The sequence below is a fragment of the Salmo salar genome, chromosome 24 (genome assembly GCF_965601325.2).
Source record: "Salmo salar chromosome 24, fSalSal1, whole genome shotgun sequence".
Lineage (NCBI taxonomy): Eukaryota > Metazoa > Chordata > Actinopteri > Salmoniformes > Salmonidae > Salmo > Salmo salar.
Window position 1 is genome coordinate 18,267,979 of NC_138314.1, and position 144,179 is coordinate 18,412,157.

General features: G+C 44.5%; 3 protein-coding genes, 1 non-coding gene and 1 pseudogene across 7 annotated transcripts in view; 4 read left to right on the top strand and 1 right to left on the bottom strand.

Moving 5' to 3' along the window:
- The first annotated feature begins 209 nt into the window (after positions 1-209).
- LOC106584977 (EMI domain-containing protein 1) lies at positions 210-68,015 on the top strand. Of its 3 annotated transcripts, XM_014170673.3 has the most exons (17): positions 214-963; positions 17,765-17,878; positions 18,026-18,129; positions 53,679-53,789; positions 54,029-54,090; positions 54,243-54,375; positions 55,215-55,259; positions 55,370-55,468; positions 58,624-58,740; positions 61,150-61,236; positions 62,123-62,175; positions 62,304-62,366; positions 62,480-62,524; positions 62,765-62,809; positions 63,168-63,179; positions 65,410-65,494; positions 66,196-68,015. In XM_014170673.3, exons 1-17 carry the CDS (start codon positions 776-778, stop codon positions 66,333-66,335), a joined length of 1,503 nt encoding a protein of 500 aa, XP_014026148.3. In that variant the 5' UTR covers positions 214-775; the 3' UTR covers positions 66,336-68,015. The 3 variants fall into 3 exon arrangements, with proteins under 3 accessions (XP_014026149.3, XP_014026148.3, XP_014026150.3); XM_014170674.3 differs by lacking the exons at positions 63,168-63,179; positions 65,410-65,494 and adding an exon at positions 65,771-65,861 and having other exon boundaries at positions 210-963; XM_014170675.3 differs by lacking the exon at positions 63,168-63,179 and having other exon boundaries at positions 215-963.
- Positions 31,476-31,546, top strand: trnaa-cgc (transfer RNA alanine (anticodon CGC)). The gene has a single exon. It is a non-coding gene; the product is annotated as a tRNA-Ala (tRNA).
- Positions 68,016-68,199: 184 nt separating the features above from the next.
- On the bottom strand, positions 68,200-77,609 carry LOC145863929 (rhomboid domain-containing protein 3-like; annotated as a pseudogene).
- Positions 77,610-79,287: 1,678 nt separating this feature from the next.
- LOC106584976 (RNA-binding protein EWS) lies at positions 79,288-95,637 on the top strand. Its single transcript, XM_014170665.2, has 17 exons — positions 79,288-79,303; positions 84,403-84,439; positions 84,580-84,631; positions 84,831-84,963; positions 85,179-85,193; positions 85,683-85,878; positions 86,098-86,357; positions 86,501-86,666; positions 89,764-89,801; positions 90,422-90,454; positions 90,701-90,816; positions 91,443-91,572; positions 91,772-91,891; positions 93,456-93,588; positions 93,700-93,785; positions 94,931-95,174; positions 95,266-95,637. The coding sequence occupies exons 1-17, from the start codon at positions 79,288-79,290 to the stop codon at positions 95,300-95,302; spliced, it is 1,812 nt and encodes a 603-aa protein (XP_014026140.1). The 3' UTR covers positions 95,303-95,637.
- A 6,366-nt stretch (positions 95,638-102,003) lies between these two features.
- The window catches only part of LOC106584974 (uncharacterized), a 47,470-nt gene continuing 5,294 nt past the window's right edge, over positions 102,004-144,179 (top strand). The window contains exons 1-6 of one of the 2 annotated variants that reach the window (XM_014170661.3): positions 102,004-102,667; positions 103,396-104,369; positions 114,201-114,308; positions 131,630-131,726; positions 140,267-140,576; positions 142,594-144,179. The exon at positions 142,594-144,179 is cut by the window's right edge and continues 5,294 nt beyond it. In XM_014170661.3, coding sequence (XP_014026136.3) covers positions 103,686-104,369; positions 114,201-114,308; positions 131,630-131,726; positions 140,267-140,576; positions 142,594-144,179 — 2,785 coding nt within the window. In that variant the 5' untranslated portion in view covers positions 102,004-102,667; positions 103,396-103,685. Of the gene's footprint in view, positions 102,668-102,743; positions 104,370-114,200; positions 114,309-131,629; positions 131,727-140,266; positions 140,577-142,593 lie in introns of those variants that run through there. The other variant, XM_014170662.3, reaches the window with a different exon arrangement.

The window sequence follows — 144,179 nt, forward strand, 5'->3', positions numbered from 1 at the left end:
CAGCAGCATCGTCACCACCCTAATATTGAGCTATGTATACATGTTTATTGTCATCAGAATGCGTCGGACTAACTTCTTTATTTCACAATCATTTATTCTGTTCACGAGTCCCACGTGTAGCCTACCACTGTAGAATTTCGAAACTATAATGATTTGGGATTAGGAATATGAAATAAATCACTCCGGGTAAATTCAGTGTTGATAATGAAGATAGACGCTTAAAGGGAATCTGTTTTTAAGCGTGCCTTGTTTGCGGTGAAATGTTGAAATAGAGAATGGGCAGGGTAAAAGACTGCGGGCTGTGCTTTTAAAAGACTGAAGGAGACTAATTTATTTCCATTGTGAGAAGCTCGACTTGAGATAGGCTACAGTACGCACAGACGGAGGGAGGGAGTGCTGATAGTGAAAAGAAAAGAGACCGGCCAGTCACATTAGCCTACCTATTTCGTCTAGTTGCTTCGGAACACTGCTTATTGATTAGGGCATGTGGGGAACTTTCTGCAAAGTCGGTGAATGTTTGAATATTTTTGTTTTCGGCCTGTCATTTTTACCTTTCTTTTCGTGATATTTAAAAAAAAAAATTTGCTATTATAACGGTAAAGGTGTAGTTGATATTTGTATTTTATGTATTTGGTTGATGAAGGGATGCGCTCTCTCTCCGTGAAGCGAAAACCTGGACTTTTAGGTATATTTTTTTCTCGAACTGGAAAGAAATCCACTCACTAGCTCACTTTTTTAGGAACTCTTCAGCCTGTGCTTTTTTGACGCCGCGGAAATGGGAGCGTGTCAACCGGACTGCGTGTCCGCGCTTTCCCGGAAAAGTTTCAGTTGGATTGTGCTGCTGCTGTGGCTGATCTCTGCAGCTCACGGAACCTGGAGGACGGGTCTTTACAAATATTCAACTGGGACACAGCTCAACAGAGAGTCTTCCGCAGCGTCTCAAACGTCTATTTATCAAAAAAGGTATGGATTAATGCCTTATCGTTTATTGTTGTGCATCTTCTAATTTTGTTTATTAGAGCCTATAACCTTTCATGGAAATGATGATTACTAGGCTAGTACAGTAGGCTAGATCTTCATAAGGCCCAATAAAACAAACCTGTCAAAGACTCACTCAAAGGTTCTGTGTCTTTGAAGCATCCTTTCAGACAAAGCTACCTGCTTTCGGATCCATACCATTCATAATACAAATTCACAATTTGGAACATTCATAGATTAGGCAACATAATGTCACAAATTAAATAGTCTATTTTCAATTCAATTTAGTTCAGTCTTTATTTTTTTTTCAGATATACTTATAACTAACCTCCTATTGTTATCAATACCTATCCATCTTTTGAGGACCTCAAAGACCCCTTTTTTCTGCCTATTTAAGCAACCAACAATGACTCTTCCCAACCCTATCCTATCCATCTAGCAGGTCTCATTGTCTACTTGACACTGGGTTTCCTTTTTCCTGTCCAGGCAGCACATTGCGCACTGTGTGCAGTGCTCTCCCATCCTCATTGGCCTGCCCACTGTCGCTCTGTGTGGCCTATTGGCTCCTGTCCTGTGAGAGCAATGCTGTCTCTAAACTGTGCTCTGGTCTGGCCGGCAGCAGTTCTCTTCCTTTCCAACATCTGCTGCCTCTCAGCTGTCAGGGAGCTTCTCATCTGACCAGACTCAGTCCTCAGTTCTCTGAGGATCTTCCACTAAGCCCCACACACATCCATAAAGACAGATACAAACCACCAACTCAACCCTCTCATCTGCCTCTATAAATCCCCCTTGTATGGGTCTCTCAGCAAACAGAGGGGAGCTCTTGAACTGGAATGGGTAGTGAATGGAAAACGCTGGTCTGTTTTATGTTGTAATAAAGTGGATCTGCTGAATAACAGGTGAAAAAGCTACTCTTTATCGTTCGTTGCACAAATATACTACTATATTGTGTGAAATTGTCAGGTCTGTGTTTAGCAATCTCTCTTTCTGTTGGATTGTTTTGATGTTCTCCCTCTGTGTGTTCCTCCCCTGTGATCCTCAGAGGTGAGGGTTCCGTATAACAGCAGGGTTGTTGATGAGGGTGGTTCTGTGAGCAAAACCCTCAGACTAAACACAGAGTGGAAAACACCAGCCCCCTCGCTTCCCTTTTGGACAAAGCTAGTGTTTTTCACAGAGGCCAGCCAGCCAATGTGGATGTGATCAAGTTCCCCATCACACTAATATTTACTCTCTCAGGTTCTGAGCGATGGGGGGTTGATAGAGGAGAGGAGAGGAGAGGAGAGGAGAGGAGAGGAGAGGAGAGGAGAGGAGAGGAGAGGAGAGGAGAGGAGAGGAGAGGAGAGGAGAGGAGAGTGGGTGGGTGGAGGATCCTGCTGATGAGTGTAGTGTCCCTGGGAAGTGTCCAGGTGGTGCAGAGAGGTCCTGGCCTTGGTCCGCTGTGTTTACTCGTCCACCCTGAGTCTCTCTCTGTCACTCATGTGCTGTGGTTGGTGGACATGTTTACTAAACACATGCAGCTGCAGTTCTACTTCATCTGGGCTGCTGTCTGTCTAGGCTGCGTCATGTAGACAGGCATGTTTATGGTGTGTGTCAACAAGACCATTTGGGGGCATTTCCATTAGTTCCGTGTAGGACAGAGGGCTGTCCTCTCCTCTCACATGGTCGTAGTAGGAGCACTGTAACATTCCTTTGTCCACATACAAAGCATTGAACAAAGTCTTGATGACAGAGGTACTGAGAGAGATAAAAGTTGATTTTAACAATGGTAGGGGTGGTCAAAAGATAATGACTATTGGTCAAGAGATAACAATGACTGAAAAAAGTCTCTAGTCATACATACCTAGTGCTAGATTCAGACCAGCATCCCGGGCAACCTAGAAATGTTATTTATTTAACCTTTATTTGACCAGGGTAATCTCGATGAGATAAAAATCTATTTTTCAAGAGAGACTTTGACTAAGACAGCAGCATCAACACATCAGTATCAGGGATCCTGAGTGGCGCAGTGGTCTAAGGCACTGCATCCCAGTGCTAGAGTTGTCACTACAGGCCCTGGTTTGATCCTGGCTGGATCACTACTGACTGGGATCGGGAGTCCCATAGGGCGGCGCACAATTGGCCCAGCATTGTCTGGGTTTGGCCGGGGTAACCCGTCATTGTAAAATAAGATTTTGTTCTTAACTGACTTGCATAAATAAAATAAAAGTGAAATAAAAGACAAACAGGCGCATGACATCAACCAGACGAAAATGCCTTCAATACAATAAGCAGCACGTGCGTGACACAAGCCAGAGCTTGTAATAAATCACAGGGCCATTACAGTATCAAAAAAATACTTGGAGTAAACCATTTTTACAATAGAGCCAATGCAGCAGGGTCTTTCACCCTTGGCCTAAATGAGGGCTATTGAAGCCAAGCATAGTTAAGGGATAAGACAGCAGCTGGGTCATTCCACTAATTCAGTGCTTCTTGAGAAGTTTAACTTCATTCTAAAAAACTTTTGATTTAATTTTCCCACTGAGGTTAAATTAAAAAAAATGACTATAGTAAGTGCGTATTAAGTGCCAAATAAACTAACAGGGTTGACTGTAACAAGGTTGACAATTTTATCTTAAATCAGCCACAAATCTCCTTGTGACGGGGGAATGGAAACTTGCTGTGTGCAACAGGGGGTGGCAATTGAATGCAAGCTTCTCAAGTTTGCATTTGTTAAAACATTTCCAGCCAGTCTATCTCTAGGTAACAAGGTTGACGTGTTATGCTCGACCAGCTCAGTTTTCCACCACAAAACACCAGCAAACGGCCAAAAAGAGTAGGACCAGTTCACCTCCCACTGGGCACAAACGCCTATTTAACGTCTATTCCACTTTGGTTCAACATCATTTCATTGAAATGATGTGTAAACAACATTGGTTCAACCAGTGTGTGCCCAGTGGGCTGCTTTTCCACTACGATTTGACAATTAGATCTTCAAGGTTTCTTTTTTTCACTCTTTTTTTAAGGAACAGTTTCACCATATTAAAATGAGTGAATCACTATTCACCTTAAATGAATAATAATATTCAGAAATTACTTTGTTAAAGCAACAAAATAACTAGGGCTTTACAATGATGGTGAAAATGTTGACAAATGTTGGGGCTAAGTGGGTTCAAATGTTTCTAGAAGTCATTGAGGGTGCACGGGAAAAAGTATTTATTAATATAAAAAATCTAAATGATAAAGTGCACTTTATTTAATTAATTTAAAATAACATTTTTTTTCCAATTCAATATTGGTGCACAATTTCTACTTTAAATATCAAAGGGACGCAATAGGTACTCATTTTGTGGAACAACCCAGCTATTTCCTGTGCTGCCAGCCTGAGGAGGGGGAGTCATGGTCTGACTGCCAGACAGACTGCTCACTGTGGGACCTCTAGAGCCTGACCTATCACCACCACATTCTCCCCACACACACACACACACACACACACACACACACACACACACACACACACACACACACACACACACACACACCACACACACACACACACACACACATGCACACACAGCTTGGTCATCCATATCAAAGAGTGTCACACACTCCCACCTACACATTCACTCAAACATCACAGGTGTCAGAGGAAAGCCCCAAAAATTGTCAAAGACTCACACAAGTCATAGACAGTTTTCTCTGCTCCCACACTGCAAGTGGTACCGGAGCGCCAAGTCTAGGACCAAAAGGCTCCTTAACAGCTTCTACCCCCAAGCCATAAGACTGCTGAACAATTAATCAAATGGCCACCGGATTATTTACATTGACACCCCTCCCCCTCCCATCCATTTGTTTTTTACACTGCTGCTACTCGCTGTTTATTGTGTATACTTCACCCCTACCTACATGTACAAATGACCTCAACTAACCTGTACCCCAGCACATTGACTCGGTACCGCTACCCCCTGCATATATCCTCGTTATTGTTATTTTATTGTGTTACTTTTTAATATTTTTTACTTACATTTATTTGGTAAATATTTTCTTAACTCTTTCTTGAATTGCACTGTTGGTTAAGGGATTGTAAGTAAGCATTTCACGGTAAGGTCTACGACACGGTAAGGTCTACGACATGTCTACACATGTCGTATTCGGCGCAGGTGACAAATAAAGTTGGATTTGATTTGATGAACTCCAACCTGTTGTCCTGGTCACCGCTGGATGAGATGCGGGTCCATTCAGGCTCACTGTGACTGCTGCTGTGTGAAAACCACTTGTCCTCCACAACCCCTTCAAGGCCTCACTCTGGTGCTTTGATGATGTGTAGGTGTTTTCATTAGGAGATCACTGACCCAGAGCGGGAACGTTCATCAGGTATGGAGAGCCCTTTTGCCCGGCTCTGCTTAGAGGGCTTTGGCCCCATCCTCTCATTCACTATGGACTGATTGGCCCCTGACATGTCCTTTGATCCTGACTAAAATTGCAGCACAATGGGCCACCCCTAATGTCCCTCATTAACCTCCCATTCAACAGAATTTCAACCCACAGAGCCGTGACAACCACCAACACACTATACTACTGGTACTTATATGCTCTTTCATGTTCTTTTTGGGCTTTATTTATCTTTTTATTTGTTCTCTCTATTGTTGTTGTAAACAAAAGACACTCTTTATCTAACTGTGTGTTGTATTCTCTCATGTCCTTTATTAAAAGCACTCTTTTAACTTTCCCTCTGTCTTTGTGCAGAATAATGTCTTTCATGGTCTATCCCAGTTAGAAGCTCACTCTCGTTCTCTGCAGCTCCAGATTTTAACTCCAGGAATGTTTGATCCGTCTCTCTTCAATAATGTCACTGAATATCTCTCTCTTTTGTTGCACCCTCTTCCCTGTGCCCTGGGACCCACAGTGCATCCTAATTGGTCTATCCTCTACACCTTGTCTGTTCCACTGAGGGCTTCCTTGTGTGACCTCTGCCGTCTCCTCTCCTCCTACTCCTCATCGCTTCTCATCTGGCCGTCTGCCACATCTGTCTTTTGTCGTTTGTTCTCAACAAGAGCTTTTCCCACAGCCAGAAATCTAGAGGAATTCCTTGAGATTTTTATCATGCTAAATGTCTTTTTTTTAATGTTCTACCCTACTCCCACAGCATTGGGCTGGAGAAAGAGGGTGAGAAGGGGGGCTGGGATTTTTCAACTATGTCCCAGATGAAGAGAGTTATTGAGGGGGAGAGGGACTGAAACAGGAAGCTCAGTGGGGAATGCACCTGGACGTTATTCACCCTAACCTGGCCTTCCTCTGTCCTCTGTGAGCCTGCCTGTCTGCCCTCCTCTACTCTCTCTGTGTCTCAGAGGGCCTGGCTCTAGGGTCATTCCTCTCTCCTTCTCTGTTTCTTTCTTCTCTCTCGCTCTATCTCTCTCTCTGTTGTTGTTCGTCTCTTTCCAATGACTAGTGCTCTTACCTAACTGCATATAGATCTGCATGGTCTTGGAGGAGCCTTCTTGTGTGAACAACAGTCCTCGGGCACACTGCAGTGAGAGGACAGCAGCAGAGTAGAAGCTTGTCTTCGTGACAATTTCATGAGCTCTCTGTCAGTTTTACTAATGAATTGTTGGGCCAAAGCTGTGATCTTTCTCTCCCTTAAGCATTTAGATTTCCTTTTCCCTCTAAACATTGGCTGTGATCAGTTTCAGGGCTCCTTGTGCCTTGTGATTTACTTGGTTTTGGTCCAGCATCGGGAGTGAAGGAAGGAAGGAGGGAGGGAGTCTGAGGTGTTTGCAGAGAGACTTGATACTCACAGTGGGCCTGCCTGCCTGGTGCCAGTGCCAGTTAAACACAGCCGTGCTGTTGGGTTTCACACCTTGTAACCAGGGGACATCTCAACCCTGGGGAAGTTTTACACTTTGCATTTGAGACTGGAACTATTAGGTAGAACCAACACCTGTGTCCCTAATGTGAGATTCAGTCCCCCAACTCCCCACTACTCCCCACTAGTTCAGCTGTAATATGTTTCACTTTGATAGCACAAGCTACAGTATACTGAGTCTCTATAAAAACTACTTCAGCTGGAATCTGTTTTTCACTGTGGTACTTTTGCAATGGATAACACAAGCTCTAGTGAGTCTCTATAGAAACAAAGTTGTCTCTCCTATCAAATAAAGTCATTCTTTGTGGGAGCCTTACTGCAGACTGCTGTGATTCCAGCTGAGTAGTAGAAATGACATGGGGGCCATGTTGTAGCAGGGGATAATGGTCTTAGGCGGCGTTACCTCTGCTTAGCAGACTCTATTGGTGAGCCCGTGGGCCCATGGTGGATCAAAGCTGGGAACAATCACAGTGTCTGATTCCCTTTTTAGTGGGGATGATGTGGGCAATTTCTCTCACACACAGGCAGGCTCATCTTGGGCATTACCAAAAAAGCAGTAACGGAATGACTGCAACTGAATGGCTACAATGGGAAATCATAGTAGTCACAAACCACAGTTGGATTACCTGCTACTGTCCTCCCTTCCACTGGCATACTGTTATGTTCAGCTGATAACTGTTTTATTTATCTTTCTGTGCCTGATGGTCAAACCAACAATGTTAAAACAGTCTTAGTCTGGACAACCCTTCTCTCTCTCTCTCTCTCTCTCTCCCTCTCCCTTTGCCCCTTTCTCTCTCTCTCTCCCTCTCTGTCTCTGTTTCTGTCTCTCCCTCTCTCTCTCACAGCTCTTACTGACACCTACCCATGAGCCCCCTCTCTTTCCATTAACATTTACATTTTACATTTTAGTCATTTAGCAGACGCTCTTATCCAGATGTATGAAATGCATACATTTCATACATTTTTTTCCGTACTGGTCCCCCGTGGGAATTAACTTTCACTAGCATCCTCACCCACTGAGCACCAACCGACACCGGACGTCCATGGATGTTGAGAAGTAGAACAGTGTAATGCAGAACAGTACAGTAAAAAAAGTAGAGTATTATATTAGAGTAGAGTACAGTATAAATCTACTGTACTGTATTGCACTGCACTGTACTGAACTCTACCCTACTCTGCTGTGCTGTATTGTACTGCACTGTACTCTACTGTGCTGCACTGTGATGTCCAAACTTGTGAAACATGAGGAGAATGACATTCATATCCATAATTAGGTATTTCTGTGTAGTACAGATCAATGACCAAAATATATTTTTTCAAGGTCAAGGTGCTATCTAGAACCTTTTAAGGGTTCTTCGGCTGTCCCCATGGGATAACCCTTTGAAAAACCCTTTTTGGTTCCAGGTAGAACCCTTTTGGGTTCCAGGTAGAATCCTTTCTACAGAGGGTTCTACATGGAACCCAAAAGGGTTATACTTGGAACCAAAAAGGATTCTACATGGAACCAAAATGGCTTCCCCTATGGGGACAGCCGAAGAACCCTTTTTTCTAAGTGTGTGCCATGTCATAGCTGACACCCGATTTCTTCTGTAGACATCTTTGAATCTTAATTCTGAGAAGACATTTAACATCATTGTGGGGCGCAGCAGCAGTAGCAGGAATCCCCATTTCAGGTGATTGTTCAGGTGATTGTGGTAAGGGTAGGCAACAACACATCTGTCACGCTGATCCTCAACACTGGGACCCCTCAGGGGTGTGTGCTTAGTCCCCTCCTGTACTCCCTGTTCACCCACGACTGCGTGACCAAACACGTCTCCAACACCATCATTAAGTTTGCTGACGACACAACAGTGGTAGGCCTGATCACTGACAACGATGAAACAGCCTATAGGGAGGAGGTCAGAGACCTGGCAGTGTGGAGCCAGGACAACAACCTCTCCCTCAATGTGAGCAAGACAAAGGAGCTGATCGTGGACTATAGGAAAAGGCGGGCCGAACAGGCCCCCATTAACATCGACAGGGCTGTAGTGGAGCAGGTTGAGAGTTTCAAGTGTCCACATCACCAACGATATATCATGGTCCAAACACACCAAGACAGTCGTGAAGAGGGCACGACAACAACTTTTCCCCCTAAGGACATTGAAAAGATTTGGCATGGGTCCCCAAATCCTCAAAAAGTTCTACAGCTGCACCATCGAGAGCATCCTGACCATAAGATACTACAGAGGGTAGTGCGTACGGCCCAGTACATCACTGGGGCCAAGCTTCCTGCCATCCAGGACCTATATACTAGGTGGTGTCAGCCCCCCAAAAAAGCCCCAAAAATTGTCAAAGACTCCAGTCACCAAGTCATAGACTGTTTTCTCTTCTACCGCATGGCAAGTGGCACTGGAGTGCCAAGTCTAGGACCAAAAGACTCCTTAACAGCTTCTACCCCCAAGCCGTAAGACTGCTGAACAATTAATCATATGGTCACCGGACTATTTACATTTACGGACTATTTTTTAACTCTTTCTTGAACTGCATTGTTGGTTAAGGGCTTGTAAGTAAGCATTTCACAGTAAGGTCTACACATGTTTTATTCAGTGCATGTGACAAATAAAGTTTGATTTGTTGTGTGATAGAATAGCTAAGGCCTAGGAACAATAAAAGAAAATCGAGATATATCAAGGGATAAACCACCTCCCCTGACTAGTTCTGAACTGTTGGAAGGACGGTTAGAGGTCTGGCCTCCCCTGAAGCGCAGGGACTACAGATGAAAATTAGCTAGCGAGCTAAATCTGGTGCAATGGCATGTTGTACATGGTCCCTGACAAATAAACATAATAATTTGAAAAAGCATGGTAGCTCTCTCTCTCTCTTTATCTCTTTCTCTCTTCATCTTCTCTCTCTCTCTCTTCATCTTCTCTCTCTCTTCATCTTCTCTCTCTTCTCTCTCTTTCTCGCTCTCTCTTCTCTCTCTCTTTCTCTCTTCATCTTCTCTCTCTCTTTCTCTCTTCATCTTCTCTTTCTCTTCATCTTCTCTCTCTTTCTCGCTCTCTCTTCTCTCTCTTTCTTTCTCTCTTCATCTCTCTCTCTCTCTTCTCTTCTCTTCTCTTCTCTTCTCTTCTCTTCTCTTCTCTTCTCTTCTCTTCTCTCTCTTCTCTTCTCTTCTCTTCTCTTCTCTTCTCTTCTCTCTTTCTGAGGCTTCAGAAGGGTATCTGTTGGTTCTGGAGGCCATGGGGGGGGAAGGAAACAGGAACCCATCCCAACAACCCCTTTACCCTTTATGGAGGCTCATTCAGTGTTAAAGAGGGAAAGGTTCTCTAGATTATATGGCCCTAGTAGGAGCTTGTGTGCACTGTGCAGGCACTACAACATGTAGGAGTCGTTACTGTGGGCTGCTTTAGGGCTTCTGAGCACGGTACACACACACACACACACACACTCTTTCTCACACACACACTACATGACCAAAAGTATATGGACACCTGCTCGTCAAACATCTCATTCCAAATGTATGGGCATTAAAATGTAGTTGGTTCCCCCTTTGCTGCAATTGCAGCCTCCACTCTTCTGGGAAGGCTTTCCACTAGATGTTGGAACATTGCTGCAGGGACTGCAGGGGCTTCCATTCAGTCACAATAGCAGTATTGAGGTCAATTCATCCCGAAGGTGTTCTATGGGGTTGAGGTCAGGGCTTTGTGCAGGCCAGTCAAGTTCTTCCACACCGATCTCGACAAACCATTTCTGTATGGACCTCGCTTTGTGCACGGCACATTGTCATGCTAAAACAAGAAAGGGCATTCCCCAAACTGTTGCCACCAAGTTGGAAGCACAGAATCGTCTAGAATGTCATTGTGTGCTGTAGCATTAAGATTTCTTTCACTGGAACTAAGGGGCCTGGCCCGAACCATGAAAAACAGCCCCAGACCATTATTCCTCCTCCACAAAACTTAAAACTTAGCACTATGCATGCGGGCAGGTAGCATTCTCCTGGCATCTGTCAAACCCAAATAGTCCATCGGACTGCCAGATGGTGAAGCGCGATTAACCACTCCAGAGAATGTGTTTCTACTGCTCCAGAGTCCAATGGCGATGAGCTTTACACCACTCCAGCTGATGCTTGGCATTGCGCATGTGTCACGCCCTGACCTGAGAGAGCCTTTCTATGTCTCTATTTAGGTTTGGTCAGGGTGTGATTTGGGTGGGCATTCTATGTCCTTTTTTCTATGTTTTTGTATTTCTTTGTTTTGGCCTGGTATGGCTCTCAATCAGGGACAGCTGTACATCGTTGTCTCTGATTAGGAATCATACTTAGGCAGCCTGTTTTCCTTTGGGGTTTTGTGGGTAGTTGTTTTCTGTCTTGTGTGTTCACCTGGCAGAACTGTTGACTTTTGTTTTCTTGTGTTATTTAAAGTGATTCATTAAAGTTAATATGAGCACGTACCACGCTGCATCTTGGTCCCCTCTGTCAGACGATCGTTACAGCATGGTGATCTTAGGGTTGTGTGCAGCTGCTCGGCCATGGAAACCCATTTCATGAAGCTCCTTCCACCCTGAAGAAGGCACAGTAATGCCAAAAAGTTGGTGTTTTACCCAATAAATTGCTGGGAGTTGATACATATGGAGTGTGTTTTTATAGCTTACAGTTTATTTGCCGTTAGTCAGCACCTCTACACTAAATAATTTTCTCGGGGTGTGTACCAGCTCATGCTTTTAATGAAGCTCCCGACAAACAGTTCTTGTACTGACGTTGCTTCCAGAGGCAGTTTGGAACTTGGTAGTGAGTGTTGCAACCGAGGACATACAATTTTTATGAGCTACGCGCTTCAGCGCTCGGCGGTCCCGTGTGGCCTATCACTTCTCAGCTGAGCTGTTGTTGACTCTAGACCTTTACAATAACGGCCCCTACAGTTGACTGGGGCAGCTCTAGCAGGTCAGACATTTGACGAACTGACTTGTTGGAAAGGTGGCAGCCTATGACGGTGCCACATTAAAAGTCACTGAGCTCTTCAGTAAGGCCATTCTACTGCCAATGTTTGTATATGGAGATTGCATGGCTGTGTGCTCGATTCTATATACCTGTCAGCAACGGGTGTGTCTGAAATAGCCGTATCCATTAATTTGAAGGGGTGTCCCTTGTGTCCACATACTTTTGTATGTACACTGCCTTCTCCACATTTTGTTACATTACAGCCTTATTCTAAAATAGTTTTTCCCCCTCATAAATCTACACACAATACCCCATAATGACAAAACAAAAACATATTTTTATACATTTTTGCGAATTTGTAATAAACAAAACCCAGAAATATTACATTTACATAAGTATTCAGACCCTTTACTCAATACTTTGTTGAAGCAGCTTTGGCAGCAACTACAGCCTCGAGTCTTCTTGGGTATGACACTAAAAGCTTGGCACACCTGTATTTGTGGAATTTCTCCCATTCTTCTCTGAAGATTCTCTCAAGCTCTGCCAGGTTGGATGGGGAGCGTTGTTGCACATCTATTTTCAGGTCTCTCGAGATGTTCAATCAGGTTCAAATCCAGGCCTTGGCTGGGCCTGGATTTGGACATTCAGAGACTTGTCCCGAAGCCGCTGCTGCGTTGTCTTGGCTGTGTGCTTAGGGTCATTGTCCTGTTGGAAGAGGAACCTTCGCCACATTCTGAGTCCCTGAGCGCTCTGGAGCAGGTTTTCATCAAGGATCACTCTGTACTTTGCTCTGTTCGTCTTTGTCTCGATCTTCACTAGTATCCCAGTCCCCGCTGCTGAAAAACATCCCACAACATGATGCTGCCAGCACCATGCTTCACCGTAGGGATGGTGCCAGGTTTCCTCCAGAAGTGACGCTTGGCATTCAGGCCAAAGAGTTCAATCTTTGTTTCATCAGATCAGAGAATCTTGTTTCTCATGGTCTGAGAGTCTTTAGGTGCCTTTTGGCAAACTCCAAGCGGGCTGTTATGTGCCTTTTACTGAGGAGTGGCTTCCGTCTGGTCACTCTACCATAAAGGCCTGATTGGTGGAGTGCTGCAGAGATGGTTTTCCTTCTGGAAGGTTCTCCCATCTCCACAGAGGAACTCTAGAGCTCTGTCAGAGTGACCATCGGGTTCTTGGTCACTTCTCTGACCAAGGCCCTTCTCCCCCGATTGCTCAGTTTGGCCGGGCGGCCATCTCTAGGAAGAGTCTTGGTGGTTTCAAACTTCTTCCATTTAAGAATGATGGAGGGCACTGTGTTCTTGGACTTTCAATGCTGCAGAACATTTTTGGTATCCTTCCCCAGATCTGTGCCTCGACACAATCCTGTCTTGGAGCTCTACGGACAATTCCTTTGACCTCATGGCTTGGTTTTTGCTCTGACATCCACTGTCAACTATGGGACCTTTTTATAGACAGTTGTGTGCCTTTCCAAATCATGTCCAATCAATTGAATTTACCACAGATGGACTCCAATCAAGTTGTAGAAACATCTCAAGGATGATCAATGGAAACAGGTTGCACCTGAGCTCAATTTCGAGTCTCATAACAAAGGGTCTGAATACTTATGTAAATAAGGTATTTATGTTGTTTTTATCTTTAATACATTTGCTAACATTTCTAAAAACCTGTTTTCCCTTTCTCATTATGGGGTATTGTGTGTACATTGTTCAGGATTTGTATTTATTTAATCCATTTTAGAGTAAGGCTGTAACATAACAAAATGTGTAAAAAGTCAAGGGGTCTGAATACTTTCCGAAGACACCGTATAGTGTATATAGTAGTTACACACAGTCATTGGTTTAAACAACCTGCCACATATGCAAACATCATGACACTAGTATTATAATAATGAAATCATAGTATTACTATGAAGTACACAGAGACTCCTCTGCTGTTCTGTGTTCTATATACTAAACAGATGGGGATATGGTAATTGTTTTCCATGTTCTGCCCTCTACTCAGCCCAAGCCATATGAGGGTGATCATGGTATTTGTACACTTTGTTGTTATCAAAAGACTGCTAACACATGTTGGCTCTCTCCTCCGTGTAGATTTCTCTCTGTGTCGCTCCATGTTTCCTTGGTTTATGGTTGTCGACTTGAGGGATGAGAAGTAAATCCAAACAGATATCAATAGGACTTTGTCTCGTCTGGGTTTTGCAGGGTTTGTATCATAAACTCCTCTAGGTTCTCCTCAGTTTGCTCTCACTCTGGTTTAACCTTTTTTATGTGTGTTTTGTTTTGTCCCTCATCCGGTCTGTGTTGCCGGTGGCTTTTAATTCTTGCTCTATGTTGGACATGTTTAATGAATACCATCCAGAGGTTTCCCCCCTTATTTCTAAGAGCATTGTTTCTCTTGTTAGCATTTTCTTCCGACCAATAATGCAGTGATTGAAACCATCCCATAGCTCCTCTCGTAATCAGGCTCAGATTTCTCCACTACAGCACAGTACAGGGAAACAGATATGGTCCTGGCTGACTAACATGGACAAGACCTGGTTCAGGTTAACTGGTACACTGCTCCACTGACTCTGTCTTTGGCTGCATGTGGTCCAAAATAAATCTGAAAACCAAGACCTTCATTAGCTGTGAGAGCTTTATGTAGTGACAGTAAGTATACAGAGCCTTTATAGAGGCTACATAACAACTGAGAGGTAAATGTAAAGCTTTGGTGTTTAACTTGTTAAAAGACACACTCTGACCAATGAGGGCTTCTGTATCTGATTTTGACCTGTGAGGGAGTGGGCCTATGACTTACTATTAACCTGTGTTTGAAACTCACTCTAATGTGTGGGACCCCCCCACCTACCCCCACCCCCCCTCTCTGTTCCCCCTCAGTGGCTCTGCCTCTCAAGAGACCCAGGTGGGGAAAGCCAGCAGATGTGTATTGATAAGGGAAAGACTGCAATGTCAACACAGTCTACAATGAAGTCCTGCAAGTCTCACGGCCAATTGAACTTGTGTAAACACCATAAAGGACTTAGAAAAGAAAGGGGGGAGAATGAGAGGAAAGACTCAAAACCCCTGGGATGAGTAGACTTAGGCTTATGGAGTGTGAGGGTATGGCTAATTTCCCTTTGTGTGCATATGTGTACATACAGTGCTGTTCATCGATTACAGCTCAGCATTTAAAACCATAGTACCCTCCAAACTCGTCATTAAGCTCGAGACCCTGGGTCTCGACCCCGCCCTGTGCAGCTGGGTCCTGGACTTCCTGACGGGCCGCCCCCAGGTGGTGAGGGTAGGTAACAACATCTCCACCCCGCTGATCCTCAACACTGGGGCCCCACAAGGGTGCGTTCTCAGCCCTCTCCTGTACTCCCTGTTCACCCACGACTGCGTGGCCATGCACGCATCCAACTCAATCATCAAGTTTGCAGACGACACTACAGTGGTAGGCTTGATTACCAACAACGACGAGACGGCCTATAGGGAGGAGGTGAGGGCCCTCGGAGTGTGGTGTCAGGAAAATAACCTCGCACTCAATGTCAACAAAACAAAAGAGATGATCGTGGACTTCAGGAAACAGCAGAGGGAGCAGCCCCCTATCCACATTGACGGGACAGTAGTGGAGAGGTGGAGAGTTTTAAGTTCCTCGGCATACACATCACGGACAAACTGAAATGGTCCACCCACACAGACAGCGTGGTGAAGAGGGCGCAGCAGCGCTAACATTGAGTGGCTGCTGCCAACATACTGACTCAACTCAAGCCACTTTAATAATGGGAAAATTGATGTAATCAATTTATCACTTGCCACTTTATATTATTTATATTAGATAATGTTTACATAACCTACATTATTCATCTCATATGTATATACTGTACGCTATACCATCTACTGCATCTTGCCATCTTGATGTAATTAGATGTATCACTAGCCACTTTAAACAATGGCACTTTATATAATGTTTTCATAACCTACATTACTCATCTCATATGTATATAATGTACTCTATGCCATCCTGATGTAATGTATCACTAGCCACCGTAAACAATGCCGCTTTATATGTTTTCATACCCTACAATACTCATCTCATATGTATATACTGTACTCCATACCATCTATTACATCTTGCCTACGCCGTTCGGCCACCACTCATTTATATATTTTTATGTACATATTCGTATTCATTCCTTTACACTTGTGTGTACAAGGTAGTTGTTGTGGAATTGGTAGATTGCTTGTTAGATATTACTGCATGGTCGGAACTAGAAGCACAAGCATTTCGCTACACTTGCATTAACACCTGCTAACCATGTGTATGTGACAAATACATTTGATTTGTTTGTTTGGACTCACCTACTCATTCAAGGGTTTTTTGTTATTTTTACTATTTTCTACATTGTAGAATAATAGTGAAGAAATCAAAACTATGAAATAACACATATGGAATCATGTAGTAACCAAAAAAGTGTTAAACAAATGTTATATTTGAGATTCTTCAAAGTAGCCACCCTTTGCCTTGATGACAGCTTTGCACACTCTTGGCATTCTCTCAACCAGATTCACCTGGAATGCTTTTCCAACAGTCTGGAAGGAGTTCCCACATATGCCGAGCATTCTTTGGCTGCTTTTCCTTCACTCTGAGGTCCAACTCATCCCAAACCATCTCAATTGGGTTGAGGTTGGGTGATTGTGGATGCCATGTCATCTGATGCAGCACTCCATCACTCTCCTTCTTGGTAAAATAGCCCCTACACATCCTGGAGGTATGTTGGGTCATTGTCCTGTTGAAAAACAAATGATAGTCCCACTAAGCGCAAACCAGATAGGATGGCGTATTTCTGTAGAATGCTGTGGTAGCCATGCTGTTTAAGTATACCTTGACTTCTAAATAAATCACAGACAGTGTCACCAGCAAAGCACCCCCACACCATCACACCTCCTCCTCCATGCTTCACGATGGGAACCACTCATGCAGAGATCATCCGTTCACCTATTCTACGTCTCACAAAGACATGGCGGTTGGAACCAAAATATTAAATTTGGACTCATCAGACCAAAGGACAGATTTCCATCTGTCTAATGTCCATTGATCATGTTTCTTGGCCCAAGCAAGTCTCTTCTTCATCTTGGTATCCTTTAGGAGTGGTTTCTTTGCAGCAATTCGACCATGAAGGCCTGATTCACTCAGTCTTCTCTGTTACTTGAACTCTGTGAGATGCAGTTAATTGCCGATTTCTGAGGCTGGTAACTCTAATGAACTTATCCTCTGCAGCAGAGGTAACTCTGTGTCTTCCTTTCCTGTGGCGGTCCTCATGAGAGTCAGTTTCATCGTAGCGCTTGATGGTTTTTGCGACTGCACTTGAAGTAACTTTCAAAGTTCTTAAAATGTTCTGGATTGACTGACATTCATATCTTATAGTAATGATGGACTGTCGTTTCTCTTCACTTATTTGAGCTGTTCTTGCCATAATATGGACTTGGTCTTTTACCAAATAGGACTATCTTCTGTATACCACCCCTACCTTGTCACAACACAACTGATTGGCTCAAACGCATTAAGAAGGAAAGAAATTCCACAAATTATCTTCTAACAAGTCACACCTGTTAATTGAAATGCATTCCTACCTCATGAAGCTGGTTGAGAGAATGTCAAGAGTGTGCAAAGCTGTCATCAAGGCAAAGGGTGGCTACTTTGAAGAATCTAAAATATTTGTTTGTTTAAAACTTTTTGGGTTACTACATGATTCCATATGTGTTATTTCATAGTGTTCATGTCTTCACTACTATTCTAAAACCTTTGACTGGTACTGTATGTGTGTGTGTGAGAGAGAAATATATTGTGGGTGTGTGGGTGTTTAATCAGATAATGATATGACCACCTGTTGCTTGTAGTTTTGTAGAACAGGTGTGGAGGAGAACTGAAGCCAATAGCATGTTTACCTTCCTTTTTGTCTTGTTGACTTTGAGTGTGCGTGCTAAACCTGCTCTGTGTGTGTCCCCCTCTCTCTCTCTCTCCTCCCTCTCGCCACTCTCTCTCAGGAACTGGTGTCCCCATACGGTCACTAAGACAGTGACGTGCCAGGTGCAGAATGGGACAACCATGCAGCGTGTCTACCAGACATGTCGCTGGCCACAGGGATGCACAGGGGGCAGGTGAGTCTCTCTAACCCAAAACACAGCATGTCGAAACCTCATGAACACACCCTTCATCTACAGCTTGATGAATGAGCCACACGATCAGAAGAACTGGTTCCTCCTTACGCTCTTTGTGACATTGGCCTGTGCGTGTGTGTTCCTCAGCTACCGGACAGTGGTCAGACCCTCCTATAAGGTGGTGTACCGTGCCATCCCCTCTCTAGAGTGGAAGTGCTGTCCAGGCTACAGCGGCACTGCATGTGAAAAAGGTAAGAGGGCAACAGAGGGATTTATGCACTTACAGACTTCTCAGATCTTCTCCAGTTGAGCATGTCTCTGTACTTCTCTCATTTCTGGTCCCTGTAGTGTCTTTCTCTCACCTCTCTGCATCTCATTTCCTCTCTCTCTCTCTCTCTCTCTCTCTCTCTCTCTCTCTCTCTCTCTCTCTCTCTCTCTCTCTCTCTCTCTCTCTCTCTCTCTCTCTCTCTGCTTGACTGGCAGTGCTCACAACTCACAACTCTAAACTTTAAACATCAGCTATCTGAGCAGCTAACCGATCGCTGCAGCTGTACATAGTGTAAATAGCCCACCCAAACTACCTACCTCATCCCCGTATTGTTTTTATTTACTTTGCTGCTCTTTTGCACACCAGTATCACTACTTACACACCATCATCTGCTCATCATCATCTGCTCACCTATCACTCCAGTGTTATTCTGCTAAATTGTAATTACTTTGCTACTATGGCCTATTTATTGCCTTACCTCCTCATGCCATTTGCACACACTTTATATAGACTTTCTTTTTTTTCTTTCTTGCTTTGCTTTATATTGGCCAGGTCGCAGTTGTAAATGAGAACTTGTTCTCAACTAGCTTACCTGGTTAAATTAAAAAAAGCAGAACAATGAGGACATAAGGTTTTGGTGAGAGAGAGAGAGAGAGAGAGAGAGACCCCAGGATGTGAGAGTGATTAAGGGCTGAGGTAGTTAATCATGTGGATGTGGAGTCCTGGAGTCCTGGAGCCTGGTTCTGACGCGCCTCTGAGCGGGAGCCGTGGGGTGGAGGGGGAAACCGTGACGACCAGACAGCTGCCAGGATGCCTTGGCTCTCCCCTCCACTTCCTCCGTCTCTCCACACTCTCACTTCTCTTTTCACTCTGTCGTTTGGTTCACGTTCTCTCACTCTGGTTTGTTATCTCTCTAATTTCTCTCTCTTTTTTTCTCATCCCTTTCTCCCTGTCTCCAAGTTATCTTTTCTGACTTCATCTGAAGTTCAATAATGTATCTTTGTCTTTGTTCCATTCCCCATTTCCATCAGCACACCTCTTGGTCTCTATCTATCTCTGTGTTATCCAGTACTCCCAGTTCCCCACTGTGTTAGTCTCCTAGGAGTTCCTCGGAACTAATATATGAGTAATATGACTCAAGTGTTTGGTACTTTCCACTAGGATACCCCTCTGTTTGCCTGCATCATAACAAAACATTCTCACTCTCCAATGGTCTTGCGAAAACCTCACATCAGGATCTTAGGACAGAGCCAACAGCCTCCATTTTATTAATCTTCTAGGTTTTTACGTGTCCAACTTCACAGTCATTGAAGCACGTAAGGTCAATTATTTTTTGTGGTTTAGAGTTATATAGTCCAGCTGCAAGTATGTTGTCATACTCTACCATGCTAACTCTCTGTTATTGCTCTTCTGATCATTTCAACTCCAGTAGCTCCCCCCGTCCATGCGACCACGCCCCCACACACACCTCTCCTCACCCCTCTCACCCAGAACAGAACAGAACAGAGCCTAATGATTTCCCTTGGTGCTGGCTGACCCCCTGTCTCAGCCTCGTCTGGGGTACAGGGTGGAGTGACTGTTTGTCCCAGGACTCTGGGCTGTTAGTGTTCTGGGTGGAACCGTAAATCGTTGAGCTTTGTGACACAGATTACAATAACCCTTTACTATGATACAACTTTGAGTTCTCAGTGGTGTTGACCCGGGACTGCTGTTTCCCTCTCCAACCAGCCCACTCCTCCCAGGTGAGCTAACAGTTTCTCTAGGCTGCCTGCTGCTGGGTGCTGTAAAGGAGCCTCATTTGGGAGAAATTACTCCACTTTTCCCACCAGCACACCCTTTACACATGTTGACACGTACTCAGATACAGGGTACAAGACACTCAAAAACACACATACATGCATGGATGAAAACAGGCTACCAAGACACACACACACACACACACACACACACACACACACACACACACACACACACACACACACACACACACACACACACACACACACACACATGGAAAGCAGACACACCCACACACTGTCAAAATAATTATCCAATTATGTGCTGTGGGAGATTCCCTCTGGTTGTCATGGAGGGCTGTGGTGGGGGTTTGACTGGAGGACTGGGGGGACAGAGATGGTGGGATTAGGCACTTATCAGAGTGCCGTTCCTGGTGGCTCAGATCACAGGCAGCGTTGAGTGGAAGTGACAGCTACTATTCGGAGAGAGCTGCGCTGAAGCACCGTGGATAGCATCCAGGACCGCCTCTGGCGCTCTGTAGGAGAGGCCCCTGACAGCAAACAATCTGATACCCCTCCTCTCAGCCCCCCCATCCCCTTTCTTAGGGAGAAAACACCAGCGACATGGGGATGACTGGAGATAGGATAGTACAAATTGTTGACATAGCGTTGTCAAGGAAAGTTAGAGCGCCACTCACAGGTTCATTGAGTGTGAGGTCAAGTACAAGCTGTGTGCTTGTCCATCTGCTGCCTGTTTGCTGTCTGCCTCTCACAGGAAAATGTGCATGATCCTCTCATTTACTTCACCTCCCCTACCTCTACCTCCTCTTTACTGCACCACTACCCTAACTGACCCCCCCCCCCCCCCCCCCCCCACAGCAAACAGGCAGACTGGGAGGATGAGAGTAGAGGTGAGATTGAATGATGGCAATCCTCCTCACTCAGGAAAAGGCAGAGCAGTGAGGCGCTGGCTGTAATCTTAGTGCTCAGTATTGTTGTTTTCATTCGCTTACTTTTCTGAGTTGAGCCTATGTCCCATTACATATGTCTACTCTCTGACCTGTTGTGGGGTTTGGAGTTTGGTCCCCCCCTTGCTGCTCCCCTGCCTGCTGACTAGGGGTTCTGACTGTCTGGTCTGTCTGACCTAGAGATAACACATCTCTGTTTTAGTTTAGAGCCCCTTGATGTTTTTTCCCCAGTCCCAATGACCCTGGGAGCAGAGTGCACCAACCCAGCATGAGTGAGCGCATGCTATTGGATGGGTTCAGGTCACTCTAGCACCTGAGAGACTCTCTCGTCCAATCAGAGGTTCCCATGAGATCTGTGGCCTGTTGGCTCCACCAGATCCAGCCCAGTGGCTCCAAAAACAAAACATTACATCACACACAGGCGGGTAACAGAAAAACAGTCAGAGAATCAATGTGGAGTAAGATAACACTGTATTAAACCACCCCTCATATTGCTCTCTGTTTCTCAGGCCCCCACCCCAATCTCAAGCCTTGGCTCAAATTCCAGACCAGTGGTGTAATTACTACGTCCTAATTGTTTTCTATGAGGTTGGGGAGATATTGTCTTACTGCTGGACCTGGAACACGATGAGCTTGATGGAGGCCCTTTCATAAGCTTTCAGATAACAGGGATATCCCTTCACCCTTCCAAATAACACTATCAAAAGTAAACCCCATTTAGATAGCAATTTTATTATAACAGAATTTCAAATGTATTCCATACAGGCTAGACTATGACATCCAATCTAGCTGTCAAACACATCAGTGTGCCTACAGTATAAAATACTGCATCAAATGGAGATCCCAGTCTCTCTGACATATAAACTGGGATAGCATTCATGGCGTACTGTCCTTGTCCTCTGCTGGGACTGAGTTATGTGAGGATATAGTGTGAGGACGACACTGGGAGACTCCAGTTGATATCATGGACTGTACTTGATATATAGAGATAGGCACTTGAAAGCAACTCACCACCACGGCAGAGTATCTCAGGAGAGGGCTGCAGGCAGGCAGGCAGGCAGGCAGGCAGCCAGCCAGCCAGCCAGCCAGCCAGCCAGCCAGCCAGCACATTGAGACATTAGGGAGGAGGTTTTGCTGAATTAGCGAGGTTATCGATGCTCTGCGGGAGAGTCCCCATCAATGTCTCTCAGCCAAGCTGAGGCTGCGGTTTCTGGGCCGCAATTACGCCGTGGCCGGGAGGTAGAGGCCGCAGAACTGTAATCTGTGTTTTCACAGCTCAGCGTGGCTTATCAGAGGCCTACACTCTAAGCCCCTTGCTTTTAACATCACTGGGCTGCAGCTTGCCACTAGCAAGGGGAGTGTGGGAGTATGTGGGTGCTGGTGTGTTTGTGTGTGTGGGTGGGTGGGAGAGCGAGGTGTTGAGGATTTGTATAGTGAAGGATACAGCTGTTAAGCATGATTAGCTGTTTTAATGGCTGCAGTTTCTAGTAGCTGTAAATCGAAAGACCCGGTTTGAGGTCCCGGGTTTGGGGCCTGCACGAGGCCAGTTCCTCTCTTTGAGTGCCGACCTCCACTCCCACTCCTCTTGGACCACACAAAAGGAGCACTGTCAAAAACAAAATATGCTGACCCAACATAAAGCCACCATTTTCCAGAGCTGTCCCTGAAGTGGTCCTTCTCCCTCCTCTCATCCACACACCCCGGGTCCCCCAATTTCTGTGTTTGTATAAACAGGTTGTAAAACCACTGGAACACTCACACGTACAGTGGGGTCTGAAATGATTGACACCCTTGAAAAAGATGAACAATAATGACTGTATAAAATAAATAATTCAAGTACTGAGCTATGTATCGCATGCCCCAAAAATTGGGATATTATATTATTTTATACAAATACAATTACTTAAGTAATACTTTCTTTCTCAAAATGGTAGGGGACCAAATTATTAGCAACCCTAAAGATTATTTTAAATAAAGTAGTCAAAAGTTTAGTATTTGGTCCCATATTCCTAGCACGCAATGACTACATCAAGCTTTTGATGCATGTGTGCAGCTAGTTTTGGTTGTGTTTCAGATGATGTTGTGCCCAATAAAAATGAATGGTAAATAATGTATTGTGTCATTTAAGAGTCACTTTTTTATGGGGGGGGGGGCAGTGCCCCTGTGACAACAATTTTGGACCCCCTTGTGGCCCCCCTAAATGTGGAGTATGAAATAATTTTTACATAACTAATTTTTGGTATCGTTCTTTTTTTACATCCGTTATTAGACAGTGGCAATGATGATGATTATGAACATGGTCTTTTGCCTGCTAATACCTGCAATGCAGTGAAGAAAACGATATGACAACAATAACGTCTAATGTAACTGGCCCCTCTAACAGTACAACTGGCCCCAGCTTGGTCCCCCCAGTTGAAATGGTCTAGAACCGCCACTGCACAAGTGCCAAGCCCAAATTGGTAACAGCTGAGGCGAGGGGAGCTGAGGGCCCCAGATGAGATTAGAGGTGGGAGCGTCTAGCTCCTCACTTCTCCACTCAGTGGGGAATAGTCACAACAGCCATTCATTATAAAATGACACCAGTCATTTTACCAATGTGACCAGCCATCAATTAACTAAAGCAAACAGGAAGCATTTTTCTCCCTCTGTTTCCCCCTCTGTCGTGCTCCTCTGTTGATGTTTGTGTGCTCGTTTGTTAGTGTGGAAATGGTAAAGAGTTGTTTTAGACTATTTCGAAGTATATTTTCGAGGAAACCAACTATTGCCACAGGTCAGATGAGGGGTGAGATTCCTTGTGCTGCGTGCAGGTCAGTTTATTTATGGTTTCCCTGGCCTCCGTTCTGAGTCCCTAGGGGGGTGTAAATTATTGAAAATCATGCTTCTTCTTCTTCTGGGGAAATGGACCCAGCAGGCAAAGCTAGAACTTGTAAGGCTGCAGGGATGAAAATAGTGAAGCTGTGCGCACCCACACAAACACACAGTCCTGCCCCATAGCAGACACTATGCGCTCCTCTGTCCCCAATAAATCAGAGGCATTTCCTCTCACCCTGCAGTTTAACAGGGCCTGTGTGGGCTGTATGAGTGACCCGTAAACCCACAGGCACTCTGTAGCTCTGTTCAGGGCCCTGCACAGCAAAGGACTATCAATGGGAAGAGGCAGAGAGATGCAGAGGGAGAATGGAGGGGGAAGAAAGGTGGAAGAGGAAGGGAAGCTAGACTTGACATCTAAAAAATAACCCTCCAATATCCTATTCTTTTTTTGGGGGGGGGGGGGGGGGGCAGTGCAGCTACTGACATCACCCTTCATCTCCCTGTGTTAGGCACAGTTCTCAGGAGGAGCTACCGGTGTGAAGGTCAGTCATGGTGTGGTATGGTGCTGCAGCCCTCAACTGTCTCTGCTCTACATCCTAAGTGATGTCATCAGAGGTTTCACTAGGCCTGTCTGCTGTCCCTCAACCCCCCAGAGTGTAAACCAATTACCATCCCTCAACCCACCTAGGCACCATTCAGAGGTAGTGAGTGACATGTAGTAGTTAGAACACATAGCTTTCCTGTAGCCATGAGGTATATGTCTCTGTGTTTTGATGTCGTTGAGTCTGAGACAATGGCAGCATTGATGGGGATGGCCTGTGCTCCCAGGGGGCTGGTGGTAATGTACTGTACAGCCCTGATGAGTTCACCTGGCCAAGCGCTGCCTGGCTCCCAATGGAACTGCCCTCCCTCCGTCTGTGGATCTCTTTCACAGAGGGACCTCCACTCATTCCCTATACCACCTCTTCTCTTTTAATCTATCTTCTACCTCTCTCCTCACCTTACCGTGTCAGTCTCTCCACTCTCTTCTCCTCTCCTGTCTTCTCACATCATCATTCCTCTTCTTTCCTATCCTTCAGTCTGCTGTGTCTCTCCTTCCATTTTCTCTCTCCTTGTGCAGTGTGTCAGTACTGGCTGCCTCTCAATCCTCCACACTGCCAGCTCTTTCTTTCTCTCTTACTTATCTCTTTATTATTTTATTAAAGCCCTGGGCAGTTGCAGATATGAATCAGAATGAAATCTCCCTCCTCCTCTTCTCCTCTCCTCTTCTCCTCTTTTCTCCCTCCCTCCTGCAGTTGTGTCCAGATGCTGCAAGGCAGAATGTTTAGTATGAAACCAGCAAGTAAACAATGCTAGCAGTTGCTATGTTGGTGCTGTGTATCATTCTGTTTATATGCAGTATCTGTTTGAGGTTTTGTGTACTCCCAGAAGTCTTAATTGTCTTGTTGCACATTTGTCATCTACAAGAGTGCAAAAACATATTACGACACCACATGAGAAAGACTCAAAGTGTTTTGGTCCAATGGGGTGGGATTGAGGAAGGAGCTATCTAACCCAGGCCACACCTCCCCCCACCACTACACTCCCTTATCCCAAACCACAGACAGACCGACAACCACAACAGAGCATTGGACTGCGGTGGACGGACAGGTGGTGATGACATCATTTATGACCCCTCATTTCAAGGACCTCCCAAAATCTCTCTTCTTGCTCTTCCTCTAAGACCCAGCCCTTCAAACCTGGAGCCGCTGGATGGATGAGGGGACTCAGGTTGCAGTCACATTGGTGTCCCCACTCCTCTCCCCTCAGTGGCTGCTGCTGACGTGGTGGAGGGAGGTAGTGCTGAGTCAGGAAGAGAAGCGGTCTGGTGACAGTTAGTTCTGGGTTGAGAAGAGGCTGAAGAAGGAGAAGGGGTTTTTGGATGAGCTGCACTTACACACAGGCTAATTGGAGACATGCCTGGCTCTGTGAGCAGCAATCAGAGAAAACAGAGGACACTACTTCCCTCCGGGTTCTGTGGAACCAAATGCCTTGACTGGGGGAAAATTACTTCCCTTCATAGGGTGGGACAGGGAATAATGGAAGGTATAGGAGCGTGTCTCTAAAGATCAGATGACTGATATATGAGACCAAATGAAAGTGATTGGCTGGCAGACAGGCTGTGCATTTATAGTAGGGTGTGGCGGCGATAGATGAAGTGTGAAGATCTCTGATAAGACCCATGAGCGACCCATCCCTCATCATGTGTGTCTTGTGTGTGTCTGTGTGTGTGTGTATATGTGCGTGTCTGTGTCTGCGTCTGGATTGTGCCACATGTGAGACAGTGACAGTCCTCCTCAGCACAGCCCTGTATCTGGCACTGAGTGTACGTTCACACATGCGCCAGACAGATGAGGAGCGATTCCCTCTGCAGAGTCCTGTTTACCTACTAATAGAGCGTGGAAGACATGCGTCATTTAGGAGAGCTCATATCTCCTCCTCTGTCCTGACTCCTCCACTGTCACGCCTCAGAGACCTCTGGACTCCATCATACTGCCATCACTCACTCACACACACAGACACACACACACACACACACACACACACACACACACACACACACACACACACACACACACACACACACACACACACACACACACACACACACACACACACACACATACACAAACCTCCTCTCTGCTCTCTCCTCCTCTCCTCCATGCACAGAATGAAGGGCACAGACTTGGGAGGACCATCATCCTCAGTGAAACTTATAGTTAAAATAGTGAAACTTATAGTTAGAATTTTGAAATAAAACAATATTAAATATATTCCCATGTCACCAAATAATTGATTAAAACACACTGTTTTGCAATGGAAGTCTACAGTAGCCTCAAAAGCACTCTGTAGCCTATCACCATGGTGTAGCCGGAGGACAGCTAGCTTCAGTCCTCCTTTGGGTACATTGACTTCAATACAAAACCTTCAGTACAAAAGCTTACCCCCTTCCATAGACTTACACAGTAATTATGACAACTTCCGGAGGACGTCCTCCAACCTATCAGAACTCTTGCAGCATGAACTGACATGTTGTCCACCCAATCAAAGGATCAGAGAATGAATCTAGTACTGAAAGCATAAGCTACAATTAGCTAGCAACGCAGTGCATAAAATGTGGTGAGTAATTGGTTCACAGAGAGACGAAGACAATAGTTGAACAGTTTTGAACAAATTCATTTCTTCAAAAATGAAGGAGAAGTGAGAGAGAGACAGAGAGCTATATTTAGTTTAAAAAAATTCACTTTCACTTAGCTAGTGAATGCTGCTAGCTAGTTTAGCCTACTCAAACACCTGGATCAAACAGAGAGGGATGGTAAGATAGCTAGCTAGCTATGGCTATCCAACAATGAAACTTTTTCAAGTCAAGGTAAGCTTTTCGTTTTATTAATTTATTGTCACTGGGCCCGCCGGTGTAACTGCTAAACTGTTTGCTAACTGTACATTGTACTACATGATTGTAGCAGGTTTACTAACTCGTGAGTTCTAGTAGCTATGTTGACTGACATTAGCTAATATGGTGACAACGATGTAGGCTGTGTGTTGCGGTTATGATATGAATGTTTGGCTTGGAAAGTTTTTTTGTCTGGTCACAGGCAGCTGATGTGTTGTGCACTGAAGCCAACAAGCAAAGGGAAAAGGTGAGAGGAGGAGCGAACATAGATGCAAGAAGGAATTAACGAGCAAAGTGATCATACTGTTTGTATGTGGCTGCTATGAAAGTGAACTGTGTTTGCGTGTGGTCAGGGGTGTATTCATTCTGCCGATTCTGTTGAAAAACTTTTCTTAAATGGAAGTAAACGGAACGAAACAGGGATAAACATACTTGAATTTGTCCAATAGAAACTCTTGTTTGCAACTGTGGGACTAATGACTACATTCAAGATCAGCTATATCACGTGTCAAACTCTTTCCAAAGAGGGCAGAGTGTCTGTGGGTTTTTGCTCCACTCTTGTACTTCATTGATGAATTAAGATCACTAATTAGTAAGGAGCTCGATGCACCTGGTTGTCTAGGTCTTAATTGAAAAGAAAAACCAAAAACCCACTGACAATCTGCCCTACATGGAATGAGTTTGACACCCCTGAGCTAGATGCAGACAAGAGTGTGCAAGGCGGAATTGAATGTGCCACAGTCTGTCGCCTCGATTACTCAAAATGTTTCTCTCGACCTGTGCGCCTACGTTGTAAACGTTCATTCATAGGCTAGTTTGTAGCAACCTCATGATTTAAAAAAAATAAAAAACATTTCACCTTTATTTAATTAACCAGGTAAGCTAGTTGAGAACAAGTTCTCATTTACAACTGCGATCTGGCCAAGATAAAGCAAAGCAGTGCGACAGAAACAACAACACAGAGTTACATGGAATAAACAAGCGTACAGTCAATAACACAATAGAAAAAAGAAAGTCTATATACAGTGTGTGCAAATGGCATGAGGAGGTATGGCAATAAATAGGCCATAGTAGCAAAGTAATTACAATTTAGCAAATTAACACTGGAGTGATAGATAAACAGACGATGGTGTGTAAGTAGTGATACTGGTGTGCAAAAGAGCAGCAAAGTAAATAAAAACAATATGGGGATGAGGTAGGTAGATTGGGTGGGCTATTTACAGATGGACTATGTACAGCTGCAGCGATCGGTTAGCTGCTCAGATAGCTGATTTTTAAAGTTAGTGAGGGAAATATAAGTCTCCAGCTTCAGCAATTTTTGCAATTCGTTCCAGTGATTGGCAGCAGAGAACTGGAAGGAAAGGCGGCCAAAGTAGGTGTTGGCTTTGGGGATGACCAGTGAGATATACCTGCTGGAGCGCGTGCTACGGGTGGGTGTTGTTATCGTGACCAGTGAGCTGAGATAAGGCGGAGCTTTACCTAGCATAGACTTGTAGATGACCTGGAGCCAGTGGGTCTGGCGACAAATATGTAGCGAGGGCCAGCCGACTAGAGCATACAGGTCGCAGTGATGATATAATTTAGCCCAAACTACTACCTCTTCCCCTACTTTATTTATTTATTTAATTTATTTTTCTCCTTTGCACCATATTATTTATATTTTAACTTTGAACTTTCTTCAAATAACAAATCTACCATTCCAGTGTTTTACTTGCTATACTTTATTTACTCTGCCACCATGGCCTTTTTTGCCTTTACCTCCCTTATCTCACATCATTTGCTCACATTGTATATAGTCTTATTTCTTTCTACTGTATCATTGATTGTATGTTGTTTTACCCCATGTGTAACTCTGTGTTCTTGTATGTTGTCGAACTGCTTTGCTTTATCTTGGCCAGGTCGCAATTGTAAATGAGAACTTGTTCTCAACTTGCCTACCTGGTTAAATAAAGGTGAAATAAAAAAAATAAAAATGGGTGGTATAAGGCGCTTTGGTTACAAAACGGATGGCACTGTGATAGACTGCATCCAGTTTGCTGAGTAGAGTATTGGAAGCTATTTTGTAGATGACATCGCCGAAGTCGAGGATCGGTAGGATAGTCAGTTTTACTAGGGTAAGTTTGGCAGCGTGAGTGAAGGAGGATTTGTTGCGAAATAGAAAGCTGATTCTAGATTTGATTTTGGATTGGAGATGTTTGATATGAGTCTGGAAGGAGAGTTTACAGTCTAGCCAGACACCTAGGTATTTGTAGTTGTCCACGTATTCTAGGTCAGAACCGTCCAGAGTAGTGATGCTAGTCGGGCGGGCGGGTGCGGGCAGCGAATGGTTGAAAAGCATGCATTTGGTTTTGCTAGCGTTTAAGAGCAGTTGGAGGCCACAGAATGAGTGTTGTATGGCATTGAAGCTCGTTTGGAGGTTAGTTAACACAGTGTCCAAAGAAGGGCCAGATGTATACAGAATGGTGAAGTCTGCATAGAGGTGGATCAGGGAATCACCCGCAGCAAGAGCGACATCGTTGATATATACAGAGAAAAGAGTCGGCCCGAGAATTGAACCCTGTGGTACCCCCATAGAGACTGCCGATTTTACACACTGAACTCTATCTGCGAAGTAGTTGGTGAACCAGGCGAGGCAGTCATTTGAGAAACCAAGGCTACTGAGACTGCCTATAAGAATGCGGTGATTGACAGAGTCGAAAGCCTTGGCCAGGTCGATGAAGACGGCTGCACAGTACTGTCTTTTATCGATGGTGGTTATGATATCGTTTAGTACCTTGAGAATGGCTGAGGTGCACCCGTGACCTGCTCAGAAACCGGATTGCACAGCGGAGAAGGTACGGTGGGATTCGAAATGGTCAGTGATCTGTTTATTAACTTGGCTTTCAAAGACTTTAGAAAGGCAGGGCAGGATGGATATAGGTCTGTAACAGTTTGGGTTTAGAGTGTCACCCCCTTTGAAGAGGGGGATGACCGCGGCAGCTTTCCAATCTTTAGGGATCTCGGACGAAATGAAAGAGAGGTTGAACAGACTGGTAATAGGGGTTGCAACAATGGCGGCGGATCATTTTAGAAAGAGAGGGTCCAGATTGTCTAGCCCAGCTGATTTGTACGGGTCCAGGTTTTGCAGCACTTTCAGAACATCTGCGATCTGGATTTGGGTGAAGGAAAAGCTGGGCAGGCTTGGGCAAGTAGCTGCGGGGGGTGCAGAGCTGTTGGCCGGGGTTGGGGTAGCCAGGTATCATGGATTTATCGGTGGTGACCGTGTTACCTAGCCTCAGTGCAGTGGGCAGCTGGGAGGAGGTGCTATTTTTCTCCATGGACTTTACAGTGTCCCAAAACAAATGATGGGTATAGGGAAAAGAGTATCATGTAGTAGCCTAAACCTATCAATGTTACATTGAGCTGGGCGAATGGAATATGAATGACAGTCATCCAATATGCTATAACAGAAATAAGGCCATGCTCATTAAACGGCACCGACCGCCACTGGTCTAAACATACTGTAGTCTTAGCGCTACTGGGTGGGAGCACAGCAGAGCTTCCAGTCACAGCCCTGTCTATCTGCTGCTGTCGTTGGAGCGAGGCAGGGAGAAGAGTGGCTCTTCAGTACTGGCTGTATTATTTCTGTTGGCTCACCTCCATGTTGTCTGTCTGAAGGCTTCACCTGACAGGGACTGCACTGTCTGGGTCTGAGAGACGGTGCTAAGTTTCCTTAACATGACCAGCATGCTGTCTGTTGCCTTATTCTGCAGATGGATACCTGACCTAAAAGAGGAGCTGTGAGTTTGGATGAAATAATGCACTGGTTCTGACTCTGAGTATCAGTCAGACTGATACACAAATCTCTCTGTCGCTGTCTCTTCCAATAATGTTTTTCCTTTCTGGACATAAACCCGTCATTACCACCTATTTACAAAAGAACAGAAGCCTTATTCCCAGCTACTGCATCTTTTATATGAAACTTCCACTGCTTTGTAAACCTAGCTGCTAGTGTAAACAGAGACTCAGACCAGACGGGTTCTGAACCGGAGACTGTTGAGAAGTGCTAAAAGTCCCAGCACCGTTTAGATCCTACTCGTCTCTCTCTCCTCCTCTCTTTCTCCCTCTCTGTAATCTATTCACCCCATTGAAGATGGAGAGAGAGATGGCGGTGAAAGACGAGTTGAAATTTGCAACTGCTGCAAAGGGACATGTTTCTCTGAGTGCTGCCAGGTAGAGATAGAGAAGAAAGAGGATGGAGAAAGGGATGTCCTCTCCTCCCCTTTTCATTGTTAGTCCTGACACTTGGCAGCGATGGCTGAGGGGTTTGGATGGCACATTGTTTTTTCAGCCAGCGGTGAGAAAAATAAGGTCACCGTAATAAAGAGAAGAGGAAAAAGAAGGTGTGGCTCAGTTGGTAGAGCATGGTGTTCGCAACGCCAGGGTTGTGGGTTCGATTCCCACGGGGGACCAGTACGGGGAAAAAAATAAATAATAAATAAAAATGTATGAAATGTATGCACTCACTACTGTAAGTCGCTCTGGATAAGAGCGTCTGCTAAATGACTAAAAATGTAAATGTAAATGTATTCTTTGCTTGAAAGGCTTGTTGAAGGTTGGTAAGGTCACAACCTGAAAGGAACAAATACTGACTGGACAGACTGATCAGCTGACTGATGGTGATGGTGATGATGAAGGTGATTCAGTTGAAGTATTGGATTAGAGGGTTGAGGTCTATAATACATTACAGCTTCTTGCAGGAGTCTGCAGCCATTCCCTGCTCTACACATGGGTGATTGCTAGGAGGGGTAAAAGGCCATAGTAAGGAGTGGTACAGGGTAGGGCCAGTGTTATAAAAGAATACCATGCATTATTTCTTAATGGCTGTACCCATGCTATCCCTGGAAACCTCTCAACACATTCTCATGTTCAGTCAAACATACTGAAACCCCTTAAGGGTGTGTGTTCTAAGTATGTCAGACCTCTGGGGACAATGTCCCTCTGTGCATTGGTCAAAGCTGAAGAAAGGAAGCATGTCTCTGGTGTTTCATATATTGTATCATTTCCTCTCATAATAGATGGAGATGAATATCTAAGATAGTCCAACAGAGTTGTTTCAGCCTTGTAGTACACTCAGTTCCCTTCTCCTTTTCACTCTCATTTCCCCTCTACTCTCCCTCATTCACTGGCGGGCCGGGAATGCTGCGGTTACCATGGACACCTGCCAGAGGTGCAGAGATTCCTGAGGCGTTTATGAGCGACGGTCCAGTCTGGCCTGGTTCTGACAGACTGCTACTCTTCCTCTCTTCTTCTCTCCCTTTCTCTTTCTGTTAGTTTAGCAGTGATGGAGCCCTCACACACTCTCAGATCCACTTAGGGGACAGAGAGGACATGCTGTGAGATGTTGGTTAGGATCACTCATCTTTCTCAAAGAGCCTTTTTTGCAAACTGGAATTCCTTTCTCATGGCTGCACCTGACAGAGCAGAAATCTGACCCGCTCATAACAGTACAGCCAGGTTCAACAGCTCTGCACAGTGTTCCATAGAGCTGCACAGTGTTCCATAGTGTTCTATAGAGCAGCACAGTGTTCCATATTGTTCCATAGAGCTGCACAGTGTTCCATAGTGTTCCATAGAGCTAAACAGTGTTCCATAGTGTTCTATGGAGCTGCACAGTGTTCCATAGTGTTCCATTGCGCTACACAGTGTTCCATAGTGTTCCATAGAGCTACATAGTGTTCCATAGTGTACTATAGAGCTACACAGTGTTCCATAGTGTTCCATAGAGCTACACAGTGTTCCATAGAGCTACATCGTATTCCATAGTGTTCTATAGAGCTACACAGTGGTCCATAGTGTTCCATAGTGTTCCATAGAGCTGCACAGTGTTATATAGTGTTCCATAGAGCTGCACAGAGTTCCATAGTGTTCCATAGAGCTACACAGTGTCCCATAGTGTTCCATAGAGCTGCACAGTGTTCCATAGAGCTGCACAGTGTTCCATAGTGTTCCATAGAAATACACAGTGTTCCATAGAACTACACAGTGTTCCATAGAGTTCCATAGGGTTCCATAGAGCTGCACAGTGTTCCATAGAGCTGCACAGCGTTTCATAGAGCTACACAGTAGAAGGGTCTTACGATGGGAAAGAGCATGTCAGCGCCAGGCAGCTAGCTGCCCTCCTCTGTGAATGTGTCTGAAGGACAGACGAAGGGAGGAGATGCATCATCACCCTATTAAAGACTAACATCACCCATCATCTGCACTGTGCATGCAGTAGTTCAATGTTAACGTTGTGAATATTATATTTTGTTATCTATAATGACTTGTAGTGAAATACTAGTCTAGTGTGTGTGTGTGTGTGTGTGTGTGTGTGTGTGTGTGTGTGTGTGTGTGTGTGTGTGTGTGTGTGTGTGTGTGTGTGTGTGTGTGTGTTAATGTGGTGTGTGTGTGTGTGCTCTCCAGACTACTGTCTTTTAAACTGGGAAATCGTTCCACCAAGCCTGACTGATAGGGTTTTATATGAGTCAGTCATGGCAGAGATAGGGATTATCATTGAACCCTGTCGCTATGAAAGCAGCCAAGGAGTCACACATCTCAATTATGATAACTCGCTCCCTCGCTCCCCTTTCCACCCTCATCCACCGGCAGAAATATGGTAAAAGGCTTTAGTGCTGAAATTGCACTAAGTTACTTTCATTTTCCACTTGCTTCAGCATCTCATCATCTCACCACCAAGTGATGTCATTTATAATTATAAAGATTTCATAAAGATTATAAGTGAAATACTTTTTACGACAGCTTTATGTAAAGACCATTTTTATGTAGACGGGAGTGTAATGATTTTAACATGATTGTCCTAAATTGTACACTTGTGATTTTTACAGCTTTCATGAGTAGTTTAACAGGCTGCTGATAAAACAGAAATGGTCTGCTAAGTCAAGGACCTTGTTCCTATTAAACTCTACCAATTATATTATACTCCCTCAAAAATGACCTCGAGACTTCAGTTCAATTATCACCTTCATAAACCCCATAAAGTCCTAAAAAGGGTTGAAGACCCTTTCGGATACAATGGCGCCGGAGGAGATGGCTGCCGTTTTACAGCCTCCTAACCAATTATGCTATTGTGTGTGTTTTTTCGCGTTATTTGTAACTTATTTTGTACATAATGTTTCTGCCACTGAAAAGAGCTTCTGGATATCAGGACAGAGATTACTCACATCGTACTGGACAAAGATTTTTTCTTTACCGAGTCGGACACAAATGATTTACTTCAGACACCCGACAAGGCCCAAATCCCAGTCATTTGCATGAGAAAAAGACAGAGATATCTGGGACGCAGGTCGGGATGCCTTGTAAGGATCCGACGGCGAGTGGGTAATCTGTCTCTACCATCAGTCCTATTAGCCAACGTGCAATCACTGGAAAACAAACTGGATGATCTACGGTCGAGACTATCCTACCAACGGGACATTAAAAACTGTATTATCTTCTGTTTCACCGAGTCGCGGCTGAACAACGACATGGATAACATACAGCTAATGGGTTTTACACTGCATCGGCAAGATAGAACAGCTGCCACCGATAAGACAAGGGGTGGCGGTCTGTGTATATTTGTAAACAACAGCTGGTGTATGAAATCTAATATTAAGTCTCAAGGTTTTGCTCGCCTGAGGTAGAGTATCTCATGATAAGCTGTAGAACACACTATTTACCAAGATAGTTTTCATCTATATTCTTCGTAGCTGTCTGTTTACCACGACAAACCGATGCTGGCACTAAGACCGCACTCAATGAGTTGTATTCCGCCATAAGCAAACAGGAAAGGCCGATCCTTTACTTCGGCAATGTCATTTACAAAATGGCCTCCAACACTCCACTCAGCAAATTGGATGCAGTCTATCACAGTGCCATCCGTTTTGTCACCAAAGCCCCATATACTATCCACCACTGCGACTTGTATGCTCTCATTGGCTGGCCCTCGCTTCATATCCGTCGCCAAACCCACTGGCTCCAGGTCATCTATAAGTCTCTGCTAGGTAAAGCCCCACCTTATCTCAGCTCACTGATCACCATATCAGCACCCACCCGCAGCACGCACTCCAGCAGGTATATTTCACTGGTCACCCCCAAAGCCAATTCCCCCTTCGGCCGCCTTTCCTTCCAGTTCTCTGCTGCCAATGACTGGAACGAACTGCAAAAATCACTGAAGCTGGAGACTCATATCTCCCTCACTAGCTTTAAGCACCTGTACATAGCCATTCTGTAAATAGCCCATCCAACTACCTCATCACCATATTGTTATTTTTTTTTTATTTTTATATTTTGCACCCCAGTATCGCTACTTGCACACTCATCTTCTGCACATCTATCACTCCAGTGTTTAATTTGCCATACTGTAATAATTTCGCCACTATGGCCTATTTATTGCCTCACCCCCTTATCCTACCTCATTTGGACACACTGTATATACACTTTCTCTATTGTATTATTGACTGTATGTTTGTTTATTCCATGTCTAACTCTGTATTGTTGTTTTTGTTGCACTGCTTTGCTTTATCTTGGCCAGGTCGCAGTTGTAAATGAGAACTTGTTCTCAACTGGCCTACCTGGTTAAATAAAGGTGAAATAAATGAATAATGTTTCTACAACTTGATTGGAGTCCACCTGTCGTAAATTCAATTGATTGGACATGATATCAAAAGGTCCCACAGTTGACAGTGCATGTCATTGCAAAAACCAAGCCATGAGGTCGAAGGAATTGTCCGTAGAGCTCCGAGACAGGATTGTGTCAAGGCACAGATATGGGGAAGGGTACCAAAACATTTCTGCAGCATTGAAGTCCAAGAACACAGTGCCCTCCATCATTCTTAAATTGAAGAAGTTTGTAACCACTAAGACACTTCCTAGAGCTGGCTGCCTGGCCAAACTGAGCAATCAGGGAAGAAGGGCCTTGGTCAGAGAGGAGACCGTGCTTCTACACCTGCATTGCTTGCTGTTTGGGATTTTAGGCTGGGTTTCTGTATAGCACTTTGAGATATCAGCTGATGTAAGAAGGGCTTTGTGAATAGATTTGATTTGATTTGACCAAGAATCAAGTGGTTACTCTGACAGAGCTCTAGAGTTCCTCTGTGTAACTCAGAAGGACAACCATCTCTGCAGCACTCCACCAATCAGGCCTTTATGGTAGAGTGGCCAGATGGAAGCCTCTCCTCAGTAAAAGGCAGGACAGCCCACTTGGAGTTTGCCAAAAGGCACCTAAAGACTCTCAGACCATGGGAAACAAGATTCTCTGGTCTGATGAAACCAAGATTGAACTCTTTGGCCTGAATGCCAAGCGTCACATCTGGAGGAAACCTGGCACCATCCCTACGGTGAAGCAAGCCTGTAACGTAACAAAATATGGAAAAAGTCAAGGGGTCTTAATATTTTCCGAATGCACTGTATAATGCTTATCTTTATAAATAAAAAGAATAATAACAAATTAGCCTCCTTCTCTATGACTATATCTGTATATTAGTAGTAGCTGACAAGTATAAAGACAAGTATAAAGAAATGAATGCCATGTCGGGAACATGGCGCCGGCATATCTGTATCTTTCTCTCCGTTGCTCTAGGGCTCGGCCTACTTCTCTTCCTTTGTATGTTAAATATGAATATTATACAGTGGATGTCTTGGCCTATATGCCTGTAATGCCCTGATGCATTTAGGGCTCAAACCTCTGACAGCTGAACCATGTGGTGGACAATTATTGTTTTAGGAAAGTGAAAACCAATTAAACAATAGGCTATAAACTTTTGAATATGCTACACATCGAAACAATGAATATACATGTTTTTATTTGTTATAGGCCGTTTTTAAGGACACGTAACTGTGGATCACTTAGCCAATATCACTCGTTTATTGATGGCGCTGGCAGCGCGGGTCTGAGGTTCCTTTCTTTTTTTCTCTCGGATCCAAACCGGCTGTTCTCGGGTCCATTCGGAACGGATCGGGTGGGGTGGGAAAGCAACTCATTTGTTTCGGAACAGGTCCAACTTTTTGGACCCGGTGAATACCTCTAGTGTGAACTCTTCAATAGTGTTCTTCATCTTCCCACTCCTGTATTGTTTAGATTAGAGTTGCTCTCCAACGGTTTGTATGACAGTATGACAGCTGGATCCTGTAATTCCCCATCACTCAAACCTACTCTCACAATGCAGACACACTCACACTATCTCACACACTCACACATGGACACGTTACCACATACTCACACCCTCTCACTAATCCACATTCACACACCTTGTCCTACTTACGGTATGAAACATATGCTCTCACATTGTCTTACTCAGAGACACATGCATGTGCACAGAAGCACTCACACTCACTCCCTTTATCTGTACCTGGATGTCACTATATTTGATTTAGCTCTCTTGCCTCACCAATTCCTGGGCCAGATGTCAGTGTGAGGGATAATATACTGTATATCCATTCTGCTTTACTACACTCCACTCTCATATGCCTGGGGACCCAGGTCTCTCCCAGCCATGAACTCTGGGCCTCCTCCAGAACAAAACACATACTGCCAGACACTTCAGGAGGACACACACACACACACACACACACACACACACACACACACACACACACACACACACACACACACACACACACACACACACACACACACACACACACACACACACACACAGGTAGAGAGGTACAGTGGAGCAGACAGAGAAAGTTTTGGCCAAATGATTTATAAAGTCTCTGTACGTGTGTCACAGGCACAGCACTGTCTCTGGAGTGGAGAGTAGAGCTGCACGTGTTTTCATGGGACCACTCACCTAGCCTGCACATTATTTAGACCTTACACACAGTTACAGTTAGCAGCCAGAAAACACCCCTTTAAATGCAAGTCTCTTATTACTCATAAATTAAGGGGATTTTCTCTGGTGATCATGTTCTTGTCCAATGAAATAATGACATTTTACCCAATCCTCTATTCTGCGATGATGATTTCATAGAACCAGTGTGCCATAGAACCGTCCAACATGTCCTCCCCTGCTTGGCCCCTGAGGGTGAGCTGAACCCTGTTGACCCAGAGCTGTGATCACACAAGCCTTTTTATTAGCTGATGAGAGAACAGCAATTGATGGCTCTGGATCGCTCTTTTGAATTTATTTTGTTTGTCGTTTTCTTTACAGTAAAGCCCATGATAGTTCTGCCATTTTTCTTCTTTTCCATTTTGATCTGCCTCCTCTGTCGTCCCTCTCTCCTGATCCTCTTCCACACTCCTGCATGGGAACCTCCGATCTGTGTGTGTCCTTTATCCCTGCATGTCTTCACATACACAGCTCTGTCTGAAGGCATGTTGTGTTCAAGTGCCTTTCAGAGATAAGATAAGACTCTCATCATTCTGCCTGCTGGGAAAAGAAGTGAACAAGAAAGGGGCGAAGACACAAATAGAATCCTCCTTCATTCTCTCTCTCACCCCTGTCCTTCTTTCACGTTCATTCAGTTTCCCTGCCTCCATTTCTTTCTGTTTCTTCCTGTGTTGGTGGTCCAGCGTATTGAGAAAGCAGGCATGTGTCTCGGTCATGCTGTTTTTGAACCCCAGCTTCGGCCTTAGCTGTATTGCTGCCTGGCCCTGGCACTGGGACTGGCACTGGGACTGGCACTGGGACTGGGACTGAGAATGGATGTCAGAGGAACGCTAGAGCACTTCATCACTACAGCATTGTCTCTACAGCTCTGGCTGAGAGATGGGAGAGAAAGAGGGAGAGAAAGACACACACAGAGAGAGAAGGGGGTGACTAGGCTGTCTCTATAGGCCTCTCTCTCAGTCCTCTATTGGCCGTGGTGTATTTCAGCCAAGAAGCCTTTGAAAGCCCAAACCCCCACGTCTGCTATACGACTCTGAGAGCACTCATCACACGCATAATAAATTTGGCCTTTAAAAGAAACTACTCCCTCTTTTAGCCACAGTAAAACAATAACGACAGGGAGGGGTGCATGCATGCATGCGAGGAGGGTATTGGGTCTGTGTGTGTGTGTGTGTGTGTGTGTGTGTGTGCGCCTGCGTCCGTGCGTACGTGTGACTTGTGAATTTTTATTGGTGTCTGCGCCTTTATTTGAGCTTGTAGGATGCAGAGCAGTTTAGGCACCTAGACAGACGCTAGTGATGCGCGGGTTGACTCATAGGGTCATTAAATACTGTGTGGATGAAGGGCGGGTGGCTGGCGGGCGTGTTGAATGAAGAGAAAACAATAGCTTAAAAAATCCATAAATGTATTATTCTTGTGCAATTTATATCTATAGGCTACATTGAGGTTTTTCTTTCATTATTTTAGGCTATCTAGCATTACTGTGTAAGCCTTAGGGCCTATAATGGTATGCCAAATAGCCTACACGCCAATCGCTTTTGGGAACGGGCATAAAAAAGGACAATGTCGGAGTTTAATTCAATAAGAGAAAAGCTGTGAAATGGAGAGTTGAAAATAAAGAGAAGGGAGGGACAGAAAAGTTGTGTTTGGGAAAGATTAGTTGAAGTGGTAAAAGAGGATGATAGCAGTGCTGGCTGTGTTATGTGTGATGATTGTGAGGCGCTATACAAATTCCACAGTCAAAAGACGGAGACTTCAAATATGCCTATGGTACGTCAAGAGAACTCTAGCCTACTGTTTAGATGGGTTCAATGGAAACTGAAGTCTGGACACTGACTGTAGGTCTAGTTCCCCCTCTCCTGATGAGTTATTAACCATTGCGGGTGGGTTCAGGTGAACAAACAGCTGACCCGCGCACCACTAGCGCACACACACACACGAGCGCACACACACACACACACAGACAGACAGCTCTGGCTCTTTTCCCTCCAGCTATTTAAGTGACCACATTGCAGCCTGCCACTGAGGAAACACTCAATGACCCTAAACTGGAGATTAAACTCTGAGGAAGGCCCCATATTGAACCAAGTAGCCCCGTCCCCAGTCCTCTCTCCTGAGCCTCTGGCCCCAGCTCCCTCTCTCCTGAGCCTCTGGCCCCAGCTCCCTCTCTCCCCAAGCCCAGCTCCCTCTCTCCCCAAGCCCAGCTCCCTCTCTCCCCAAGCCCCGCTCCCTCTCTCCCCAAGCCCCGTTCCCTCTCTCCCCAAACCCTGCTCCCTCTCTCCCCAAGCCCCGCTCCCTCTCTCCCCAAGCCCAGTTCCCTCTCTCCCCAAGCCCTGCTCCCTCTCTCCCTAAGCCCTTCTCCCTCTCTCCCCAAGCCCCGCTCTCTCCCCCAGCCCTGCACTCCCACCGCAGACCCCCTCTCCCCAAGCCCTGCTCCATCTCTCCCCAAGCCCCGCTCTCTCCCCCAGCCCTGCACTCCCCCCGCAGACACCCTCTCCCCCAGCCCTGCTTCCTACCTCCCTCTGCCCTGCTCTGGGCGCCTGTTCTCCCCTTATCATCCCTTAGAGCTCTATACATACTATACAAACAGCCTACTGACCCAGTGAGCAAGAGGGCTCTCTGTATTTCTGTCTGTCAAAGGAACCAGATGAGAGACAGACCCATGCGCCTCTCTAACACTGCCCAGACCCAGGCCCTGGCTGCTGGGTTCAGGAGAGGGGGAACTGGGGTGGCTGGTTCAGATATGGGTGAGATAAAAGGTGTGGATACATACATCTGTAGCACAAAGGACCATGGTGGAGATGAGATGAGAGAGGCTTTCATCTAGGCTGATATCAGGGAGAGCAGCACATCACAGTAAGATAAGATAGCACTATACAACCATCCACACACACAGACACACACACACAAACAAAACAGTCTGAGTATTTGTTTTGGCTTACCCATTCATTAAAGCCAGGGAGGGGGAGTTGTGCCAGCTCAAGCCTGCCTGCCTGTCTGGTCTCGCTCGCCTGGTACTGAAAGCTCAGGTCCTTTAAAGGTCATTTCACTGCTATTCTTCTCATAACACCATTGGATTCATTTCAACAAGCAGGGTTACTCTTATGAAATACTGTATGTATTTATCTTACTATACCATAGTATTGTTACATTAATTCAGCACCCACGTTACCCACCAATACAGGAGAGAGTGTTGTGATTACTATTGTAGTGACTACACCTACGTGCCAGTCTGTTTTATGTGTGTCCAAGTGCAGCTGCTGCTTTAATAATATATATAGATATATATAGATATTTTAAAATATTTTAATAATTTCTTATATCTATCCGATCTGTTTGTAGCACAAGTATGTGTGGTGTGTGTGTGTTTATTTCAGTTGAGGTGGAGATGCTCTGGATATCCAAGGCTATACGTAGATAAGCCATTGAACTTCCAGCACGCAAAGAGAACAAGGTTGTGTGTGTGTGTGTGTTTTTCCTTTATGTGTGGCCATGCTTATCCCGCTTTTGTGTTTCTCCATGTGCTGCGGTCGGAGGGGAGACAGACAGGGGCCTGAGATCTCTTCCAACTCTACCTCTGGTTGAGCTGCTTTACTTCCTGTCTTTGACACTGTCTACTTCCATGATAACGACTCCTCCACATCCCATGTGTTGTCATTGCAGAACAGAGGAAAACCCTTCAGATATACATACTATTGAGTAATCTTGTCTTTCGCTCTCTCTTCCTCTGAGAGTGCAATAGACAGCCATGTGATTCTACCTAGGTAAAGGTCGAAAGTCATGTCCGTTTAAATAATTCACATTTGTTTGGTAAAAACAACAGGATAAATACACATGTAAGTAAAGTCCATTCCCCTTTTTTTTCTCCTTTGTGTAATGTTGTCAGAAATCAGTCCTAGTGTTTGTTGTAGTCTTTGATCAGTCCCGTTGGATGTTTGTTTAGCCTTGAAGGAGACAGATGTGTGGACCAAGACAGTGTTACAATAACTGTTCCTCATTCTAATTATCAGGGACTTATTCGCTTGTGGCTCAGCTCTATTGCTTCACCCATTGTACAAGGCTACCTTTCATTCATAAACCATCTCCATGAATGACTACAGGTTGACGTTTATTGGGATGAGTCTTGTCCTGGAGGCAGAACTTAGCAATTTCGCTAGATGTTCCAGCTGCAAAGTGAAATGTGTCTATATTGTAAAAATGTATGAAAACAAAAATGAGCTTTCTGGTCTTAATTTCAGGTTAGGGTAAGCATTAGGGTTATCAGTGTGGTTAAATTTAGGGTTAGGTTTAAACTCAGATTTTCTGACTTTGTGGCTATGCCAGCAAGTGACCATTGTGCAGAGCTGCCTCCAGAACAAGATTCATGACGGAAAACGCTAACCTGCTGAATGACTCTCCACATAGTGTGTAAAGTGATCCCAGATTTAAATCTGAATTATTTCTCATTTGTGTACCTTGTTTGTGTAACTTCCAGTAACTGAGGTCTAGAATACTTAATTTATTGTTGAAGTGTAAACCCAGACCCAGGTCCAATCTCCCAGGGCCCAGCTGTCAGTCATCACAGCTGGGGTTAGCAGTGACATGGATTAGGTCAGATTTTACCCCCACTGGGTGTTTGGGACCTGTGTTAGCGTCTCATGTCTCTGCTGTGGTGTCGTGTTCCCATGTCCCCCTGTGTGAGTCAATCTCAGGTGAGTATGGGCTCAGTGTCCCTCACACCACCACCCTGGACGCCATAGTCCAATCAGCTTTGATCCCGCCCCGCGGCCCCTGGAAGTAAGTGGGGTCTAATCCCCAGAAAGCCCTATAAGACACAGAGGAATGTCTGGCATACAAGAGACCATTCAACCAGGGATTACACAGAAAGCAGCTCAGTCTCATACAGCCAGAACCCCGGGGTGTGTGCGTGTCCTTGCACTCTTGGACACTCAAGTATATAGTGGATTGATGGTTTCTCTGTGGATATTTTATTTTATTTAACCTTTATTTAACTGGTTCATGGATGTCCGTATGGTGGTACTCCGCCTGTTCGTGGGTTTGAAACTCATGTCACAGATCCAAGGGAACCAGCGTATCATAATCTGCATCTCAATATGCACACTATTCCCTATATATTGCACTGCTTTTGACCAGGGCCCATCGGGTAGTGCACTGTAGGGACTAGGGTGCCATTTAGGATGCACCCCCAGTGTCTTCCTGCAGAGTGCTCTGCTGTGTAGGGATCCCAGCCCAGACTCCCCTTCTGTATTCTACCCTTCAGCTACAGACAGCTCCCCGCTCCCTGCCCAGACCCACTCTGCAATATGAGATGGCCTGCTGGGAACCTGTGTGTGTGTGTGTGTGTGTGTGTGTGTGTGTGTGTGTGTGTGTGTGTGTGCGTGTGCGTGTGCGTGCGTGCGTGTGTTTGACATGCAGGCACGTGCATGTGTTTCTGCATGTAAGTGTGTGTGTTTCACAAGGCGTACAGTCGCACACGTGTGCATGACTGTAGAGATTGATGTAGAGATTTGGCCCAGAGCAGATGGTGAAAACAATGAGGCAGCAATCTGGAGCAGGACCATCAATCTGGACCAGAACCATGAGAGTGGAGGGAATTATGTTGATCCTGGCCCAGGTCCATGGAATTAAGAGTTTGTGTGCGTGCGGGTGTATGCGTGAGTGCGTGCGTGTGTATATTTTCGAGTCTACAGTAAATGCTGACTAGTACGGGTTCCTTATATTGTCTAGTGGAAAAGACAAGTATCTTTATCCGTTTGTTTATATGTACCAAACGTTTCTTTTACATGCAGCTATTCCTTCCTGTGTTTTTATGTGTAATGGTTTTACAGTCGGCCCAAATTGACAGTGACGTTTTTATCTGCGGAGAGTATGTAGGCCAACTAAATCAAGGCCTCTGAGACCCAGCTGTCTGACTGCTGCAGTCTGTGTCTTTCTGAGTCAGGAGCACAACAAAGAGCTTCTTCTGTTAACATATTGACTGGCTGTCTTACTGCCTTACTGCCTGGCACGCGGACACAGCACTCTAATCATCCTGTGGTCCATGTCTGTCTTCCTTGGCCCCATCCTCTGCTAGGGAATCAGGGAACCAGGGGACCTGGAGGACAGAGCTTTATACACAGATCATCCATTAGTGCTATTGTACCTGTCAACGTGTTGTAGATCAATCTAAATACTCCCACCCTGCTGGGAGACTTAGACATCAGCGTTATGTCTGCAACTACTGATGCGTAGTACTGAATTTGCAATAATACAGTGAATACAAGGTATTCTGAGACCAGTGAGTGCTGTGTGCCTGGCACTCTGTCTGGGCAATCTCTCTCTGCTCTGTCTAAACTTTAAAGAAGGAATGTTTAAAAAGGACTGGTGTTTTGGTTTTTCACGATACTAAATCTTTTGTTTTTCCTGAGAGAACTGAGTTTCAGTGGAAATTCCACTGCAAGGCTAAAATGTCGGAACAGTGCAATGATCCAAGCTTTTAACGACGATAGAGAGATTTGGGGGCCGTGAGAGAAGTCCCATAGGAACATGCACATTTAAATAATAGCCGAGCGAATGAGGGATATGGACAATGTTCTCTAAAAGGAGCTGAATCCTGAGTAAAATGTAAAGAAGAAAGAGGGCGAGTTTGGCCCCCCTCACCGTGCCCGTCTCTGCTGCTTCCAGTTCATTTATAGCTCACTGGATTAAGGCAGGTTTATGGTTTGCTGTTGGAACAGAATATCGCCGAGGTGGGAGTTGGAATAGTTACCGCTGCCTGTCTTGGAGAGCTGTGCAGTCACTATCATATAGTCAGTCAATACATTAGAGCAAAACCTTTGTGTTTGGTTGCCATGGGTACAGTTACGAGGTTGTCATAGGGGGCTCTTAATTATTTTGGTTGTTTCGGTGGGTGGTGATGGGAGGGAAGGGTGTTTTAAGCCTTTTTAATACGCCTCGTTTGCCTTCATCTGTTCTCATGTACAGATCAGCTCCCCGTCCGTAGAAAAAGCACAGTGCTATGGACTGATGGAGCAACAACAGGCCCCAGAGCTACGACGAGTAATCAAACCAACCTCTGGGTTTTACTGTGGCATATAAACGATGTGTGTTGGAGCTGATGTGTCATTCAAAGATTTAGGACGTGGGGCCGGATGTTTAACTGCAGGCCTGTGGCCTGAGCTGCTTCCCGCTTGGCTGGCGTTGTGGGCAGAGTGGGCAGAGTTGAGGGCTGTTTCCCAAATGGCATCCTATTCCCTATAAGGTGCATTACTTTTGACCAGGGCCCATAGTAGAAGTGCACTACATAGGGAATTGGGTGGCATTTGGGGCTCAGCCCATGTCACATCTCCAGGGTAATGAGGCAGGCCAGAGTACATGGTTCACTGGCCAAGAATTCCACCAGTATCTTGTTGTTGCAGGGTGTCTTGGTGCAGCAAACCACAGTGTGTGAAATAGCCTGGCTCACCACAGTTCATACATGGGGCTTTAGATCAGTGTTCTTAGTTTGGAAGCAGATTTTTCATATTTCTCTTTTTCCTACTCTCACAGTTTTCTCTAGTATTCAAGCCAAGAGTGCAATGCAATACATGCCTCTCACAGCACATGATTACTGTGTATATTTACTGTGTTGTCAAATTCAGCTACTCTATTCCTCAACTGGTGGAATTTAAAAACAAAAATGTATGCATCGTGAACATGGACTTTATAGCTCATTGCAAAGTGTTAATACATAGTAATGCACAGTGTGGTTATTCCTGTGCCTGTGTATGTGTATGTATGGAGGTCAGTAAACAGCTCTATTCCTGGGCCTGTGGAGAGTATGTGTATGTATGGAGGTCAGTAAGCAGCTCTATTCCTGGGCCTGTGGAGAGTATGTGTATGTATGGAGGTCAGTAAACAGCTCTATTCCTGGGCCTGTGGAGAGTATGTGTATGTATGGAGGTCAGTAAGCAGCTCTATTCCTGGGCCTGTGGAGAGTATGTGTATGTATGGAGGTCAGTAAGCAGCTCTATTCCTGGGCCTGTGGAGAGTATGTGTATGTATGGAGGTCAGTAAGCAGCTCTATTCCTGGGCCTGTGGAGAGTATGTGTATGTATGGAGGTCAGTAAGCAGCTCTATTCCTGTGCCTGTGGAGAGTATGTGTATGTATGGAGGTCAGTAAGCAGCTCTATTCCTGTGCCTGTGGAGAGTATGTGTATGTATGGAGGTCAGTAAGCAGCTCTATTCCTGGGCCCAGTTGTTTTTGGAGCCCTTGTTTGTCAGCCACTTGTGGCTGTGTGTTGGCTTAGAGGAGAGGGTTTTAATTGCTGTGGTGTGTCGGGACGGGACAGGAGGAGGTCAGACGGTCCTCTCCCTGCCACTCTAAATGCACAACAGAGGAGAGGAGGCGAGTGTGGTTTTACCCAGGCACTGTCAGTAGCACAGCGCTCCTGGTTTGAGAGAAGCATCTGCATGCAGGTCGACTGGGGTCACGAAAGGGGGACATGAAAGGATTTATTTTTTATCGTTTTCCAGTGTTTTGTGTCTTAGTAAAAGTGATGGGTGGGAGTTGGTAACGTCAGCCTTTGCCTCATGTTTTTATTGGACATCTGTTACCTTCAAGCAGAGGAAATGTTTAAAAAGCGTCGGGCGGATTTGTGGTGCAGCCCATCACAACCGCACGCCACCTCAAACCCAGCGTGCTTCACTTCCCGAGATATGCCTGACGCTAATTTTAGCCATTTTACACAGACCACAGCGTTGTTTGTTTTCGCGGCACCAATATAATTGTTTCCATTTTGCCATAAACTAACAATCTCAACGTTTTTTTTGGGGGGGGGGGGGTTTAAACCATGTTTAGCCTTGCATTTTCACATCTGTTTGTTATTTCAGAATACTTTTATTTTCTGTGGCTTGCTCTATGAACCCACCCAGTTGTTGTTGTGGGCATCAAGTATCATGTTGGTGAGATGAAACTTGCTGAGAGGACTGAAACAGTGCTGAAGCAGATGTGAGGAAAGGAAAGGGATATTTTGGACAGTGAAATAAATAAAGTGGTCAGGCAGTAAGAGAGGGAGGTACTGTAGTCAGTATTCAGAGGTCAGAGGGAGGTACTGTACTCAGTACTCAGAGGTCAGAGGGAGGTACTGTACTCAGAGGTCAGAGGGAGGTACTGTAGTCAGTACTCAGAGGTCAGAGGGAGGTACTGTACTCAGAGGTCAGAGGGAGGTACTGTAGTCAGTATTCAGAGGTCAGAGGGAGGTACTGTACTCAGTACTCAGAGGTCAGAGGGAGGTACTGTAGTCAGTACTCAGAGGTCAGAGGGAAAGTGAGGGGAGACGGAGATGTGAAACAGAGCTCATTGTTTCTGTATTAATTATAGTCATTATTATTTATGAGAGTGCCTTGGAGCGATTCTCAGCAGTGGGACTGCACTCCAGGATGGATACCCTACCCACATACCAGGCAGATGGGAAATAATAAGCAAGGGCTTAGAGAGGAGGGAGGGAGAAGGAAGAGGGGAGGGAGAAGGAAGAGGGGAGGGAAATTAAGCTGCCCTGTGTTGAGATGCGTCATCCTCGGGGGGGGTGGGGGGGCTGAGGTAGAGGAAGGTAGAGGGGGCAGGAGGAGCAGCTCCTGTCTGGGACAGGGAGGTGGGAGGTAAGATTGCTGTGTAAGATTAGAGGTCTGTCTGCGTGCACATCTGACTAGATGAGCAGATAGCTCTGATCTGAGAACAGAGGCCAGCGCAACACTACTATAGGAACCATTGAGGAAGAATGGTCTCATTCACCCTGCCTCCTACCGTGTGCGTGCGTGCGTGTGTGCGTGTGTGTGTGTGTTGTGTGTGTGTGTGTGTGTGTGTGTGTGTGTGTGTGTGTGTGTGTGTGTGTGTGTGTGTGTGTGTGTGTGTGTGTGTGTGTGTGTGTGTGTGTGTGTGTGTGTGTGTGTGTGTGCGCTCCATATTATGGGACCACATGGGCCTGGCCTTCTCTGTTGAGGAGCTGGTGTGGGTTAGTGCCACCCTGCTGAGTCTGTCGGTACCTGCTCCGTGGAGGCCAGTTAACAGCTCATCTGGAATCAGAACACAAAGGTATGTTCAGGAACAAGAGGAAGACAATAGAATTCAGTCAGTAACTGCAGCCACACAGGTTTCCACACTACGCTGAGTGGCCATGCATGCCAAGTGTTTGTTAAAGAATCCAGGGAGTCGCAGTCTGTTCTCAGATCCATTAGTGATGCAGGTCTAGCCTAGTGGAGGGAGGGAGGGAGGGAGGGAGGGAGGGAGGGAGGGTCTGACTGCAGACCAGGGCTCTCCTGTCTGTCTGCCTCCCGGGCCTGCTGGTGGGTTGACTGATGAAGTGAGATGTGTCTGTAGGAGGTGAGAGCCCCTCACCACCCCAACCCTGGGTCCTGCGTTGAGCCCAGGACCCAACGCAGCCTGGGAGATGGAAGGAGGGAGACACAGAGAGAACTGGATCAGCATCAACCCAATTTGTTATCATATGTCATTTTAGGTCAAAATAATAGTGTCAAAAGTAGTTCTGCAGGAGGGGTGAAGTCAGGCGCAGGAGACTTAGGTACGTGAAACACGTTTAATGAAGAATGCAAGTCCAAAGAACCGAACCGACAAGGCAAGACAAACACAGTCTAGGAATGTGGCGGGACGCAGCCCAGCAACCCTAATGCCAAAACGCGTAACGTATTCTGAAGGACAAGAAAAAATTATCCCCCAACCTACAACAACAGACACGAAACAGACAGACTAAATACCCCACTAATTACTAAACACAAAACAGGTGCTACCCTAACCAGACATTACCAAACGAAACAGAAAAGGAAATCGGTGGCAGCTAGTAGGCCGGCGACGACGACCGCCGAGCGCCGCCCGAACGGGGAGAGGCGCCAGCTGTGGACGTTGTGACAAATAGTCTATGGAAACTGCTGGATGTGAAGCATATTTGTAGGATCAGAGGGTTGTCTAATAGGTGTGCTTCTACAGAAGTGTCCATATCTTTGTCCACATGCAGCAGTGGTCTTTAGTCTTCCTGAAGGCTTATGCAGCATTGTGACAGAGACAAACTCCCTGGCCTGGCTGGTCAGCAGCACCTGGTCACTAATGGTGTTGTAGTGCTGAGCTCAGCTCTCTGAGCAGACAGAGATGGATCAGATCAGGAGGACTCCCCTGCCCTGCCCTGCCCTGCCCTCCCCTGCCCTGCCCTGCCCTGCCCTGCCCTGACCTCCCCTGCCCTGCCCTCCCCTGCCCTGCCCTGCCCTCCCCTGCCCTGCCCTGCCCTGCCCTGCCCTCCCCTGCCCTCCGCTGCCCTCCCCCTCCCCTGCCCTCCCCCTCCCCTGCCCTGCCCTGCCTCCCCTCCCCTGCCCTCCGCTGCCCTGCCCTGCCCTCCCCTCCCCTGCCCTGCCCTGCCCTCCACTGCCCTGCCCTGCCCTCCCCTGCCCTCCCCTCCTCTGCCCTCCCCTGCCTCCCCTCCCCTGCCCTCCCCTGCCCTGCCCTCCCCTGCCTCCCCTCCCCTGCCCTCTGCTCCCCTGCCCTCCCCTCCCCTGCCCTCCCCTGCCTCCCCTCCGCTGCCCTGCCCTGCCCTCCCCTGCCCTGCCCTGCCCTCCCCTCCCCTGCCCTCCGCTGCCCTGCCCTCCCCTGCCCTCCCCTGCCTCCCCTCCCCTGCCCTCCCCTGCCTCCCCTCCCCTGCCCTCCGCTGCCCTGCCCTCCCCTCCCCTGCCCTCCCCTCCCCTGCCCTCCCCTGCCTCCCCTCCCCTGCCCTCCGCTGCCCTGCCCTCCCCTCCCCTGCCCTGCCCTGCCCTCCCCTCCCCTCCGCTGCCCTCCCCTCCGCTGCCCTCCCCTCCTCTGCCCTGCCCTGCCCTGCCCTGCCCTGCCCTGCCCTGCCCTCCCCGGCCCAGCCCTTTGTTGACTGGATGGTCTGTGTGTCCACAGCCCCCACTTCCTCAGACCCCATACCTTCCCATGGGAACCTCTAGCTCTAAGATAAACCAGTCTTATGAAACTCAAGCTAAAGGAGGAGGGGGGGGGGGGGGGGGGGGGGGGGGGGGGGGGGGAAACCACTTTACAATAGTGCATCTAAATCTTTTAAGGGGGGGTTAGAAGGATTTCTTTATCCTATCACAGGTATTCCTTAAAGAGGTGGGGTTTCAGGTGTCTCAGAGTTCATTCTCAGTTCTGACTGGTGAAATCACAGAGCTTCACTTCACACCTCGTTTTTGATTCAACTCCAGCAAGGCCACCACTGAGACGAGATGTGTGTGAGCTTGCAAAAAGTCAACCGTCAATCAATACAGACCATATGAAACAAAGAGACGCTTTAGCCATTGAAGTACCTCCACAAGACAGGCCTTCCTGGCAGAAACCAGCACGAGGACTGTGTATGTCTGCACAGTGCTACTTATCTTACATCCATATGAAAGAAAGAATAAATAAACCAGGGCAAATAATGAGCTGAGGAGAGGGAGTGGAGAGTGAGTTGGAGCACGGATGGGCTCTGTAGAGAGAGGAAGGGGGAAACGTGCTCCCTGGGCTGACTGGGCACTCTGCAGGATGGTCTGGTTTGTTTTCACTGGTAGTATCACTGGAGGACTGACCTTGGACCATTAATAATGATGTGGGCAGAGGAGAGGAGAACAAAAAGAGCCTGTGGAAAATGACTACACACACGCACACACCAGCCTGCTGGTTGGTAAAACATTGTTCTCCGCTCTGAGTGTGATGGCTCCCAGCCCCTCTCCCTCTGACCGTGTGCTGGCAGGGGCCTCCTCCGGACTGCCACGGAGGGCCCTCAGGGGCATGCTTAAAGGGTGGTGAAGGGGGTTATTTGGGTAACCCCAGTCACAGAGGGGGAACGTGTTATGCTTTTTGGAAGCTTGTCAGCAAGAATGCCAAGACCCCCCTCCCCTGCTCCTACTGCCAGTACACACACTGTATGTACTTTATACTTCTTGATATGAGATAGACATTGAACACATATAAAGGAGGTATGAGTGAGACTCACAGTTTATCTGCCCTATCAAGTAGGAAAAGCTTCCAACCCTACTGTGTGTGTGTGTGTGTGTGTGTGTGTGTGTGTGTGTGTGTGTGTGTGTGTGTGTGTGTGTGTGTGTGTGTGTGTGTGTGTGTGTGTGTGTGTGTGTGTGTGTGTGTGTGTGTGTGTGTGTGTGTGTGTGTACATCATACATTATTTCTGTGGCTATGTGAAAGTTGTGACACACACACACATACACACATACACACACATAGGTTTTAGGTAACCCTGACACTGCAGTGGTGTGACCTTCGCTCCTCTCCCTCTTTATCCTGAGAGGGTTGCACCAGGCAGGTCAGGCCAGTGGGGAGGAAATGACTTGTCAGTGTGTTTGTAAACAGTGGAAAACTCCCCTTGTGCTGTGCTGTGCTGTGCTATGCTGTGTGTCCTATCCTGTCAGCCCCAGAGCCTGGAACCAGACACAGAGACAGAGCTGATGTCAGGATGACCTCTACCCTCTCCTCTCTCCACAGGGGTCTCCTCTAATGAACAGTTCTGATTCAATCACTGATTACGGCCCAGAGCAGCGCAGGGTCAAGGGTCAAACGCACTCGCAAGTCTCTTTGACCCCCTCCAGTGGGCCAATTAGCTGAGAGACAGAGAGAGAGAGAGACACAGAGAAAGAGAGAGAGTGACAGAGAGAGAGACAGAGAGGGAGAGAGAGAGTGGACACACTGAACCATGTCTGTCAGGGGCCAGTCATTAGCCCTGACATTATTACTATCTGCCCAGATGAATGGATCCCGATCAGCACATCTAAGTCAACACACACCCATCCCCGCACACACACACACACTCTGGTTAACAGACACTGTCTATGGGGATATAGAGGAATATAGTTTTCTTGTTATCCTGTGATTTCTAAAACTTGAGACATGGAGAGACAGAGAGAATAGAAGAGAGAGTAAGAGAATGGAAGTTAGGCGGTTGGGGTGGGGGACGGTTGTCTGTGCGCAAAGCCAGCAGAATGTTTTAGACAATGTGTTTGAGTGTGGGTGGAGGGAACTTGGCACTTGAATGGTCTATAGTCTAGAGGAGAAAAGAGGTGCTGTCTGTCAGAGAAGAGAGGGACGCTGGGTTAGAGGTGCCTACAGCGTGTTCTGGAGCAGGGGTATATTTTCAATTCCCGAGCCCATTTGAAATCGGACACAGCTATTATTATGAGCCGGTCTCCGTAGGAAACTTCTATTGAGTCCCCCCCCCCCACCACACACACACTAACACACTCACACACACACTCGCACAAGCTCACGCTCACACTCATAGACAGACATGGAGCAGAACAGAGTGTGTTTAGTCCCCGATCGAAGTTCGCCACACATTTCGCATTCTTACTGAAATGGAAGAAGACCATGGCTCATAGCAGTTTTTCTTTACACATTCCTTTGAACATACCAATACTTTACAGTCTCAGCTCTAACATTGTTTAATTTCCACATGCACTATTAGTAACCCGCTGAGAAAAGCCTTTACAACCCAAAACATAGAAAATCAAAACCACAAAGTTTGAAGGAAAGTGACTGGAGCAGGATCCATTTTCATAAAGCCTTTTCACACTGTCCTTTTCTCTTTCTCCTTCTCTCTCTTTATGCACTTTGACTCTTTCTGTTAGTGCTCTCCTTTGTCCTCTCTCTCCCACTCACTCTCACCAAACTCTAAACAGAACATAAACTCTCTGTACCGTGTCTCTGTCTGTGCTGTCTCCGTCAAGCATCAATAGCGCACAGGATATATTACAGTACGTGTGGCTGACTGTGAGTGGATGACAGAGAGAGATTGAGTGAGCTCTTGGAGGAGTATAATTGTCTCCTCTCCCTGCCCCTGAAAGGGTTGCAGGTGCTATTTCCAGGCTATGTTGGCCAGTGGCTTGCAGTGTGTTTGGCTCCAGCCAGCTGACTCTGAGATTAGAGGAGATGTTGCCTGTCCTCTAACGAGGTGCTAAGCCCAGGCTCTTGTTTCTGTCAGGAGCACCTGGGTCATACAGACGGAACCACACAGTCTAGGACTTCACAAAGGTCTGCCCATTCAAAACATCCCCCCAACCCGCAGGAACACAAACTCCCACACTTCATCAAATAAAGGAAAGACAGAAAATCGAGCTCAGAGCTGAAATGGCTCATTCTCCTAATACAAGGCAGCTATTGTTTGTCTAACTCCCTCTCTCCCAGGCATTGTGTTTTTATACTCAATAAAAACATGCCAGAATGAAAGCAGTTTGTTGTGTGTGATTTTGATACAATTGCAGAGTATGATGCTTATGGATGGGTCTTTGGAGAGCAGAACGCATGCTGTGGGCCTTTCCTGTCTGATCTGGCACCATCCCTTTCCATCCCTCTCCCCCGTGGCCCTCACCGGCTGGTTCTCTGCCCACCATGACTGTGGTGTTGGTGAGGTCACCTAGTGGAGAGGGGCCCTGTCTCCTTACTGTCACAGGACACCAGAGAGTTATTGTACGGGGCTTTCAGAGCAAATGCCAAATCATTTGAAATGACAAGAGAATGTTGGCTCCACTGAGCATTCAGAAATTGAGTGAAAATACTTTGGGGGGGTGGTTCTTGTTTTCTTTTTCTGTTGATTGAGTTGTGTAATGGTTCTGTTGTCTGGAAGCCTCGCTGCATATCAGGGCCATTTGCATGACTGACTATGTGCATCATAACGGAATGACGTCTGTATGACCTCACTGTGTGGTCCATTGATCTGACTCCACTTCCTCCTCCTCTTCCTCTGCAGAGTCAGGAAACCAGCTGGTGGCTCAGGAGGCAGTGAGGAAGCCGTCTACTCTCCACCGGCCACCTGCCCCGGCCCGCACAGGAACAGGAACAGGGGAGCAGCTCTCCACCAGTAAGAACCAGGACCCTAACACTCTCTTACACAGTACTATAACACCTGGAACCATATTTCTCTCTTGAATATCGTCAGACTCAGAACACCTGGGATTTCATTTCTCTCCTTTACACTGTTTCTGTTTTAATACTCAGGCCCCATGTTTCTCAAATTCCCTGAAGTACATTTTGGAAGCGCTTTTTGCAGATATCGATACTTGTCAACATATAATATCTGTCTCTTTCTCCGTTCTCCAGATTGCCTCAACTGTAGTCGAATCACAGCCCTGACAGATAGACTCAGCTCACTGGAGGCAAAGGTACAGGCATGGACTCCTCTACTGAAGAATGTGCTGCAGTGAGAGACTACAGTCTCTCAGCGTAAACAACAGTGTTGGAGTCCATTTGAAAGGCATTGGCGTTACTCTCTAAATTTCTCTCTTTCTCTCTCTTCACCATTTTATCCCACTAGGTCCAGGTGCTGTCCTCTCCCGTCTCCGCTTCTCACCGCCACCTACAGGGTAAAGGAGGATTGGTACGGGAATCTTCCTCACAGATGGTGGATCCACAAACCAAAGGAGCCCCTGGTGAGCAGGGACTCATAGGTATGTACAAGTCTCCTATGCCCATGTATGGGCAGGTTTGAGGAGCAACCATAATTGCCTATTATTTTTAGTGAAGTGATTGTGTTTGATAATTGAGTAGAAAATCACTCTGCACATGCAATAATTCTTTCTCCATTGCCTCTCTACCTGCTCTCCTTCCCTCATATCCTACCTATTTCCTCTGTCGCTAAGAGAGAGACGTAGACACACACACATGAAAGCCCTCTCCTTCCCTGGAGCTCAGCCTAGCCTTGGCTGCAGCTGAAAAGAGAGGGTGCTCTGCTGCTGTACTCTCAAAAGACCTTTCAATAGTGTATCAGCTTCCATCCAATTACATTAAAATCTGTTTTAGCTGAAGGCTTCCAGGTTAAGATCATCACTGGCCTTCTAAGGCCTGTTGAAGAATGTAAATGCACCATTATGGACACCCTAACACACAGTCAATGTCTTACTAGTTTAGAGAGAGAATGACATTATCTGTTCTGTATAGGTGTTTATTTTCCCTGCAATATTAGAGCTATAATTTGGCTGACATTTTTGCCCTGCATGGGTTTGGATTTTGGGATTTGGGTTTTAGTCTCCCATGACAAGCTGAGGGGTTCGTTCCTCACTGGCACCTCTGTGGCCCTAATTAACATCTCAGTGCTTAGTCTGTCAGCGAGTCTGTCTAATCCAGAGCACAGCTCAGCTGCTCTACCACCTCCATCTAGTGACCTTTCACCTCAGGAAGCACTCAACCTCTAGTCCATTTCTCCACACAAGGCAATGGACGACCCCTTTCTCTTCCTCTTTCCCTGGTCTGCTGTCTGACATCTGTCTGTTTCCTCCCTAACACACAGGTCCACAGGGTGAAAGAGGCAGAGACGGTACCCCTGGACGAGATGGTAAGTTTGAGATGTTGTCAGCTCAATCATTACTTTTTTTGTAACACAAACTCTTGTGGCTGTATCAGTATGGCTCCATGGTTAGTAGTGTCTGTCCTGTCTTTGCTCAGGGAAGCTAGGGTCTCAGGGACTGCCGGGACCCAGGGGCGAGGCTGGGGTGATGGGCCCCTCGGGGACCCCAGGATCTAAGGGGACCCCAGGACCAGTGGGTAAGATACTTACTGTAACTAGATGATGGCAGACTGTATGATTAAATTAAACAACCACTGATTTCACTGTAAGATTTCATAAGCCTCCAAATTTGTGACAGTCATTCCTTTTGGCTGAAGTATGATAATAACAGACCGTAATCAGTATGAATGATAGCAGTTTCATGAATGCCATATGAAGATAATTCCATGTTTACAGTTGATTAAGCAGGGTGCACCGATGTCAAACAAGACGATGACACTGTTTGTCAATAAATGCGCATGTTGTAAAGATCATTGTGGGGACAGGGGGATTGTATGCGTACCCACCCACTTAACCCATTGTCTCTGACAAAACTATGACAATACTCTCACTAGGCCAGCGCAAACAAGAACCCTGAGTGTATGTTGCTCTCTTTAAGAATTGTGGAAAAGTCCCTGAGAACTATCTCAACAAAACTGCAACAAACTGCATCATGACGTCCTGCATCGGAGTGTTTGTCTTTCTGTGAAACCACTCGGCCATTCCACAAACCTATGCTGTAGTCCATGAAAAACACAGCTGTTCCTCGGTGGACAGCACGGTGATAACTTCGACTTTTCAAACATAAGACTTACTAAATACGGAGTTTGCTGATTCAGCATGGTTTCCAGCAGGCTGCCAAAATATTTGTCCTCAGACTACACAGAACTCCCCTATGGCTCGGAACACTCGCTGTTGTTCCTGCCTGCTGACCAACCAGAGTCGTTCATGCAACAACATAAGGAAAGCAAAAATCTTATCTTCGAGGCTAAATGGTTGCGGACAAATAATAAATAACAGTTGTGAAACAAGAAATCCCCGGGCAGTTACAAGTTAAATGATAATAAAATAAATAGTAATATGTTTGTCATAACGTGTTGTAGCTGGTAGCTTTGGTTGTGATTCCTCTCCGTGTGGAACATTTAGACGCTGTGTGTCCTTCCGTCTCTGAGGGGTATATGAACCCTGCTCTGTGCCTACTGCTGCCGGGTAGGCATGAGAGGTAGAGCAAAAGTTAAACTACAAAACCCCTTTCTGAGAAGCACCATGTGAATCCAATCTGAAATGAACATGAGCTATGTATACAAGTCCTGTCTCCTTATACCTTCCATATGTCTGCGGTGTTATTGTTTTCCCTCCATTATAGTATGTGTATTCTCAGAGTGCACTAGAGTTTCTATCCAGAACGATGCGATCTCTCCACATGCTGAATTCTCCATGTCCGTTGCGTGTAAGACAGATGTTACCATTGACGAGAATGTGTTTGATATAACAGGAAACCTGAGCGTTATGAGAGCGTGTTTGGTGGCGATAGGTCCAGGGGGGTAAGGTGTAGGAGTAAGGGAAGGTAATGAACTCAGGAGGGGTGACAACACAGTAAAGACAGATTCATGAAGACTCAAGGGGAGATTGAATCACATTAACAGGGGGCTGCTACTTTTCTGCAGTGAGGGAAGCAGTGTGAGGTTGGGGTTGGAGTGTGTGCAGCCCTGCATTGATGTGTTTTGGGTTGTTTTTCTCTTAATCAGCGCACAGAAAGGACATGTTTCCTGTATAAAAGAACTAGGAATCCCTAACACACACACACACACACACACACACACACACACACACACACATACACATGCAAAAGCACACGCACTTTTACTCACACATTGACGCCGTAGAGCACAGCCGCTTCAGGGCCCCAGTACTCTGCCGGAGAATTAGAGCCTTGTTTGCCCTAACATCATGGGAACACACAGACTCTGAACGTCATGCTAACACAGACTCTGAACGTCATGCTAACACAGACTCTGAACGTCATGCTAACACAGACTCTGAACGTCATGCTAACACAGACTCTGAACGTCATGCTAACACAGACTCTGAACGTCATGCTAACACAGACTCTGAACGTCATGCTAACACAGACTCTGGAGAGGCCACTTTGACTACCCAGCTGTGCTACTATACTGCTGACCAAGGGTCATGGTCCTTCATGTGGGGTTGAGCTAGTGCAGAACCACAACGCAGTCAGTTATGCTGCGATGTTTACCAAAGCTAAGTGAAAATAAGTTAGTGAGGTGTCAAATCCAATCAGAGCTGTAATAACACATTACAAATTAACCAATATTATGCCAAGTTATTCATAGTTGATAATACAATAATTGTAACACAATGATAGCTGTTGTCAGTTGCATCACCCTCCAGAGCATTATTCAAGGTCACAAGACAAGGAGATAGATTAATAGATGAGGGTTATGTGTGCGTAAGCGTTGGGGATGGGGAGGTCGGGGGTCATGTTGAGCACAGCATTACCTCAGGAAAGTGCAAACAATGAGGTCAGATGTTGTGGTTGGGAGGTGAAGCACTTTGTTTGGGTTTGTGGATGGAACAGCCCAATCCAGCTGGGCCACAGGGACAAGTCACATCTCAGCTTTTCTTTCTCGCCTATTTTCAACAAAAGGAGAAGTCATTGTGGGAGGGAGAGAGAAACATTGGCTGGCTTGTCGGGACAAGTTATCTATACACACACGCACGTGCACAACCGCGCACGCTCCTACACTCCGGCTCGTGCAGACGCAGGCAGAATGTAATTTATTGCGCACTAGTCCGCTAATACGCTCCGGCTTTAATGGTGTTTATTTGAGCTTTCCCAAGTCTCCCTTTGAGCTCCCAGCACACGGCCATTAAGAGGCCTCCTCCTGTTAATTACAGCTGAACACAAGTCAGTCTCTCAGCCCCCCTCCCCTTTCCTCTCCTCTCCTGCTGATATTAGCCTGCCTCACACAACCGCCAAGCACTGAAACTTAACACACCATGCGGCGCTTGCTGTCTCTCCCGCACTCTCCCTCCCTTTACATTCTCTACTATGTATCTTATTGCTCTGTAGCCATCACCTTTTTATAGGTTCACCAGCATTCCCCTGCCATTGCTATGCATGCCAGGAAAGGCAACACAGGGTGAAACCTGGTGCCCTTTGAAATGATGAAAATACTCAATAAAAAATCTATTGGTATACCAAAAGAGATGAAAAGTTTCTCTGTTCACCAATGCTAGTGCAATGTTGATTCTTGTTTTTGTCGCTGACTTTTCACCTACCCTTTCCGTCATTGTCATGCCAACGCTGTCCCTCAGCATAACAGTGTGGTGTATCTCCTCTCCCCCCCAGGACCCAAAGGTCTACCAGGTCTCCCAGGAGAGAGGGGTCTACTTGGGCTTCCTGGACCTCCAGGACCCCCTGGACCCCCAGCCACTGTCAGTGCCCACATCCCAGAGCCAGACCGGGGTAAGTGGAGCACCACTACAACAGACAGCCATATCCAACCCCACACACATATTCATCAGATTAACAATAGTGTTATGTAACACAACCCACTAAAATCATTTGTTTGTAATTATGATGTCATGTAGGGCAATGTGCGGGCCTTACAGCCCTAATTGCTCTTTGTCACCATCGCTCATGCTCGTCTGGGACAATTTTCCATTCAGTGGGTTTGTATGAAAATGGTAGACCATTCTAGTGCAGTTCATGAGTTTTCACACCCCGGTATTATGGACTTGGAGATGTCCCGGAGGTGAAAAACCAGATGCATAGTCGGCCCCTGTCAGACAACCACCCTCACCCTTCCCCTTCTCACAATAGGTGGTCTTTTTCTGGGCCAAACCAGAGGAAGTGACCTCAGTCCACACAGAATCAATTTGCCATGAGTCCAAAATAAGTGGATCTGCAGAGGCAGTAGTTTACTGAGAGGTGTGGGCTGAGGATGCTACCTTCCTTTGGTCTTTAAATAGGTGAGAGATACCTGTTGATGCTCTCACTTCCTGTCACGCCCTGGTGTAGTAGGTCAGGGCGTGACTAGGGGGTGATCTAGTATGTCTATTTCTATGTTGGTGCTAATATGGTTCCCAATTAGAGGAAGCTGTTTATCGTTGCCTCTGATTGGGGATCATATTTAGGTAGCTATTTCCCCACCTGTGTTTTTGTTGGATATTGATTGATTGTTAGTGTGTTTGGGCACTACGTCCTCACAGTCTTTGTAAGTTTTGTTATTTTGTTTTGTTAGTTTCACTTAAATAAATATGTGGAACTATACTCACACTGCGCCTTGGTCCGATAATTTTCAAGAGCGTGAAACTTCCACCTTAAATCACCATGTCCCCATGTCTATTACATTACATAGTCATGTTGAACTTCTACTTGAGTTAGAAGAGAGAGATGGAGAAACGGAGAGGATGGCTGAGGGAATAAATGTAAGGATATTAGAAAGAGACAAATGGATGCAATGTGTTTTAACGGGTACTCCCTCTCCCCTGTCATGTCTACCTGCCAAAAAGGCCTGAGAGGAAGGTGATTGAGTGGCGGTTGAGAGGGTCTGAGTCTGTGGATGCGAAAATATATATATATATATATATATATATATATAGAGAGAGAGAGAGAGAGACAGAGGGAGGGCAAAGACACAAACTGGGATAAGAACCTGTCCGTCGCTGATGTCACTCAACCATTTCCAGATGTGGAACTGAAACAGGGGTTCATACAACCTCACTCAAGGTTGGAGCTCAGGCAATATGGGAAGGTATGAGGGCTGAATGGCTAAAATGGACAGGAGGAAATGGGCTGCAGAGTGTAGGTTGTGAAGTTGAAAAGATGACGAATTCTAGCTGTAAGTAAATCAGGGTTGGCATTGAGAATTCTGAGACTATGAGCCATTTCTTTCACATCAAAGTGAAAGCAGGGGTTCTGTGCTGAGCTTCCTTTGGAAAACACTGGCTTAATGGCTTCCCTGTATCGATCTGGAGGCTGGAATCTCCTGCAACAGAATGGGAATAAACCCTCCTATCTTCAGGTGGGACAGGGTCACAGCTAGAGAGGAGGAGGAGAGGATGTGTGAACCTCGCCATTTTAGAAGATCATAGACATTACAGATGTAGGACACTGTTGTGAACCCAGGACATTGTGGGGTTGGAAGTAGAGGGACATAGCCACCCTGTTAGAGAAGGTGTTGAAGAACAGGAGCTGGAAATGAAGAGAAAAAGAATGTTTCAATAGAGACAGACAGGCAGACGGACCGAAGGGCGGACTAGTGGGAGGGCGGAAGAACAGACAGAAAAACAGGCAGACACCTCAACTCCGCAGCTATTTTTAGCAGGATTGTGTGGGACTGGAACAGAGTTTAGAGTCAGTGTGGCAGCTGGAGGATGTGTCTCATTGATAGGCCTTCTCCTCCCTGCTCTCCTCTTCTGTGGCACTCCATCAACACTGTGCTCCCTGTCAGCCCGAGACAACCCTTTAAAACCACACACTTCCACATCACTGGAACATTTCCTACCCCTTTTTCCTCTCTCTTTCCCAACAGATGTAGAGCAGCTCAGAAGTGCTCTGTCAGCACAATGTCAATCGAGGTGACTCAAGTCATTCTTAAATAGTGAACCATGTATACTTGTAGGACATGAATTCCACATACACATGAGTGCAAACAATGTGATAATCATGATATGATATTTAGCCATGCATTTACCTATGTAAAAGATGGACCGTGTAATGGTGCTGAAAGAAGCCTGGACATTTGTGTGAAAGCATTGCCCCCTGTAGGCACCTGTCAGTAATGCAGCTCAGTAAATGAAGCGCTCCATCAGTCCTCTTGCCATTGTCCTTTTTAGCCACTCGCCTGTGTGCATGTCCTCTGTATTCCAGGTCAGGGCAAGCTGCTCCTCTCCAACACCTTCCCTGACCCACGAGGGGCTCCTGTCCAGGGCCCCCAAGGCCCTGCTGGACCTGCTGGTCAGTATTTCCATCTCTCTGTCTTGGTCCCCAGCCAGAAAACATATTGGTTTCAATATCATGTCAGTGTAGTGATTCAATTGCATATTAATTTGGGTTCTCTTACCAGTTATGCCCCTGGACTAAATATAAGAATTAACAAAAGTCTCCGTTCTCTGTCAGATTCACTGAAACACATCTCCCTTGTCCCCAACTCTCATCTTGAAATTCCTGATTTCCTCATTAGAGGAAGTTGCATTTGCTTCCTGTCTCTTAAATGTTGGATTGATTTGTTGTTTGCCTGTCCCTCTTGCCTTAGTTTGCATCAACAGCGTTCAATCAAATGATGTGTCAAGATGAGCCTTTTCCATTCCCGTGTTTAAAGTGAGCTGTAAGAGGAGTGAGCTTGGGCCAGCTCCTATGATTGATCAGATTTTGGATAAGACATATCTAGCATCCGTTCTATCATGACCAACCAAGGCAGATTTAAGTGTGTTCAATATAACATTGTAACAAGCATATGTAAGGGTTTTCCCAGTCCAGTAATTCTTTACACGCCTACAGTGGAGGTAGGAATAGGAAGACACAGTTGTTAGTATTCATCTGAAAAATGACTTCTTATTATTTGTTTAACTTTTTAACAGTGGTTTATGTCATAGTCCAAATACCTTTGCATAATCTGATTGTCTTAACTTGTTCCAGCTGTTCCAAAACACACGTAACATGAAACCCTTTCCTATCAATTATCCATAATTCATATTTTTTCTCTCCTTTATTTTGTCTCTTCTTTCATTCTCAATTTGCCTTGTGTGTCTGATAATAACCTATCTTGGCCTATAAAGGCAACCTAACCTAAAAGCTTCTTATTACCTTGATGCTCACAGTCCTTATGTGTCCCATCATACAGGTCCCCCAGGCCCCAAAGGCCCCATGGGACCCCCTGGCCCAGCAGGACAGAACGTAGGTGTTTGCCTTAGCACTACAATGGGCAGTGTGTAATGGTGCAGTAGAAATAATAATAATCATATGAGTGAGATTAGATCCACTTAATGATGTGTATTTTTGAACATTTTCTCCTGTCTCTGCAGGGGAAGTCGGGGACCCCTGGGATACACGGCCCGGTGGGGCCAAAAGGAGAACGTGGGGAGAGAGTGAGTACAATGCACAGGCCAGCCAGGGCCCAACCACACCTAATGTTTTCATTCTATTTTTTCCATCCCCTAGATAGAGAGACAAAACTCCTAACTTGCCTCTGGCTTCTTAGGGTCCTCTGGGATATCCAGGAGAGAGAGGATTCATAGGAGATCCGGTAAGCCACCTACTTCCTGTATAGCTGTGGCCCTGATGAGTATGGCCTTAATAAACACGCGTTAGTGTGAGAAAAACCTACACGTCACACCTGAATACACCATGGTAAACTATACAAACCAGCATTCTCACAAACTCAGAGAATGGGTTTCTTCTGCTACTTTTTCAAAGGCAGTACTGTCATGCAATTGAAGTGACATCACAGGTGTGCCATTACTCTTTACTTAATGTTTCTATTTAGGGAGTACCAGGAGCCAAGGGAGAACCAGGAGAGAAAGGCCTGCCGGTAAGACTACAATATATGGTCTGTACACCACTGGGCTGCATAAGACCAGGAGGCAGGAGAGGAAACTGTGGCACTTTCTCAATTAGTCTTTCTGTGATTCCTTGTGTCTTCTCTCCTTGCATCCTTCTCAAAGCCATAGGAGGAGAATGTCCAAGGGGAGGAACCTTGGGGTAATCTCTTCCAATGGTGTTTGAGAAGGAAGCGAGGATAGAGGATGCGAGAAATGTAGGAAAACGAATTGAGAAAGAGTCAATTTCCCCACAGTGTACTTAAACTGTATAAATACTGTTTACTGTATAGACAATTATTGTGTCTGTCTAATCACTGCTTTTCCTTTGCATCTTTCTCATGTTACAAGAACAATCTAAATGTAAGTGATCTAAATGATTTTTGACAGCAAGTCACCACTATGATCGATGTCCAATCACCACGTTTACATACTTATCTTTGCGATTTCACTTTTTGATAAAGTTTACTGTTAGTATTGTTCTGCAAATGGTCCTGCATTTGTTTTTTTTTAAATACTTATATACTTTATAGTATGTCAGTTTGCTACATGTGGGATTGTGGTTGCTGTTGTTTGTGTGTGTTCTGTTTCATGGTGATTTTATGATTGTTGTAGTTTTTTGGTCCTTGGGGTGTGCTGTAGACTGCTGCCCCTTGTTGAATACACTGTCCTACTCCTGTCCGACCCTAAAGCTGTCTGACTCCCTCTGCAAGCTACTGTCTCCATGGCTACCTTTCACAGTCACATTCTGAGAATCTGACATTGGCATATACATACACACACGCCTGCCTGCCGCTCCTACCTCACACGTGCTAAGTCATTTGCTGACTGAGGGAAAGATCATGGAATCTATAAGAATCTGTTGAGTGGCATGTAATATATCATTGTATTGAGGATCAATATTTGATCATGCCATGCTTTCACAAACCCTTCTACAAATTATATAAATTATGCAAAGGATGACATGTACACTAGTTAAATTAACATATGAACAACACATATTGTGTATACATAGTATAAATGTAATTATAAACTGGGTGGTTCGAGCCCTGAATGCTGATTGGCTGACAGCCGTGGTATATCAGACCGTATATCACAGGTATGACAAAACATTTTTACTGCTCTAATTACGTTGGTAACCAGTTTATAATAGCAATAAGGCACCTCAGGGGTTTGTGGTATATGACCAATATACCACGGCTAAGGGCTGTATCCAGGCACTATGTTGAGTCATGCGTAAGAACAGCCCTTAGCCGTGGTATATTGGTCATATACCACTCCCCCTCGGGCCTTTTTGCTTAAGCATGTGTCGAATGTATATGCCAAATCACTCCATTTAGAGTTATTGTGGGAACAGTGGTGGTGGGTTAGTGCTGGGTGTGTGGGGTAGGGTGTTTTGGATTGGGGTTGGAAATGTGAGTGGATACAGCTATCCTCCAGTGTCCCACAATGCATGGCTGCATGCTCCCATCCTTAGTTACTGCACTGTTTGCCATTTCTCTTTTGCTTGCCAAACTCATATGTAAACTCTGTGTTTAACTTAGTGTAAAAACAAAAAAATGCAGCAATAACACAGGAACCAGGCAAGATCACTCTAAATTGTATCTCAAACCAAAAATATATTTCTTATCTCCTCAACGGTCTCACAATAGCCCCATTATCCGTTCTGCTCCCATCTGCTCCTCGTCAATCAACCATGACATAGAGGAGCTTGTTATTGTGGAGCCATACAACCTGGAAAAACACAAACACACTGGACATTAGACATTGATATGATTTATAGATATACAGTACTGTAGAGATTGAAATCTTGCCTTTTGTTCCGTAGAGGTTTGTCTGCTACTCGTTAATCAGATTATTTCTTGCCCCAAGCGAAAAGTACTCAGGCATCCACGCTAACAGAATCGTGTGCATGCATTCTTTATCAACTGTCACTGACGTGATTGCTTGTGTCTGGACTATCTTTGTTTTTATTTTCTATGTTTCATATTTTTTCTTAGGGGATGATTCATTAAGCTAGTAGGTCTTTCTTGAAAAGTAGATATTGATCTGTTTCTCATTTTAAAAAAGACTAAAGGCTTACTGGCTTTATCTGGTGAGCATATTTTAATACAGTGAGAGATGGATTGGCAGCTATTATGACCACAGCTGTATTAACAGTTATGTAGATACAATATATTAAGACTTCAGACTTTACAAATGTTTTGTCATGCAACCCCTCTAAAATACTTGCCTGGTTGAATAGCTGCTCATCTTGATCAAGTCCAGAGGGAATGTGGATGGCATGGTCAAACCTGAAGCCTTGGACAGTCTGCTCCACTTTTGTTATGTCAACAACATAGGAATGTATTGTGATGTGCATGCTGTTTTTGTCCAGCATGGCAAAGACTGGCCTGGTATGGCAGCATGGCCAGAGAACGAGGGAGATAGCAACAGGGGAGGGATAAGGTAAAGGGATGCGGGCTGGGTGCGTGGACTGATTTTAACCTGCTAACTGCTGTAATGGATTGACAGAGAGAAAATGACTTGCACCTTGGCAGGCAATTTGTTTGGCATGTGCTCCTTACCTTGACGGCTGTATCTATCTTCACAGGGGGACGGGATACATCAGATCAGAGAAGCGCTGAAGATCTTAGCCGAGAGGGTTTTAATCCTCGAGACTATGATCGGTATTCATGGTGAGTAGGAGGCGGGGTCAGCTTGAGGCAGCAGGGTCAGCTTGAGGCAGCAGGGTCAGCTTGAGGCAGCAGGGTCAGCTTGAGGCAGCAGGGTCAGCTTGAGGCAGCAGGGTCAGGTTTAGGCAGGGGTCAGATGAGGCTGGATCTCACCCCACCCTCCACCACTCGTGGGACGTGGGACAGGGGGTATGGACAGAGGTAGGCAGCCCCAGGACCAGGCCTGGTGTGTCCACTCTCCACCCCTCACCCAGTCCCCTTGTCACTGTTCTCTGATAGGACATTAGTTTGAAGATGTTCCAAGACTTGCAGGCAGACCTGGAGCTTCTGGCTCGCAGGGTGACACTGCTGGAGGCTATCATCTGGCCAGGTAACGCTGGTAACCATCCTCACCCCTCATTCAGGCTAGATTACATTATCTACTGCATTTGGCATGCAGGGATCATGCGTCAAATACTATTTTATGTCTTTTTTTGCTTTAAAAGTTGTTGCTCTAAGTGGACTCACATTATTAGACATCTATGACTAAATGTTGATTTATTCACTAAATAAATGCATGTAACTCAAATCAGCCTCCTATGGCAACATCATATAAATGCTTTATTATATTTAATAATGTGCTCTATTAACTAAGTATTGTATATGTATGTCTCAAATATGTATGCATAGGGTAGCATGGCCCCAACTCATTGTTTCTTCAACAGAGCCTGATCTAGGGTCTGGAGATGGTTCGTTCGGCACTGCGTCCCCAGTCGGTTTCTACAGGAATAAGCGGGCAGGAGCCCTACCCTATTGGCTTGTCTCCCCTCCTCTGTCCTCGGACACCAAGGTTCAGGGGAAGTAGCCTCCCTCCTGCATCTCTGAGGATCACGGGGTCTAACCACCCCTCCCTTCGGTCTCTCTGGCACTCTACTGATCCAGACCTTATCTGATACCCTCACTTCGGCTGTACCATCAGATGAAAGGTGGGGGACACCTCAGGGAAGCCCCACTGGTGCTCCAGAGTCTTCACACCTCCATTGGGAACCAGTACCACCCCCCTCTACCCCAACACACACCTCCCCATTGACCCATGGTTCCCTCTGTGTCCCGTCCCTGTGTCTACAGCTAGGAAATATTTCAGCCTCGGAAAACATGCAAAGGTTCTTGTAAGATAAAAGGAAACCCAATATTAAAGGAAAATACCACCCAAAAACTATTTTTTGGTATTTGTTTCATTAGTGCATTGTTGACATAGTCCCAAATGTTTTGCTTGTCAGCAATAAAGTTTTCAAGATATGTAACTTTCAAAATACAGAAATCATCCCTGTATGATGCATTTAGCATCGTATGATAATTTCTGCAGGGAGTTTTCCATGAAATGTTTAATGGTGCTCATTCAACTGAAAACAATTCTGGACTATAAGGGTCATTGCAGTATAGTATAAATGAGGGTCAATTAAAGGAGAAATCAAGTGTGAAAGAAAAGATACTGGCTCTGAGAATTTGTTTGGACTTTAACAATGTCGGGAATCTCAGAGGTTTACTTATTTAAATATATTTAACATGTACAGACTGCAAGACACACATGTACACAAACAAACCTCTTCCCCTTATATTCCTTTTGGTTCTATAATATTGTTTTAATCCTTGTTATGAAATGCACTATAAAGATGAAGAATTACACACCGTTCCCATTGAGGTGTCAGTTAATAGTGACATGTTATGAAAAGTCAAGCATATCTGTGTATGTGTCTTGGTGTCTGATATCCCCCTTTAAATCAAACAAACAAGGGATGTAATTGTATTTATTTTATTCACATTCTAGTTGAGATTTATGTTGTTGCACATCAATTCAGTTCTGTGCTACCCTTTTCTGCACTTTCTACATTTTTAGACAGTATTTTCTCAACAACGGTGCCGAAATACAAAACTCAAATCCTTATAGCAAAGTATACTCTACAAAGTTCTGATTTGTGATCAAATTCCTGCATTTCTTTCGAACCCCAAGCTGCAGCTTGTGCATAAACTGCATACTCTGTATAATATAGTAAGACACCTCACATTTATTTTAAAGCCACAAGCTAAAGCAATGTCATCTCTAAGAAACCCTTTCTCCTACAGCAACTTCAGTCCTAAGCACACACCACACAGTAGGAGTAGAGGACTTGTTGATGGAACTTGAATACATTTTTGTGTAACTTTGTACCACTATTTCATTCTTTCGATTTGACATTTTAGTAATTTAGCAGACGCTCTTATCCACAGCGACTTTCAGTAGTGAGTGCATACATTTTTCATACATTTTTCATACATTTTTCGTATATTTCAACTGATTTATCTGTCACAGTAAAGGAAAAACGCTTATTTGATCAAATGTGTTTCTTTATCTTATAAAAAAATATCAATAGCAGTTTCTTGTTTAGTATGTAACGTCATGTATTTTCCATTTTGGGCCTATTTCAAAATTGCTTGCTAATGTGTTATTGTGCAAAAAAATCTTGTAGATGGTTGGTATAATAAATAATTGTTTTGTGTTTTTTAACAGGCTCATTGTCCTCATTCTTTTCATAATTACATTTATTTGCGTACTCTTGTCTTTTCCTTTTAGCCCCCAGGGTACATTTTAACACAAGTTCAGCTCAGTAAAACCCAAGCAAATAACAATACCATGATGCTAAATCATACCTTCTGTTCCAAGCTCCTGCTAGTTGGCCACTATGTGTTGATCTGACAGGCCTCAGGCATTCCTTGGTGGCAGGGGGCTCTTTTCTTTGGATGTCATCACAGCCTCCTCCCCATCAATGAGCAGGGAGATGGCGCCATCTAACGGTCTAGTGGCAGCCAGCGCCACCACAGCTTTATGTGTAGGAAACTCCATCTTCTCCAGTTGCTGAAGCCTTCAAAAAAAGATGTCAATAATGTTTTTGCTCAATATAATTATTTAATTTGAAGACTCAGGCATGTTTGATCACAGCTTGCTTTTGGGTGGAATCAGCTAAGCATTATATGATAAATTACTCAATAAAATATAATACATATAGGCTACAACAAATATGCTCTTCTTTACTAGTAAATACCCTAGTAAACCTGACTGACTTCAGAGAGGACACTAGGACTTTGACACTTCCACTTTGGCCCCTGGTTCCTCCGGGACATCCTGTAAGGAGGCCAGTACCCCCGCCCTCAGCGTCTGTTCCTCCAATAACTGGGCCTCTGACACTGCTTCAGACCCATTCATCAGCCATTGAGGAACAGGCACTGGCCAAGGCTGTGGGTTCATGGGTGAAAGGTTAGAGGGAGCCGCCTGAGGGAACGACCCAAATCTGTAATAAACAACAAAGTCTCGTGACAACACTCACTCATGCAACCAACTCTGCCATTCCAAGGCTAGGTAGGAGTAATTCAGACTTGAACAAGCTACTGTTGTTCTCACCTCTGTGCCTGGAGTAGTAATGAACATAGGCCTAAGCAGGGGGAAAGTTGAAAATCCCAATATCCTTTATTTTCTGCAACACTCCAATAAAGGATGGACAATCTTTAAACAAAGGTAAGGTATATAATCACAGAATGTAAAAGATAAGCTGTACATTTCGATGAAACATGGTGAAGCCCCAAAATTGCACTCGCTGGAAGCCTGTGTTTCAGACATAAGGAAGTGGATGGCTGCAAATGTTCTACTTTTAAACTCAGACAAAACAGAGATGCTTGTTCTAGGTCCCAAGAAACAAAGAGATCTTCTGTTGAATCTGACAATTAATCTTGATGGTTGTACAGTCGTCTCAAATAAAACTGTGAAGGACCTCGGCGTTACTCTGGACCCTGATCTCTCTTTTGACGAACATATCAAGACTGTTTCAAGGACAGCTTTTTTTCCCATCTATATAACATTGCATAAATCAGAAACTTTCTGTCCTGAAATGATGCAGAAAAATGTATCCATGCTTTTGTCACTTCTAGGTTAGACTACTGCAATGCTCTACTTTCCCGCTACCCTGATAAAGCACTAAATAAACTTCAGTTAGTGCTTAACACGGCTGCTAGAATCTTGACTAGAACCAAAAAATGTGATCATATTACTACAGTGCTAGCCTCTCTACACTGGCTTCCTGTTAAGGCAAGGGCTGACTTCAAGGTTTTACTGCTAACCTACAAAGCATTACATGGGCTTGCGCCTACCTATCTTTCCGATTTGGTCCTGCCATACATACCTACACGTACGCTACAGTCACAAGATGCAGGCCTCCTAACTGTCCCTAGAATTTCTAAGCAAACAGCTGGAGGCAGGACTTTCTCCTATAGAACTCAATTTTTATGGAATGGTCTGCCTACCCATGTGAGAGACGCAGACTCGGTCTCAACTTTTAAGTCTTTATTGAAGACTCATCTCTTCAGTAGGTCCTATGATTGAGTGTAGTCTGGCCCAGGAGTGTGAAGGTGAACGGAAAGGCACTGGAGCAACGAACCGCCCTTACTGTCTCTGCCTGGCCGGTTCCCCTCTCTCCACTGGGATTCTCTGCCTCTAACCCTATTACAGGGGTCACTGGCTTACTGGTGCTCTTCCATGCCGTCCCTAGGAGGGGTGCGTCACTTGAGTGGGTTGAGTCACTGACGTGATCTTCCTGTCTGGGTTGGCGGCCCCCTTGGGTTGTGCCGTGGCGGAGATCTTTGTGGGCTATACTCGGCCTTGTCTCAGGATGGTAAGTTGGTGGTTGAATATATCCCTCTAGTGGTGTGGGCCTGTGCTTTGGCAAAGTGGGTGGGGTTATATCCTGCCTGTTTGGCCCTGTCCGGGGGTATCGTCGGACGGGGCCACAGTGTCTCCCGACCCCTCCTGTCTCAGCCTCCAGTATTTATGCTGCAGTAGTTTATGTGTCGGGGGGCTAGGGTCAGTCTGTTATATCTGGAGTATTTCTCCTGTCGTATCCGGTGTCCTGTGTGAATTTAATAAGTATGCTCTCTCTAATTGTTTCTTTCTTTCTCTCTCTTGGAGGACCTGAGCCCTAGGACCATGCCTCAGGACTACCTGGCCTGATGACTCCTTGTTGTCCCCAGTCCACCTGGCCGTGCTGCTGCTCCAGTTTCAACTGTTCTGCCTGCGGCTATGGAACTCTGACCTGTTCACCGGATGTGCTACCTGTCCCAGACCTGCTGTTTTCAACTCTCTAGAGACAGTAGGAGCGGTAGAGATATTCTGAATGATCGGCTATGAAAAGCCAAGTGACATTTACTCCTGAGGTGCTGACCTGTTGCACCCTCGACAACCACTGTGATTATTATTATTTGACCCTGCTGGTCATCTATGAACATTTGAACATCTTGGCCATGTTCTGTTATAATCTCCACCCGGCACAGCCAGAAGAGGACTGGCCACCCCTCATAGCCTGGTTCCTCTCTGGGTTTCTTCCTAGGTTCTGGCCTTTCTAGGGAGTTTTTCCTAGCCATCGTGCTTCTACACCTGCATTGCTTGCTGTTTGGGGTTTTAGGCAGGGTTTCTGTACAGCACTTTGAGATATCAGCTGATGTAAGAAGGGCTTTATAAATCAATTTGATTTGATTTGATAAGACAGAGACAATGGGGCCAAAACATTTTTCCAATCATTTGTTGTATTTTATGGCAGAGAACGATACAATTGTGTGCTATCAGTATGGCACAGAAGTGGAGCAGTCCAGGTGTGCTCCCTGGGAAGCAACACCAGATTAAGAAGTAAGAGCAGCCAGGGCAGGAACCAAACGGGTACACACCTGAGCAGCTTCCTCTGGGTCACCTGACGAAACTGAGCCTCTCTCTCTCTCTCTCTCTCTCTCTCTCTCTCTCTCTCTCTCTCTCTCTCTCTCTCTCTCTCTCTCTCTCTCTCTTCTCTCTCTCTCTCTCTCTCTCTCTCTCTCTCTCTCTCTCTCTCTCTCTCTCTCTCTCTCTCTCTCTCTCTCTCTCTCTCTCTCTCTCTCTCTCTCTCTCTCTCTCTCTCTCTCTCTCTCTCTCTCTCTCTCTCTCTCTCTCTCTCTCTCTCTCTCTCTCTATTAAATTCAAGGGGCTTTATTGGCATGGGAAACATATGTTAACATTGCCAAAGCAAGTGAAATAGATAATACACAAAAGTGAAATAAACAATAAAAATGAACAGTAAACATTATACTCACAGAAGTTCCAAAAGAATAAAGACATTACAAATTGTCATATTATGAATATATACAGTGTTGTAACGATGTGCAAATGGTTAAAGTACAAATGGGAAAATCAGTAAACATAAATATGGGTTGTATTTACAATGGTATTTGTTTTTCACTGTTTGCCCTTTTCTTGTGGAAACAGGTCACAAATCTTGCTGCTGTGATGGCACACTGTGGTCTTTCACCCAGTAGACATGGGAGTTTGCCAAAATCTGGTTTGTTTTCAAATTCTTGTGGATCTGTGTAATCTGAGGGAAATATGTGTCTCTAATATAGTCATACATTTGGCAGGAGGTTAGGAAGTGCAGCTCAGTTTCCACCTCATTTTGAGGGCAGTGTGCACATAGCCTGTTTTCTCTTGAGAGCCAGTCTGCCTAAGGCGGCCTTTCTCAATAGCAAGGCTATGCTCACTGAGTCTGTACATAATCAAAGCTTTCCTTAAGTTTGGGTCTGTCAAAGTGGTCAGGTATTCTGACATTGTGTACTCTCTGTTTAAGGCCAAATAGCATTCTAGTTTGCTCAGTTTTTTTTGTTAATTCTTTCCGATGTGTCAAGTAATTATCTTTTTGTTTTCTCATGATTTGGTTGGGTCTAATTGTGTTGCTGTCCTGGGGCTCTGTGGGGTCTGTTTGTGTTTGTGAACAGAGCCCCAGGACCAGCTTGCTTAGGGGAGGGACTCTTCTCCATGTTAACCTGTTGGGGCTACAGGTTAGCAATGAACCCCGAGCCGGGATTGCTAACAAGGCTGGAAATTCAAAACATCAAAAATCTAATAATTTCAATTTCTCAAACAATCAACTATTTTACACAATTTAAATGATAAACATCTCCTTAATCTAACCACATTGTTCGATTTTCAAAGAGGCTTTACGGCAAAAGCATAAAGTTAGATTATGTTAGGACAGTACATAGCCACAAAAGTACAAACATCCATTTTCAATTCAAGGTCAGGCGTCACCAAAAGCAGAAACCAGCTTGAATTATGCACTAACTTTTGTCAATCTCCATCAGATGACACTCCTAGGACATTATGTTATACAATATATGCATTTTTTTGTTCCATCAAGTTCATATTTATATCCAAAAACAGCATTTTACAGTAGCGTGAAATTCAGATTTTTTTTCTTCTCTGAAATGCTTCCGGTGAACATAACAAAATTACTATTCGAAAACATTGGTAAATTATAATATTGTCATTCAAAGAATAATATATTATCATCTCGTAATTGCTACCGAATGGCCAGATCTCAAAATAACTTTACTGGGAAATCACATTTTGCAATAAACGGGGTGCTATGCTAAGAACAACAGGCTATGCTATACAGTTAGCATCATCTAAAATCGATAATAACATTGTAAATACCCCCTTACCTTTGATTATCTCCATCAGAAGGCAGGATCCCAGGTCCGGAAGGCATTCCAGGTCCGGAACAAATGTGGTTTCTTTTGACAAAGTTCATAATTTATGTCCAAATAACACCAAGTACTTAGCGTTCATTATGCTCCCACAAAACGTGGTGTGGGGCTGGTAAAATCACACCGAAAAGCTAAAAAAACCTAGTAAATAATCTATTTATGTTCGTTCAAACATGTCAAATGTTGTTTAGCATTAATCTTTTGGTCCATTTTTAACGTTAAACATCAGTAATATTTTCACACAACCTATCCTATGTCTAGATAAAAAATGATGACAAACTCACGTTTCTCAGATTTATGCGCAGGCGCAAAAAAATGAAGTGATAACATGTCAACTTCCTTGGATTCTAATTTGCTCTCTGTTTATCATAGACGCTTCAAACAACTTTATAAAGATCGTTGACATCTAGTGGAAGCCGTAGGTGTTGCGAAATGAATCCTTTCTCACTATGGTATCTATAAAACAATGACACTAAATAGTACAGTCACAAAATTCACATTTTTTTGGATATATTTTTCACAGGTTTTTGCCTGCAATATGAGTTTTGTTATACTTACAGACACCATTCAAACTGTTTTAGAAAATTCAGAGTGTTTTCTATCCGAATGTGTTAATAATATGCATATCCTAGCTTCTGAGTTGGTGTAGGAGGCAGTTAAAAATGGGCACATATTTTTTTCAAAATGTCTCAATACTGCCCCCGAGCCCCAACAGGTCTCTCTGGTGGTGATGGCGTTGTCATGGAAGGTTTGGGAATTGCTTTCTTTTAGGTGGTTATAAAATTTAACGGCTATTTTCTGGATTTGGATAATTAGCGGGTATCGGCCTAATTCTGCTCTGCATGCATTATTTGTTGTTTTACGCTGTATACTGAGGATATTTTTGCAGAATTCTGCATGCAGAGTCTCAATTTGGTGTTTGTCCAACCTCACAACCATAAAGGGCAATGGGTTCTATAACTGATTGAAGTATTTTTAGCCAGATCCTAATTGGTATGTCGAATTTTATGTTCCTTTTGATGGCATAGAATGCCCTTCTTGCCTTGTCTCTCAGATCGTTCACAGCTTTGTGGAAGATACCTGTGTCGCTAATGTTTATGTCAAAGTATGTATAGTTTTTTGTGTACTCTAGGGCAACGGTGTCTAGATGGAATTTGTATTTGTGGTCCTGGCGACTGGACCTTTTTAGGAACACCATTATTTTAGTCTTACTGAGATTTACTGTCAGGGCCCATGCTGTTCTAGTGCCCTCGCCAATTTGTTGATATATATGTTGAAGAGGGTGGGGCTTAAGCTGCATCCTTGTCTCACCCCACGGACCTGTGGGAAGAAATGTGTGTGTGTTTTGCCTATTTTAATCGCACACTTGTTGTTTGTGTACATGGATTTTATAATGTTGTATGTTTTTCCCCCAACACCACTTTACCTCAATTTGTATAGCAGACCCTCATGTCAAATTGAGTTGAAAGCTTATTTGAAATCAACAATGCATGAGAAGACTTTGCCTTTGTTTTGGTTTGTTTGTTTGTCAATTAGGGTGTGCAGGGTGAATACGTGGTCTTTTGTACAATAATTTGGTAAAAAGCCAATTTGACATTTGCTCAGTACATTGCTTTCACTGAGAAAATGTACAAGTCTGCTTTTTAATGATAATGCAGAGGATTTTCCCAAGGTTGCTGTTGACGCATATCCCGCGGTAGTTATTGGGGTCAAATTTGTCTCCACTTTTGTGGATTGGGGTGATCAGTCCTTGGATCCAAATATTGGGGAAGATACCAGAGCTAAGGGTGATGTTAAGGAGTTTTAGTATAGCCAATTGGAATTTGTTGTCTGTATATTGTATCATTTCATTGAGGATACCATCAACACCACAGGCCTTTTTGGGTTGGAGGGTTTTTATTTTGTCACCTCTCTAGTGGGTTGTTCTCTGTCACACGCCATCCCCCTCACCCTCTCCTCCAGCAGTCTGGTATTCTCCTCTAGTGCTCTGTTCTTCTCCTGCTCTTGCTTTTTCTCCTGTTGAAGTTGTCTCACCACAGTCGAGAGTGCAGATATGTCTCTCTCCACCTCTAGCTTGCCGGGTCTGGTTAAGGGGGTGTTGTTGTGCTGGACTGTGTCTGGGTCTGTGCTGACTGGAGTGTAATCACCTGCTGTTCCAGCTCCACCTGCCTTACCTCCAGCTGTATGAATTTATCCTTTACTTCAATGAGGGAGTAGTACTCTGTGCTAGGAGGTTGACTTTCCGCTTGGGGTTACTAGTCTGTGGGGTTATATAATGAGGAGGTCTGGTCTGACCCGCTCGGGGTGGGAGTATCTTTCTCAAGGGAGAGCTTCTCCTGCTGAGCTAATTATTTGATTAGGTGAAAGTTCAGCTGAAACTGTTTGGGCTTGCACTGTACCAATACTGTTCCAGGGGATGGTCTGTGTGGAAGATGAGGTTGCTGATGTTTCCATTTTTCTAATAGTCAGCAAAAAGTGTGTCACGTCCTGACCAGTAAAAGAGGTTGTTTGTTATTGTAGTTTGGTCAGGGGGTGGCAGGGGGTGTTTGTTTAGAGTGTTTCGGGGTTTGTTGGGCTATGTTCTTATTTAAGAGGGGTGTTTGTTTAGAGTGTTTCTGGGTTTGTTGGGCTATGTTCTTGTTAGTCTATTTCTATGTTAGTTCTAGTATGTCTATTTCTATGTGGTGTTTATTGGGTTGACCTTCAATTGGAAGAAGCTGCTTCTCGTTGCTTCTAATTGAAGGTCCTATTTAAGAGGGGTGTTTTTTTCTATGGGATTTGTGGGTAGTTGTTTCGTGCATAGCTGTAAGCCTTACAGGACTGTTTGTCGTCGTTTTTGTATACTTTTGTTTTGTTTTTCCTTCTTTCTGCCAATAAAAAAGATGAGTATACAGACTCCCGCTGCATTTTGGTCCAATCCCTACGGCAGCCGTGACAAAGTGTCTCTTGATTTTCCATAAGGAGCTTCATTTTGTGCTCTTTTCGTGTCTTATCATTCTTTACATACACATGGTACTGTATTTTAATTACCTCTGAACAGTGGGAGGCAGCTTCTCAGGCCTCTCCATTTGGTTGAAGTAGACTGTGCGACTCTCCTGCCATTGTTGGGCTAAAAGGCTTTGACACCTCTCACTTGACACGTCAGTGCTAATTGAAGTTGTATCAAGCTTGGTAGCCTTAACTTAGCGTTCAGTCCTTATAAAGTAATGTAATGCATTTTTATTCTTGGCTTTTGGAAATAAAATATAGCTTCAGACTAAACATTACTCTCAGTTTCAGGTTGGATGGTGTTTTCAGGTTTCTGTTTTCCAGAGCATTTTCCAGAGTATAGCTTTGGAATAATAATCTTTGGTAGTTGTAAGACTTCCATGTGATTCCGTAATTCCGTCCAAAATCAGGTTGTAGGTTTTGAGTTTTGATTTGGAGTGAAGGTCATGTTGTAGAGGATGGCATCCTATATATGTCCCTGACAAAAAAATCCAAGTTTATCTAACTCTAAATCTATCTTTATTTAAGAACATGCTGAAAATTGCAGGACCTCATCTGCTCATGACCTCTCCTCTCTCTTTCGCTCTTTTCTCTTCTCTCAGGGGACCTGAGCCATAGGACCATGCATCAGGACTACCTGGCCTGATGACTCCTTGTTGTCCTCAGTCCACCTGGTCGTACTGCTGCTCCAGTTTCAACTGTTCTGCCTGCGGCTATGGAACACTGACCTGTTCACCGGACATGCTACCTTGTTCCAGACCTGCTGTTTTTCGACATTCTCGCTCTCGACCGCACCATCTGTCTCTAACTCTGAATGATCGGCTATGAAAAGCCAACTGACATTTACTCCTGAGGTGCTGACCTGTTGTACCCTCTACAACCACTGTGATTATTATTATTTGACCCTATTGGTCATCTATGGACGTTTGAACATCTTGGCCATGTACTGTTATAATCTCCACCCTGCACAGTCAGAAGAGGACTGGCCACCCCTCAGAGCCTGGTTCCTCTCTAAGTTTCTTCCTAGGTTCCTGCCTTTCTAGGTAGCTTTTCTTAGCCACTGTGCTTCTACATCTGCATTGCTGTAAGCTGTTTGGGGCTTTAGGCTGGGTTTCTGTATAGCACTTTGTGACATTGACTGATGTAAAAAGGGCTTTATAAATACATTTGATTGATTAAACAGAGCCAGTTGGGTGGAGGAAGAACCACAAACATGACTAGCATCATCACAACTGATGAAGAGTAGGATGGCATACAGTGGAGGCAGGAAGGCTATGAAGAGGAGCAGTGGCGTACTTCTGAGTGGAAGACCTTCCCAGGCAGTAGCCTGCCTAGCTCACAAACTAGAATCAGGGCACACCCCCTGAGAAGCTTAATTGAGCCACAGTCCCACACGGTGACATGATATCATTGTCGCGACGTTTCGCCTATACCTAAATCCGCCACTGAGAGTGAAAGGGAAGCCACCGTGCCCCACCGTCGCTCCTGTTATGGATCCAAGCAACAGTAGGAGAACTGCATTGTAGAGAAGAGAGGGCAGCTCCTCATGACTGAAGGCGTAGAGTTAAAGATCTGTGTGTGAGAGAGGGAAAGTTACACATTATGTTTTCTATTTTTAATTTCACCTTTATTTAACCAGGTAGGCTAGTTGAGAACAAGTTCTCATTTACAACTGCGACATGGCCAAGATAAAGCAAAGCAGTGCGACACAACAACAACACAGAGTTACACATGGAATAACAGTCAATCACACAATAGAAAAAAAAGAAAGTCTATATAAAGTGTGTGCAAATGGCGTGAGGAGGTAAGGCAATAAATAGGCCATAGTAGCGAAGTAATTACAGTTTAGCAAATGAACACTGGAGTGATAAATGTGAAGGTGAACGGAAAGGCACTGGAGCAACGAACCGCCCTTACTGTCTCTGCCTGGCCGGTTCCCCTCTCTCCACTGGGATTCTCTGCCTCTAACCCTATTACAAGGGCTGAGTCACTGGCTTACTTTGTGGGCTATACTTGGCCTTGTCTCAGGATGGTAAGTTGGTGGTTGAAGTTATCCCTCTAGTGGTGTGGGCCTGTGCTTTGGCAAAGTGGGTGGGGTTATATCCTGCCTGTTGGCCCTGTCCGGGGGTATCATCGGACGGGGCCACAGTGTCTCCTGACCCCTCCTGTCTCAGCCTCCAGTATTTATGCTGCAGTAGTTTATGTGTCGGGGGGCTAGGGTCAGTCTGTTAAATCTAGAGTATTTCTCCTGTCGTATCCGGTATCCTGTGTGAATTTAAGTATGCTCTCTCTAATTCTCTCTTTCTTTCTTTCTCTCTCTCGGAGGACCTGAGCCCTAGGACCATGCCTCAGGACTACCTGGCCTGATGACTCCTTGTTGTCCCCAGTCCACCTGGCCGTGCTGCTGCTCCAGTTTCAACTGTTCTGCCTGCGGCTATGGAACCCTGACCTGTTCACTGTGATTACTATTATTTGACCATGCTGGTCATTTATGAACATTTGAACATCTTGGCCATGTTCTGTTATAATCTCCACCCGGCACAGCCAGAAGAGGACTGGCCACCCCTCATAGCCTGGTTCCTCTCTAGGTTTCTTCCTAGGTTCTGGCCTTTCTAGAGTTCTTCCTAGCCACCGTGCTTCTACACCTGCATTGCTTGCTGTTTGGGGTTTTAGGCAGGGTTCCTGTACAGCACTTTGATATATCAGCTGATGTAAGAAGGGCTATATAAATACATTTGATTTGAATTTGATAAATAGCAGATGATGATGATGTGCAAGTAGAAATACCCCTATTCAGGGGTGATATCAAATTCTCCATATCTGCTTTTAGACTACCTCGGCACCCCGGGAACCGTCCACCTGGGCCTAAACTGAGCCTGGCTGGAATGTCACGTCAGCACCACTAAACTTAACAGAAACGTTGTTCCAAGGAAGAAAAATACGAGGTAAAACCATGCCTTCAGTGATATTCTGTTTGGAAAGTCGGTGCTCGAGAAAGATGCCGCGTTCAAAACAACTGGGAACTCGGAAAAATACGTCAAATCACGACGTCAGTGGTCTTCAGGTCGGAAATTCGGAGCTCTAGAAGTTCCCGAGTTGGAATTCTGAATTGGATGACGGTTCAAATCGATTTTTCCAATTCGGAGCTGTTTTTTTCCCCGACTTCCCCGTTTTTTTCAACGCAGCACAAGTTCATCCATCCATTCGTTTACGCGCATGCGCCAACATCAGACGAAACGAAGATGGCGTCAGCACCTGGTGGGTTCCGTTCTCGGTCTATTTTATTGTGTCATTTTGCATGAATTCTTTAGATATTATAGACCATGTAAAGAAATGTACATATTTATCAATAGTTACATCAAATGTATGTGGTTTAATCTAATATGTACGTATAATGCGAACGTTTAAATATGTACAGTAGCCGGTAGCTAGCTAACGCGTTGCGTTTGCCAACGTTGGCCTAGCTTACGAAACTCTTCGATTTAAATCATGGAGTTGAGTTTAATCGGCCAGCCGGAGAATGTTGAATGAACGAGTTTACTTCGTTAGTTGACGTTGGCTAATGTAGAATCTAGGGCAGTAGGCCCAATCTAGCCACGATGCCGGGGCGAGGGACACAAACTCTTACCACACACGTGCATCTGCCGAATTTGAATTCTAGGACCGACATGACTCTTATGATGCTCTAAAGGTCAGCCATTTTGGTCAGGAACTTAATCAACCATTGTTTCTCAGACCTGTGATTGTGTAAAATCATGTATTTTAAGAATGTAATGTTATCTGCACTGTATCTTTGTTAGCTAACGTTAGTTAGCCAGTTTTAGATGAATTAATTCATAGATGTTTCAAATGAACTGCCAAAATTCTATTCAAACGATGCAGTCGCTCCACACACTGTCTGAAATCAGTTGATGATAGGACCATAGAAATAAAGTGAATAAAACAGGATTGGAAACTCTAACCCAGGAAATTTGACTGGCCAATTAATGGGTACGCTCGCAATGGCGGCTGGTAGTTGTAATGCAATTTCCAAAATAATTTGGAATGTCCTATCGACTGGATTGCCTTGGTAACGTAGAATGTAAATTCAAATGATGCTAACAGATGTGGCTCATGCAATGGAATTTATTTTTTGTATTGTCAGATGGGAGTTGACTTAAAAATCGCAGCACCGATTGAAGGGTACACTTCCTGCTTTTACTTCCTGGCATGCGCCATTGATAACTACTAATGTTAGCGCTCTTAGAAAAATAATATTTTTTTGCAACCAATAATTAAAAAGAACTGATGTTTGCACAAAATGGAGGGAAAGTTGGTGCATAACTAACAAAATTAGTTAACAAAAATGTATGCTTAATCCAGTATAAATTAATGTTAGAATGTTTAATACAAGAGACAAAATTCAGAAATTCTACAGTCATGTCTTAAGTGTATGCTGTCTGGGAATCCATGCTGTCTGGGAATGCTATGAAGTTGTGGGCGGGGCTAGAAAGTTGGCTGTCAGAAGTATTATAATGTAGACTTTTAATCTGCCTGTCTGCATATTTCAAGACATGGCATATGGGGGGTGTAGTGAGGTAGCTAATGGGCTGGATGATTATTTTCTCATCACCCATCTTGAAAAAAAATGTGTTAACAAAAACAAACTTGGAAGTCAATCAATCTGCCATCATTGACACAATGAAAAAATCAAGTTATTTTATTATTGAAATATCATTGGCAACCAAGGAAAAACAAATTGGTACAATTTAAGGCCAAGTAGCAAACAATAATGCAGGCACTAAGAATGGTTGTGAGCATGTGGGTCTGGGCAGATGAGATGTAGTTATTGTTTGTATCTGGAGCACAGGAGGTTGGTGGCACCTTAATTGACTTGAGTATAATGGTGTCAAACACATGGTTTCCAGGTGTTTGACGTCATTCTATTTTTTCCATTGTCCCCTCAGCAGCCTCCTGTGATCTGGAGTGTAAAGAAAATATTATATATAAACTACTGATGCACCTATATGACATTTTTGACCGATATCCAATATTTTCCACGCCAAAAAAAAACGTTAGCTGATATTTAACATTTTAGCAGCCTTTTAAGCATTCTAGTACAGTTAAATAGTTAACACACACAGCGGTCTAATGCACTGCATCTCAGTGCAAGAGGCGTCACTACAGTCCCTGGTTCGAATCCAGGCTGTATCATATCCGGCCGTGATTGGGAGTCCCATAGGGCGGGGCACAATTGGCCCAGTGTCGTCCGGGCCGTCATTGTAAATAAGAATTTGTTCTTAACTGGCTTGCCTAGTTAAATAAAGGGTACACACACACTGACCAAAAGGTTATTTTGTTGGCATTTACGTATGTCCCCATTACCAGTAAAACATAATCAAAACCTATTTCTTTCACTTACTTGCTGTGCTGTTTCGTTCTTCATTTGTTCAGTTTCATTCTCAACCAGGATTTCTATGGAACGCCGTTTCGGTCTTTGCGTATCAAAAAAGATGCATGCCAAATAACACTATTTGACGTGTCGTCTAAAATAACCCTAATTTATAAGACGGTTCTTATTTGATTAATGGTGGTCGGACCTATCTATGTGAAGCTAGCTACAATAGGGGACTTTGGGTTTAGCCTTTAAAATAAAAGTATGGCACAATTCTACTATTTGTATTAATTTGCATCACTGTCAATTACATACTTTTATTTTGAAGGCATTCCTCAAATTCCACGATTGTGCATAATCCTTATTGTGGCCAGCTTCACAACAAATAACCCGGTCTGGTCGAGCGTCACTAGCCAGATGAAGCTAGCTGGCTGCTTATAACGTTAGCTTTGGGCAACAGGGTTAAGTAGCTGGCTAGCCATTTATTTTCATGAATTGAAGTTCAATTGGCTACCTAGCTAATACTTACTCACAAGGATTTCTAAATAATTGCTAAGAATAATGAAAATGACTGCAGTTTCTACTTAGAGGTCGACCGATTATGATTTTTCAACACCGATACCGATTATTGGAGGGCCAAAAAAGCCGATGCCGATTAATCAGCCGGTTTTATTTTTTTATTTAATATATGTATTTTTTAATGTATTTGTAATAATGACAATTACAACAATACTGAATGGACACTTATTTTAACTTAATATAATGCATCAATAAAATCAATTTAGCCTCAAATAAATAATGAAACATGTTCAATTTGGTTTAAATAATGCAAAAACAGTGCTACTGTATCTTTTTTGACACGCAAAGACCCAAATGGGTCATGAAGCTAATAGCAGTGACGCTATTACTGTGTAACTCTGGTAGGGCAACATCTGAAAAATAGCGCACTTGGTAGTGTGCGCTGGTGCTCGACCAGTCGGCAAAAGCCAACATCCACGACAGAGAACGGTTGATTGTCTTTGGACAATGAATTCCATTATCTTGGTTTTAATGGATTTCGCCTTTGAGTTGTTTCGCTGAAATTTCTTACTCTTTCAAATGACTGCTCGACTTGTTGACCGCTCGTTCCACACAGCAGACATTGTGGGCTAGGTTAGGAATGCTGTTGCACGTGTAGCACACAATTATACGTGGCGTCATTACGTCCTGTACCTACGTTATATAGGTATGCACGGTAGCTTTGACATTGGTTTTTAACGTCATCGTTAATCTAGATATCGGGCCGATACCGATGTTGGCTTTTTTTTAGCTAATATCGGCCGATATATTGTGCATCCCAAATATAAACACATGCATTGCATTTGGAAAGTATTCATACCCTTTGAACTTTTACACATTTTGTTACGTTACAGCGGTATTCTAAAATGGATATATAAAAAAATTCCCTCAACTACACACAACCTCATAATGACAAAGCAAACACATTTTCAAAAAAAGCTGTATATATTAATTTAAATACCTTACTTACGTAAGTATTCAGACCCTTTGCTATGAGCTCATGTGCATCCTGTTTCAATTGATCATCCTTGAGATGTTTCTACAACTTGATTGGAGTCCATCTGTGGTAAATTCAAATGATTGGACATGATTTGGAAAGGTCCCATAGTTGACCGCGCATATCAGAGCAAAAATCAAGCCATGAGGTCGAAGGAATTGTCCGTAGAGCTCCGAGACAGGATTGTGTCGAGGCACAGATCTGGGTAAGGGTACCAAAAAATGTCTGCAGCATTGAAGGTCCCCAAGAACACCGTGGTCTCCATCATTCTTAATTGAAATACATTCCAGGAGACTACCTCATGAAGCTGATTGAAAGAATACCAAGAGTGTGCAATGCTGTCATCAAGGCAAAGTGGGGCTATTTGAAGAATCTAAAATATATTTAGATTTCCATGTGTGTTCATTGTTTTGATGTCTTCACTATTATTCTGCAATGTAGAAAGTCATTTTTCATGAAGAAAAACCCTAGAATGTGTAGGTGTCCGAACTTTTGACTGATACTGTGTGTAAAAATTACCACTAGCGATGCTGGTCCCTTGAATTGCAAAGGGTTATGGAATATTGCAATCCTGTTGTCTTAACCTTGTAATCTTCATCCCAAACGTTAGCTAGCAGGCAGTTGTCTTTTTTCTGGCTTTAGCTTAAAATGCAATTTTTCCCCCACCAACCTTATGATCTGTTTCAGGCCGCTTGCCTTTTACCTAGGCAGCGTTAGCTACAATGCTTGAGCTGGTCCCGTGGTTGATTCAGAGTGGTATAACCTCTGCATTTTTGTGACACCTTTCTCCAAAAATGTTCCATCTTCAACCTAAACATGGGTCTAGGTCAAAAATACAGGTTAAGACGGCATTGTTACAAATCTGGAATCAGCGCCATTGCTAACCAGCATAGCTGGTCCCACTGTTGCAAGGAGTTATGGGATACTAGTATGCCGTTGTTTTAACCTTTCATCTGCTGCCGTTTTCTCCCCATTCTGGGACTTTGAGGGTTCATGATATAGCTCCTCTAGTAATTTAATAAGATCTCTGTTTGTGCTAGTGTATACCTTTCCGTACAGCCTTGCTAATCTAGCCACATTTTTGTTTCTTTGTTGGCCAATTTAGCCAACTACCGTAACGTTAGTTATGCAAGCAAAGGCGTGATGGCCCCCACAACATAACAACGGCAAACAACTATCACTAGTCAGTCCTTGCTAGAGTTGAATAGCAGGAATGTTTTCTCTTTTCAAGGACTGTTGAACTTGAAAGATTTTCCCTTTGTGTGGCCTGGCCTGGTTGCCACTGCCGAAGGTCTACACAAGATTATTGCCCAGTGAACATGAGTAGTTTCTTCTCATGAGTCCAAAGTAGATTTTGATACTGTACTAGCCTGTAGGACTGTTGTTGAATGTTAGACTAATCATTTCTTTTGTCATTTTCTTTTACAGATTACAGTTCCTACAACCAGGCCGGTGCCCAGCAGGGGTAAGTCTTTCTACATGCAGGTTGTGTGCTACTAAGAGAAGTGTTCTAATGAATCCAGAGGAATGGGTGTTTGTGTTATTTGGTACAATTAATTATGATCTACAGAAACGAGATGAATGATTGATCTTGTGTCCCTGCAGGTATGGCTCCTATGCTGCTCAGCCCTCACAGGGCTATGGACAATCTGCCCAGGTGAGTTTTATATTTAGACAATTATTTTTAGACATTTATGAATTACATAAACTGGAATGATGGTCAGAGATCCACAATACTGCCTTGATCTCATTCCATGTTTGCATACAGTTTTAACTGAAGCACAGGACAGCTTGCCATCTTTCCCAAGGTACTTGTCATTATATATCGGTCTATAAAATAATATTTTGTATTTCAGCAGGGTTATAGCCAGCAAGGATATGGGTCCTACGCCCAGCCTGCTGCAGCTGAGACCGGATACTCTCAGGCAGCACCCTCTGCTGGCGGCTATGCACAGCAGTATGGTTCCTCCTATGGGCAACCAGCACCAGGTCAGTTTCAAACTGATCAAAATGATTGGCCAAAAGTAATTTTGGTGGAAGGGAATGAGAATTGTCCATCATGCCTCTAACCATTGACCACATGTAATGTCAATCCTTTATTTATATTACTGCAAATGTGCTTTGAGGACCTTAAAGGACCATTTTCAACCCGAGTCACCATTTTTGAACTGTGAACCTTTTCTCCTCTTGCTTTCATGTTACAGCTGGGAATAAAACAGGTTCGACACAATTACTTTTCATGCATCTCTATCCATTTCATGCCACTTAGGCTCAGTCAATACAAGGTGTTCAATGGCTGGCTGGATAGATCCATGTAATATATTTAGCATCATGTCTAGTAAACTATAGTATTGTGAGTAGACTAGTTGAACCCTGGAGATGATAGATTTCTTTGACACTATTTACTCCTCCTGCATCATGACTGTAAAAGACAATAGACCCTTCAGAATGGTATTCATCTACTGATATCTAACACTAATTCTAACACACTTCTAATAACACAATGGTATTCTTCTGTGCCATTTAATATTCTTCATCAGTGCTGCTCTCTGTCAGGTTGTAGAATTCCCAAGTGGTTATAGTGTGATCCAAATAGAACAGATTGCTTCATTCATTTGGGCAGTTCTGGACTAAAATCCTAACCAGGTTGTACCTGGAATGATCTATCTACACCTTCTTCAATTTAACCATTTACTGTTTGACCACAGCTGGGTACCCTGCTGCCCAGCCCAGTGCCCATGGCTACTCCCAGCCTGCCGCGGGCTATGGAGCCAGTGGATATGAGAGTGCTCCTGCTGCTGCTCCCGCAGCCTCTCAGCCCTCCTATGGCTCCCAGCCAGGCTATGCAGCCCAGTCTGCCTATGCTGGCTACAGCCAGCAGGCTGCTTCCACTGCGCCTCAGAGGTAGGCTAACTAGTCTCACATTAGGACCAGGGTGTAATGGAAGTAGTGATGCAGTGAAATGTTAAACTATATTTTGTTGATGTTTCTTGATTTTAGTTTGTACACAGTGGAGGACAAGTTGCAGCTGTCAACCCATAAGAAACATATAGTTGTGTAGCACTCTTTATGACCCATTCCATCCCTGCCCGCCCCTAACCACTTCAGTTGTAATACCAGCAGCCAGCCAGCTGGCTATAGCCAGAGCAGCTACTCCCAACCCGGGGGATATGCCGCGCAGCAGAGTGGGTACCAGGCCCAGCAGGGAAGCTATGGGCAGCAGCAGAGTGGGTACCAGCAGCAGCAGCCCCCACCTCAGCAGCAACAGGCCCCTGCCGCGGCCTACCCCCCTCAGGCCTCAGGTTCCTATGGGCAGCCTGCAGGCAGCCAGTATGGACAACAAAGTGGGCCTCAAAGTGGTTACAACCAGTCAAGCCATTACAGTAAGAGTAGCGGTCTCCTCTGTTATTTTAACACACACACAAGCATTGCAATAGGCCTACCTGCTAGTTATTGTCTTAGTCATGTTGATGTTCATTTATTTTCACACAAGGGCATTTCCGCTAATCCTCATGTTATTCTGTAGATAACTATGGACAGGAGGGCAGAGGCAGCTCTGGCTACTCTGGCTCTGACCCTGCTAGGTTCCCAGGGGCAGGGGAGAGCCGTGGGCCACCCAGGGATGGCTATGACAGGGGCGGCATGATGCACGGTGGCAGGGGACGTGGGGGCATGGGCCGTGGAGGCATGGGGTAAGTCACTCTCCTTATTGCTCAACATAACGTCCATCCATTCTTGCAGGTGCTGCGGCCAGGCTGAGCAGGGCTGAGTTTGAAGTTCCCCTTAAACATTAATTGGGTCAAGTTGTAACCCTACAAAGATAAAATAGACATCTCTTTTATAAGTGGTGAAAGTCACTGTTTACTTTGTGTAGGATCAAATATCTAATGCCTACAAAAAGTATCATGAAGGGACTCTCTTTAGTGGGTACTAACTCTTAGCCCTGCCATACTGTGGCCAAAGGTAAGAAGGAATATGATTTCATGAATCAAAGAGCTGGGACTGACATTTGTGAACAGAAAGCTGGAGTTGTAAACTATTCAATCAGATATCCCTTTTTGCTGTACCACAGCTTTACAGGTGTATATAATCTATATCAGTGATTATGGTCCATCTATTTACAAGGCTTCAGGGTTACTGCTGCGGGTTTCAATGATTTGGTGGGCACACTGCACCTTTTTAAATGATTGCTGTGAGGTTAAATACATTTTAAGATGGTATAAAAACGTATCTATTTAATCTGATTTTCTTTTTAAAAAGCTGACCCTGAAGGTATTTGGGAGTATGCACTATGGAAGTTTAGTTGCTAACTGATTTACCTCAAATTTTGGCTTGTGTTGACATATAACAATATTTCATATTAATCGATTACTTACATCTCAAAACTACAGAATCCTTAACTTTAAGCTAACAAACCTTTGCAATACAAGACACGCTTTTTCTCATTTGTGTTTGGAGGTGGTGTGCCCCTTTCTGTCCAATTAGCTCATTTTTGAACAACATTTCGGGGCCTTTTTTTTGGCTCACGACCCCCAGGGGCAGATCTTCTAAAATAACTTAAGTTTGTTTAATAAGCAAGACACATTGATTGCCTATACCAAGGAGTTTAATTGCGTACTAAGTTGAGGTTAATGCACATTTGGGGTTTGGAGTTTTTCCCTGGAAAACCGCTAGTACATTTCTATGGGATACATCCATGCAGAACCAATGTTATCCCCCTTGTGGGTTATTGGTACTAAACTGGCAACCTGGAGCCTTACATGTTTTGTTCAAGCTTTCTGGGCATTATGATGGCACCTATGTTTTCATTGTAGAGTTTGAGGTGAGGTTGATTCCATTGAGTATCAGACAGCTGAAGGTAATATCCCTGGAACAAGAAAAAAAAAAAATTTGGCGTATGTTCACTAGGTCACACCAGACTCATATGTTCAGTTATGTTTTGTTCTAGGCCTATATTATATAAAAAATATTATTCAGTACATGGCTATGTGCTTTCCCTAAAGAGAGGATCAAAGTGAATAATTCAACCTTTGTCTACAGCACAATCTTTTATTAATTACATGACATTTGTCACATTTCTTAACCTCAATTGATGATTTTGTCATGTTTTCAAGTTGAAAGTAGGCTTTTTCTCTCTGTTAATATTGCTTAAAGTAGTCAAGAAATGTGGCGTGGGCCTCCTGAGTGGTGCAGTGGTCTAAGGCACTGCATCGCAGTGCTAGCTGTGCCACTAGAGATTCTGGGTTCGAGTCCAGGCTCTGTCGCAGCCGGCCGCGACTGGGAGACCCATGGGGCGGCGCACAATTGGCCCAGTGTCGTCCGGGTTAGGGGAGGGTTTGGCCGGCAGGGATGTCCTTGTCCCATCGCTCACTAGCGACTCCTGTGACGGGCCAGGCGCAGTGCAGGCTGACACTGTTCGCCAGGTGTACGGTGTTTCCTCCGACACATTAGTGTGGCTGGCTTCTGGGTTAAGCAGGCATTGTGTCAAGAAGCAGTGCGGCTTGGTTGGGTTGTGTTTCGGAGGACGCACGGCTCTCGACTTAAGCCTCTCCCGAGTCCGTACGGGAGTTGCAGCGATGAGACAAGACCAATTGGATACCACGAAAAAGGGGTAAAGAATAAAAATAAAAAATAAAATTTGGCATTCATATGTAACTCCTGTTTTTACTTTTTCATACAGTATAGCTTTTAGGGCAAAATGTTTTGGGTCCGGTTTCCCAGGGTAAGCCTAGTCCTGGACTAAAAACAATACACAGAATGCTTTTTAGTCTTTGGACTACGCTTCATCTGTGTCTGGGGAAACCAGCCCCTTATGTGTTTTTAGTTTTTAAAATGTGGTTTGGATTACAAATGTTTTGTTTAATCAAATGAACACCTTTTTAACATGCTTTGTCACATTTACGCTACAGGTAACAGTGAGAGCCATGTAAACCCATCTATATTCTATAAAGTACCTGTACTCAATACAGAGCCGGCAGCTTAAACAACCGAAGGGGTTAAACCACAGAGATTTGGGTTCTGCCTTAAATCCAAGAGATGAGGATGGTGCTGTCTAAAGCATGCTGGGAAACTCTTTAAAATGATGATTTTACTATACAAATTGAATTATTACTTTTACCTTGGTGAACATTGTAACATGGTCAAGTTTAAATTCTGTATTTATTAGAATTGTTTAACTTCAATTCATGTTTTTGTAAAATAATGTACATGGATGGTGTGTTTTTGGTTTTATTTCAAAGGTGACTGTAATCACCTGTTTTTTGTTTAATATTTCAGATGCATTGCATTTGACAACGTCAATCATTTGTTTTAACTCCTATAGCCATTTGCTTCAACTGTAAATTGGACATAATGCACTAGCTTTCCACATATTTAACTGTATCTGTAAGTTATCTCTTGTCAGTATAGTATCTCCAGGCTAGTCATTATTAAACTGCATATGGAATGCATCTAAAAAGGTTTCCTTTGTAACAAATTCCTGGGATTCTGTCCCATATTTCCCCATAGGTAGAGATTTAACACCCCTCAGCTAGCTCCAAACTAGCCTGTATCTGCTATCAAATGCTGTCGTTAAGAAGATTTCTAGTAAAGGAATGATGCCATAGTTTCTGTTAATTCCTTCATTCCCATTAACTGGATTGCATAGACTGTGTAGGCATGTTGGGGGTTGTTAAAAGAACTAGTCAGAACTGTTTCCTTCAATCTCCCCAAACGAGCCTTGGGGCTCCATGCATGGAAGTGGCTGTTAAAAGGGAAATCGCCTTCATATCTCCATTTATTCCCCCATAGCGTCGCTGGAGACAGAGGTGGCTTCAATAAGCCCGGTGGTAAGTTAACGAGTATTACACTGGCTTGTCCACTCCAGACCTTTACCTACTAGAGCATGTACGCGCTGAGCATTTACCTAAGCCCTTACATTGGTGTGCGCAGTGTTTTTTTTAGGGGGGGGGGGTAGCCAAATATATAGGTGGCTATTAGAATGGATGGAAATAGAAGGGGATCCAGTTTAAATGTCTGAGACATCTGTTTGGAAAGGGGTACTTTTTACTCTGGTTTATCACTCACTGCCTAAGGTAACCTTGAAGAGCAAGGTACTCTTATTGCACAATGACATATTAATAACAAATGACCGCTGCCAAGAAAAGTCCGTTTTGAAAAATTGTTTTGCATTTACAATTTCATGGAGCCAAACCCCTGGTATTTTTGGGGATGATTATTATGTGGTTTCTTAGGACATTTTCTTATGGCACACATTTTTATACAAACGGGTCTGAGGTTTTTATTTACATCATGATCAATATATTTTCAAAAAACGTCTGATGCCTGTGTTCTGGAGGACTGTGTCTGTTATCACTTCAAATACTCTTCAGCAGTTTAGCAGAGGACTTGAGTGGCACAAACTGACTTTGTTTTTTGTTTTTTTCCCCCCTCGCCTGATGGCAAACAGGACCCATGAACAACGGGGCAGTGCGTAACATGGGTAAGCAGATACTAAATGACCAACACTTAAATCATAGATCAGAACCATTGAAAGATCAATTGCTAACCTTTGAATGTTTATCTTACTGGTTTGTATCTGCCTGAAAGGCTTTGTTGCATTGATCTTGGTCCAACTTCTTGGCTTAATGGCTTATGCTATGAATCTGAGATGAGTAAGGACAGTGTAGTGGAAGTGTAGCTGTAGTATTTCCTGGCAATTCTTTTAATGGTAGTTCTCTCTGTTCAGGGCGCCCTGAGGAGCAGGATGACTCTGAGAACAGCACCATCTACATCACAGGACTCACAGAGAACGCCACTCTGGAGGAGATGGCTATCTTCTTCAAAGACCCTGGAGCCATCAGGGTGAGGACAGTCTTAATCTAAGGACCTCAACTTAGGCACACATTAAATTGTATTTGTCTCTTCCAAAACATGCTTATGTATACTGAAAAATATATATAAGTGCAACATGCAACACTTTAAAAGATTTTACTGAGTTACAGTTCATATAAGGAAATATGTCAATTAAAATAAATTCATTAGGCCCTAGTCTATGGATTTCACATGACTGGGAATACAGATATGCATCCAACGTACTGTAGACATTGGAGGTGGCTTATGGTAGAGAAATGAACATTAAATTCTCTGGCAACAACTGTTGGACATTCCTGCAGTCAGCATGCCAATTGCACGCTCCCTCTGTGGCATTGTGTTGTGACAAAACTGCACAGTTTAGTGGACTTTTATTGTCCACAGCGCAAGGTGTACCTGTGTAAGCATCATGCTGTTTAATCAGCTTCTTCTGATTAAACAGCATGATGCTTACACAGGTACACAATGTTTTTGTTGTCTTGTTCTCATTTAATTAGAGGACTGAACAGTTAATGAATGCTGAAAAAAATGCTCTCAAATAGAATGGCAACAGCAGATAACTGTTAATGGTTGGGTAGGTTGTCTTTTGAGTGACGAATTCCTCTTTTATTGTTTAGATGAACCGGAGGTTGGGCAAGCCTGCCATCAACATCTACACAGACAATGATTCAGGGAAGCCCAAGGGAGATGCCACACTGTCCTACGAGGAGCCCTCCTTTGCCAAAGCTGCTGTAGAGTTATTTGATGGTAGGTCATACTGGCCCTTTTTAACCTGCATCAGCCTACTCTGATTCTACCCTTGAACCATCCAGATGAATGCATATCAGGGCTTGTGTTGATGTGCACTGAAATGTACTTTAGAATACTAGTAATGACCATTAACTCTTGCCTTTTTCTCTCTCCATTTCTCTTTATTCCTGTTACGTTCTGTTTATGACCTCAACAGGCAAAGAGTACCAGGGCAGGAGGCTGAAGGTGTCCATGGCTCGCCGTAAGCCCATGATGGGTGGAATGAGAGGGGGCATGTCCATGAGGGGTGACATGATGGGCCGTGGAGGACCTGGAGGTATATTTAAGTGAACTGTTTCTTTGAGAATGGCACTTGTTCAAAACTGAAAGTACACTGAACAGAAATGTAAATGCAACATGCAACAATTTCAAAGATGTTACTGAGGTACAGTTCATATAAAGGAAATTGGTCAATTGAAATAAATTCATTAGGCCCTAATCTATGGATTTCACATGACTGGGAATACAGATATGCAGTAGTTGGTCACAGATGTCTTTATAAAAAAAGGTAGGGGCATGGGTCAGAAAACCAGTCAGCATCTGGTGTGACCACCATTTGCCTCATGCAGCGCAAAACACATCTCCTTTGCATTGAGTTGAATGTTGTCTCACTCCTCTTCAATGGCTGTGTGAAGTTGCTGGATATTGGTGGGAACTGGAACACGCTGTCGTATGCGTCGATCCAGAGCGTCCCAAACATGCTCAATGGGTGACATGTCTGGTGAGTATGCAGGCCATGGAAGAACTGGTACATTTTCAACTTCCAGGAATTGTGTACAGATCCTTACGACATGGGGTTGTGCATTATCATGCTGGAACATAAGGTGATGGTGGAGGATGAATGTCACGACAATGGGCCTCAGGGTCTCATCATGGTATGTCTGTGCAGTCAAATTGCCATCGATAAAATGCATTTTTGTTCATTGTCCGTAGCTTATGCCTGCCTAGACCGTAACCCCACCGCCACCATGGGGCACTCTGTTCACAATGTTGACATCAGCAAACCGCTAGCCCACACAACGCCATACACGCTGTCTGCCATCTGTACAGTTGAAACCATGATTCATCTTTGAAGAGCACACTTCTCCAGCGTGCCGGTGAGCATTTCCCCACTGAAGTCGGTTAAGATGCCGAACTGCAGTCAGGTCAAGACCCTGGTGAGGACAATGAGCACGCAGATGAGCATCCCTGAGACGGTTTCTGACAGTTTGTGCAGAAATTCTTCGGTTGTGCAAACCCAAAGGATCATCAGCTGTCCGGGTGCCTGGTCTCCGATGAAGAAGCCAGATGTGGAAGTCCTTGGCTGGCATGGTTACACGGTGTCTGCGGTTGTGATGCCGGTTGGACGTACTGCCAAATTCTCCAATGACGTTGGTGGCATATGGTAGAGAAATGAACATTCAATTAATTATCTGGTAACAGCTCTGGTGAATATTCCTGCAGTCAGCATGCCAATTGCTCGCTCCCTCAACTTGAGACATCTGTGGCATTTTGTTGTGTGACACAACTGCACATTTTAGTGACCTTTTATTTTCCCCAGTGCAAGGTGCACCTGTGTAATGATCATGTTGTTTAATCAGCCTATTGGTAGGACACACCTTTCAGTTGGATGGATTGTCTTGGCAAAGGAGAAATGCTCACTAACATGGATGCAAACAAATTTTCGCGAAACTTTTTGTGCGTATGGAACTTTTCTAGGATATTTTATTTCAGCTCATGAAACATGGGACCAACACTTTACATGTTGCGTTTTTATATTTTTGTTCAGTATATATAGCTGCCCCACATTTGCCATGGCAATATAATGAACTATTGAAACAACCCCTGGTGTGTGTTATCAGGCATGATGGGCCGTGGAGGAGAGCGTGGAGGTTTTGTCCCACGAGGAGGACCACATGGTATGGGCAGAGGTGGGCCAGGTGGCCCAGGTGGCAACATGCAGCAGAGAGCTGGAGACTGGGAGTGCCCCAACCAGTAAGGACCTCTCAAGAAAGAGTTTTCCTTTTCCCATTTAAAAAAACAAAATGAACTTTACAGTACAGTTAGTGGTTTTTGTGTATATCACTGAATGGTTGTCCTTCTCAGGGGCTGTGGCAACCAGAACTTTTCCTGGAGGATGGAGTGTAACCAGTGCAAAGCTCCCAAACCAGAGGGCTTTGGGCCCCCTTCAGGTACAGCGGTCACTGGCACAGCAGCACTCTTGTTAGGGCCTGGTTCAACTGTAGACAGGAACCATTATAACAATTTGTGTTATTTGAGCAACAAGGGCTGAATTACCTTCCTTGTTTCACATATCTTACTGTTTGCAATGTAACACAGCCAAATAAAACAAACAGGTTTAACACCTAGACTTCAGGGTCCATGCTTAGCGGTTGTACTAAATTGAACAAAAATAAACGCAACATGTAAAGTGTTGTTCCCATGTTTCATGAGCTAAAATAAAAAATCCCAGAAATGTTCCTTCCATATGCACAAAATGCTTATTTCTCTCAAATGTTTTTATACCTGTTAGTTTGCATTTCTCCTTTGCCAAGATAATCCATCCATCTGACAGGTGTGACATGTCAAGAAGCTGATTAAACAGCATGATCAGGACACAGGTGCACCTTGTGCTGTGGACAATAAAAGGCCACTTTAAAATGTGCTGTTTTGTCACACAACACAATGCCACAGATGTCTCAAGTTTTGAGGAAGCTTGCAATTGGCATGTTGACTGCAGGAATGTCCACCAGAGCTGTTGCTTGAGAATTTAAATGTTCATTTCAGTAGCATACGCTGCCTCCAACGTTGTTTTAGAGACTTTGGCAGTACGTCTAACCGGCCTCAAAACCGCAGACCACGTGTAACCAGCCCAGGACCTCCACCTCCAGCTTTTTCACCTGTGGGATCAACTGCGGGGGGGTGCTGAGGACTATTTGTCTGTAATAAATCAATTTTGCCCAGTGGGTGGGCCTATGCCCACCCATGGCTGCACCCCTGCCCAGTCATGTGAAGTCCATAGATTAGGGCCCATTGAATTTATTTCAATTTACTGATTTCCTTATGAAATGTAACTCAGTAAAATCTTAAATTGTTGCATGTTTATTTTTGTTCAGTATAGATTAGTGTCAACTCTGGGGAAACATGAAACCATCCATGTTTAGCAGTCTGTTTACTATAATTGAAAGCTTTGGTGTTGGAGCGGCTTGCTCTTTGTGCACTGGGAATACTACTTTTTACTATGTTTAATAATCTTGTGTTCCCCTTCCTGTTAACATGTGCATGTCTACGATAGTCTGGTGGCAAGCTTAACTGGGTCTTGTGTGATTTTGTTCAGGTGGTGAGCGAGGCAGGGGTGGCATGGGGATGCGTGGGGGCAGAGGGATGGACCGTGGCGGGCCAGGAGGGCCTGGAGGCTTCCGTGGAGGATGGGGAGGTGACCGTGGCGGTGGATTCAGGGGACGTGGTGGAATGGACCGAGGGGGATTCCGAGGGTCTAGCAGGGGAGGACCGCCTATGGACCGAGGAAGAGGAATGGGGAGAGGAGGAATGGGGGGGCCCCCAGGCAAGATGGATATGAGGTAAAGGAACATGTTGGACTGCTTTCATCATGCTCGTGTATTACTTACTATGTTTGTTGGACACTAAATTACGGCTTTGCCTCTCTCATAGGGACCATCGCCAGGAACGCAGAGACCGACCCTACTGAAGACAGCAATTTGAATTTTCCATTTAGTGCAGGATTTGATTTTTAAAATGAAATTAATTTATGATTCCGTTTTTATTAATGGTTATAGAACTGCTTTTGAAATACTCTGCAGTTTCATTCAACTCGTAGTTAAACGTTTAGTTTTTTTATAGTTTTGTTTACCCTTGGTTCAGTTATTTTGACTTGTGCAACTTTATTTTTTGCATTTCTTAGATGTACAGACTGATTTTGACAGTTTATTGTAAAACATGACACTTCTTTTTTAATTGTAATTGCTTCTCCTTCCCATAGCTGTGTAATGATAAACAATTTTGAAAATAAAATGTCCACCCTGATTTGATGCTAAAAGAAATTCGGATCCATTGCTGTTATGAGGCATCATGAATGGTTGACTTTTTGCAATTGTCTTCATCTTGGTTCTCAAATGGTGGGAAAAGTAGGAATTGTACAGCATTTCACAGCTCTACACCTACAGCAGTGTTCTCTTTCAGAATTGTCAACGAGGAGGCACTGTAATATGCCGCTTTGAAAGAATGCGGGCATGATATCTGTTTGACCAACAACTGTTGAAGATACAGCAGCTGTCATCGAGGACTTATCTAAGCCACAAAGAATAATATATATAACTGGTTTGTGACATTTATCTTCATGTTACATTGCAATCATATAGTTAATGAACACACTTTCCATACTGCTTTGTGGAACGAGTTTGACAACTAAACTGCACATTTACCAGTAAGAATGAAGATCAACTGCTTTCAGGCTTTACTTTACAGAATTGCCTTGATGTCTTTTGAGAAACCTCCCAATCCAATCAAGAAACAATGGATGTTATTAACCACAGATGTTGGCCACCCCTGTCTGACTGATACCACATTTGCATCTGTTCAGCATATGTCCACAGTGATCTGAGCCCTTTGATAATCACCCTTCTCTTCCCAATGAAAATGATTTGATTGGCTTTGTTTAAATATACCAGTTGGGTCAGTTATTTATAATCCAGTTTTATGTTTGTCTGCCTGTAATCACTGACAGCACAGCCAGGGTGCATTTATTGTGCTGTGGTAAAGTTGTCATCCAGAGAAAAGTAAATGCTCCAGCCTAAACTTCGAACTTCCTTTTAAAGACCAAAGCCCAATGTTCTGTGTGTGGGTGAAGTCTGGTCACAGCTCACACTTCCGAGTTCCTTGAGGACTGGTATCCAGTTGCTCATGCTGGGGAACAGATCACTGTGCGAGTTATCTGACACACAAAAACTGATTTATCCCGGTCCAAAAAAATTCTCAACCTACACGTCTCTATCTCAAGTATTTTTCCAATCAAAACAAGGCCCTCCTTTTTCCATACTGAAATTGAAATCACACGCAGAGCATGTGCTGAGCTAAGCATGGGGCAGCTGTTGTTTCACAAACAGTGCTTGTCTGGCCCTGCCTGTAAAAACTGGAGTTAGCAGAGAATCAAAAATCAAGTTTGTTTGTATTCAAGACTAGAGGTAACTACTAGGCTTATCTATTTCATATTGACAAAGAGCGACCTATAATCTTATATTGAAGTGTCACTTCTTGTTGGGAAGCAACTTCGTCCTGCCCTGACACTTGGGTCTGACCCATAAAAAGGATAATCTCACTAATTTCCCCAGCATACTTAACGGGATGTGTTACTTTCTAAATGTAATCTGTTAGTTACACGTTACCTGTCAAATTGTAATCAGCAATGTAATCTGATTACATTGTTACTTTTAGATTACTTTCCCCTTGAGAGGCATTAGAAGACAACGTTACTAATTGAACTACATCTATTGCAGGATAAATCAATGTTAAAGTTTACATAGCTGGCCATATATGGATGTTAAATGTTACTTTATGGGTTGGTTATGTAGGCTTCTTCTAACCCATTGCTTTCTACTACATATAATAAGATTAAATTATATCTTTACATTAAAAACCAAAGTCTATCAGAATTCCAGTGAATGTTATACCCCTTGATCTTCAAGAACAGGACTTGGAAATATGGAAGTATAGATTAGCAAAATTGTTTCACCTGAGCATGACCCCAAAACAAAGGATTTATTAGCCCGCCCTACTCTTGTTTATGATTTTGTTGTCATGGAGGATTGATTGGGCTCATTGATTCAAATTCAAAAAGAAATGCTGTGCTCATGGAAAAGGGTGGCTACCTTGAAGAATATAAAAAATATTTTGATTTGTTTAACACTTTTTTAGTTACTACATGATTCCTTATGTGTTATTTCATAGTGTTGATGTCTTCACAATTATTCTACAATGTAGAAAATAGTAAAAATAAAGAAAAACCCTTGAATGAGTAGGTGTCCAAACTTTTGACTGGTACTGTATATATAATTTATAAATGCCAAAAGAAATGTAGCAACTACAGATTGCCCTTTTAAGTCTATCGAAGCGTGCAAGTTTGAGCATGTGTCCATTAGGCCTATGGATATATTTTTTAATCAGCATGAATTAGATTGAGTAATAAAAGCCACACTTATTCCATAGGCTTGGATCCGAACTACGCAGCTGTTGCAAGAGAGCATTTTTCACTGGCTGTCCACTGGTTTCAAAAACAATGACTGATAGGCAGCTTAAGCTTCTTGAATTCAACTATTATTGGGTTCAAATACACATTTAGATTTGTGAACAGCCATCCACAATCCGTAAAGCGCAAATAGCTAAATGAGAGAGCAGCGGTGTGATTCACATCAACGCGCAATGTAGATATCAATAATAAGTGATATCCGTATCACCGTAGACTACACCACTACTGTCATCCTTACCTCCAAGCCTTAATTCAAATTGCATAATATTTGGATGCCGACAGCAGTTGCACCATTGGAAGACATAGCTTGGACTGTAGCCAACAAAAGCTTATTCCTAGCTCACAGATCACTGCACCTGTACATAGCCCATCTGTAAACAGCCCATCTATCTACCTACCTCATCCCCATACTGTGATGTTTTTATTTATCTTGCTCCTTTGCACCCCAATATCTCAATTTGCACATTCATCTTCTGCACATCCAACCATTCCAGTGTTTAATTGCTATATTGTAATTACTTTGCCACCATGGCCTATTTATTGCCTTACCTCTCTTATCCTACCTCATTTGCACATGCTGTATATAGATTTTTCTACTGTATTATTGATTGTACGTTTGTTTATTCCATGTGTAACTCTGTGTTGTTGTATGTGTCGAACTGCTTTGCTTTATCTTGGCCAGGTCGCAGTTGCAAATGAAAACTTGTTCTCAACTAGCCTACCTGGTTAAATAAAATTAAAATAAATAAAAATTCCTGATCTTTTCCCGCGATCCATCAAACACATTGGTGTGCAATCATAGTGGTGGTCTCTGATTTGTGGTCAGACTCGCTCAGGTGGAACACATTTAAACTTTTGCCTTTTTAAAATTTGAATGTCATTGAAAAAACAGAGAAGTTTCAAAGATTTTTTTTCGCTGATAGGATCGAAAGAAGCAGCACTGCTCTTGGATCAGCCTTCTCCCTTTCCAATTGTACCTTTAAAAATAAAAATAATAACAGAAGATCAGCTCCTAGAGAGATACACTATATATACAAAAGTATGTGGACACCCCTTCAAATTTGTGGATTCGGCTATTTTAGCCACACCCGTTGCTGACAAGTGTATAAAATCGAGCACACAGCCGTGAAATCTCCATAGAAAAACATTGGCAGTAAAATGGCCTTACTGAAGAGCTCAGTGACTTTCAACTTGGCACTGTCATTGGATGCCACCTTTCCAACAAGTCAGTTAGTCAAATTTCTGCCCTGCTAGTGTTGCCACATTCAACTGTAAGTGTTGTTATTGGGAAGTGGAAACGTTTAGGAGCAACAACGGCTCAGCCACAAAGTGGTAGGCCACACAAACTCGCAGAACGGGACCGCCGAGTGCTGAAGCACGTAGCGTGTAAAAATCGTCTGTCTTCGGTTGCAACACTCACTACTGAGTTCCAAACTGCCTCTGGAAGCAACGTCAGCACAATAACTGTTCGTCGGGAGCTTCATGAAATGGGTTTCATTGGCCGAGCAGCCGTACGCATCGGTTGGAGTAATGTAAAGCTCACCGCCATTAGACTCTGGAGCAGTGGAAACGCGTTCTCTGGAGTGATGAATCACGCTTCACCATATCTGGCAGCCCGACGGACTAATCTGGATGCCAGGAGAACGCTACCTGTCCCAATGCACAGTGCCAACTGTAAAGTTTGGTGGAGGAGGAATAATGGTCTGGGGCTGTTTTTCATGGTTTGGGCTAGGCCCCTTAGTTCCAGAGAAGGTACATCTTAACGCTACAGCATATGTAACAGTGTAGGTTCCGTCCCTCTCTTCGCCCCAACCTGGGCTCGAACCAGGGACCCTTGCACACATCAACAATTGACACCCACGAAGCATCATTACCCATCGCGCCACAAAAGCCGCGGCCCTTGCAACGCAAGGGGAAACCCTACTTCAAGTCTCAGAGCGAGTGACATCACTGATTGAAATGTTATTAGCGCGCACCACCGCTAACTAACTAGCCATTTCACATCGGTTACACTCACCCCCCCTTTGACCTCCTCCTTTTCCGCAGCAACCAATGATCCGGGTCAACAGCATCAATGTAACAGTGTAGGTTCTGTCCCTCTCTTCGCCCCTACCTGGGCTCGAACCAGGGACCCTTGCACACATCAACAACTGACACCCCACGAAGCATCGTTACCCATCGTGCCACAAAAGCCACGGCCCTTGCAACGCAAGGGGAAACCCTACTTCAAGTCTCAGAGCGAGTGACGTCACTGATTGAAATGCTATTAGCGCACACCACCGCTAACTAACTAGCCATTTCACATCGGTTACACATACAATGACATTATAGATTATTCTGTGCTTGCAACTTTGTGGCAACAGTTTGGGGAAGGCCCTTTCTTGTTTCAGCATGGCAATGCCCCTGTGCGCAAACCGAGGTCCATACAGAAATGGTTTGTTGAGATCGGTGTGGAAGAACTTGACTGGCCTGCACAGAGCTCTGACCTCAACCCCATCGGGATGAATTGGAATGCCGACTGCGGACCCAGCTTAATTGCCCAACATCCGTGCCCAACCTCACTAATGCCTTTGTGGCTGAATGGAAGTAAGTCCAGTCAACAATATTCCAACATCTAGTGAAAATCCTTCCCAGAAGAGTGGAGACTGTTATAACAGCAAATGAATGCCCAGGATTTTGGAATGAGATGTGCCGGTGTCCACATACTTTTGATCATGTATTGTTTCACCTATGGCTACAAATATTGAGGCGGCTAATGCTTACCCTATAATAATGTACTAAATCAAGAATAGGCACATCATTGCGCACATGTTACACATCATGAAATATGCTATATCGAGGCAAACATTTCTGACGACAGGAGACAAATGGCTAAGTAAAACAATTTTATTACCATTAAATTGAGTTCAATATCGTTCAAATATTTAGGTCTATGTAGCCTATACTGTATTCATCTTATTATTTAGCCTATTATATTAGTGACTGGAACGAGCTGCAAAAAAATACACTAAAATTGGACCGTTTTATCCCCATCTCTTCATTATGGACACATACAGACAGTTGAATGATTTATTGTTGTCTCTACCTTCTTGCGTTTTGTGCTGTTGTTTGTGCCCAATAATGTCTGTACCAGGTTTTGTGCTGCTTCCATGTTGTGTTGCTGCCATGCTGTGTTGTTGTTTTAGGTCTCTTTATGTAGTGGTGTCTCTCTTGTCGTGATGTGTGTTTAGTCCTATATTTTATTTTTAATCCCAGCCCCCGTTCCCGCAGGAAGCATTTTGACTTCTGGTAGGCCGTCATTGTAAATAAGAATTTGTTCTTAACCGACTTGCCTAGTTAAATAAAAATATCCTTCGCTTGTTAGGTTAATTAAAAAAGTATCCTTCGCTTGTCATGCAAAGAAATGGTCACAGAAAGACACACACCTTAATTGTGTGTTTAGTGGAGATATTCCGTGTATAGAGTGACGCGGAAGGGCGAACAAGCATTTACGACGTAGGCTACTTAGCTGTTCTACCAGTGGTCTGATGCAATCGTTAAATAACGAGCGTTTTGAATAGCAAGTTTAGTAACGATGGTTTTGGGAAATAGCTCGGATATTTAACGATGCTCCTACGAATGTTCAAACGACGAACGTAGCCTTAAAATGCTTTTGGGAAACCGGGCCTACTCTGGTGGCCACTCTAACAATTAAAATACGTTTATTGAAAAATGTAAGGCAGTCGGTAGGAGGCAAGATCAGGTCGGGACCATTGTAGCCAATGAGAGTGTGGCTCAACTGTTTCCACTAGTGACCGAAGCCACAAAGTCAAAATCGTAAACATTCATGAAAACAAACATTTGCGTTCTGGTTTTAATTTAGGGTTAGGCATAAGGTTAGTAGTAAGGTTAGGTTTAAAATCAAATTTTAAGAAGATGAATTGTAGAAATAGGCGGGGTTTATGACTTTGTGGCTATGGTAACTAGTGACAACTGGCACAACCGATATAGGCCTAAAGTGTTTTTTCTCAAAGTTGCCGGCATGTCACGTGTCCTACTTATGTCAGTAAACTCGTAACAACCTAATCATTCCGAAACATCTATTCGATCAAATAAGCAATATTTGTTTGTGAACCAAAATCGACACTCATTGACCTCCATACAAAAACTCCTCGTTTGGTGACCAAAAACACGCCACCTCCTGGAGAAGACAGATTTTGTGCCCAGTTATCCCCAACACGTCGTTCTCCTCACCCGGTTTAACATTCGGTTTTCAATTTGACACAGTGCACACAGAAAAAATCATACATATCATTGTTTTCGCCTAATGGCTCCCGCCATCCATATATATCATTGTTGCAAATTCAAGTAGTGTAACTGTTGCTATCTCTCAAGGCTGCATCGTTACATTATAATATTAAGTTGATTCCTTTGGAGTGATTTCAATAAGCTATTAGTAATTGGACATATTTTTCCAATGTTAAAATGGTTATGGTTGAATTTGACGCACTTCGAACATGCCTGTTGACATGCTAATAATGTTTCCCTGACGTTTTTGTCTGCCTTTTCAATCCCGAGGAAATGGACTCGCCTCCCATTTTTTTTTATTTCCCAGTGTCCTGGGAGGAAAGTAACTTGGTGTTGAAGACGACAATGAAAAAAATAGCCTACATGCGAGGGTTGGATTAAAACGATTTGTGTCTTACACTTTTGAACTCATTCAAATTGTAGTCTATTACAGCTTTTGTTCGTGGGGCTGGTTTCGATTTGTTTTACCGAATGAGTCTGCTCGACAAAACGGTCCGTTCTTGACAAAACATTCACTTTTCAAAGGTAGGTAAGAATTAAATGTGCTAATTATTGCTTTATGAAAAGTTGTTAGTTATATAGGAAATCTCGGTCATATCCACACACCCGGTGCGGTCATTACCACGATTTGAAATCCTATCGATGAATGATGGTCTTTTCTTGGCGTTGTATGATGTGCATTTTAAGACCCTGTCTGCTTGGCTAATCCAGCCACCTGTTTATCACATTTTAATTTATTCTAGCGCTCTCATGTTTTTTCTCGGCACGTGAACTAGTGGTGTGCGGGTCAGCTGTTTGTTCTCTAGCAATTACTATAATTACGAATAGATACCAGTTTTTCACTCTAGTATAAACCCTATATTAAATGATCTGGCGGTAAGTACAGGGTTATGCTTTTTTTCTTCCATCTACAGGCGTTTGTCCCTCATAATGGGATATGCCACTGACTCGCTCAACCTGTCTAAACTAGAGCAGTTCAGCATGTTCAGAACAGGAGGCGGTGCAAAATGGGAGCTAGGGAGACTGTTACACGGCAAGTGAACTGTGAAACCTGCCACTGGTCAGTGCTGAGGGTCATTCTATTGAGGGATACTGCGAAGACGTGATTTGGACCATCCATGCAAACCAGCAACATGATTATCGCGACGCATTGTCTATTCACAGACATAGGAGGTCAAGGATACCTGGAGGATTTATGCGTTGGGTGTGTATCAATCTGTAGCTAACCATACCTTTTTCTTTCTCGCCCGCAGTTGGAACTCCGTGAGAAATAGAGATGCGCTCATTAAAGGAAATGGGTATCACACAGACATCCGGAAAACGCATCCACGCGCCACGGCTGCCTCGCACGATGTCAATATGTTTTAACAATACAAAGGATTCCTTCAAGGACCTCGATTGAGATACCGCATATGCGCGCTTGTCATGGGTGCGTCGACGCGGTTATTTTGCTCTGCTCCATATGGTTTTGGAGCGCTTATGCAATGAGACAACCGGGAATTATTAAGTAGGACTAGCCAGCATTGATACATATCACGACAATATGGCTGATCAGAGTAACATCCAGTCTGCTGCTTCCAAAAGCATCCGGCCATTCAAGTCCAGCGAGGAATACCTGTATGCCATGAAGGAGGACCTGGCCGAGTGGTTTAACACGCTGTATGACCTGGATATAACGGCGGACACCTTTATGGAAGGGCTGGAGACTGGCTGTGCCCTCTGTCGGCATGCCAACAACGTGAATCGCGCAGCGCTGGAATTCCAGATGGAGTACCCGGAGGTTGCACAGTCATTGAGGATGCCAACCAAGGATGTGGTTTTTCAGTCGCGCAACGTGGTCCCTGGGTCGTTTTTGGCTCGGGATAACGTGTCCAATTTCATCGGCTGGTGTCGTCAGGAGCTCTGGATCAAGGATGTTCTGATGTTCGAAACCAACGACATAGTGGAGAAATGCAACGAGAAGAACTTTGTGCTGTGCCTGCTGGAGGTGGCGCGGCGCGGGGCCAAGTTCGGCATGCTTGCCCCGATGCTGATCCAGCTGGAGGAGGAGATCGAGGAGGAGATCCGGGACCAGGAGAACCAGGGGGAGCCCAGTCCAAGCCTACTTCCAATAAGCAGGGCTTTCGTTCGCAAGGAGAGTGTGGTTGATGAACCCGAGCCTGCCCCTTATGCACATTGGCAACAGAAACAGAGGGTGCTCTGTGACATGAGAAACTTAGATGAGTTGGTAAGTAACATCTCAGGTGTATTGATTTTCTGATATACCTAAAATATTGTTTGGGAAAGGACTGCACACAATCCCCTCATAACATTACATTTCCATAAGTGTGCAGTAGGCCTAGGATGCAGCAAGTTTTCATCTTCAATACATTCACTCATATTGACCAAAACAAGTTATGAGAGAAATCAAATGTCCTAAAACAAGACCTCCCCTGCCCTTGTGCAAGATAAACAATTCATGTTGTGTCCCATGATGCCAAAGCAACACATGGAGCAGTTGAAAGTAGGCCTAACCTACAGAAGTGCTCGCCCAGAGTTAAAAACGTTACTGTGCCAGAAGTGAAGGGCCCTCTTTGAAAAACACATCTCCCTGACATGTTGACGTCACTACACCCTGCTCTCCTGTGTGTGTTCAAGGTGGACGCTGCCTTACTGATCTGTGTCAGCGTGTTTGCCTCCTAACTCCACTAATTATCTCCCTCACAGGCTCTAAAATGTTATGTGGGTATCTCGTGACATTTCTCAAGGACTCCTCCAGGGTGAAATGTCAGTTCAGCTCCTGCCTCTACGAGGTGGTTGGCAGCCAGGGGAGCTACTGCTCCTTGTTATTTGTTCATGTGGAAGAGCGCAGCTGTTTGATTAGTATTATCATAATAGATATATGCTGACGTTACACTTTTATACACAATCTATTATCCATGTATAACTTGATGCTTCCATTTGCATTCAGGTGGGGTGTAGTGTTTCCCCCTGGGCTGCAAAGCAGTGTTCTACCCCTCAACGTCCAGTCCCACTGGCTGGTCCACATTGCGGCCTGGCTGCCAGACAGACGTGTGTGTGTGAGCACGAGAGAGACATCGTTAGAGACAGAGAGACTAACAGGCAGACGGGGGTTAGCTGGTGGAACATGTGCTTGGGTTATGAGGGGGAGAGGAGTTAATATTTTGGTGCGGATGAGCGGAGTGAGGACAATGGTATCCTTTCACACCACAGATGAGAGCAGGGGAGAGACAGTCAGCAGACATACTCATGCCCACTTGGCCCTCTATAGACCTCAGATGGCCGAGCACTAATTGCTGGATCACAACCATGAACACTAGCTTCTGAGGGCATACAGCGGTACTATGTACCCAACCTCTGACCTAGTACCAGCACCTACATACACTTACTGCCATAACCGGTTTTATACGCTATTATTACTATTTCAGACCTCTTTAATCAAGGCTAACTGCTGATGTTCCTATGAGAATGCGACGGCAAGGGGGTGAGACCTTATCATTATGGTGTACAGTGTACACACCCATCCACCCACACCACTAAGAGATGGTCAGGGACATGCACTTGCTGTGTCCCATTTTCTAAGGGGCAGTATGACTCACCATGCACGCTGAGTGAACTACATACGTTTCTGCTACCCCGAAAGCCTCTTTCTGTCTACCTGAATAAAGTGCCTGGGTGCTGGAGGAAAACTGCCTGCATCAGCAACATGAGGCAGTTCTCTCAGTAAGAAATCAGGAGGGAACAGAAAGGGGGAGAAACACAGCACAGCAGCATTATTACCCACAGTCCTGCATGGTATTAAAGAGTATAGCATTACAGTACTGCACCGTGTTCCTGTAAATGTGCTACAGCATCCTGTTCAAATTATTGCAGCTCGTTGAAATACATTTTGGTCGATAGATCTCCTCATACAGTATTTAATATCTATTTTGGAACTGACCTTGTCTGGATCATAGTGATACTGAGGCAGGCCAGTCAATGTCGGCCCATATCCAGACTATATAGACCAGTAAATTAACAGAAATCCAACTTTTGTATGACTGGAGGGCTTTAGATTCAATAACGATCAACAAAGCCAGCCACTGAATCACAACGATGCCGCAATGCATCATGGGTCATCCATAACCTTAGTCACGAGTATTCTCTGCATTGCACTCGGCCTGGCATTCCCCTCTTCTCTTTTCGATAAAGTAGCTTCCCATGGGATTAGTCTCTGTGAAATTACTGGAAACCTCATTGTCTCTAGTCATGAGAGATAGAGGGAGAGAAATAAAGATGAAGGGCTTAGTGATATTTTCATTGGTCCACAGCTGTGACACCAGCAGTGTGCAGGGCAGTCATGCTTGCCTTGTGGTGTGTCAGGGGTTTTTCTCGCCCTCTTTTTCTTTATTTTTCCCTTTTCTCTCTCTCATTCCTATGTCTCTTGGCGTATCCATCAAAACTCTCCTTGAACCCTCCTTTACACTCTAACGTTTTTGACAAATTGTTTGTCTTGACGACAGTGGCTCAAAGGGTTATCATTCGTGCATTTATCAATCACTGACACTCCACTTCTATTAATTAACGACCAGAGTCCTGGCACCCAGCACATTCAATATTGAAGGCTGTTTAAAGGAGGTGTTTAACCCTGGTGATCAGCTTTGGTCTGTGGGTTAACTGACATAAACAATTTAAATGCCGGCAGGAGTCTGGCTCAGGGATAGTTTCCTGATCTCTCTTAGGATGCCATTCGGTTACATGACAGCATGTAATGTCATTTATTGTAATGGATCACTCATGATGGCACGACCAGGCATGACTCCAACACCATCATTAAGTTTGCCCATGACACAACAGTGGCCTGATCACCGACAACGATGAGACAGCCTATAGGGAGGTCAGAGACCTGACCGTGTGGTGCAAGGACAACAACCTCTCCCTCAACGTGATCAAGACAAAGAAGATGATTGTGGACTACAGGAAAAGGAGGACCGAGCACCCCCCCCATTCTCATCGACGGGGCTGTAGAGGAGCAGGTTGAGAGTTTCAAGTTCCTTGGTGTCCACATCACCAACAAACTAACATGGTCCAAGCACACCAAGACAGTCGTGAAGAGGGCACGACAAAACCTATTCCCCGTTAGAAGACTGAAAAGATTTGGCATGGGTTCCTCAAAAAGTTTTACAGCTACACCATCGAGAGCATCCTGACGGGTTGCATCACTGCCTGGTATGACAATTGCTCGGCCTCCGATCGCAAGGCACTACAGAGGGTAGTGCGTACGGCCCAGTACATCACAGGGGCCAAGCTTCCAGCCATCCAGGACCTCTATACCAGGCGGTGTCAGAGGAAGGACCTAAAAAATGTCAGACTCCAGCCACCCTAGTCATAGACTGTTCTCTCTGCTACCGCATGGCAAGTGGTACCGGAGTGCCAAGTCTAGGTCCAAGAGACTTCTAAACAGCTTCTACCCCAAGCCGTAAGACTCCTAAACATCTAATCAAATGGCTACCCAGACTATTTGCATTGCCTGCCCCCCCCCCCCCCCTTCTATGCTGCTGCTACTCTCTGTTATTATCTATGTATAGTCACTTTAATAACTCTACCTACATGTACATACTACCACAACACCGGTACCCCCGCACATTGACTCTGTACTGGTACCCCCTGTATATAGCCCCGCTATTGTTATTTACTGCTGCTCTTTACTTATTTGTTTTCTATATCCCTTGTGTTATTACTCTATACTACACTTAGTCATTAGGTATGGGTTTATGAATAGGTGAGAAATATGATTCAGGGTCCCATTTTAAAATAGGCAAATGTAGTTTTTAGACAGTGAGCAGTCAACCTCTTCCTGCCCTGACTGCAGGTCGGCTAGCGTCTCCAGGATGTGTGATGAAACCCCAGATAGGTGTCATATCTCAGGGAAAAGCTGAAGTGTATCTGTTGTCTGAGGGCGACTCAGTTCCTCTGTTTGTTTTGCTCTTTACCACTAAGCCCTGATGTAAATACCCCAGGTTGATTCCCACTGCCCTGTCACTCAGCTCTTACTCATCGCGCACACACACACATACACACACACATACAGAGACACGACTTTCCACTGAAGTTTGAGGAACCAGTGTCATGCTATCCTGAAAATTCCCCCACCCACCAACCCTCAGTTCCTACCTCTAGTGGGGCCTACAGATAAGCAGCCGTTCATAATCTCAACTCCCTGAATGTTCCATTTTACCCTATTCCTGCAGGTGTGCCTTGATACAATGAGACAGGCAGCTGCTGGCTTGTGTATACTGTCCAAACAACTTTTATCCTTTGACATTAGAGGATTTTCTCAACTATGAACCATCCCATATTTACCTACCTCCTCCAGAGACTATGATAATGATAAGTCCCAAAACTGTCTAGATCCCTTCAGAATCCAATGGCAATAAGACATGCCAAACTAACTACACAAACGCCCTTTTCTGTGTGTTTTCTTGGCCCTGCAGTGTGCTGTTCTCTCAGCTGTGGGCTTGGAGAGCATTCAGGCCTCGAGGTTAGTGGCCTACATACAACAATGATACAGGCTCATGAACAACAAAGAATACATAAAACATACTCGGCCACGAATGCACATGCACAGCTTTTAATGCGTATGCACATACACATACTACAGGCAGGCTTCACACACACACATATAGGCACATACACCTTTGCCAGCCAGCATGCAGCCTCAAAGACAATAACAGCAAACCCTAGGAGCTCTGCCTCAGGTCTAAAAGGATGCTTTGTATGCTGCGCTCTCCCTCCATCTATCTCATTCTTTCAGACAAAATGTTTCATATGTCTTCACCCTCAGACTCCAAGACTCAGTCATTCATTTAATAAACACTCAACAACCCCCACAGCCCCCATCACATCCCCCACATACTTCCCTTGGGGACGATAAGGCAATGCTTTATTGGTGGCAGAGGAGATGAGAAGGAAGAGACTGCCAGTGTTGCCAACACTGTAAACTATGGCTGTCATCTCACATTGAGATGGAATGATTGGCCCTGATGGTGTGGGTGTGGACACAGGAAGAGGAGCAGGCACCAGGAGGGTGAGTGGGAGGCTATATGTCTTCTGTGAACACTTTGCCCCATTAACCTTATGGTCCAATTCATGTATTCAGAAAACAGAGAGAAACACAATAACAGATAATATGCCTGGAGTGTCTTTACTGTACACTCTGCTACAGCCGACTGTAATGGATTTTACACACAGGGATAGATGGAGAGTGTGTGTGAGAGAGAGAGGAAAAGTAGGTCATCATGGCTGGCAGTGTCAGGCTCATGGGCTTTGCTAGGGGAGCATATCTCAATGTTTCTGTTTGCAGCGTCTCACACACACACTTCTCGGGAGAGTTTTCTACATGAGGTCAGTGCACGGACTACCTGGGCCCTTAAATGTTTTAGCATTTTATGATTATTTATTAGTCCAGCTGACTAATACAGAACAGACCCCTCTCTCTCTCTCACCTCCGCTCTCCATCATGTGGCAGGAAACAGACCAATGGGCTGACTTCACAGATTGTTGTCAGTTCTATTTCATTATTGCAATGTCTAGCTAGGTTTACAGTGGAAACTGTGCTTGTGCACATGCTTAATGTCATGTGTGTTTTTGTTTGGGTGAGTAGTCTTGTTTTGTGCGCCCCCCCCCCCCCCCCCCCCCCCCCCCATCCCATCCCTCCCACCCCCAGCTGAGCCCCGCCTGGAGTCTCAGGTGGACTGGCGGAATCAGCAATCACTGTCTATAGCCAGTCACTCATAACATTGGCAGACCACAATTAGACTACAGACTGATGATAAAACAACAAGGCAACAGTAAACATGTCGTCCCCCACTAATGATACACACACATTTCAGTTCATTACTATATCTCCCGCCTTGGGCCAATCAGTGTCGTTTTGTAAAATCCGGATCTCTATGGCAAGACGCATCATTCACCCAGGTTACGTCCGGTGCTGTCTGAGATATCATGTGTGACTAACAGAAGGACGGATAGACAGAGACCGGTCCACAGTCCCCGCCTCGATATCATCGTGGGGGACAATAAAGCACTCTTCCATCATGTGATATGGACGGAGATGAGGATTGTCTGGTGTCTCGTCATGGTGATCCGAACAGCTCACCAGCTCAAAAATCCTTCCTTTCATTTTGAACTGGAAATGACCCGAACCCTGTTTCTGAAATCATCAGTTTCTCCTAAAGTCAGATATGTCCTCTGCATGGCAATGTGATGTGTTAGAATGGAGGCAGTCCAATGTTATCACGGCTGGTTTACCTCAAACCCCTCCTCCCCCAACCCTTGTCAAATCTCTGAGTAGACACGTGTTTTTCATTTAGTCACACAGCACTAAGCAGAAGAGTGATCATGTGGTCAAAAAATAGGTTTCCAGAAAAACAACACTTTCTTTAAATTATAGGTGGGATGTCCCACATTTTTCCCCTTGAGCAAGGTTACTTATGATTCGCCTTACTAAAATACAGTGGTTTATTGTTTCGAAAAGATAGCTCACTTTTGCGAAGGCTGTAGCATCAACAAAGAAGCTAAATAAATACAATGATAACTGTACTTTTCATTTCTAAGTAACAGTGTTGCCATTCTATCCATAGTCCCAAAGTAAATGTTCTTAGTTTTAGTTGACGTTCTCATTTATCAGGATAACCCAGGGGGTTGGTCCCTGTTCTCACCATCCTCAGCTGGTCTAGCCTGTTGGTGTAGGATGCAGTAGGGTGTGTTCTTACAAGCACCCGCATGATCCATCCAACAATGCTGCTCCCCCGCGGGTGTTGGTTCAACAGCACCCTTTCATCACCGTAAACCCGTCCTGAGTCCCGCCAAATTTCGGTGCTAGGAGAAAAAATGCTGGCTGAGTAGGCCAATTACATTTTCTTTGTTTTGACCCACGACTGTTTGTCTTTTGAGACAAGGTGATTGAATAAGATTTAGTGGTGTCTGCGTCCAGTGTTTTTAGGATGTGGCGTAAATGAGAGGCTAAAGCAGTAATCCCCCCTGAAGTTCCAGATATGCTCCTCCATTCCAATCTACTCCCTGTGGCCTAGATTCAATTTCAAGAAGCTTCCATCGCTCATCTGATTGTATGGTTTGTGTTGGGACGTGTCCTGTCATTTCTAGAGATCCCCACCATGAAGCCAAGGCTGGGACACAGTCATCCCTTTATTGTAAAAGCAACTTAGCACATTGTGGCTAAGGGAACACAACTAAACTGATTCAAAACTCAGCTAGACCGTCATTAACTGGCATTTCACAACCGTCATGCCAATAACGGCTACATTCCAAAGAAATTACATGAAGAGGGATCGTTGCCATACACAAATCACTCACTCACCACCAATCCCATTTCCTCTGTGTCCCAATGAAGTACAGTGTGTATGGTGTGCTCCCGGGGGTTGGAAAAGCCTCACCCCTCATCTTATCTCCTCCATGGCCTACCCTCCGCTCTCCTCCGTCCCTATGTAGGACAGGAAGGAAGGTAATAAAGAGTTGATTACCTCAATCTCTGTTGGAGGCAGAGAATCAGCGACCACCAATATGGTGTGTGGACTCAATTATCAAAGGGAAAAACAAAACACATATCCTGCAAATACACCCTGCTTCAAGGCAAACCCAGGAACACTAATTAATCTGAGTTTCACAACACTGTCTCTCGTTGTTCATTGATCACAGCAGTGTTGTGTTTTCATACCGTCCCTACAGATACATGTGAACATTCTCCAGCTGATCTTGAGATGATTACAGTAAATTCCTTCCTAGTATACATAGGGGTGTACTGTGAGACTGTCTGAATCTAACTGCAGATGTCGGGCCTTGGTTCTTTCTCTGTCTCTCTCTCTCTCACACACGTCACAGCTCTTCGGCACGTTCCCCATGTGACCGACACCCATCCATAATTCATCCCCCAGCTCTCTCACAGCGCTCCAGTTCCACATGCTTCCTGCGTGACCTCACGTTTTCTCTCCCCTAGCACGGTTCCACGTCAGTGTTTTAGTCTCATGCTCTTGTGTGTGTTTGAGTGATTCTCTGAGCTTGTTGTGTTGTACAAGGTCAGTTGTTGTTTTAGCTAAGACACAGCAGTCACCAGAATCTGATTTGGAATGATGCAATTAGATTCCACAAAGTTTATATGAAATAGTTAACTGATATTTAAACAAAGTTCAATGGTGTCATTGATGGGAATGTCTCAGACCATGTTTCTATGAGGGATCTTTTTGAAACAGGGTTGATATTTTCACTGTATATTTACAACCCTCAACTCTATGACCTCCTCTGGAGGAAAACTGATGACCTCAGTCAGCCCAAAGGGTTTGTGGGAGGTGTCTTCTGGGGCTGGAAGGAGAAACAGCTGAAAGGCTGTACTAAAGAAAGAAAAAAGAAAACAAACGGTCTGTTAAAAAAAGGAAGGATAAGGCTGTGTGTGTCTGTAACCAGGAGGATATTTCCATTAACTCACTGGCTGGGGTTTTTCCAAACAGGGTTTGTCCACATAGTGAAAGAACAACTGAGAGACTAAAAGGAGGCTTGGAGAGCAAGCAGAGCAGAAAAGGGCAGTGAAAGAAATACATGACAGACAGAGAAAGACTCTGTGAGAAACTGAGGAGGGATGATAGAAAGAGATGAAGAGGGACTGATAGACTAGCAGATGGAGAAGGAGAGAGTGGGAGAAAGAAAACAGGAAACAGAATTCAGTAGAGAGAGAAGGCAGTGGGAGGCTAATGATTTAGTATGTAGTCCTGGGGAGACAGGTGAGATGTAGAGAGACTTAACACTGATTCCACCCTCACTTTAATTAGTAGGGGGAATAAAGACCACTATTTTAGGAAAATAACAAGGTCCCTCCCTAATCTCCTGAATAAGCCATAATCTGGAAAATGAGCCATTCACCACAGTGAGCAGCCACACTGGAGGCCAGTCATAACCTGCAACACTGATGCTGCATCTAGCTAATATACTATATATGGATGGTATACTGTCTTCTTCAATGATACCTGGCTAGGTTTCATTTATGTTGATCTTATTCAATCTCTCTTCATCTTATTTATTTTCTTAGTGTGATTAATTCCTTGAGCGACTACTGAGAGCCTTTCCCTTGTTTCTCTAATGTGTTTAGACTGGACATGTGCTCCTGTCTATACAGTACATATGGAGTACAGCAGTCCCTGTTTGTCTGTCCTTGCTCAGCTTGCCTCTCTTTGTCCTCTGTGATGTTGTCGGTCTCTCTCTCTCCTCACCATCTCTCGGTCCACAAGTGTGCACACGCCTTTGTCTGAGAGATCTGCCAAGAATAACATCAAAGTTGGCCAATCCCGGTCGAGAGAGAGAGCCCTCGCAAGGGCAGGCCTCTCTCGCCCCCACCCTAGAGTTCTGTCTGACTCCACTCTGCTTAATAAGCACCCCAACCACATACAGCACAGTACCAGAGCCGTCTCTCTCTGTCAACCCAAAACACCACTGGAACCACAGGATCATTTACGTCATCCCTTTGACTTTAGTTATAGCCTCACCTTATTGCCCATCAAAGTACTGCTCTGCGGTCAGGAGGTCCCTACAGCAGTGTGTGTGTGTGTTGTAATGCGAACTCTTTTCATTTAGCTTTATGTGTATTCCTTGATGACATTTTATACTGCAGCAATGAGCTGGACTAAGTGTTCCAGGCAGCTGAGGCAATAATTGGCGAGGGAGGGGAGGGGCCCTCCATTACTCAGGTACTCAGAGGGACCTCTGCTCTGCTGAAAGCTGAGACACACAGACAAACAGTGCTAGCCATGTCTCACCCTAATGTAATAAAGTCACTATGCTGTTGACACACACACACACACACAGCTCAGGACCAGAGGGGATTTGGTCATGATCATGGATATGAGTAAGCATGATCTCATAGGAAGAGTTGAAATAAAGAATAAGGAAGGTTGAACAGAGACTGAACAGTTTGTGCTTCTTGTTGTTCCTTTCTGTAGCTGTGTGAATATGGAGTGTCATGTTTCATTGGCTGTGGGTGTTAAACAGGCCTGTGTTATGTCTTCTTCTCCAGGTGCGGGAGATCCTGGGCCGCTGCTCCTGCCCCGCCCAGTTCCCAATGACCAAGGTGTCTGAGGGGAAGTACAAAGTGGGAGACTCCAGCGCGCTGATCTTCATACGGGTATGAACTGACCATTAACCTTTACCCCATCTACTTATCCAGACTATAAGAGTCAACAACCATCCTTAAGTCGTGTGTGTGTATATATATATATATATTTATGAGGGATCCCCATTAGCTGCTGCCAAGGCAAGATTAAGGGAATTACATCACAAAACAATTAAAATAGTGTATTCGGAAAGTATGCAGACCCCTTGAGTTTTTCCACATTTTGTTCTGTTACAGCCTCATTCTAAAATTGATTACAAATAAATAAATCCTCAATCTACATACAATACCCCAAAATGACAAAGCAAAAACAGGTTTTTAGAAATGTTTGCAAATGTATAAAAATTTTTTGAAATATCACATTTACATAAGTATTCAGACCCTTTACTCAGTACTTTGTTGAAGCCCCTTTGGCAGCGATTACAGCCTTGAGTCTTCTTGGGTATGATGCTACAAGCTTGGCACACCTGTATTTGGGGAGTTTCTCCCATTCTTCTCTGCAGAACCTCTCAAGCTCTGTCAGGTTGGATGGGAAGCGTTGCTGCACAGCTATTTTCAGGTCTCTCCAGAGATGTTCGATGGGGTTCGGGCTCTGGCTGGGACACTCAAGTACATTCAGAGACTTGTCCCAAAGCCACTCTTGCGGTGTCTTGGCTATGTGCTTAAGGTCATTGTCCTGTTGGAAGGCGAACCCTCGCCCCAGTCTGAGGTCCTGAGTGCTCTGGAGCAGATTTTCATCAATGATCTCTCTGTACTTTGCTCCTGACTAGTCTCCCTGCCACTGAAAAACATCCCCACAGCATGATGCTGCCACCACCATACTTCATTGTCGGGATGACGCCAGGTTTCCTCCAGGTGTGATGCTTGGCATTCAGGTCATCATACGAGAGAATCTTGTTTCTCATGGTCTGAGAGTCCTTTAGGTGCCTTTTAGCAAATTCCAAGTGGGCTGTCGTGCCTTTTACTGAGGATTGGCTTCCGTCTGGCCCCTGTACCATCAAGGCCTGATTGGTGGAGTGCTGCAGAGATGGTTGCCCTTTTGGAAGGTTGTCCCATCTCCACAGAGGAACTCTGGAGCTCTGTCAGAGTGACCATCGGTTCTTGGTCACCTCCCTGACCAAGGCCCTTCTCCCCCGATTGCTCAGTTTGGTTGGGCGGCCAGTTCTAAGAAGAGTCTTTGTGGTTCCAAACTTCTTCCATTTAAGAATGATGGACGCCACTATGTTCTTGGGGACCTTCAATGCTGCAGAAAGGTGTTGGTACCCTTCCCCAGATCTGTGCCTCGACACAATCCTGTATTGGAGCTCTACGGACAATTCCTTCGACCTCATTTCTTGGTTTTTGCTCTGACATGCACTGTCAACTGTGGGACCTTATATAGACAGGCGTGTGCCTTTCCAAATCATGTCCAATCAATTTAATTTACCACAGGTTGATAGGATATGATAAGATATGTTGCCACGACTGCCATGTTGCATTTCCATCCCAAAGCCCTTGCTTGGAAGTGTACTTCGTCAGACTGCCAAGAACCTTGCCCTCATGCAGGCCAAGTTGGCGAGACACGGTAGTAATAACACCAAAGGCCTTGTTGATCTCTGCACCAGACAGGATGCTCTTGCCAGCATACTTGGTGTCCAACATGTATGCTGCGGCGTGTATGGGCTTCAGGCAGAAGTCTTCATGCCATTTGATGTATTTCAGAACTGCAGTTTCTTCTGCTTGGAGCAACAGTGAAGTGGGCAGGGCAGTACGGATTTCTTCTCTTACATCTGCAAGCAGAGTCTTAACATCTGACAGGATGGCATTGTCTCCCTCAATCCGTATAATGGCTACTGCTATAGGTTTCAGGAGTTTCAGGCTGCTTACCACTCTATCCCAACATACATCATCCAGGAGGATCCTCTTGATAGGGCTGTCCTTGTCGGCAAACTGTGATATGGCCATTTCTTGGAGAGACTCCTTCCCCTCCAGGAGACTGTCAAACATGACAACATCAATGGGTGTTGCTGGGAAGCTTCAATGCGGTGCTCTTATTCTTCTCACTTTGCTTGGTGTAGATTGCTGCTATAACTTGATGACCCTTCACATACCTAACCATTTCCTTGGCTCTCTTGTAGAGGATATCCATTGTTTTCAGTGCCATGATGTCCTTGAGGAGCAGATTCAATGCATTAGCAGCACAGCCAATGGATGTGATGTGAGGGTAGGACTCCTCCACTTTAGACCAAGCAGCCTTCATGTTCACAGAATTGTCTGTCACCAGTGCAAATACCTTATGTGGTCCAAGGTCATTGATAACTGCCTTCAGCTCATCTGCAATGTAGAGACCGGTGTGTCTGTTGTCCCTTGTGTCTTTGCAGAATACTGGTTGAGGGGTGGAGATGGAGTTAATTATTCCTTGGCCACGAACATTCAACACCCATCAGAGATGATTGCAATACAGTCTGCTTTCTCTATGATTTGCTTGACCTTCACTTGAACTTTGTTGAACTCTGCATCCAGCAAATGAGTAGATAAAGCATGTCTGGTTGGAGGGGTGTATGCTGGGTGAAGAACATTCAGAAATCTCTTCCAATACACATTGCCTGCGAGCACCAGACGTGAACCAGTTGCATACACTGCTCGAGCAAGACATTCATCAGCATTTCTTTGACTACGTTCCTCCATTGAGTCAACAAACACTTCTGATTCCAGGAGGACCATGAGCTGTTGCTATCGATAAGGTGTCTGATTCATAATTTTCACCTCGAATAGAAGTAGAGGGACTTTTGTCAGAGGTTGTTTGTTGTGAGCGCTGAGGGAACTTTATGCACTTGGCCAGATGATTCTGCATCAAAGTTGCATTCTTAAAATATGATTTGGCACAGTATTTGCAAATGTACCCAGCTTTTCCTTCTACATTAGCTGCAGTGAAATGTCTCTACACATCTTTCCTGTAAAGATTAGAAATAAGTTTTAAAAAATAATTCCATGTACAGATAAATAGTTAAGCAGTTAGATTAAACAACTCCTTTGTAAGATACATGTTTTAAAATGAAACATGTATGGAAACAGGTGAATTAGCACTTCTCAGTTAGCAGGCTCAAGCAAGCTAAAACTCACATGGTAGCAAAACTAACTAGCAGAAATTGTTAAGTTAGAAATGATTTAAACACACTTTGCTGTAGGCTACCATTTTCTAGTTAACAAAAAATCATGTATGTCATATAAAATATATTTACCCAACCCAGTATTGTAATTAAAACTTACCAGAAAGCATGTAGTGCTCAGACAGTGTAGTAGTGTGGGCTCAATAGCGTCTCATTAGTGTGCAAGATCTTGAGAATCAGCTGTTCATGTGATGGAAGAATGCACTGCGTATGCAGAGGGTTGCAATTCCATTGAATTGGAGATAGTTTAACCAAAATATGCCACAAGACCTAGAATTGCCTTGTGTATCCCAAAAAAAGGTTCACTGTTAAAAGCTAACTTTTTTGATGAATTTAAGCAAAATTCCCCAAATTCCCAGGCATAACTTCCCGGAAAGTTTCTGACCCATTCCAACCCTAGCCGTAAAACCAAGTGGTCACATATCGTTCTGGGTTCCACTGCGCAAGAGTAGAGAGGGGGTCCGTGGAGTTTTATGAACATCAAGGCACAGTGAATGTATACTGAACAAAAATAACCCAACATGCAACAATTTCAACAATTTTACTGAGTTACAGTTCATATAAGGAAATCAGTCAATTGAAATACATTCATTAGGCCCTAATCTATGGTTTTGACATGACTTGGGAGCCAGCCCCACCCACTACAGAGCCAGGCCCAGCCAATCAGAATGAGTTTTTCCCCACAAAAGGGCTTTAATACAGACAGAAACACTCCTCAGTTTCATCAGCTGTCCAGGTGGCTGGTCTCAGATGATCCCGCAGGTGAAGAAGCCGGATGTAGAGGTCCTGGGCTGGTGTGGTTACACGTGGTCTGCGGTTGTGAGGCCGGTTGGGCATACTGCCAAATTCTCTAAAATGAAGTAGGAGGTGTCTTATGGTAGAGAAATGAACATTAAATTCTCTGGCAACAGCTCTGGTGGACATTCCTGCAGTCAGCATGCCAATTGCACACTCCTTCAAAACGTGATGTCTGTGGCATTGTGTTGTGTGACAAAACTGCACTTTTTAGAGTGGCTTTTTATTGTCCCCAGCACAAGGTGCACCTGTGTAATGATCATGCTGTTTAAAAAGCTTCTTGATATGCCACACCTGTCAGATGGATGGATTATCTTGGCAAAGGAGATGCTCACTAATAGGGATATAAACAAATGAGTAAAACATTTTACATAAATAAGCTTTTTGTGCATATGGGACATTTCAGGGATCTTTTATTTCAGCTCCTGAAACATGGGACCAACACTTTACATGTTGCGTTTCATATAGGTTTTCAGTATTGATTTTTTTCCCTTACATTCTGATATGCCAGAGTGGTCAAGCCTCCGACAAGCCTCTGCAGTGCACACACACACGTAGCCTATAGTTCATCATTCTCGTCACCGCTAAAGAGAAGACAGAAAATAACCCACCATTTACCTCCCTCTAGGCTGCTGTAACCTAAATAGTTAAAGTCTATTGTTTTTCATGAAATTGTGGTAATTAAATCATTTATTCAGAATTTAGCAGAATGTATTTTTTCCAGAAATATTGTTACCAGCTCCGTGCATTGTCAAATTGAAAAAGGTGAGGGAGCACCGCTCCTCCGGGCTCCGGCATCACTACACCCTTGGTCATGGCTCACATCAACATCACAGATACTCTGGACCCACTCAATTTGCATACCGTCCCAACAGATGCACCGATGACGCAATCTCTTCCACACTGCCCTCTCCCAACTGGACAAGAGAATCACCTATGTGAGAATGCTATTCATTGACTATAGCCCAGCGTTCAACACCATAGTGCCCCAAAAGCTCATCACTAAGCTAAGGACCCTGACACTGAACAGCTCCCTCTGCAACTGAATCCTGGGCTTCCTGACAGGCCACCCCCAGGTGGTGAGGGTAGATGACACATCCGCCACGCTGAACCTCAACACTGGGGCCCCTCAGGGGTGCGTGCGTCGTCCCCTCCTATGCTCCCGGTTCACCCACGACTGCGTGGCTGTGCACAACTCCAAGTTCGCTGACGACACGTCAGTGTTTGGCCTGATCACAGACAATGATGAGACTATAGGGAGGAGGTCAGTGACATGGCAGTGTGGTACCAGGACAAACCTCTCCCTCCATGTCAGCATGATAAAGGTGTTCGTAGACTACAGGAAACGGAGTGCCGAGCATGCCCCCATCCACATCAACAGATCTGTAGTGGAGCGTGTGGAGAGCTTCCTCGGTGTCCACACCACTAAGGAATTATCGTGGTCCACACAACAACACAATCGTGAAGAAGGCACGACAATGCCTCTTCCCCCTCAAGAGGCTGAAAAGTTTTACAGCTGCACCATTGAGAGCATCTTGACTGGGTGTATCACTGCTTGGTATGACAATTGCTTTGCATCCAACCACAAGGTGCTACAGCGGGTAGTGCGTACGGCCCAGTACAACTCTGAGGCCGAGCTCCCTGCCATCCAGGACCTCTATACCAGGCGGTGCCAGAGGAAGGCCCTATAATTGTCAAAGACTCTAGCCACCCAAGTGATAGCAGAGAGAACAATCTACCACAGCCACAATTCATCCCAAAGGTGTTCAATGGGGTTGAGGTCAGGGCTCTGTGCAGGTCAGTCAAGTTATTCCACGCCGATCTCAACAAACCATTTCTGTATGGACCTCGCTTTGTGCACGGGGGCATTGTCATGCTGAAACAGGAAAGGGCCTTCCCCAAACTGTTGCTACAATGTTGGAAGCACAGAATCATCTACAATCTCATTGTATGCTGTAGTGTTAAGATGTACCTTCTCTGGAACTAAGGGGCCTAGCCCAAACCATGAAAAACAGGCCCAGATAATTATTCCTCCTCCAAACTTTACTGTTGGCACTATGCATTGGAGCAGGTAGGGTTCTCCTGTCATCAGCCAAACCCAGATTCGTCTGTCGGACTGCCAAATGGTGAAGCATGATTCATCACTCCAGAGAATTAGTTTCCACTGCTCCAGAATCCAATGGCGGCAAGCTTCACACCACTCCAGCCGACACTTGGCATTGCGGATGGTGATCCTAGGCTTGTGTGCGGCTGCTCGGCCATGGAAAGTCATTTAATGAAGCTCCCAACAAATTGATGTTGCTTCCAGAGGCAGTTTGGAACTGGGTAGGGAGTGTTGCCGAGGACTGACAATTTTTATGCGCTACGCACTTCAGCGGTCCCATTCTGTAAACTTGTGTGGCTTACCACTTCGTGCCTGAGACGTTGTTGCTCCTAGACGTTTCCACTTCCCAATAACAGCACTTACAGTTGACCGGGGCTGCTCTAGCAGGGCAGAAATGTGATGAACTGCCTTGGAAAGGTGGCATCCTATGATGTGCCACGATGAAAGTCAGAGCTCTTCTGTCAGGCCATTCTACTGACTGTCTATGGAGATTTCATGGCAGTGTGCTTGATTTTATGCACCCGTCAGCAACGGGTATAGCTGAAATAGCTGAATCCACTAATCTGAAAGGGGTGTCGACATACTTTTGTGTATCTGCATTGACCCTTTGACTCATCACATACGCTGCTGCTACTGTTTATTACCTATCCGGTTGCCTAGTCACTTTATCCCTACCTATATGTACTCATCTACCTCGTACCCCTGCACATCGACTCTGTGGTACACCATGCATATAGCCAAATTATTGTTACTCATTGTGTATTTATTCCTCAAGTCATTTGTTCTACTATTTAAAATTTTTCTCTGCATTGTTGGGAAGTAAGTAAGCATTTCACTGTTAGTCTACACCTGTTGTTTACGCAGCATGTGACAAATAGCATTGGATTGGATTTGATATTGATTTTAACATGTCAATACCTCACAAAACACAAGTAGTGATGCAATCAGTCAATCTCTCTACTTTAAGGTTGGGGAGATTGACATGCATGTTGATGCTAGCTCTCCATGTACATTTAAGGGCCAGCCGTTCTGCTTTGTTCTGGGCCAACTGTCATTTGCCTATGTCCCTCTCTGTGGCGCTTGAACACATGACTGGGCAGTAGTACAGATGTGACAAAACTAGAGCCTGTAGGACTTTTGTTTATAGCGATGTCAAGGAAGCAGAGCAGCACTTTATTACAGACAGACCTCTTCCCATCTAGCTACCGTTTTATCAATATGTTCTGTACCATGACAGTTTACAATCTATGGTTACACCAAGCAGTTTAGTGTGCTCAACTTGCTCAATTTCCACATTTAATGACAATTTGACAGTTTAGTGAATGATTTGTCCCAAATGCAATGCATTTAGTTTCTGAAATATTTAGGATGAGCTTATAACATGCCACTGATTCTAAAACTGACTGCAGCTCATTGTTAAGTCTTTCAGTGACTTGCTGTGATAACTGACGTGATTATGTTGAGTCATGTGTAGGCCAGTGACCAAAAAAGAAAATCAAACAATTTAATCAATTTTAAATTCAGGCTGTAACTCAAGTCGAGGGGTATGAATACTTTCTGAAAGCCCTGTGCAAAGACATCAATAGGATATCACTCAGTTCCAGTTAGGCTTGCAAAATTCTGGGAACTTTCAATAAATTCAATGGTTTTCCAGAAATCTGATTCTGGAAACCGCCAACCGGGATTTCAGGAAAACCAGGGAATTCACCACAGCTGCCCTGGGGTATGCCTGACTAGCTGGATTATGTTGGAGAGGCTTCCATTAAAGAACACCATCTGTGATCTGTTAGACAGGTAACTCTCGATCCACGACATAGCAGAGGATATAAAGCCATAACACATGTTTTTATCAGCAGCAAACTATGATCGATAATGTCAAAAGCTGCATGGAAGTCTAACAAAACAGCGCCCACGATCTTATACATTTCTTTCAGCCAATCAGTCATTTTTATAAGTACCGTACATGTTGAGTGCCCTTCCCTATAAGCGTGCAGTTGTCAATGTGTTTACTGCGAAATCTGGCCAAACATTTTTTTCCAAAAGTTTACTAAGGGTTGGCACCAGGCTGATTGTTTGAGACAGTAAAGGGTGCTTTGTTATTCTTGAGTATTGAAATGAATTTTGCTTCCCTACAGGCCTGTGTGTGTGTGGATGTTAATGTATATGTAGGCATGAGTATGTCTTAAACCTGCACTCTTAGAAAAATTTGTTATTTGTCTGACCCCATAGGAGAACCCTTTTTGGTTCCAAGTGTAACTCTTTGGGTTCCATGTAGGACCCTCTTTGGAAAGGGTTCTACCTGGAACCCAAAAGGGTTCTCCATGGTGACAGCAGCAGAACCCTTTTGGTTCTAGATCAGTGGTGGTTGGTGGGAGGAGCTATAGGATGACGGGCTCATTGTACTGTCTACAATGGAATAAATGGAACGGTATCAAACATATGGAAACCACGTTTGACTCCTTTCCATAAATGCTTTCCAGCCATTACAATGAGACCATCCTCCTATAGCTCCTCCCACCAGCCTCCACTGCTCTAGATAGCACATTTTTTCCCCTAGGAGTGCATGGATGCATTAGTAAACTATGGATTGAACTGGTCAACCATAGTATTGAAGTTACACCTTTACACAGTCCAAAAGTTCATAGGTTTGGTGTGTTTTTCACAGCTCATGGATATGGTTTTGGATTGCTCTAAAATGATCATTTAGATTGGGTTAGGGTTTAAAATGGAACAGTTAATATTTTTGCATAGATGCAAAAATGCCCTGGAGCAATTTCCTTTTGACTGTCAAATGTTCATATGCTGTTTTCATGGCTGCTTACACTGTATTACAATGGGGGCATGTAGCAAAACATGTTCCTACAAGGAAAACCAAAACGGGGTCAAACAAACAAAACATCTGGTTGATGATTAAAGTCCCCCAAACTACAGCGATTTAACTCTCCACAGTCCACTCTGCATATTGTTTACAATCTCCACTGATCTGACCTATTCCCAATGTTCTCTCTGCCTCTTAGTACCTCCCTATAGGCTGACCCAGACCTCCCTTCTCCCAAACAAGCTGGTCCAGCAAGACACAAATAGAGCTTTGGGTCATTTCCTGTGCAGGCCCTTATCTGGCCTGCTCGGCTGCTTGTTTCTGCAGGGCTGTGTGCCTCAGTCTGGGGCTCTGGGCCCTGCCTGGTATCACCACTGCAACTCTCTCGCCCCCTGCCATCAAAAAGGCAGTCTGCCTGATCGATTCAGTTTCACTTACCTCCCATGTACCTCCGCCCAATTTATGGACTCAACGGATGCCATTCCAAATCGTATGTGTTTCCAAGATGTCTGCCTTAATGCCTAAGGCTGTCAATATTGTCACTGTATTAGGAAGCTTAGACTTGCCCATAGATTAAAATGGAGAATCATGTAGGTCCTTTAAAAGCACAGTGTGTATGTTTGGATTTATGGTATGCTGTTACACCCAATGATGTATATAAACCCTAAATTGCCGATTGCTGTGTTTTGGGCAATGAAGCCACCGGTCGGCCATATTGGCACTGCTCAGAAAAACAGTCCTCCATGGAAATGAATGGAGTTTTATAGTATTTCATTCAAATGTTTCAAGGACAAAATTACATGTATTTACATTTATTTAAATGTTTTGTTTGTATGTTTAGTTCACATAAGACAACGCAAAAGTATGCATTAAAGGTGTCTATAATAGAATAAAACTTGGCAAAGACAAAATGTAGACATTAATAAATTAATTTCTAAGGCTTCCAAAATATATTTTCTAACCTTTCTGACGCAGGCGTTCCGCTAGCGACCCACCTCGACAACATCCGGTGAAATTGCAGAGCGCCAAATTCAAATACAGAAATACTCAATAAACATTCATAAAAGATACGTGTTATACATCGGCTTAAAGATTAACTTCTTGTTAATCCAGCCACTGTGTCAGATTTCAAAGAGGCTTTACGGCGAAAGCATACCATGCGATTATCTGAGGACAGCGCCCCGCTTACAAAAGCATACAAACATTTAAGCCAAGTAGGAGTTACACAAGTCAGAAATAGCGATAAAATTAATCACTTACCTTTGATCTTCATATGGTTGCAGTCACAAGAGTCCCTGTTACACAATAAATGTTTGTTTTGTTTGATAAAGTTCCTCTTTATGTCCCAAAAACTGTTGGCGCGTTTTGTGAAGTAATCCACTGGCTCAATGGCGGTCAAAACATGCAGACAAATACATCCTAATAGTACCGGTAAAGTTCATCGAAAAACGTGTCAAACGATGTTTATAATTAATCCTCAGGTTGTCTAAATAATTGATAATATTGCAACCGGACAATTCAATAGAAAGGAAAAAGAATGAAGGGAGCGCAATCGGTCACGCGCGCAACAAGCTCTGCTTCATTCTACAGTCCACTTAGAAAATGGTCTCATTCTTCCTCATTTTTCAGAAAACAAGCCTGAAACAATGACTAAAGACTGTTGACATCTAGTGGAAGCCATAGGAACTGCAATCTTGGTCCTAACCCAATACATACTGTATATGCATTCAATTGAAAACTACACACATAAAACATATCCCACTTCCTAGATGGATTTTCCTCAGGTTTTCACCTACCATATCAGTTCTGGTATACTCACATTATTTTAACAGTTTTGGAAACTTTAGGAGTGTTTTCTATCCAAAATATGCATATCCTAGCTTCTGGGCCTGAGTAACAGGCAGTTTACTTTGGGCACACTTCTCATCCAGATGTCAAAATACTGCCCCCAAGCCATAACAAGTTTTAAAGGGTGGAGGAGCAACATGCTCTCACAGTCATGTCAGAATTAGACATTCATTCTCAAACATCAAATTATGAAGTTGTTCCAAACATCACATTTTCTAAGTGTTTAAGGTTAAGTTTAGGCATCATCTCAGAATTGTTAGGGTTAAGTTTAGGCAATAACACCGAAATCTTAAGGTTAGGAATTAACTGAAAACAAAAATAGTTTTTTTGCCTAATTTGAACATGCAACCTTTGGCACCAGAGGCAGATGCTTACATCCATCCCTGTTGCTCTAGCTAAACCGAAACCTAGTTTTTAAAATGTAACCTTTATTTAACTAGGCAAGTCAGTTAAGGACAAATTATTTACAATGACAGCCTAGGAACAGTAGGTTAACTGCCTTGAATGTAACAGCGCTTTCTGTTGCCCCTAGATGCCGGTTTACGCACCATGTCCCCGATGTCCTTAGACATAGGACATTGAATACTGACCTGTATCACAGGTGACATGACTGGGGGAAATGCCAAGATGGAGGTGTGGTGGCTTCAAAACACCCCCTGTCAGTCAAAAATAAATACAGCATGGAAAGTATTGGTCACATGTTTATGAAAAAAATATAATAATCCGTATGCAATGTTGCATTCCCTCCTCCAAGAGGTGTACGTAACACCCTGCTACACTCAATTTCCCGTGGAGTGAAAGAGGTGTGCGGGTAAGGATGATAGAGGTAGAGAAAATGACCATTTATAGGGAATTTATTCTTCCTTCACACGGTAATTTGGGGAAAAGAGGCTGGACAGAACCAAAACAAAGGAAGTAAAAGTTAAGAGCCCCCTCTCCTACCTACCTACCTACCCACTACTTACTTATTCTTAATGCCACCTGGTGCACTAACCAAAATACAGGGGGTGGTCCACCCAAGTCTTACCTAGTGTGCAAAGACAGAGTACATACTACGGGTATATGTATGCCCGCAGGCCGCTTGCCTAAACACTCCCAAGGTGCCTTCCCCTTCCCCCCCTGGGAACAAAAACAGAATAATTACTAAGAACAATTTCAATAATCAAAAACAGTCTTTTTGACATAAACATACCTCTGCAGGACCGGCTACAAACTACTTTACAACAAATTATACAGACACGCAACATACAAAGAAGCTCTCCCTACCTCAAAGGAACCCCGGCTGTTCAAGCTGCAGAAGGAGTTTGTAATTGCAGACAGCTGTATCCCCTGACGAGAAGGCGGGGTCAGAGCTCCAATCTGCAATGGGGTCGACCAATCAGCTGCTTTGGACTTCAGGAAGCCATTTCCTGAAATACACACATTCAAACACATACAAACCCAAAACAACACAGAAACTGGGGAACGTAACATGCACAAAAAGCTTATTTCTCTCAAATGTGCACAAATTTGTTTACATCCCTGTTAGTGAGCATTTCTCCTTTGCCAAAATAATCCATCCACCTGAAAGGTATGGCATACCAAGAAGCTGATTAACTTCTATGGGCTAGGTGGGACCACCACAGCCAGTGAAATATCAGGGCGGCAAATTCAAAAACAACAAAATGTCATAATTCAACTTTCTCAAACATACGACTATTTTACACCATTTTAAAGATACACGTCTCCTTGATGTAACCCCATTGTCCGATTTCAAAAAGGCTTTACCGCGAAAGCAAAACATTAGATTATGTTAGGAGAGTACATAGACGAAAATAATCACACAGCCATTTTCCAAGCAAGGACATGTGTCAATAAAACCCAAAACACAGCGAAATGAAGCACTAACCTTTGACGATCTTCATCAGATGACACTCTTAGGACATTATGTTACACAATACATGTATGTTTTGTTCGATAAAGTTCATATTTATATCCAAAAACAGCATTTTACATTGGCGCGTGATGTTCAGAAAATATTTTGCCTCCAATACTGCCGGTGAATCAGCACAACAATTTACAAAAATACTCATCATAAACGTTGATAAAATATTAAACTGTTATTCAAAGAATTATAAATGAACATCTCCTTTATGCAACCGCTGTAACAGATTTCAAAAAAGCTTCACGGGGAAAGCACACTTTGCAATAATCTGAGTAGTGTGCTCAGAAAAATACACCAGGCAATACAGATACCCGCCATTTTGGAGTCATCTAAAATCATAAATAGCATTAGAAATATTCACTTACCTTTGATGATCTTCATCAGAAGGCACTTCCAGGAATCCCAGGTCCACAATAAATGTTTTTTTGTTCGATAAAGTCCATAATTTATGTCCAAATAACTCCTTGTTGTTTGCGCATTCAGTAAGCTACTCCAAATGTAGGAAGCGCGCCGAAAATTTCACGACAAAAAGTTTTATTTACGTTGAAACATGTCAAACGTTGTAAAACATCAATTTCTGGGCCTTTTTAACGTAAAACTTCAGTAATATTCCAACCGGACGATTCCATGGTCTTGAAAAACGTTATGGAACACAGCTACCTCCTCACGTGAACGCGCGTAATTGTGGCCTGTCATTCTCTCGGTCATCAGACTCCAGGAGGTCTTGTTCGCTCTCTGTTGACTGCAAAAGCCTGAAACACGTTCTAAAGACTGTTGACATCTAGTGGAAGCCTTAGGAAGTGCACATTTAACCCTAAGTCACTGTATACTGAATAGGCCCAGTCTTGAAAAACTACAATCCACTTCCTGGTTGGATTTTTTCTCAGGTTTTTGCCTGCCATATGAGTTCTGTTATATTCACAGACACCATTCAAATAGTTTTAGAAACTTCAGAGTGTTTTCTATCCAAATCTACTAATAATATGCATATTCTAGTTTCTGAGCCAGAGTAGTAACCTGTTTAAATTGGGTACGTTTTTCATCCGGCCGTGAAAATACTGCCCCCTAGCCCAGACAGGTTAAACAGCATGATCATTACACGGGTGCATCTTGTGCTGGGGACAATTAAAGGCCACTAAAATGTGCAGTTTTGTCACACAACACAGTAGATGTCTTAAGTTTTGACATGCTGACTGCAAGAATGTCAACCAGAACTGTTGCCAGAGAATTAAATGTTAATTTCCTTACCATAAGCTGCCTCGAACGTCGTTTTTGAGAATTTGGAAGTACATCCAGCCGCCCTCACAACCGCAGACCATGTGTAACCACGCCAGCCCAGGACCTCCACATCTGGATTCTTCACCTGTGGGATTGCTGATGAGTATTTCTGTCTATAATAATAAAGCCCTTTTGTGGCGAAAAACTCATTCTGATTGGGTGGGCCTGGCTCCCCAGTGGGTGGGCTTGGCTGCCAAGTGGGTGGGCCTATGCCCTCCATAGATTAAGGCCTAATGAATTTATTTCAATTGACTGGTTTCGAGGCTTTCATCGAATCACTGCCCCTGCTCACATCCCTACAGGTCTCTGAGAGGATGTGTGTGGTGGTTGTTCTATCCTCCAAGACCTACACTGATGGAGAACAGATTATAGCACAGGGGGCCACAGCTAACTGTTTCTACATAGTAGAATCTGGTCAGGTACAAATAACAATGAATACGAGCAAGTTGAAAAAGGAGGAGGGAGAAGGGGTGGAAGAGGAGGTAGAGATTGCCATGTGCACCAGGGGACAGTACTTTGGAGAGCTGGCTCTGGTCACCAACAAGCCCCGGGCTGCTTCAGCGTACGCTGTAGGAAACGTCAAGTGTCTAGTGATGGACGTGCAGACGTTTGAGCGTCTGCTGGGCCCCTGCATGGACATCATGAAGAGGAACGTCGTCAACTACGACGAGCAGCTGGCCGCGCTGTTCAGAAGTAACACTGGCATTCACGACAACGACACCGCGTGATAGAATACACTCGGCAAAGACAGCTGAGACATGATGTTTTTATAACAAGGGACTCCTAGACTCTCCTGAGGGGCCAAATACCCCTGATACTGATCTGCTTTATTATCAGTCTGCTTTAACACACATCTCCCACTATGTTAATATTACAGTATTAGCAATCAGACCATTTTAGATAGAGGTTTGTTCATACTGCAAACTCATACTTCATATGAGATTAATCCCATTTGTATAGTTTTAGTATTTTGTATGATACATGAACATAGTGACCTTTAGATTCATTCCTGGCCTTATATCCAAATGGTACATATTAAGACACACTTCTATCAGGTTTGTCTAATAGGTGAAGTACGTGTGGCTCAGTTGGCAGAGCATGGTGTTTGCAATGCCAGGGTTGTGGGTTCGATTCCCACGGGGGACCAGTACGCAGAAAAAAATTTATGAAATGTATGCATTCACTACTGTAAGTCACTCTGGATAAGAGCATCTGCTAAATGACTAAATTGAAATTGTTGCATTTATATTTTTGTTCAGTATATAAATCATTGGTTACACCTCAGTGAGACGTTTCGTGTTAAGTTTCTTAAAGCTTGTATGACTGACTTTGTTTTTAGAAATATCTTACTTGTGCAGTATGTTAAACCTAAGTGTAATGGCTGTTTTGGAAGCAGGTAATGTTAAAGTGTTATCTCGAGTGCAGCGGCTGCATTGGAATCATTAAAGTGTTCAAATTCAAAGTGTAGTGGATTTATAGCAGGTAAAGTGTTACACTCAAGTGTAGTATTGGCAGTGTGTTTGAAGCGTGCCTTTAGATTGTGTGTAGGGGAGCAGTTTCTCTGTCAGATTAACCCCCCTCAGCACCATCTCCGCCCTCTCTTACTGAGGAGGACAGTGATTATGCATATCCCCCAGCAGCCACTAGTTCAGCCTAGCCAACACGCTTCACTATTCATCTGCAGGGAGGAAGCTAGCCTGCTGGCAGCCACCATCAAGCCAACAGGCCCCATTCAGCTGCCAAAGCCTCACAATAAGCTCAGGCTAGAGGAGAGAGGGAGGAAGTGAGGGGAAAAAAGGGGGATAAATAAATGAAGGAGAGCGAATGGGGTGGACCCGCCCAGGGAGGTCACCCCTGTACAAGTGAGGGGTGCTTTGAGTTGTGGTACAGCGTCAGACGAGCCATGAACTTAAAACTTCAATCTTGAATTGGGAGGGATTTGTTTTACTCCGCCCCCATTGCAATTACAAGTCATCTCTGTTCCCCATTGCCATAGAAACAGGAGTTGGTTCTCTAGAGTTGTGGAGAGTGGGATATCCCCCCCATCACTGATGGATTGGTTCAAAGATGGCTGCTGAGGCAGACAACTGGAGCATCACTGGTCCAGGGAATAAACTCATCCTTATCATGGTCCTCACAGTTGGTCTAGGTCAGGCAGTGGACCAGCTATAGACAACAGGCCAGAAATAGAGAATTAGCTGTTTACCATCACGTGGGAACGGCTATGAATAAGACTAACCATCTCAGGACAGACAGTATAGTAAGTAGTAGTAGAGTAGCAGCAGAACCAGAGATAGAAAAGAAGAAGTAAGGCAGAGGAGGACAGCTGTTTTGCAGACAGACATTGTGTTGGCGGTGGTGGGCACGTTGAAGAGCAGCCGAGGACGTGGTGGAGCAGGAGCAGCTGTCCTGTGGGTAGTGTCCTGTCCTGAGTTTGGGAAGCCATGTGTGGCCATGTGATTTGGTGCAGCCTGGCTCACTGCCAGCTCCAGCTCACACACCGATGCACCCTCGTGTCCTGGCCTGGCCGCAGAGACACGGGCACAGCCCCTAAATGAAACATGTGGCTGGCAGCAGTAGTTACACAACCCAGAGAGGAGGCAGGCCAGCGTGGCTTTATCCACGGGACCATCACATCAGGCTAAATATACAGCCTCCCTCTCTGCTGTGAGGAACACGTCTGCCTGCAGGGGAGAGAGAGATAGAGACACTATCTCTTCATACTCTGGGCTTCTTTCTGTGCCTCAATGTGCAGAGCTCTCCTCTCTTTTCCTATCCCCCATTCTTCTCTCTCTCACCCTCCTCTCGTCTCTATAGCTGAAATCGTAGCAGAGAGGAGGGGAAGGATGAGATGTCACCCCCCCACTCTGAAAGCATGGGGAAGCCAGCTGACAGGAGGGGAAGAGAGGAGAGAAAAGGAGAGTGTCTTTCATAGCAGTGTGCCTCTTATTGTTTTCCTCTCTCCTTTTAATTGTGTTGGCATGGCGATGAACAGTGGTCATAATGGCAGCAGCTGGGGGTCATGTGGGAGGCGGGAGGGGGCATTGGCACTAGCAGGAGTGCATCTGATGGGAGTGTTACCTAACTTTGGGGGCAGGGACTCAGGGCCAAGCGCTCAGCATGCTGCCCCACATGTAGGATTTACATATCTATTGACTTGATCTACGGTCTGTGTGGTATCGCACCATGTCACTGGGTTTAAACATCACTTCAGTTTTTTAAACAGTGTGTGTGCTTTTGTGTGTATGTGTGTGCCCGAGTGGTTGTGTATGTGCACTTGGTTGTGTGTTTGTATGTGTGTGTGCACTAAGCTTCATAGTATCAACTCTCTCTCTCTAGTCTTCATTATGAGAGTGCATGTGTGAATGGATGCTATGTTTGTCATTGTTGTAACCTTGTCTCTCTCTCTCTCCTCAGGTCCTACGTACTCATGTGATGGTGCGTGTGGGTGGGGGATGGGACACGTTAGAACACTATCTGGACAAGCATGACCCCTGCCGCTGTGCCGCCTTCGGTGAGGTCACCTCTTCCCAAACAACCAGCCTGTTACACTCTATAGTCACTGAGTTCTATTGTATTATATTGTACAATATTGCATCTCATTCTCAGTCTGTATGGGGCTCACAATTGGTTTACATAGTATCCATTTGAGCAGGTTATGTGATATAACTCAGGTCAGGAGTGGTACACAAGTTTACACTGTAAGGTTTATGCAAACCTGGGATTATGTGATAGGTTCCTTTGACATAACTACAGTACATAGTGCTACTATAGTGTTACCATTGTGCTACTATAGTTCTACCATAGTGGTACTATAGTGTTACCATAGTGCGAACATGGTTTTACCATATTGCTACCATAGATCTACTTACCATAGTGTTACCATAGTGTTACCATAGTGCTACTATAGTGCTACCATAGTGCTAATATGGTCTTACCATAGTGGTAGTTACCATAGTGTTACTATAGTGCTATCATAGTGTTACCATAGTGCTACTATAGTGTTACCATAGTGCTACTATAGTGTTACCATATGTTACTATAGTGCTAACATGGTTTTACCATAGTGCTACTTACCATAGTGCTACTATAGTGTTACTATAGCGCTATCATAGTGTTACCATAGTGCTACCATAGTGTTACTTTCGTGTTACCATAGTGCTAACATGGTTGTACCATAGTGTTACCATAGTGCTACTTACCATAGTGTTACCATAGTGCTACCATATTGTTAACATGGTTTTACCATAGTGCTACCATAGTGCTACTTACCATAGTGCTACTATAGTGTTACCATAGTGCTACTATAGTGTTACTATAGTGTTACCATAGTGCTAACATGGTTTTACCATAGTGCTACCATAGTGCTACTTACCATAGTGTTACCATAGTGCTACCATATTGTTAACATGGTTTTACCATAGTGCTACCATAGTGCTACTTACATAGTGCTACTACAGTGCTACCATAGTGCTACCATAGTGCTAATATGGTTTTACCATAGTGCTACTATAGTGCTATCATAGTGTTACCATAGTGTTACCGTAGTGCTACTTACCATAGTGCTACTATAGTGTTACCATAGTGCTAACATGGTTTTACCATAGTGCTACCATAATGCTAACATGGTTTTACCACAGTGCTAGTTACCATAGTGTTACCATAGTGCTACTATAGTGCTACTATAGTGCTACCATAGTGTTATCATAGTGTTACTATAGTGCTACCATAGTGCTAACATGGTTTTACCATAGTGCTACCATAGTGCTACTTACCATAGTGTTACCATAGTGCTAATATGGTTTTACCATAGTGGTAGTTACCATAGTGTTACCATAGTGCTACTATAGTGTTACTATAGTGTTAGCATAGTGTTACTATAGTGCTACTATAGTGTTACCATAGTGCTACTATAGTGCTAACATGGTTTTACCATGGTGTAGAGGTCGACCGATTAATCGGAATGGCCGATTATTTAGGGCCGATTTCAAGTTTTCATAACAATTTTTTTGGACACCGATTTGCCGAATAAAAAAAAAAATTATACACCTTTATTTAACTAGGCAAGTCAGTTAAGAACACATTCTTATTTTCAATGACGGCCTAGGAACGGTGGGTTAACTGCCTTTTTCAGGGGCAGAACGACAGATTTTTACTTTGTCAGCTCGGGGATTCGTTTTTGCAACCTTCCGGTTACTAGTCCAACGCTCTAACCACCTGCATCACTAGTTAACTACACATGGTTGAGGATATTACTAGTTTATCTAACGTGTCCTGCGTTGCATATAATCGATGCGGTGCCTGTTAATTTCTCATCGAATCACAGCCTACTTCGACAAACGGGTGATGATTAAACAAGTGCATTTGCGAAAAAAGCACTGCCGTTGCACCAATGTACCTAACCATAAACATCAATGCCTTTCTTTAAAATCAATACACAAGTATATATTTTTAAACCTGCATATTTAGTTAATATTGCCTGCTAACATGAATTTCTTATAACTAGGGAAATTGTGTCACTTCTCTTGCGTTCCGTGCAAGCAGTTAGGGTATATGCAGCAGTTTGGGCCGCCTGGCTCATTGCGAACTGTGTGAAGTCCATTTATTCCCAACAAAGGCCATAATTAATTATGACATAACATTGAAGGTTGTATAATGTAATAGCAATATTTAGACTTAGGGATGCCATCCGTAAGATAAAATACGGAACGTATTTCGAAATGATAGTTTCCGGATTCGACCATTTTAATGACCAAAGGCTCGTATTTCTGTGTGTTATTATGTTATAATTAAGTCTATGATTTGATAGAGCAGTCTGACTGAGCGATGATAGGCACCAGCAGGCTCGTAAGCATTCATTCAAACAGCACTTTCATGCGTTTGCCAGCAGCTCTTGTTACCGTAGTGCTACTTACCATAGTGCTACTATAGTGTTACCATAGTGCTAACATGGTTTTACCATAGTGCTACCATAATGCTAACATGGTTTTACCACAGTGCTAGTTACCATAGTGTTACCATAGTGCTACTATAGTGCTACTATAGTGCTACCATAGTGTTATCATAGTGTTACTATAGTGCTACCATAGTGCTAACATGGTTTTACCATAGTGCTACCATAGTGCTACTTACCATAGTGTTACCATAGTGCTAATATGGTTTTACCATAGTGGTAGTTACCATAGTGTTACCATAGTGCTACTATAGTGTTACTATAGTGTTAGCATAGTGTTACTATAGTGCTACTATAGTGTTACCATAGTGCTACTATAGTGCTAACATGGTTTTACCATGGTGTAGAGGTCGACCGATTAATCGGAATGGCCGATTAATTAGGGCCGATTTCAAGTTTTCATAACAATATTTTTGGACACCTATTTGCCGAATTAAAAAAAAAATTATACACCTTTATTTAACTAGGCAAGTCAGTTAAGAACACATTCTTATTTTCAATGACGGCCTAGGAACGGTGGGTTAACTGCCTTTTTCAGGGGCAGAACGACAGATTTTTACTTTGTCAGCTCGGGGATTCGTTTTTGCAACCTTCCGGTTACTAGTCCAACGCTCTAACCACCTGCATCACTAGTTAACTACACATGGTTGAGGATATTACTAGTTTATCTAACGTGTCCTGCGTTGCATATAATCGATGCGGTGCCTGTTAATTTCTCATCGAATCACAGCCTACTTCGACAAACGGGTGATGATTAAACAAGTGCATTTGCGAAAAAAGCACTGCCGTTGCACCAATGTACCTAACCATAAACATCAATGCCTTTCTTTAAAATCAATACACAAGTATATATTTTTAAACCTGCATATTTAGTTAATATTGCCTGCTAACATGAATTTCTTATAACTAGGGAAATTGTGTCACTTCTCTTGCGTTCCGTGCAAGCAGTTAGGGTATATGCAGCAGTTTGGGCCGCCTGGCTCATTGCGAACTGTGTGAAGTCCATTTATTCCCAACAAAGGCCATAATTAATTATGACATAACATTGAAGGTTGTATAATGTAATAGCAATATTTAGACTTAGGGATGCCATCCGTAAGATAAAATACGGAACGTATTTCGAAATGATAGTTTCCGGATTCGACCATTTTAATGACCAAAGGCTCGTATTTCTGTGTGTTATTATGTTATAATTAAGTCTATGATTTGATAGAGCAGTCTGACTGAGCGATGATAGGCACCAGCAGGCTCGTAAGCATTCATTCAAACAGCACTTTCATGCGTTTGCCAGCAGCTCTTCGCAATGCTTCAAGTATTGTGTTGTTTATGACTTCAAGCCTATCAACTCCCGAGATTAGGCTGGTGTAACCGATGTGAAATGCCTAGCTAGTTAGCGGGGTGCGCGCTAATAGAGTTTCAAATGTCACTCGCTCTGAGACTTGGAGTAGTTGTTCCCCTTGCTCTGCATGGGTAACGCTGCTTCGAGGGTGGCTGTTGTCGATGTGTTCCTGGTTCGAGCCCAGGTAGGAGCGAGGGAAGCTATACTGTTACACTGGCAATACTAAAGTGGCTATAAGAACATCCAGTAGTCAAAGGTATATGAAATACAAATCGTATAGAGAGAAATAGTCCTATAATTCCTATAATAACTACAACCTAAAACTTCTTACCTGGGAATATTGAAGACTCATGTTAAAAGGAACCACCAGCTTTCATATGTTCTCATGTTCTGAGCAAGGAACTTAAACGTAAACTTTTTTACATGGCACATATTGCACTTTTACTTTCTTCTCCAACACTTTGTTTTTGCATTATTTAAACCAAATTGAACATGTTTCATTATTTATTTGATTTTATTGATGTATTATATTAAGTTAAAATAAGTGTTCATTCAGTATTGTTGTAATTGTCATTATTACAAATAAATATAAAAATAAAAGAATAATAATCGGTATCGGCGTTGAAAAATCATAATCGGTTGACCTCTACCATAGTGTTACCATAGTGCTACTATATTGTTACCATAGTGCTAACATGGTTTTAGCATAGTGCTACTATAGTGTTACCATAGTGCTACTATAGTGTTACCATAGTGCTACCATAGTGCTAGCATGGTTTTAGCATAGTGCTACTATAGTGTTACCATAGTCCTACTACAGTGCTACCATAGTGCTACTTACCATAGTGTTACCATAGTGCTACTACCATAGTGCTACTATAGTATTACCATAGTGCTACTATAGTGTTACCATAGTCCTAACATGGTTACTATAGTGCTACCATAGTGCTAATATGGTTACTATAGTGCTACCATAGTGCTAACATGGTTTTAGCATAGTGCTACTATAGTGTTACCATAGTCCTACTATAGTGCTACCATAGTGCTACTTACCATAGTGTTACCATAGTGCTACTACCATAGTGCTACTATAGTATTATCATAGTGCTACTATATTGTTACCATAGTGCTACTATATTGTCACCATAGTGCTACTATAGTGTTACCATAGTACTACCATAGTGTTACCATGGTGCTACCATAGTGTTACTGCAGTGCTACTATAGTGTTGCCATAGTGCTACTTACCATAGTGTTACCATAGTGTTAATATAGTGCTGCCATAGTGTAACCATAGTGCTAACATGGTTTTACCATAGTGTTACCATAGTGCTACTTAGCCTGGTGTTACCATAGTGCTACCATATTGTTACCAAAGTGTTACTATAGTTTTACTATAGTGCTACCATAGTGCTAACATGGTTTTACCATAGTGCTACTATATTGTTACCATAGTGCTACTATAGTGTTACCATAGTGTTACTATAATGTTAATATAGTGCTACCATAGAGTTACCTTTTGTGCTACTATAGTGTTACAATAGTGCTACTATAGTGTTACTATAGTGCTACCATAGTGTTACCATAGTGCTAACATGGTTTTACCATAGTGCTAGTTACCATAGTGTTACCATAGTGCTACTATTTTTTAAATCATTTTCACCACCAGGTAGGACAGTTTAGAACAAGTTCTCATTAACAACTGCGACCTGGCCAAACAAAGCAGTGCGACAAAAACAACGACACAGAGTTACACATGGGATAAACAAACATACAGTCAATAACAAAATAGAAAAATCTATATACAATGTGTGCAAATGTAGTAAGATTAGGGCGATAAGGCAATAAATTGGCCATAGTGGCGAAATAATTACAATTTAGCATTAACACTGGAGTGATAGATGTGCAGATGATGATGTGCAAGCAGAGATACTGGGGTGCAAAAGAGCAATAAAATAATAATAAAAAAATAAATAACAACATGTGGATGAGGTAGTTGGGTGGGCTATTTACAGATGGGCTGTGTACAGGTGAAGTATAGTGTTACCATAGTGCTACCCTAGGGTTACCATAGTGCTAACATTGTTTTACCCTAGTGTTACCATAGTTTCACCATAGTGCTACCTTATTCAGGATCATGTCAATGGCCTGTTCAACCTCTCTTTCATATCGTCTGAGATTCCCAAAGATTGGAAAGCAGCCGCGGTCATCCCCCTCTTCAAAGGGGGAGACACTCTAGACCCAAACTGCTACAGACCTATATCTATCCTACCCTGCCTTTCTAAGTTCTTCGAAAGCCAAGTTAACAAACAGATTACCGACCATTTCGAATCCCACCGTACCTTCTCCGCTATGCAATCGAGTTTCAGAGCTGGTCATGGGTGCACCTCAGCCACGCTCAAGATCCTAAACGATATCATAACCGCCATCGATAAGAGAGAATACTGTGCAGCCGTATTCATCGACCTGGCCAAGGCTTTCGACTCTGTCAATCACCACATTCTTATCGGCAGACTCAACAGCCTTGGTTTCTCAAATGATTGCCTCGCCTGGTTCACCAACTACTTCTCTGATAGAGTTCAGTGTGCCAAATCGGAGGGCCTGTTGTCCTCTGACCTCTGGCAGTCTCTATGGGTGTGCCACAGGGTTCAATTCTCGGGCCGACTCTCTTCTCTGTATATATCAATGATGTTGCTCTTGCTGCTGGCGATTATCTGATCCACCTCTACGCAGACGACACTATTCTGTATACTTCTGGCCCTTCTTTGGACACTGTGTTAACTAACCTCCAGACGAGCTTCAATGCCATACAACTCTCCTTCCGTGGCCTCCAACTGCTCTTAAATGCAAGTAAAACTAAATGCATGCTCTTCAACCGATCGCTGCCCGCACCTGCCTGCCCATCCAGAATCACTACTCTGGACGGTTCTGACTTAGAATATGTGGACAACTACAAATACCTAGGTGTCTGGTTAGACTGTAAACTCTCCTTCCAGACTCACATTAAACATCTCCAATACAAAATGAAATCTAGAATCGGCAACAAAGCATCCTTCACTCATGCTGCCAAACATACCCTCGTAAAACTGACCATCCTACCGATCCTCGACTTCGGCGATGTCATTTACAAAATAGCCTCCAACACTCTACTCAACAAATTGGATGCAGTCTATCACAGTGCCATCCGTTTTGTCACCAAAGCCCCATATACTACCCACCACTGCAATCTGTACACGCTCGTTGGCTGGCCCTCGCTTCATACTCGTTGCCAAACCCACTGGCTCCAGGTCATCTACAAGTCTTTGCTAGGTAAAGCCCCGCCTTATCTCAGCTCACTGGTCACCATAGCAGCAACCACCCGTAGCACACGCTCCAGCAGGTATATCTCACTGGTCACCCCCAAAGCCAATTCCTCCTTTGGCCGCCTTTCCTTCCAGTTCTCTGCTGCCAATGACTGGAACGAACTGCAAAAATCACTGAAGCTGGAGACACATATCTCCCTCACTAGCTTTAAGCACCAGCTGTCATAGCAGCTCACAGATCACTGCACATAGCCCATCTGTAAATAGCCCATCCAACTACCGCATCCCCATACGGTATTTATTTATTTATCTTGCTCCTTTGCACCCCAGTATCTCTACTTGCACATTCATCTTCTGCACATCTACCATTCCAGTGTTTAATTGCTATATTGTAATTACTTCGCCACCATGGCCTATTTATTGCCTTACCTCCCTTATTTTACCTCATTTGCACACAATGTATATAGATTTTTTTCTTATTTTTGTTCTACTGTATTATTGACTGTATGTTTGTTTATTCCATGTGTAACTCTGTGTTGTTGTATGTGTTGAACTGCTTTGCTTTATCACGGCCAGGTCGCAGTTGTAAATGAGAACTTGTTCTCAACTAGCCTACCTGGTTAAATAAAGGTGGGAAAAAAGGCCTTGCATACAACATTACACCTTAATCATAAAGTACATGAGGTTGGTGTCACCTTAATTAGGGAGGACGGGTTTGTGGTAATGGCTGGAGCGGTATTAGTGGAATGGTATCAAATACATCAAACACATGGTTTGATGCCATTCCAATTGCTCTGTTCCAGCCATTATTATGAGCCGTCCTCTCCTCAGCAGCCTCCACTCTCATAAAGCCCTTATCACACCCTCATAAACATGACCTGACGGCTGCCATAACCATTCATATCACTTAATGTTTACCCTTGCGTGGTAGGCAGGCAGTAGTGGAATAATGCCTGGTGTCAGGGCTTTAAACCCTGTGGGTACAAGAGCTCTTCCTTCTCCATGAGTCCACACTGCCAGACTGATGATGTCAGTGGCCTTGTGTCTGGACAGCTGACTGAGGCTGTAGTAATGCTTGGTGTTGCATTTCAAACCCATGATCTCCTCAACTTCATAGATATGACATGTATTTACAGGTCTTCAGGTTATGAACTGTAGGTCCACTCCAAAGTCAATATCATCATGCCTTAAATGATGAATCTGATTCCTCAGTTGCTTCATCTCCTGCAGTCATAAATCATAATTAGTGCATATGCTCTGAGACTGCCACCAGTTGTGAGGGGCCCATGCTATGTTGATCCCTGGATCAACCCTTAAACCTCAATCTATTCTATCCTATTTCTATACTGACTGTTGTCTGTCTGATGCTGGAGTAATCTGCACAGTTGTTCTTATTATCCATGGTATGGAACCTAAGCCTTACTAATATTGTGGTATTGTGTCTGTTCTTGTTCCTTGCAGCTCACCGGTATCACCAGGCCAAAGCCAGCGGGCAGGGTGCCCACAGCAAGTCCTCCAGCGCCCACTCCTCCCGCTCCACCAGCCCAGGCCCACACTGGCGTAATGAGGGCATTGCCCCCTATAAGCCGCCTGACAGACGTTCCCAGGGCCTGGAGCCTCCGTGTGCCCCTTGTGCCCCCTCGTCCACCCGGCCTGGCCGCTCCCACCACCCCTCCCTCCCCACGGAGCTCGACTCCAACGCAGGACGCACCCCTCTGCTACCACGACCACCACGGGACCGCTCAGAACCTCGACACTTCAACCCTCTCAGGTGAGTTGTGTTGTGCTAATGACACTTCATCATCTTTGTCTGTATCACCAGCACTGATCCACTTTTCACCACCCACCCACACACACACACCCGCCCACACACACCCACCCAGCCACCCGCCCACACCCACCCACCCGCCCACCCACACACACACACCCGCCCAACCACACACACCCATCCACACACACCCACCCGCCCACACACACACACCCACCCGCCCACACACACCCACCCACACACCCACCCACCCACCCGCCCACCCACCCACCTGCCCACACACCCGCCCACCAACACACACACACCCGTCCACACACCCACCCACACACACAAACACAGCACACAAAACTAGGAAGCGACAGATTACACAAAGCAGATTTTCCTAATCTAATGTGACATTGTGCAGACACAGTCCTGCCCTACCAGCCATACCACTCTGCCTCCTGGTGGCCAGACTGGCACACACCTTGATTGCTGCTGTCACCTCCCTCCCCCTCTCCCTCCCTCTCGACCCCTCTTCTCCCTCCTTTCCTATGGCTCCATTAATTACACTACTGACTGCCTGAATTTAGATGGGATTCAACATCCAACAGTGTTGCGGTTGTTGATGTTTCTGTTCTCTCTTTCCAAGGCCCAGGGCTGATGGATAGAATTAGGGTGCTTGTCGACTGTACTGGAGGAAAAACACATCTCTCCCTTTTTCTGCTGATGTCTCTCACGGAAATGACGACAGTCAGAGTGTTGGTATTTTATGTCCTATAAAACTTTTGTGGTTAGTAAAGAGAGTGAAATCCTTCAGCTCTCCACATAAGGTCCATTGAGTCTTGTTGGTGTTACATACCTCCCTCATACGTCAGTGTGTGGAGAGGCCATTGATCAAGATGATGAAAGCCTATGGGCTTGTTTAATTTGGCTCACGGCCAATGAGTGGCTGAGTATCCGGAGTGAGTGATGGCGTCATGGCAACAGGCCCTGGTACAGGTTAACCCCTTCAGGGTCAGCACCTCCAAATGCACCAGACTAGATAAGGTTTAATCTGAATGACGACCCCCCCAGACCCTGTTGCTCCCCCCAGGAAGTAGATCTCAGGTGGGCTAATCTGGAGGGAAAACCCCATGTGCTTCGTTATTTCAAGCCTTCAGGATGCTGTCATTCCAAAGTCAATATTTGTTTGACTAAGTCATTATTTTAAATGGCAAAGTCAATATAAAAATGTCAAATCTGGTCACTCATATTTATTGAGCCCTGTTTATATAATGTGCAATACTAATTTCTTGGTTGTTTGCTATGGTTTCACAGAGCATTATAGAAGTGGTTACATAAAGAATGTCAATAAAGAAAGCGGAGAAAGTTCATGTTTAATACAGGATATTGCCAGAGATCACACGTCTATCATGTTGTTGTTGTGGCCACTGCTACAGAGCTCTACTGATTGTGTTCCTATCTTACTGTAAGTCAATGGTATCCTGTCTCAGACGGTAAGTTGTCCTGAGGGGCCCACTGGTGTGTGACAGTGGAGTGGTGTGGTGAGCTCTGGGAGTGCAGGCAGCGCTCTCTGAGGGTGTGTGTGGGGTCAGTAAGTCCACAGGGCCTCTAATCCTGCCCCCACTTGCTCTCATCTTCCCTGTAATCTCTGAGCCTGATCCAGCCCAGTGTTTCCGAGAAGCACCAAGCCCTACGTGTGTCAGTCAAGGTAGGCAGCATGATCCTCATGATCCCTGGAGGTCACACACAGGTCACAGGTCCCATCATGGACTGGAGGTGGATGGTGTTTACTGTAAACCTGTCAGGGCCAGGGGAGTGGGGGGAGGCAGACGCACAGACACTGTGGTGCTCGGATGGACAATGGGATCTGAGCATGTTGTTTTTCTCAAACTGTTATGAATGTTCAAAAAGTTGTGTTGGACAGGATAATGTGATATTTATTTTATTCCAATGATAAAATGTACTAAGGCCAGAAATAAATCAAAGATAACTATAAATAACTCATTGTCTGTCTTCCTCCCTCTGTGTTCTGCAGGTCTAAGGACTCGTCATTGATGCCAGTGACCCGCCGTCTATCAGGGGACAGCGACTCCTCTACAGCCTCCTCTAAGGGAGGAGGAGGGGCAGGGGGAGGCCGCTTCTCTCTGGGAGGCACCCGTCGCTCCGGAGAGGAGGTGGTCCTGTTGGTCAACAGGAAGGAGGGGAAGCATTTGATAGAAAGGCCTGGAGGAGGAGAAGGTCAGATCCCAGCCCTGTGCCCCCCAATGCCCCGCGCACGCAGCCACTCCCGGGAACGCCCTGCCCCTGCCACCATCCTCAAACCCAGCCCCCCACAGGGCCCCTCTGACGGGCTCAGGACCAGTCGTGGGGACAGGGGCCGCTCTCTGGGGCCCGAAGGCCCCCGCAGGCTCCAGGCCCCGCGTTCCCACAGCCAGGGGAAGATGCCCAGCCGGAGTCGAACCAACGATGCCAGCCCTGGATCCTGTCCCCGTCACGGGGCCTCTCAGCCCCCATCCTCTGACAGACGAGAGGAGCTGAGAGCCAAACAACTACCCCCTGCCTCCCCCAGAATCAGTGGAGGTTTCTCCAGGAGACAATCGTCCTCCTGCTCTAATTCGCCTATCAAAGGACTTCAGAGCAGCAGCCCCAGTAAGAAGACTATGGTGGCTCCCAGGCCCCCCGCTCCACGCTCCCCCTCAGTAGGGAAGAGTAGGCTGCTGCCCCCAGTCTCCCAGGCAGGCCGACGCTCTCCACACTCCACTTCCCCCCGCTCCTCTCACTACCATGGGCATGGACCCCGCTCCCCTCGAACCTCCCACGGCCCTCGATCCAATGGGCATGGCCACAGGGGGTTGGCCGGCTCTGAGCGACAGGAACCCGAGGAGGAGGGGCTAGGCTATAAGTTCCAGATGCTGCCCAACCTGGACCCCCAGAAGGAGCAGGACCTGTACCGCAGCTTCGAGGCTGAGTTCCTGGCTAACACAGGGCAGGGCAAAGTGGGGCCCAGTAGACCAAAAGGGGGGGGCAGCTTTCAGCGTCCCGCCTCCTCATATCCACAGCAGGGTGTTGGGACCCAAAACCTCCCCACACCTGCCTCTGCTGACCCTAACGTTACTGACTCTGCCTACTCCTCCTCCAACTCCTCCACCTCCTCAATCAACGTGGGGGGGAAGGTAGGTGCTCTGCCTGACCTCCGGGAGTCCAAGAGAACTAACCCACATTCCTGTGGAAGACTAGAGAATACCCTGGCCCCACTGCATGACCATAGCCCGGGCGGATTATCTAACGGTGGGCACACAGAACCAGTGCGCTGGAGCGGGCGAGGTGGAGGTCTCAGGAAGCTCCCTGCCATCTCCAGTTCCATGGAGGAAGGGGAGCTCCTGTCCTCCTTCCCTGGCCAGAGAGACTCAGAGCTGGGCATAGCTCTCAGCCATACCCCCTCACAACTTCCTTTCAACCCCAGGAGCATGAATGTGGGCCATGTCAGTGGTGCTCCAGCAGAGATGCTGATGGAGAGCCAGCAGGGTCAGTTGGGCTGGGGCTCAGGGCCTGAGGGAGATGTCCCTCTGGAGGATCAACAACCAAGTTTCCCCTATGACCTGGAGGATGAAGACCCCAAAG

Bases quoted from the DNA above. Each gene is read 5' to 3' on its own strand.
- LOC106584977 (XM_014170673.3), top strand. From the start codon at position 776: ATGGGAGCGTGTCAACCGGACTGCGTGTCCGCGCTTTCCCGGAAAAGT. The intron at 58,741-61,149 runs GTAAGTGGAGCA...TCTGTATTCCAG, and splicing joins CATCCCAGAGCCAGACCGGG to GTCAGGGCAAGCTGCTCCTC. The intron at 62,176-62,303 runs GTAGGTGTTTGC...CTGTCTCTGCAG, and splicing joins CTGGCCCAGCAGGACAGAAC to GGGAAGTCGGGGACCCCTGG.
- LOC106584976 (XM_014170665.2), top strand. The intron at 86,667-89,763 runs GTAAGTCACTCT...ATTCCCCCATAG, and splicing joins ATGGGCCGTGGAGGCATGGG to CGTCGCTGGAGACAGAGGTG. The intron at 93,786-94,930 runs GTACAGCGGTCA...GATTTTGTTCAG, and splicing joins GGGCTTTGGGCCCCCTTCAG to GTGGTGAGCGAGGCAGGGGT.